General features: G+C 46.2%; 2 protein-coding genes and 1 long non-coding RNA gene across 8 annotated transcripts; 1 reads left to right on the top strand and 2 right to left on the bottom strand.

The window, feature by feature from the left end:
* Positions 1-34,631: 34,631 nt before the first annotated feature.
* Positions 34,632-53,090, bottom strand: LOC129051942 (uncharacterized). The gene is made up of 3 exons (XR_008516520.1): positions 50,233-53,090; positions 39,389-39,531; positions 34,632-36,847 (listed from the first exon to the last, which is right to left on the bottom strand). It is a non-coding gene; the product is annotated as an uncharacterized LOC129051942 (long non-coding RNA).
* On the top strand, positions 47,888-92,605 carry GRHL3 (grainyhead like transcription factor 3). Of its 2 annotated transcripts, none has more exons than XM_009233714.3 (16): positions 47,888-48,140; positions 59,902-60,088; positions 63,116-63,177; positions 64,962-65,307; positions 65,558-65,631; positions 66,115-66,268; positions 66,471-66,582; positions 68,150-68,244; positions 70,597-70,755; positions 71,173-71,251; positions 71,371-71,504; positions 73,362-73,396; positions 74,756-74,844; positions 75,673-75,758; positions 78,260-78,324; positions 92,419-92,605. In XM_009233714.3, the coding sequence occupies exons 1-16, from the start codon at positions 48,124-48,126 to the stop codon at positions 92,603-92,605; spliced, it is 1,881 nt and encodes a 626-aa protein (XP_009231989.3). In that variant the 5' UTR covers positions 47,888-48,123. The 2 variants fall into 2 exon arrangements, with proteins under 2 accessions (XP_009231989.3, XP_002811323.3); XM_002811277.3 differs by lacking the exon at positions 92,419-92,605 and adding an exon at positions 82,614-83,563.
* On the bottom strand, positions 85,237-142,077 carry STPG1 (sperm tail PG-rich repeat containing 1). Of its 5 annotated transcripts, none has more exons than XM_054540139.2 (10): positions 141,953-142,061; positions 139,010-139,124; positions 129,581-129,718; positions 119,942-120,060; positions 112,245-112,346; positions 107,987-108,157; positions 101,934-102,042; positions 97,910-98,075; positions 89,089-89,279; positions 85,237-86,861 (listed from the first exon to the last, which is right to left on the bottom strand). In XM_054540139.2, exons 3-10 carry the CDS (start codon positions 129,648-129,650, stop codon positions 86,785-86,787), a joined length of 1,005 nt encoding a protein of 334 aa, XP_054396114.1. In that variant the 5' UTR covers positions 129,651-129,718; positions 139,010-139,124; positions 141,953-142,061; the 3' UTR covers positions 85,237-86,784. The 5 variants fall into 5 exon arrangements, with proteins under 5 accessions (XP_054396114.1, XP_054396120.1, XP_054396131.1 ...); XM_054540145.2 differs by having other exon boundaries at positions 141,858-142,021; XM_054540156.1 differs by having other exon boundaries at positions 141,513-141,969.
* Positions 142,078-143,425: the final 1,348 nt, after the last annotated feature.

The raw sequence follows: 143,425 nt of genomic DNA, 5'->3' as shown, positions 1-143,425 counted from the left end.
AGTTAGGGAGGAGTCCCTCTTTTTCTATTGTTTGGAATCGTTTCAGAAGGAATGGTACCAGCTCCTCTTTGTATCTCTGGTAGAATTTGGCTGTGAATCTGTCTTGTCCTGGGCTTTTTTTGGTTGGTAGGCTATTAATTATTGCCTCAATTTCAGAACTTGTTATTGGTCTATTCAGAGATTTGACTTCTTCGTGGTTTAGTGTTGGGAGGGTGTATGTGTTCAGGAATTTATCCATTTCTTCTAGATTTTCTAGTTTATTTGCATAGAGGTGTTTATACTATTCTCTGATGGTAGTTTGTATTTCTGTGGGATCAGTAGTGATATCCCCTTTATCATTTTTTATTGTGTCTACTTGATTCCTTCTCTTTTTTATTCTTTATTAGTCTGGCTAGCAGTCTATCTATTTTGTTAATCTTTTCAAAAAACCAGCTCCTGGATTCATTGATTTTTTTAAGGGTTTTTCGTGTCTCTATCTCCTTCAGTTGTGCTCTGATCTTAGTTATTTCTTGTCTTCTGCTAGCTTTTGAATTTGTTTGCTCTTGCTTCTCTAGTTCTTTCAATTGTGATGTTAGGGTGTCAATTTTAGATCTTTCCTGCTTTCTCCTGTGGGTATTTAATGCTATAAATTTCCCTCTAAACACTGCTTTAGTTGTATCCCAGAGATTCTGGTATGTTGCGTCTTTGTTCTCATTGGTTTCAAAGAACTTATTTATTTCTGCCTTAATTTTATTATTTACCCAGTAGTCATTCAGGAGCAGATTGTTCAGTTTCCATGTAGTTGTGCAGTTTTGAGTGAGTTTCTTAATCCTGAGTTCTAATTTGATTGCACTGTGGTCTGAAAGACTGTTTGTTATGATTTTTGTTCTTTTGCATTTTCTGAGGAGTGTTTTACTTCCAACTATGTAGTCAATTTTAGAATAAGTGTGATGTGGTGCTGAGAATAATGTATATTCTGTTGATTTGGGGTGGAGAGTTCTGTAGATGTCAGCTAGGTCCACTTGGTCCAGAGCTGAGTTCAAGTCCTGAATATCCTTGTTAATTTTCTGTCTCATTCATCTGTGTAATACTGACAGTGGGGTTAAAGTCTCCCACTATTATTGTGTGGGAGTCTAAGTCTCTTTGTAGGTCTCTAAGAACTTGCTGTATGAACCTGAGTGCTCCTGTATTGGGTGCATATATATTTAGGTTAGTTAGCTCTTCTTGTTGCATTGATCCCTTTACCATTATGTAATGCCCTTCTTTGTCTTTTTTGATCTTTGTTGGTTTAAAGTCTGTTTTATCAGAGACTAGGATTGCAACCCCTGCTTTTTTTTTTTTTTTTTTTTTTGGCTTGGTAAATATTCCTCCATCCTTTTATTTTGAACCTCTTTGCACATGAGATGGGTCTCCTGAATATAGCACACCAATGGGTCTTGACTCTATCCAATTTGCCAGTCTGTGTCTTTTAACTGGGGCATTTAGCCCATTTACATTTAAGGTTAATATTGTTGTGTGAATTTGATCCTGTCATTATGATGCTATCTGGTTATTTTGCCCGTTAGTTGATGCAGTTTCTTCATAGTGTTGATGGTCTTTACAATTTGGTATGTTTTTGCAGTGGGTGGTACCAGTTTTTCCTTTCCATATTTAGTGCTTCTTTCAGGAGCTCCTGTAAGGCAGGCCTAGTGATGATAAAAATCTCTCAGCATTTGATTGTCTGTAAAGGACTTTATTTCTTCTTCGCTTGTGAAGCTTAGTTTGGCTGGATATGAAATTCTGGGTTGAAAATTCTTTTCTTTAAGAATGTTGAATATTGGCTCCCACTCTCTTCTGGCTTGTAGGGTTTCTGCAGAGAGATCAGCTGTTAGTCTGATGGGCTTCCCTTTGTGGGTAACCCAACCTTTCTCTCTGGCTGCCCTTAACATTATATCCTTCATTTCAAACTTGGTGAATCTGATGATTATGTGTCATGGGGTTGCTCTTTTCGAGGAGTATCTTTGTGGTGTTCTCTGTATTTCCCAAATTTGAATGTTGGCCTGTCTTCCTAGGTTGGGAAAGTTCTCCTGGATAATATCCTGAAGAATGTTTTCCAGCTTGGTTCCATCCTGCTTGTCACTTTCAGGTACACCAATCAAATGTAGGATTGGTCTTTTCACATAGTCCCATAATTCTTGGAGGTTTTGTTTGTTCCTTTTCATTATTTTTTCTCTAATCTTGTCTTCACACTTTTGGGTGATCTTCAATCTCTGATATCCTTTCTTCTACTTGATCGATTCAGCTATTGATACTTGTGTATACTTCACGAAGTTCTTGTCCTGTGTTTTTCAGCTCCATCAGGTAATTTATGTTCTTCTCTAAACTGGTTATTCTAGTTAGCAATTCCTCTAACCTTTTTTCAAGGTTCTTAACTTTCTTGCATTGCTTCTTTAGCTCAGAGATGTTTGTTATTACCCACCTTCTGAAGCCTACTTCTGTCAATTCGACAAACTCATTCTCCCTCCAGTTTTGTTCCCTTGCTGGTGAGGAGTTGTGATCCTTTGGAGGAGAAGAAGTGTTCTGGTTTTTGGAATTTTCAGCCTTTTTGTGCTGGTTTTTCCTCATCTTCATGGATTTATCTACCTTTGGTGTTTGATGTTGGTGACCTTCGGATGGGGTTTTTGTGTGGACATCCTTTGTGTTGATATTGATGCTATTCCTTTCTGTTGATATTGATGCTATTCCTTTCTGTTTGTTAGTTTTCCTTAAAACAGTCAGGCCCTTCTGCTGCAGGTCTGCTGGAGTTTGCTGGAGGTCCACTCTAGACCCTGTTTGCCTGGGTATCACCAGCAGAGGCTGCAGAACAGCAAAGAATGCTGCCTGTTCCTTCCTCTGGAAGCTTTGTCTCAGAGGGGCACTTGCCAGATGCCAGCCAGAGCTCTCCTGTATGAGGTGTCTGTCGATCCCTGCTGGGAGGTATCTCCCAGTCAGGAGGCATGGGGGTCCGGGACCCATTTGAGGAGGTAGTCTGTTTCTTAGCAGAGCTCGAGCACTGTGCTGGGAGATCCACTGCTCTCTTCAGAGCCAGAAGGCAGGAATGTTTAAGTCTGCTGAAGCTGCGCCCAGAGCCGCCCCTTCCCCCAGATGCTCTGTCCCAGGGAATTTTATCTATAAGCCCCTGACTGGGGGTGCTGCCTTTCTTTCAGAGATGTCCTGACCAGAGAGGAGGAATCTAGAGAGGCAGTCTGGCCACAGTGGCTTTGCTGAGCTGTGGTGGGCTCCACCCAGTTCAAACTTCCCAGAGGCTTTGTTTACACTGTGAGGGGAAAACCACCTACTCAAGCCTCAGTTATGGCAGATGCCTCTCCCCCAACCAAACTCAAGTGTCCCAGGTCGACTTCAGGCTGCTGTGCTGGCAGTGAGAATTTCAAGACAGTGGATCTTAGCTTGCTGGGCTCCATGGGGGTGGGATCCACTGAGCTAGATCACTTGGCTCCCTGGCTTCAGCCCCCTTTCCAGGGGAGTGAATGGTTCTGTCTTGCTGGCGTTCCAGGCACCACTGGGGTATGAAAAAAACCTCCTGCAGCTAGCTCGGTGTCTGTGCAAATGGCCACCCAGTTTTTTGCTTGAAACCCAGATCCCTGGTGCAGACACCCAAGGGAATCTCCTGATCTATGGGTTGTGAAGACCATGGGAAAAGCATAGTATCTGGGCTGGAATGCAGCATTCCTCAAGGCACAGTCCCTCATCGCTTCCCTTAGCTAGGAGAGGGAGTTCCCCCCAATCCCTTGTACTTCCTGGGTGAGGCAACGCCCCACCCTGCTTCGGCTCGCCTTCCGTGGGCTGCACCCACTGTCTAATCAGTACCAATGAGATGAGCTGGGTACTTCAGTTGGAAATGGAGAAATCACCTGCTTCTGTGTTGATCTTGCTGGGAGCTGCAGACTGGAGCTGTTCCTATTCAGCCATCTTGCCAGCCACCCACTTGTTATTGTATTTTTAAGAAATATTTTCCATCCACAGTTGGCTGAATCCTTGGAACAGAGGGCTGACTATAATAACTATTGTTGTTATCCAAAGCCTCAGAGCTGTCCTTGAATCCCCTATTCCTTACCTCTGCAAGTACCTCTTTTGACTTACTTCAAAATTAAGTCTAAATCCAGCCAGGGTGTGGCGTGCCTATTGCTGCCACTCCAGTGCGTGCCACCTGGATTCCTGCAATTGTTCTCCTGGCTTCCACTCTTGGTCCCTGCAGTCCCCACCAAGCAGCCACAGTCATCTTGATCTTCAGATGGCTAAATCAGAGCATGACACTGAAAGAAAAACCCAAGCCCTTTCCCAGGATCTGCAAGAACTGGGCCCTTCTGGTCTCTCCACCTGTCTGTTGATCAGCTCCAGCCACAATAGCCTTCTTGCTGTTCCTAGAATGGACCACGCTTGCTCTCACCACAGGGCCTGTGCACTTGCCAATTACTCCATTTTCCTGCCGGGATGCGGTCAAGGCTGTCCCATTCTCATGACTCAGGCTTCAGCTCACACGTCCCTTCCTCAAAGCAGACTTTATTTTTAAAAAATGTTTCTTTATTTATTATTTTTATTTTTTGAGATGGAGTTTCACTTTGTCACCTAGGCTGGAGTACAGTGGCGTGATCTCAGCTCACTGCAACCTCCGCCTCCCGGGTTCAAGTGATCCTCTCACTTCAGCCTCCTGAGTAGCTAGGATTATAGGTGCCTGCCACCATGCCTGGCTACTTTTTGTATTTTAGTAGAGACTGGGTTTCATCATGTTGGCCAGGCTGGTCTTGAACTCCTGACCTCAGGGGTCCGCCCTCCTCTGCCTCCCAAAGTGCTGGGATTACAGGCATGAGCCACTGCGCCTCACCTAAGCAGGCTTTTATGACCCCCTTTTCAATGTTGCCCTCAACATATGGGCATCACTTTCTTCATAGCAGCATTTGAAATGATCATTTTTAGTGGCTTATGGTTTGATAGCTCCTACGAGGGGCAGATCTTATCTATTTTGTTCAGCTTTATGTTCTCAGAGCCTAGAGAGCATGCCTAGAAAATACTTATGGGTATCATACATATTTTGCTAAATGAATGAATAAAGTTATGACTGCGATTATTGTAACTTCTTTTCTTTTTCAACAAGCATACTCTGAGATATTGTAACTCCTTAAAATGTCTGCAGTAAGCTAAAAGAAAATGGTAGGTTTCAAAACAGTATGGCACCATTTTCCCTTTTCTAAAATTTTGTTTCCAAAAACATGTGCACAAACATATCCATGTTTACACATACACACGCATATAATATACATAACACACACATACATTATACATACCCAAATGTATATACAAACATCTGTAAGGGGATACATCAAAGTATTAATATTTTTCTTTACAATCAAGATACATATGTTTTAAAATCAGAAATAATCTACAAAACAATTTCCATTTCAAAAACATCAAAGTTAAAACAATGTTTTTGATAAAGAAAACAATCAACAGGAAAAGGAGAATGTCCTAGGACCTGAGCTTAAGCCAATGAACATCACATTTCATTTTATTTCCAAATTCCTGACAGCCAAAGGGGTCTTGTGCTGCTCCCAGACATCACGCGTGCTGGTGTGGAGGGACATGGTCTTTCCTGGTGTTCAGCTCCGGGAGGAACAGAGAGAGCATGGGAATGTTGAGATAAAGGGCGTTGTGCAACATGGTGAACAATGTCCTCAGCTTCGTCAGTGACACTGACACATTCTTCAATAACTATTTGTCACATCCACCCTCTATAAAAACTAGAGTATAACATCAAATCACAACTCAGCAAAGATATTTTTGCATGTGGCAAAACTTAAGTGCTTGCATACATTGCCCAACTCGTGGATGGAATCACAGGCTCTTACATAATGCTGACAGCGTGCCAGGCTGTGTTCTAAGTACTTTACATATATTAACTGGTTTAATTCTCATATTAACCCTAGGAGATGGGCACTGTTATATCGCCATCATCATACCCATTTTACAGATGAAGAAACTAGGTACAGAAAAGTTAAGCAACATGCCTAAGGTCATACAGCTAGTCAATGGTAAAGCTGAGATTTGAACCCACACAGGCTGGCTCTGGCACTCTGGGCTCCTTACCACTAAGCGACACTGCCCCCCAAAAACCAGGGGCTTGGGGCAGTTACACATTCCTTTCGACTCAACCTGACTTGTCTTCCTGTCCACCCAGATATTTTGACATTCGATTAATTTAATCAGCCTAGCCAGGCATATTCCATATGGCATCATTCTTTAATTAAGCATGGCTAAAGGCAACTGGCTTGTTGGCTTGGCACAGTAGTTTAGAGTGGCAGGAATGTGCGTTTTGGGGGCAGATTGCCTAGGGTTTGAATCACAGCTCTAGCGCTTTTAGCTGTGTAACAGGAAACGTAACTGTTCCAAGACTCAGTTATATCATCTAGAAAATGAAAGAACTAACACTGACGTCTTATTGGGGTTGTGGAGATGAAAGGCTATCATCAGTATGAATGTGTCTGTCCTAATACCCAATTCTGTTGAGAAGGTATGTGACAAAAATTAGTTATTGAGAGGCGAAGCCCACCAGCCATTCATTTATTCAGTTTCCTCTTCCGTAAAATGGGGAATAATCATATTTGCTTCGTAGGGTCGTTCGAGTGATTTAATCCAATAATGAATGTACAGTGCTTAGCACATGTACTATCTGTGCTTAAAAGTCCAGGTATCATTGTTGTGATCACTTGCTGCTAGTATAACAAGGTGGGCAAGAGTGGAGGCTTGGCCAGGCATAGTGGCTCACGCTTGTAATCCCAGCACTTTGGGAGGCCGAGGAGGGTGGATCCAGGAGTTCGAGACCAACATGGGCAACATCATGAGACCTCATCTTTACCAAAAATACAAAAAAACTAGCTGGGCGTGGTGGCACGTGCCTGTAGTCCCAACTATTTGGGAGGCTGAGACAGTGGAATCAATTGAGCCCAGGAGTTCAAGGCAGCAGTGAGCCGTGATCAGGCCACTGCACTTCAGCCTGGGCGATGGGAATGAGACACTGTCTCAAAAAAAAAAAAAAAAAAAGAAAAAAGATTGGGGGCCCTTCAAAGTCACCCAAGCTCGGCTAAAACCATGGATTCTGGGGCAGATTACATCATCTTTCTAAACCTCACTTTTCTCATCTGAGAAATGGGATAATAACAGTCCAAATGTGACAATATGTGTAATGCTTTGGCATGCTGCCCAGCAATTAAGCCCTTAGCTACTATTCTCTCTAATGTATGTTTACTGACTGCCCACTTGGTCCTAAGCACCTGTCCCTCTTGGGCAGGAGTGGGCTGATTCTCCAGCTGAGGAGTCCTGGGCTGGGGTCAAAGGTCTCCATTTGAGGATCCTTGGCTTGTAGACCATCTGGTCCATGGCTGGCACACATACCACACTAGAATGCACCAGCTGCCCCCAGGAAAGCCAGCCTGGGTCCTGGCAGAGTGGGTGGGTGGAAGACAAGCTGTCTCGAAGCTCAGGAATGAGCACATCCTAATGCCTCTGAGCTTGGCAGTCACCTTTGGGAAGCTGAGACCCACCTTCAGGGCCAGACACCCAGTCCCAAGTCCTGGCCTGAGGGCCAGGGGAAGCTCTGGTCTTGCCGGCACCCCAAGCAGTCGCTTTGTGCCTGAACAGAGCTTCCTTTGTGTGGTGGCAGCAGCGGATAACTGCTCCTGGGTGGCAGGTTACTCACAGAAGTGCAATCCCTGATTTAATAACTGGAGCAATTGCTAGGCTGTGCCAGCAAGGCTACTGTGTTGGCCTCCAGGGGCAGGGGCCACAAGGGCTGTCACTGTATCCTGGGGAGGACCCCAGAGCCTCTATTCCAAGATGTCCAGGCTACATCCATTATCCCCATAGTGGGGTTTGGAACTTCAAGAAGGGGCTGGGTGCGGTGGCTCATGCCTGTAATCCCAGCACTTTGGGAGGCTGAGGCAGGTGGATCATTTGAGGTCAGGAGTTCAAGACCAGCCTGGCCAACACAGTAAAATCCCATCTCCACTAAAACATACAAAAATTAGCGGGGCGGTAGTGGCACGCGCCTATAATCCCAGGTACTTGGGAGGCTGAAGCAGGAGAATTACTTGAGCCTGGAAGATGGAAGTTGCAGTGAGCTGAGATCGAGCCACTGCACTCCAGTCTGGGCAACAGAGTGAGATCCTGTCTCAAAAAACAAAAAAACAAAAAAACAAAAAAAACACAAGAAGGTCTTTAGAAAACCCTGGACGTCTTCAAGCTAATGGATCTAAAGTTTTTCTGGTGCTAACGGCAACCCCGCCCAGCAGGAATTATCATCTGTACTTTGTAGATGAGGAAACTGAGGCTCAGAGAAGTTGAAGTTAAGCAAGTGGCCCAAAGGACCTCAGCCAACCCAAAAGCCTTTCTTGCTGCCCAGTCATGACATCCCTGGTGGCGGTGAAAACAGGGGAAGCCTGAGGGTACTGATTAATCACCACCGTTTAATCTCGTTGAAAGCAGTTATTAAGTTGGTGCAAAAGTAATTGCGGTTCTTGCCATTACTTTTAATGGCAAAAACTCAGCAACTTTTGCACCAACCTAATACCATGTGGCAGGCACAGGGCCAAGCAATGAGTGTGTATTGTCTCCTTCCATCTCAACATTACCTCCCCTGAGAGAGATGTCATTATTCCTCTTAACAGAGGAGAAAACTGAGACCCATGGAGATTGCTTGTCTGATCCCACAGCTGGTAAGTGGCAGAACCAGAATTTGAACCCACATTTCTCTGTGAGTAAGACAGATGGTGAATTATTACCACATATTGATTGAAGCAGGAGTTGGTAACATGACAAGTCTTTTAAAACCCAGTTTTATTAAGTACAATACACATATGTACAGAAAAGTGTAATATACATTATAGAAAAGTGCACCAATTGTGAATTTTCACAATCTGAACACCGCCATCCACACCTAGGTGCAAAAGCAGAACTTTTCCAGTAACACACACCCCCTCATTCCCTGGTCCTGACCATTATCCTGACTTCTAATCTCATCAGTTCATTTTGTCCTTTAGCTAAATGAAATCACACATCATGTGTCCTTTTGTGCCTGGCTTCTTTTGTAATTATGTTTGTGTACAGCAAGCGTGTTTTTCAATGTTTTATTATGAAAGTTTTCAAACATCACAGCAAAAGTTGAAAGCATTTTATAGTGAATATCCTTAAACTCACCATTTCAATTTTATGAATGTTGTACTGCACTTGCTTTTCTTTCATATAAAGCCATCCCTCTAGACATTCATTAATGCTTCGACTTCATTATGAATTTTAAAGTAAATTGCAGGCATCAATACAATTTCCTTAACTACTTCAGCATGCACATATATTTGCTCACAACTTTTATCCTTTTGATGTAAAATTTATGTATGATGAAATGCACAAGTGCTTTTTATTGAGTTTTGATAAATGCATACACCTGTGACCCCAAACTCTCTCAAAATAAAGAATATTCCCCTCACTCCAGGAAGTTCCCTCATGCCCCTTCCCAGTCAATACTCTCCCCTCTAGCACCCTAGGCAACCCACTGTTCTAATATTTTTCCACAGTAGATTGGTTTTGCCTGTTCTGAAAATTCATATAAATGGAATGATACCTTATATAATCTCTCATATAAGGCTTCTTTCATTCAATGTAGTGTTTTGAGATTCATCCATGTTGTTCCTGCATATCATTAATTCATTCCTTTTTATTAATGGGGAGTATTCTTTTGTAGGCCTATACTGCAGTTTGTTTGTCCATTTTCCTATTGATGGACACCCGGGCTGTTGACAATTTGGGGCTATTATGAGAATGTGCACTCTTCTACAAGGCTTTTTGTGAATATGTGTTTTCATTTCTTTTGAGTAAATACTTAGGAGTACAATGACTGGGTCACAGGGTAGGTGTATGTTTTATTTTATAAAAAAAAGTTTATTTTATAAAAAAATGACAGATCTTTTTCCAAGGTGGTGGTATCATTTTATTGCACCACCAACAATGTATCACTTTGTCACCAACAATGAATGAGAGTTCCAGTTGCTCCACAGCCTCATCAACATTTGGTCTAACTTTTTTTTTTTTTTTGAGACAGAGTCTTGCTCTGTCACCCAGGCTGGAGTGCAGTGGTACGATTTCAGCTCACTGCAACCTCCACCTCCCAAGCTCAAGTGATCCTCCCACCTCAGCCTCCCAAGTAGCTGGGTCTACAGGCATGTGTGGCCATGCTGGGCTAAATTTTTGTATTTTTTGTAGAGACAGGGTATCACTATATTGCCCAGGCTGGTCTCGAACTTCTGAGCTCAAATGATCCACCCCACTTCAGCCTCCCAAAGTGCTGGGACTACAGGCATGAGCTACCACACGTGGCTGGTATTGTCCATCTTTTTAATGTTTCTGGTAGGTATGTAGTAGCAGCCCACTGTGGTTTTAATTCACATTTTTATGAAAAAGCACCTCTTTCTCCAGATGGATACAGTTCCTTGCCAAGGCTCACAGCTTAGCAAGAGCACAGCCTGCCCAGCGATCCATGGTGGCTGTGCTTCAGGTCTCCATTGTGCCTACTGGGCAAGATGAACAGGAGCCAGCCCTTGAAGTATGATTTTTATTTTAAAGAAAAATAGCATTTATAGTGGGTGAGAGTGGCCTCTGCAGTTAGACTGTCTGGGTTCAGACCCCAGCCTCACCACATACCAGCCGTGTGACAATGGACAAATTACTTCCCATTTCTAAGTCTTCATTCCCTCACATCTACTCATAAGTTTGTGGTGAAGATTAAATAAGATGGAACATGTAACATGCCTAGCACAGAAAACACCAGTAAACATTAGTTGTTTTGTTATTGTTCTATCTGAGTAGAAAAGTTACACACAAGTATCGTAGAAAATGAAGAAAAGTAGAAAGAAGCTTAAAGTTACCATAACCCTGACATCCAAAGATAACTGTTATTAATATTTGGTGCATTTTTCTAGTATTTCTATGTAGGATTAAAAAAATTAAAAAAATTTTTTTTTTTCACAGTCTCACTCTGTCACCTGGGCAGGAGTGCAGTGGCATGATCTTGGCTCACTGCAGCCTCAACCCCTTAGGCTCAAGCAATCCTCCTGCCTCAGACTTCTGAGTAGCTGGGACCATAGACACACACCACCATGCCCGGCTAATTTTTTCATTTTTTTGTGGAGATGGAGGTCTCACTTTGTTGCCTAGGCTGGTCTGAAACTCCTGGGCTCAAGCTATCCTCCCACCTGGGCCTCCCAAAGTGTTGGGATGACAGTCGTGTACCACTGTGCCCAGCCTAGAATTGTTTAAAAACACCAATGGCATCATACTCTGTATACAATTTCATACCCTCCTTTCTATATTTAATTCTATGTCATTAACATTTTCTCATGTCATTGCATGTTCTTCAAAACTCCACTCCTAAAGGCTGTGGAATGTTCCAGCAACAGGTGCTGCACTGTGTCAGGTGATAAAGCAGTGGGTTGAAGATCAGTGATTCCAGAAACAGTCTTGTGTCCTCTTGACTACATGTGATTATTCCCTTAGGATATTTTTAAAGCCTTTGAAAAACATTATCAATTTGGAGCACCAGATCAAAACCACATCTTTTCACTTTTTCCTAAATATAAAATTAATGCAGGTTGTGAAAAGAAGAAATAATACATGATTGTGAAAAATAGAAAGTGAAAGCCCCCTCCCTCCCCAATAATCTCACTAGTAAAGAAAAATCACTTTGATGTACATGCTTCCAGACCTTCTATTCCATACATATGCAACAGTAGATATAAGTATACTAATCCAAGAGTAGAAGGGGATGCTGGAGTCTGCCTGTGCCTGGTTCAAGTCCTGACTTTGCTGTGTATTCACTGTGTGACCTGGGGCAATTTAATTCACCTCACTGCGCCCTGTTTTTAAAAATCGCTTCATTTGTTTCTGGAGTTATTTTTCAAATATCTCCAGGTTCCTCAACATTCTCAACCCTGAATGGATACTGGAGAGTCTGCTGGAGTCTGTACCTGAAACTGGGCCAGGGATGCCTTAGCCTTTTGGACCAGACATTCCTCCCGTGCTGCTGCCCTGGAGATCCCTGGACCACAGGCGAGGTTGAGGTTCCCCAGCTTTGCAGCAAGTAAACATTGATTCACCTGGGCACACGGGGTAATTGCACAAATTGCCCATGCAGATGGGTGCCTCATGCCTGGTTACCCAATGCTTACCCAGGTAGGTGTGGTTACCCCGAGACAGGTGGGTACTCAGGCCTCACCTACTACTTGGAGGCCCCAGTCATAGTCATCATATCAGGGAGTATGGGGGATGCCATTTGGGGCCTCCTCAAAAAAGACGCCACCTGCTCTAGCCCAGGAAGTCAAGCTATGGTTGCTCACCTTGGGACAGTAGGGACAGCTTGCTGGGCTCGTAAATAAATGTGGAGCAAATCACGGTGAATGACCCACACCTCACTTAGGCCTTCACCAGGCATTGCCAAATGCTGCCCTCTCTTTACTCGCCCAGGAGCCCAGGCACATTGCTGTCTTCATTATTTCCGAGTGGACCTTATTCCATAACCCAGGGAAAATCAACAATGTGATTAATTAAAATCTTAAGACACACTCTGTTTTGTATCTGTGGACTCTACTGAGCTACTTCCTCCAGGAAGAAGGAATTGGGCCACTTGTTGGGTTTATTTATTTACTTATCTACATGCATCTGGACAGTTTTGCGTTGTGATTCATTCTGGGAAAGCCATATCAGATGGGACCACATCCAAGGAGGAACCGGGTTGGGAAAGGATGCTGGAATCCCGGAATTGCCTTCCCAGTCACCTCAAAATCAGGATTCTGCTCTTTTTTAATGCTTTCTCCTTCACAATGAGTTTCCTCCCCAGAAACCTCATTAACCCTGAAACTTTTTGAACATTTTCCACAGGTAAAGGAGGCTGGTCTTCTGGACTTGGCTGAGTCCTGGGTGATTCAGGCTGAGTCCTCAGGAAAACCCCAGAGGCTCAGGATGCAACCTGCAGAGTCCCAGGCCGGTGGCCGAACCTCCTCAAGCCTCATCTTCTCATCAGCAAAATAAAAAGTTCCCTCTTAGGGTGTTGCAGGTTTCCATAGAATCACACCGTGGATCAGGCTTGCTTCAGGGCCATTGCACATGCTGTTCCCTTTTTCTGAGACACAATTCCTCTCTTCCCATTGCCACTCCAGCCTCTCAACTTGGTTAACACCAACCACCCTTCCAGCCGTAGTTTAAATATAATTTCTGGCCGGGTGCCCTGGCTCATGCCTGTAATCCCGGCACTTTGGGAGGCCAAGGTGGGCAGATTGCTTGAGTCCAGGAGTTCAAGGCCAGCCTGGGCAACACAGACCCTGTCTCTACAAAAGTAAACAAAATTAGCCCAGTGTGGTGGTATGTGCCTGTGGTCCCAGCTACTCAGGAGGCTGAGCTGGGAGGATTGCTTGAGACCGGGAGGTTGAGGCTACTGTGAGCTGTAACCATGCCATTGTACTCCAGCCTGGGTGACAGAGCAAGACCCTGTCTCAAAATTAAATAAATAAATAAATAAATATTATTTCTTCAGAGAGCACCTCAACCCAGCTCAGGTGCCCAGTTCAAAGCACCCACCTCAGCCCAGTTCAAAGCACACACAGTCCCTTGAACTTTTCCTTCTCAGCCTCATCACATCTGTAATTTAAGTAACTGTTTAACATCTGCCTCCTTGGCCCAGCCCAGGAGCCCCATGGCGGAGAGCTGGGTCTCTGTTGCTCACCCCTCCATCCTGCTCCTCATGCAGGTCTGGCACTTAGTGGGCACTTGGGAAACATGAGTGACCCTTTCAGAACCCAGGAGATGGCCCGTGGATCTGGAAGCTCCAGCACTCACGTGATGCCCTTCGACTTGGCCCCTCGCAGATAAGGTTTGGTCTAAGGCCATAGAGACGGTGGCAGAAGCATTGGCGTTCAAGCTGTACCCCCCTAGAACTTGGGGTTCAGTCAGTTCCCTGATTCTGTGGTCAGATTAGGGGTGGGCAGGCCCAGACAAGCCTGTTCTGGAGCAGAGGCCGCTGGGGCGGGCAAACCCTGAGCCTCACCCACGCTGCTCTGTCTCCGGAGCACACGCAGGCTGCTACACGCCTAAGGGAATGCGGCAGCTGCTCCCCAAATGCAGCTGCACCCCGACCTCCATCTTGAGAGAGAGGAGAGCCTGTGGTGTAGAGTGTGGCCCCAGCAGGCACCTGTGCTGATGGGAAAACACACAGACAGGCCAACGAATACACGTACGCGCACGCACGTACAGACTCCACTCAGAGGCAACTTCTGGGCAAGGCCCAGCCCTCCGCTGTGGTTTTGCATGGACTCAAATATTTCTCTTTCTTGATTTATGAGCTGAGGAGGGTGAGAATCCCGATAGGCACAGCCTAGTGGCACAGGGACCTGGTTGTCTATGTGCCCTGGGGAATTACATTGAGAATAAGAGCAATGCCAACAGCGGCAGCTGCCAAAGCTGTCTTTTAAAATCAAAGACTTCTATGTGCCAGGCACTGTGCTAAGCCTTCTGTACATGACCAGTATTTATTGAGGGCCCACTGTGCTCCAGGCACTGTGTAAGGCTTTTGGGATACAGCGATGAACAGAGGAGGTATGAAGTTGTGCCCTCATGCAGCTTATGGTTGAGAAAGGCACATAGTAAGTGAAACAAATAAGTAACTTATATAGCAGGTTAGAAGGCGCATGTGCTACGGAGGGAAATAAGGTGGGAAAGGAGGAGAAAGGAGTGGAGTTGGGCAGGGGAATGCTGTGGTTTTATTTTATTGTTTTATGTTTTTATTTTTGAGACTGGGTCTTGCTCTGTTGCCCAGGCTGGGGGGCAGTGGTGCCATCACCGCTGTCACTGCAACCTCGGCCTCCCAGGCTCAAGCCATCCTTCCACCTCAGCTTCCCAAGTAGCTGGAACTACAGGTGTGTACCACCACGCCCAGCTAATTTTTCTTTTTCTTTTTTTTTTTTTTCCTTTTTTGTATTTTTTTGTGGAGACAGGGTTTCACCATGTTGCCCAGACCCGTCTCAAACTCCTGGGCTCAAGAGATCTCCCACCTTGGCCTCCCAAAATACTGGGGATTACAGGCGTGAGTCACCGTGCCCCACCTAATGTTGTGGTTTTAAACAGCCTGATCAGGCTCCCGGAGAAGGTGACACTGTATCATCTCAGGTCACCTTCTTAATAAGCTCCTCTGGTCATCACTGTTATCATCCCCATGTTACGGCTGAGAGAGCTGAGGCTCAGATGGGGAACGGACGTGCTCAGAGGGTCTCAGTCTGACAGCAGAGCTAGGATTTGAACCCAGATCTCCCTGATGTCAAAGCATTAGTTAACCAGCCATGAGATCCCGCCTTCTGGCACCATGGCCTGCCCCTGCTTGCCACAGCCCTTGGGGTGCAGGCCTTCCAGGACCAGGGGCTGTGTTCAGATTCCATCTGCTGGGTTACCTGCCGGGAGAGGGCAGTTGCTGAGTCTTCCTAGGGCTGGCGTTCCTGCTAGGCATGTGTCTCCAAGTCAGACCTGTTTGGGCTGCACAGCCCAGCCCCTGAAAAAGTTCTTTTGTGCTTTCTCAAAGGGCCTCACAAGAGGGTTAAACGCCCTCACATTAGTGCTAATTTGGGGCTGACTTTCCTATTCAGCCAGGGACAAAGCGGTGTTTGCACAAGGACCTGAGGAATGGGACCACACGCACTGCCAGGGAGCAGGGGGCTCTGTGCCCACGGCCCTCCGCCCACCCTCTCTGCCCTCGCAGGCACCTGTTTCTCTCACAGGTAACTGGAGCTCTGCTGGGATTCTGGATCCTCTGGCTCTAACTCTGCCCACAGATCTGAGCAAGGCTTGGCCCCAGTCTCTCCCAGTGAAACCCTCTATGAAGGAATGGAAGGGCCCATTACAGATCCCTATCGTCATGGACAAGAAACGTTTGTTGTAATGAAAAATAGAAACAACCTAAATGTCAATCAAAGGGACAAATGGTTAAACACATGAGAGAACAAACATTCACATCACACAGATAATTTAAAAAGAGTGAGGCTGGTCTCTGGGCACAGCAACACAAAAAGCACATACAGCCTGCTGTGAAGCAAAAACAGAAAACTGCAAAAGAATATACACAGTAGGATCCCATTTAGATTCATTTATTTTATTTTATTTTATAATTTTTTTGAGACAGGGTCTCACTCTATTGCCCAGACTGGAGTGCAGTGGTGCAATCTCGACTCACTGCAGTCTTGAACTTTCCAGCTCCAGTGATCCTCTCACCTCAGCCTCCTGAGTAGCTGGGACTACAGGTGTGCACCACCACACCTGGCCAATTTTGTGTGTGTGTGTGTGTGTAGAGACACCTGTAATCCCAGCACTTTGGGAGGCCAGGGCAGGTAGATCGCTTGAGCTCAAGACTTTGAGACCAGCCTGGGCAACATAGGAACACCTCGTCTCTCCAAAAAATGTTTTAAAAACCGGCCAGATGCAATGGTTCATGCCTGTAATCCCAACACTTTGGGAGGCTAAGGCGGGTGGATCACTTGAGGTCAGGAGTTCAAGACCAACCTAGCCAACATGGTGAAACCCCCGTCTTGACAAAAAAAAAAAAAAAAAAATTAGCTGGGCAGGCACTGTGCTGCACACCTGTAGTCCCAGCTACTTGGGAGGCTGAGACATGAGAATCACTTGAACCCAGGAGGCGGAGGTTGCAGTGAGCCAAGATCATGCCACTGCACTCCAGCCTGGGTGACAGAATGAGACTCCGTCTCAAAAAAAAAAACCTAGCTGGGTGTACTGGTGCATGCCTGTAGTCCCAGCTACTCGGAAGGCTGAGGCAGGAGGATCACTTGAGCCCCAGTGGGTACACATCGCACCACTGCATTCCAGCCTGGGCAACAGAGTGAGACCCTGTCTCAAAAAAAAAAAGTATAAATGTGTATGTATGTATGTGTGTGTGTCATGTGTAAGGGACAGAGATAAGTATATTGAATGAAGAATTTCTGTGTTGTTCTATACAGTTGACACTCTTTACTTATGGTAGTTTTCCTCCTATAACGTCACTGCAAACACTGACTTCCCAAGTACAGAACCATTGCTCCTAGATAAATCCAAGGTGAAATTCCTGTGAGCCACTGATCACATTTTCATTAACCAAGCGACATGTAACCTTGTTTTATGTGTGATTCTATTAAACACACTTTATTTGTGTAAGTTGTTGCTTCATTAACATTGACTGCACTATAACTCATGCATGAATGAAGCTTATCTAACATGTATTTTCTCTCTGTAAGGCACATCACAGCTTAGGAACACCAGACAACACTTCATCCCTATACTTAGGGGCTACTTTATTATTTATTTATTTATTTATTTTGAGACAGGGTCTCACTGTGTTGCCCAGGCTGGAGTGCAGTGGTGTGATCACAGCTCATTGCAGCCTTTACCTCCCAGGCCTGAGCAATCCTCCCACCTCAGCCTTCTGAGTAGCTGGAGCCACAGGCGTGCACCACTATATCCAGCTAATTTTTTTATTTTTGTAAAGACAGGGTCTCACTATATAGCCCAGGCCGGTTTCCAACTCCTGAGCTCAAGCAATTCTCTCACCTCGGCCTCCCAAAGTGTTGAAATTACAGGCGTGAGCCACTGCACTTAGCCTTGGGAGCCATTTTAAACAGCAAAATCACCAACAAAAAGCACAAAAAGTGAAAAGTACAGAATTAAACAGAGCATGATAGGACATCTGTTGATTGTATGACAGCTGAAACAAGAGGGCATGGCCTCGCTTTGTTCAGCCTCAGTTGGGAATGTAGCATCGGGCAGCCCAAAGTTTTTGCTGCTCCACACATGTGTGTGAAAGACAGTGAACGCCCTGTGAATATTGACTTTGGAGTTGCAAATATATTTTAGCAAGCAAGCAAATTCACAAATATGGAATCTGCAAAGGATGAGGATTGACTGGCGATACTTTTAAGTTTCAACTTGGCATTCTGAGAGCTCCCTGGTGGCACGCCAGGCCTCTGGCCAGCTGTGTGACCTTGGGTGTCCATATCTCAACTAGATTTCATCTCCTTTGCAGAGTCGTTGTGAGAATTAAATGAAATGATGTCTGTAAAACACCTAGCACAGTGCCCGACACACAGTAGGTGCTAAAAAACCGGCCATTATGAGATGGCTCATGCCTGTAATCCCAGTGCTTTGGGAGGCCAAGATGGGAGGATGACTTGAAGCCGGAAATTCAAGAGCAACCTAAGCAACATAGCAATATCCCCTCTCTAGAAAAAAAAAAGTTTTAAACATTAGCTGAGTGTGGTGGTGTATGTCTGTAGTTCCAGCTACTTGGGAGGCTGGGGCAGGAGGATCACTTGAGCTTGGGAGCTGGAGGCTGCAGTGAATCATGACCATACCGGTGACACAGTGAGACCCTGTCTTATAAAAACAAAAAACAAAAAAGTGCATTGTTACTATTATCATCATTGGCCCAGGACCCTGTGTTCTATACACAGGGTGATTGTAACCAAGGTTTGGGGAAGGCCTGTCTGCACCAGAACTCCGGGCTGGCATCATTTTCATAAATTCTTTGTCCCATTCAGCTCCTCTCTGGCTACTCAGAAAATAATCTGAATGTTGAAACTTGTAAGCAATAAAAGGATTTCATGACACAGGCCAAATCAGGACTTTTCCGCTTTGCAATGATAGCCTTCCCCTCTCCTCCGCTGTGGCCCTGGCTCTCCACTCTCCCCTTGGGCTTCCCATGGGACTGTTTAGCATGGATCCCACTGGGTTATGGTCAACAGTCAAGAGTCCCGGGCTCAGGGCCAGGATGGCAACTCGCCCAGGGCAGGAAGCAGCTTATGCATCAGTATTCCCCATACTCAGCACAGGGCCTGGCACAGATCAGTGCCCTGTGAAGAGCTGTGAGTTGAAAAAATAGTGACCTAGAGTGTACTGGGTGTCTCACCCAAACTTCCCTGACACGGAATAGAAAGCGATGAACAGAGTTAGCACTCAATACGTATTTGTGGGCCGGGCGCGGTGGTTCACGCTTGTAATCCCAGTAGTTTGGGAGGCTGAGGCGGGTGGATTGCTCGAGGTCAGGAGTTTAAGACCAGCCGGGCAAGCATGATGAAACTCTACTGAAAAAAAACAAAAATTAGCCAAGCTTGGTGGTAGGTGCTTGTAATCCCAGCTACTGGGGAGGCTGAGGCATGAGAATCTCTTGAACGCATGAGGCGGAGGTTGCAGTGAGCCAAGATTGCGCACTGCACTCCACCCTGGGTGACGGAGCGAGACTCCATCTCAAAAAAAAAAAAAAAAGTATTTGTGGAAGCAGGGAGGAAGGGAGGAAAAAGAAGGAAAGAAGAGGCATGCCCAACCTAGCAACTGGATGACCAAACTATGAAAGAACCAAGAAACGAATGAAGTGGAATTCCTCTCGTAGCTCTCCTTCTCTGGAGAACTCTTCTTCTCATCATTGGAAAAGGAGATAAATTAAATGAGTTGGTCTTTTAAATAATAAGCGCTAGCATAATAGGAGTATTTACCATGTGACCGGCTGTGTTCTGTTCATTTTGAGTGTATTAACTAATTTAATTCTCACACCAATTCTAGAAGATGTGTTACTGTGCCCATTTTACAAATGAGCAGACCGAGGCTCCAAGAAGCCAAGTAACAAGCTTAAGGTCACGTGGCTGCTTAGTGGAGCAGCTGGCTCCAGAGGCTGCCCTCTGGGCTGCGATTGCTTTGGTCCCTCTGAGGTGTTTCAGGAGGTGGACCTCCCCACAGGTGGTGATGACACAGGGCTGGTATTGTGCACTGCTCATCCTGTTGCTCAGATCCTTAGGTGTGGATTCCTTTGCTTGCCTCTTGCCCATTTCTCCACAGTCTAGCTCTAACAGACATTTTCAGTTTGATCTCCTTCTACTTCCTTTCCCGTACCCGATGCTGCACCCAACCCAGCTACTCCCTGTTCACTGCTCACACCCTGTGCATTCCTGTGTCTGGGCTTTTCCTGCTGCTGTTCCTTCCTTGGCCTGGAAAGTGTTCTCCCACCCCCGACTCTCACAATCATCCCCACCTCTCCAAGTCCAATTCAGGTGCCACTTTGCCTGTGAAGCCCTCCCTGGCCGTCCCTGTTTAAAATGCATTACGCCTTGCCCTGCTCTGGGCTTCAGTAACTAACTCTTGATCATCTCCAGCCCCCCACATCCCACACTAAGAAACTCTCATTGACCAGGAGCTGGGCTGAATTTCTTCACCCTTCCCCACCCCAGATGTTGAGATGTGGGAGAGCAAGGAGCTCTGTCTGGCTCATATCCTTGTCCCGCTGCCCAGCATAGGACCCGGCATAAGTACACTAACAGTAAAAGCATGGTTAAAAGTGACCTACTCCACTTTCAGCCACTAGCTAATGACGACGTGCTGGTGTCCCACACTTTCCATTCCAGGATTCCTTCAGGTTCCCTCAATACACTTTCCACTACACCTCTGTGCCTTGGCCATGCCGTTCCTTCCACCTGGAATGCTCTCTCTACCTCGGCTGCTCAGAGAATCCAGAGTCTTTCCAAGTTCAGTTCAACGTCCCTTCCTCTAGAAAGCCTTCTCCCTCCTTTGCCCCAGAGCTAAATCACTTCTTCTTTTGCGTTGTCTCCGCACTTCACACCTGCCTGGGGGGTTGCTAAGCTGTACTGCAATGAGTTTTCCTGTCTGTCCCAGGTGGTTCTTTGAAGCTGGGGACATGACAGACCACCTCTACCTCCCCAGGACCAAATACAGTGATTTTAAAGCATTTTTAGTTGTGGAACTCTCTCTTCAAAAGCAAAATCTATAGGTATCTCAAAATAAAACAGATACAAGAAAGCAGTTCTTGGCAGAATGGGGAAGGGGGCTGGGGCAGCCCCACCTGTGTGAGCATCTCAGACCCACCAGGGACGCTGTCTCAGAGCTCCTGGGCCTCACAACACAGTGTGAAAACCCCTGACTCAGCACGACATCTGGAATAAGGTCGCTGCTCAACAAATTCTTTTTAAATGATTTGAAGGCCAAACACTTTCAGGACCCAAAGAACGAATTTCTTAGAGTGGAATTTCAGACACCTTGCCTGGAAGAAGAGATGCACTGGGGCTTTGGCTCAGGAGTCAGGGATTCAAGCCTCAGCCCCATTGCTCCCTGGCAGGACAGGGACCTCACCTCTCTGGACTTAATTTTTTTCATACATAAAATGAGAAGAAAAGTAACACTTACAGGTGTAAGGGCTACTGGTTGTGGTTATTTCTAGGCATTGGGGCTCTCTGCCCCTCTCTTTTCCTTAAATCACATCATTCATGTCCCACTGAAAAAAGACCCACTGGCCGGGCGCAGTGGCTCATGCCTGTAATCCCAGCACTTTGGGAGGCTGAGGCGGGCGGATCATGAGATCAGGAGTTCGAGACCAGCCTGGCCAACATAATGAAACGCTGTCTTTACTGAAAATACAAAAAAATTAGTCCGGCATGGTGGTGCGAACCTGCAGTCCCAGCTACTCAGGAGGCTGAGGCAAGAGAATCACTTGAACCCGGGAGGCAGAGATTGCAGTGAGCCGAGATTGTGCCACTGCACTCCAGCTTGGGCGACAGAGCGAGACTTCATCTCAAAAAAAAAAAAAAAAAGACCCACTGCAGTCAGAGTGTGGGCCGGTCTGGTATAACAATTTGAGCATGGGTCTTGGCGCCAGATCCTGGCTCTGGTCTCTGAGCCTCAGTTTGCTCAGCTGCCAAATGGGGATAATAACAGTAGCTTGTGGGGTAGAGAAGGCTTGTAATGTAGACATTAAGTGTGTGCACAGGTCCAGTTGCCCTGCTTTGAGACCTGGCTCCCTCATTTTCTAGCCCTGTGACCTTCAGCAGATTACTTAACTCTATGTGCCTTGGTTTCTCCAGCTGTAAAAAGGGAGTAATAATAGTACTCCCCTCATAGGAGTGGATAAAGTCATAGATGTGAAATGCTTAGAACAGTGCCTGGCACATAGTCACTGCTACATATATATGTACCCAACTGATACCATCCCATGGGGCTGTTGTGAGGATTAAATTGGAATATAAATAAAACGTGTCCAGCCTAGGGCCTGGTATATGGTAAGAACTCAATTCAGAGGAGCTGTTATTTAATATGACTTTGGCTCAAATTCAGCATGTTACATATGAGCTCCTAGGGTGGGAGGAGGAAAAAAAAAAACCTGGGCAGAAATTCTAGGCCTTGCAATCTCACTCTGCAATCTCCTGTGAAAGGGGCCGCAGCAGCTTCTCCATTTGGGTGGGTGCGCCACGGTGCAGTTCTGGGTGTGTCCTGCTGCCTGACTCAGAGACAAGTGCCCTCTTCCATCTGCCCCCCACCCATCTCCCACAGCACCCTGTGCCTGCCCATCCATGTGGTGATTAGGCCTGACCCCGAAAGCAGCAAGATTCTATCACTGCCCCAGGGCCAGGGGTGGCAGGAGGGGTTATAATTATGGGTTTCATTGAAATTGTGGAAATGGCAACGCTGCTTTCTGCGGCTCCTCTAAGGGCCCTGCTGGGGCCCTCCCCAAACCCTCCCACCTGGGTGCCCCCAGAAGCCGGCACTCCCAGTCCGTGGCAACCTACAGTTACTGACAACTTATTACAAGTGTGCTAGGTGTTTTATGTGAAGAATCTCATTTAATCCTCACAAACGGTATTATTTCCCCCATCTTACAGGTGAGGCTCAGGGAGGCAAAGTGACTCACCCTAAAGTATGCGGCCAAGACAGTCTCCAAGGACTTTCTGGCTCTTTGGCCCGTGATCTTAACCTCTACCTGAGTTTGCATCAAATATGGCACCAAAATCTGGTTGTAGTCATACAGTTAGAGAACTGGGCCCCAAGTTTGGCCGTGGTTCTCGCCCTGTGCGATCTGGGCAGTCACGTCATCTCTCTGAGCCTAGGTTTCCTCTTGAGTTTAGCGTGAGGGCCAGAGGAGGAAACGTGTGTAAGTGTCTATTAATGCCTGGGAGGGATAAGGCTCCATAAGGGTCAGCTACCATATTCTTTTGCTGTTGTTGGTACTGTTAGGCTTTATTGGTGGAGTGATGAAATCACCGTCTACACAGACACATCGGGGCATTGGGAAACCTCTTCGTACTGGATGTGCCACAGGTGAGATTTGATCATGCATTCTCCAATTTCTTCCAGATCCTGAGTCATGAAGATGTGGGCTGAGTCATGCCTGGGGCTTCCATTTTGCTTATACTGGGCCATCATCTTGTGAAATCTTTAGTAAGTAGCAGGAGTTTTAATGAAAAGCAAATTAAACTCATCCCCCGGTTTGCTGGGGATGTGGAAGCCCGTCAGTGAACTTCTCTGTCGCTTGGTTTCTCTAGCTGAATGTGTCAATCTTCTGCCGGGAAGCTCATCGTGATCACAGCATCGAGCCTGGAGCTCTTGGAAGGAAAGGGGTTTGAGAAGTCCTAGGTCTTCCTCCCTGCCTTTCCTTTTTCTTTTTAATAATGTGTTTTCTTCAGCCTGTGATAAATGACTGGGAGTGGAAGATGCCCAGTAGGGGGAGGGAAAGGGAGGGATGTTGTTTACTTATCTGGGAGCACATCGCCAAGACAAAGCTTGGAGTTCTAATACTCTCCTGTGCGTGACCCGCTTCGCTCTGTGGCCCGGAGCAAGTATCGCCCTGATTTGCGGGTGACTCTGCAATAATCACCTCCCTCAAACTTCCTCACCTCTCCCAGCAAGGCAGGAAGGAAACACCACGCCTGGCCTTGGGCAATCCCAGGGACCAGCCAGGATTCCATTAACCCCAGAAGTGAACCCTGGGTTCCATTGGTCAGGCCCCACCCCCCAACTGTGTTGGGCTTCCTTGGGTAATTTATGAGCTTCTCCACTTTGGCTGTTATTATGTGCCTCTTGTTAATGAGCAGGCTTAGGGCATTCAGGATTTCCTTAATCAGTGTTTCCTCCTTCTGGAGTATTCTGTCTTTGGACTTTTATAGGTTGTTAACAGCCTTGCAAAGTCTAACACTGTACCAGGAAACTGGGTTTCTTTACTGGAAAAGAGAAGGGGGAGGCTGAGGGACGGATGGAAGCTACTTCAGGTCAAGGGGGGCTCTTGCTCACCACAGGACATAAGCTCACCATTTTGTGTCCCAAGGGGACAAACACGACACACGCGGCTACATGGGACTGAGGAGATTTTGTATCTGCATTCCTTTTAAAGTGGAGAGACCTGGAAATTGGTCTCCAAAGACAGCAAACTAATGTTTCATTCACTGCTCTTGGGGGCTTCCTATTTTCTGAGGTAAATGTGTGCAGTTGCTTTCCCGGAAGGCACTTTTTTCTCAGTCTCAAGGCCTCTCCAGCTGAGGTGGCTGAGGGAAGGCCTGGAGTGAGGGGATGAAGTCATGGTTGACAATAACACCCTTCTTTTCATTCCTCAGCACTTGACACACTGACACGCTTAATAAAACAGGTGGCGGGCATGGTGGGACCAAAGTGCTGATTCAGCCATGCCAGTTGCCTTTCATCTTGGGCTTGGACTGTTGAACAGACATGCTTAACAAGAAGAGGTGGAGGAGTTTATCTCTTTAATAAGCCACCCTGAAGTCACTGTGCGGAATCATGTTCATCTCTCAGGATGCTGCAGGGGAATCATTTCTAGTTACAGAGTATTAATAATTTGCCCAGTGGGCTTAAGAACTATTGATACAGTCATTAATAACAAAATAACAACAAAATCTATTGATACATTTTTTGGAAAAAAGCAAGCTTAGGCCGGGCGCGGTGGCTCATGCCTGTAATCCCAGCACTTTGGAAGGCCGAGTCAGGTGAATCATGAGGTCAGGAGTTCGAGACCAGCCTGGCCAACATGGTAAAATCCTGTCTCTACTAGAAATATAAAAAATTAGCTAGGCGTGGTGGCGGGTGCCTGTAATCCCAGCTACTTGGGAGGCTGAGGCAGGAGAATCGCTTGAACCCACGAGGCGGAGGTTGCAGTGAGCTGAGATCGCGCCACTGCACTCCAGCCTGGGTGACAGTGTGAGACTCCATCTCAAAAAAAAGAAAAAAGTAAGCTTATAAAACATAGTATCTTGTCGGCGATTCCATTTTTGTGAAAAAAAATCTGCTATGGAAAGAATAGGTTGGAAGATTTTAAAATATCAGCATTGAATGGTGGAGTAATGTTTTTAAATTTTTAGTTATTTATTGCCTTTGGTAATTCTGAAAATTTTCTCCCACAAACATATATTACATTTGAAATAAATAATAAAAGTAAATCCCCGGATATTTCTGGTAAATCCAACCCCAGCTTAGCTTAAAATTGTCTCCCAGATTCATACAAAAATATCTCAAGGTCAGTGGCTAATTTCTGCTTTTATGCCTTCTTCAATTCAGCCCTACCGCCCCGAAAGCCCAGGGAGTTGAAGCTAAAGAGAAATCATTAGGCTGGGTGCGGTGGCTCACGCCTGTAATCCCAGCACTTTAGGAGGCCAAGGTGGGTGGATCACCTGAGGTCAGGAGTTCGAGACCAGCATGGCCAACATGATGAAACTCCGTCTCTACTAAATATACAAAAATTAGCCGGGGCATGATGGTGGGCGCCTGTAATCCCAGCTACTCGGGAGGCTGAGGCAGGAGAGTTGCTTGAACCCCAGAGGCGGAGGTTGCAGTGAATGAGATCGCGCCACTGCACTCCAGCCTGAGTGACAGGGCGAGACTCTGTTTCAAAACAAAAAAGAGAAATCATTTTTCACCATATTTGTATTTGACTGTGTGGCCCTTTTTTCCCTCTAGACCTAGATTCTCCTGTAATGAGAGCTGTCACAGAAGGGCACGGGGCCGGAGTGGCTGTCTTTCCACAGCCATAAAATGTTTGTTTTCCCCTTGCCTTGCTTTACCCTGAGAGGCTGGGTTTAGCAACACTGTACAGTTCTCAGAGCGGGGCTGTTTATCAAAATGTGCTGTTTAAACCCAGGTTAAGGCAACCAGGATTTTGAGTATGGAACCAGCCCTGTGTCCCAGCCTTTCTGGTCTGTGTCTGCTCCTCAGCAGGAGCCAGGAACAAGCAGGACCCTGGGGGAAGCCTCTCTTTATGAGGCTTCTGCTACTGAATCTCTTCAGCTTCCTCAGCTGGAAGCCTGAAGCTAAGCCTAGACAGTCTTGGCATCACCTCACCTTGAGCAAGGGGAGGGGTTTATTTAAAAAAAAAAAAAAAGCTCTAGAAGATCAGGAGGATGACAACAGGTCATTTGGGAGTAAAACACTTTTAAGTGATGAAGCCTGAAAAGGGATTTTGAAACCCCAGACAGTAGTTGCTTATGTGACGGGAGAAACAGCCCTCAGGCCACCAGGGTCATTGCTCCTGGGGATGTTTTCTGAGCCTCCCTTCCGCTCCTGGTTGCAAAACACAGTGGTCTGTGCAAGGGCCCTCCAAGCCGCCACCTGTGCACCTGGTCCTGCAGCCCTGCTGCTGCTTCGGAGGAGTTTATGTCCACCCTAATGAAGGCTTAGGTGAGGAGGAGGGCTAGTCAAGTGGGGCATCTTCCTCTCCTTTGGAAAAGGATGACAGAGGGGACCTGCCCTTAGCTCACTGTTAACAGAAGAGGACCTCGGGAGAGGCTTCTCAGTTCTCCTGGTGAAAGCCGTCAGGCTTGGCACATGGAGAAGGAAAGCAGGAGGAGGAGGATGAGGGGAGAGCAGCTGGAGGAGGAGAAGGAGGAGGAGGAATAGGAGAAGGAGGAGGAGGAGGAAGAGGAGGAGGAGGAAGAGGAAGAAAAAGAAGAGAGGGCAGCCGTGTGCTTTTGTACCGCTGAACTTGCCCCTGGTGAGGCAGGTGAGAGCCCAGCACCCCAGCAGTCTGGGACCAGGGCAGAAGCTGCATCATCCAGAAGGGACCATGGCCTTTTCATTCCTGGAATAGGGCAGCGCATAGCTGGTGCTCAATAAATATTTCAATGAACACCCAGCCTCTGGCGGGCAGTCAGCAAATGAACGAGTCTTGGATAGCAGCAGTTAAGAACTACTAAGTTAACTCCTAGTTAAGACTAGAGTTGGTGGATCTGAGTTCACATTTCAGCTCTGTCACTAAGAGCTGTGTGGCCTTGAGCAAAGGGGAACCGAATACCCACCACACAGAGTGGTTAAGGGGACTAAGAAGGTTTGCAGCTGGCCAGGTGCGGTGGCTCATGCCTGTAATCCCAGCACTTTGGGAGGCCGAGGCAGGCGGATCACGAGGTCAAGAGATGGAGACCATCCTGGCCAACATGGTGAAACCCCATCTTTACTAAAAATACAAAAATTAGCTGGGCATGGTGGCCTGTGCCTGTAGTCCCAGGCTGAGGCAGGAGAATCGCTTGAACCCAGGAGGCAGAGGTTGTGGTGAGCCGAGGCCACTGCACTCCAGTCTGGTAACAGAGTGAGACTCTGTCAAAAAAAAAGAAAGAAAGAAAAGAAAGAAAGAGGAAGGAAGGAAAGAAAGAGAGAGAGAGAAAGAAAGAAAAAGAAAGAAAGAAAGGAAGGAAGAAAGAAAGAAAGAAAGAAAGAAAGAAAGAAAGAAAGAAAGAAAGAAAGAAAGAAAGATTGAAGTGCAGAGCGGGAGCCTGGTAAACAGTGGATAGTCAAGAAAAGAATGAAAGCTTCAAACAATAACTGGGCAGCGTGAGAGACCTCTGAGGGTGATGGAACGATTCTGTATGTTGATCATGGTCGAGGGGACGCAAATCCATACCTTTGCCAAAATCCATAGAACTGTATGCCATAAAGAGTGAATTGTACTTTTAAACTTTTAAAATATTGGTTGTCTCAAAGATTCCTTCTGGTTTTGACATTGTATGGATTTTTTCACCATAAGATACAGTTGCTGCTGGAAAGAAATGATGTAATTGATGTGATTCTGCATTATAGTGGAAAGAAAAAGGGTCTGTATCATACAGTTTCATTTGTTCACGCTAGCGTGCTCTTATCAGCCTGCTTTTGGTTCCTTCAGGACTTACCCAGGGAGTGGTCGAGGATGGCCACTCAGGACCTCATTTGGCGTCCAGGGGCAGCAAGCTCTCAGAGGTACAACATCCTTTATGGTAGCCTCTGGTCCCACATGGCTATAGTGACTTGAAATGTGGCTGCCTTAATGAGGGAAGTGAACTTTTAATTTTATAATCTTAATTAACTTACATTTAAATTTAGAAACCGAATCAGTGTAAAAGATTTTCCTGTTAAATATAGCTGTATTGTTTTGGTAGGATTACATCTTAATTTTATTTATTTTATTGTTAATTTTTTTCCTGAGATGTAATTCACATACCATAAAATTCACCATTTGATTATTCATTTTTTAAATTGAGATAGGGTCTTGCTCTGTCACCCGGGCTGCAGTGCAGCAGCACCATCACAGCTGTGCAGCTTCAAACTCCCCAGCTCAAGGGATCCTCCCACCTCAGCCTCCTGAGGAGCTGGGACCACAGGTGTGAGGCACCATGCCTGGCTAATTTTTAAAAAAACTTTTAGTAAGACAAGATATCACTATGTTGCCCAGGCTGGTCTCGAACTCCTGGGTTCAAGCCATCCTCCTGCCTTAGCCTCCCAAAATGTTGCAATAATAAGTGTGAACCACCATGCCCGGCTTTTTATTTTATTTTATTTTTAAATAATTCACCACTTTAAAGTGTTACAACTCAGTGGTTTTAGTATATTCACAAGGTTATGCAACTATCACCACTGTCTAATTCCAGAACATTTTATCACCCCTCCCCCACAAATAAAACCCATATCTATCAACCATCACTCTGAATTCCTCCCTAACCTCTAGCCTCAGGCAAACACTAGTCCGCCGTCTGTCTCTATGGATCTGCCTATTCTGGGCATTTTATATAGATGCAGTCACTCAATATGTGTCTTTTGTGTCAGTTCTTTTCAGTTAGCATATGTTTTTGAGGTTCAACCATGATGTACTTTACTCCTTTTATGGCTGAATAATATTCCATTGTATGAATGTACCACGTTTTGTTTATTCATTCATCAGCTGATGGACATTTGGGTGTTTCCATTTTTTTTGGCTACTAGCCCTTGAAAATATAGCATTCAAATGACATGTATTATAAAGGTAAATCAGACTTACAGAAAAAAGAATAAAAATACCTCATTAATAATTTATTTATATTCAATACATTTTGAAATAAGTTTTTTTGTTGTTGTTGGTTTTTTTTTCTTTGTTTGACTTTTTGAGATGGAGTTTCGCTCTTGTTGCCCAGGCTGGAGTGCAATGGTGCAATCTCGGCTCACCGCAACCTCCACCTCCCGGGTTCAAGCAATTCTCCTGCCTCAGTCTCCCGAGTAGCTGGGATTACAGGCATGTGCCACCATGCCCGGCTAATTTTGTATTTTTAGTAGAGACGGGGTTTCTCTATGTTGGTCAGGCTGGTCTTGAACTCCTGACCTCAGGTGATCCACCCACCTCGGCCTCCCAAAGTGCTGAGATTACAGGTGTAAGCCACCGCGCCCGGCCCAAAATAATTTTTTATATATGGGGTTCAGTAAAATATACCATTGAAAAAAACAAGCCTAGAAACAAAGCAGAGGAGGTGCGACTGTGGGGGAGGGAGGGCAGGGACCTTCCTCCCCGGGTCTCTTTGTTCAACTCCCTGCACCCAATGGTGGACTTGGAATGAGGGGCAAGGGAGGGCCTCGGAGGAGCAGCCACTTTTGGAGTCACTGTGCCTTGGCACTTAGGGGAGCTTCAGAAAGCACAAGTCCAGGCGGGAGTTGGTAGATTTCCCCCTGGGAGGGCACTCAGGGCTGGATTAATTGGACAAAAGGAGTAACTGGAGTGGCCAATGACAACACTGCCTTCTCCTGGCACCTGGCCTGCGCCAGGCTGCAGAGTTGCTCAAGGCACTTTTTGCTCAAGTACCTGCAAGCTCCTGTGCTCCTCTCCTTTGCGGGGGGAGCAAAGGTAGCAATGTGAGAGGCTACATTGTCTCTGGGAAGCAGGGGCTGGAGCCCAGGCCCTGCTCTGTCACTGTTTTGTTGTGTCCTTGGGCAAGTTCTTTCTGCTCTCTGGGTCTTGATTTCCTCATGGGTCAGATGAGAGGACTGGATTAGATAATCTATAGGGTGTTTTCCAGCTTTAACATTTTAGAGTTTTGAAAACAGTCCTGAGTCAGACAGACACGGGATCAAAGCCTGGCTTTATCCTTACCAGCTGTGTAACTTCTCTGTGCCTTGTTTCTCTATTTTTAAAATGGAGTAAATAATAAATAGTGACTTCACAGGGTTACTGTAAGGTTTAAATAAGGTAACTGTTGCCAACACTTGGTGCTTACTATTACCAAACACTGTCCTAAGTGCTTTGCACAGATGAGCTTATTTAATCCTCCCAGCAAACCCAAGTTCCTATAGTGAGAATGTGACAGAGAGGATTTTGGACTCAAGTAGTCCAGCTCCAGAACTTGTTTCCTCGTCCACCATGCTAACCTGCTTTCAGTACAGGTAGGAGGCTGTGTCCTCAATAAATGCTAGAGGGAGAGGGAGGCAGAATTCTATGATTGTTAAAATACTTCTGATGGAAATCCTAGTATGTTCCCCATTAAATAGATGCGGAAACCAAACTCAACAGGATAAAGTGATGAGCTCTGGACCACCGCCAAAATGGTGACAGAGCAAAACCCAGATATTCTGGCTCAGAGTTCCCCCAAGTATTTGGAACCAGAGTGGATCTCAAGTTACACATGCAAATCTGTTGGCAGATAAGCAGCCCCAACCCAGGCTGATCTCAGAAAGTATCACTTAGCTGATTAATATCTGAATATCAGGGCCATGTTTCTGGAAATGCCTTTGCCTTCCTCAGTGCATACTCTCTGAATTTCATCCAGGTACAATTCTTAGTTGTTAAGTGTTGCACTTATTGAGAATTGGCTGTCTAGGGTGCTTTTAAAACCACTCTTGGCTGCTTCTAAGATTCAGCTCAAATATTTCTTAAGTGTCTACTGTGGGCAGAGCATGTACTAGGTACTGGAAATACACAGAGATGAAGGAACTACTTCCCGCCCTGCCCTCTGGGAGTTTTCAGTTGAATCAGGCAGATAGAAGAAATTCCCTTGCTCAAGAATAACTGTTTAAAAATGGACAAAAATGATAAAACTCAGTGTTGGTGACTGTGCAGGGAAACAGTCACTCTTATTCCCTGCTGGTGGGAAAGGAATATGGTCCAACCTTTCTAGAGGGCAGTATGATAACAGTTATCAAAAGTCATAAAACTGTGCCTACCCTTATACCGTGCAATTCTACTTCTTGAAATTGGCCTCAAGGAAATAATTATGGCTGGGCACAAAGGTTTAGCCATAATTATGTTTGTGCAGCGTTGTTTATGATAATGAAATACTGGATACACCCTTGTACATCAATGGGGGACTGGTAAATTAGGCATGGGTCTTCCACACCAAGGTCACCAGAGAATATTTAATGCTACAGAGGTTCACATTGTTACCCAGTGGGGAGAAAAGGCAGGATACAAAAATGCCATCAAATAGTGTGGCAGCATTTTTTCAGTAAGAACAAGTCTTTTCCAAAAATTAGCTGGGTGTGGTGGTGGGCACCTGTAATCCCAGCTACTTAGGAGGCTGAGGCATGAGAATCGCTTGACCCCAGGAGGTGGAGGTTCCAGCGAGCCGAGATTGCGCCACCGCACTCCAGCCTGGCGACAGAGCGAGACTCCATCTCAAAAAGACAAAAAAGAATATGTATTTTCTACAGTAAGAGCTAACATTTGTAGAGTCATTTTTAGGCATTATTTCAACCCTGTAACAGATACTCTTTTTAAAAAAATTGTTTAATAAACTCTTAACTATCATAGGTGCTCTTTAAAATAATTTTTTTGGGGGGACGCCAAGGCAGGCGGATCACCTGAGGTCAGGAGTTCAAGACCAGCCTGGCCAACATGGTGAAACCCCGTCTCTCTACAAATATAAAAATTAGCCGGTGTGGTGGTCAGTGCCTGTAATCCAGCTACTCGGGAGGCTGAAGCAGGATAATTGCTTGAACCCGGGAGGCGGAGGCTGCAGTGAGCCGAGATTGCACCACTGCACTCCAGCCTAAGTGACAGAGTGAGACTCCGTCTCCAAAAAAATAAATAAATAGCCAGGCGCGGTGGCTCATGCCTGTAATCCCAGCACTTTGGGAGGCTGAGGTGGGCCGATCACCTGAGGTCAGGAGTTCGAGACTAGCCTGACCAACATGGTGAAATCCCGTCTCTACTAAAATACAAAAATTAGCCGGGCGTAGTGGTGGGCGCTTGTAATCTCAGCTACTTGGGAGGCTGAGGCAGGAGAATTGCTTGAAACCAGGAGGCAGAGGTTGCAGTGAGCTGAGATCACACCACTGCACTCCAGCCTGGGCAACAAGAGTGAGACTCCGTCTCAAAAAAAAAAAATAGAATAAAAAAAATAATAATTATTTTTTTAGAGACAGGTCTCACTGTTGCCCAGGCCGGAGTGCAGTGGCTGTTTGGAGGTATGACCATAGCACACTACACCCTTGAACTCCTAGGATCAAGTGTTTCTCCCGCCTCAGCCTCTCAAGTAGCTGAGACCACCAGTGTGGACCCAGACTCATAGGTGCTCTTTTTATTCTCATTTCACAGTTGAGAAAGTTGAGGCTCTGAGAGTGTAAGAGACTAGCCCACATGTTCTAGCTGGGATTGAAGTTTGGCTCTGAGAGCCTGTACAGTTAACTCAGATGTAATTGCTTTCCTGTAGGCAAAGAAAATCATATGGGAGAATAATGGTGGTTCTCTTGGGATGGTGAATTATGGATATTTAATTTTTTCTTCATTATAATTATCTGCATTTTCATTGCTTTTTTTCCTCTCAATGAGCATTGGTTGCTTTTGTAATTAGAAGAAAAAAAGTTATTTTATTTCAAATAACATTGGCCTGTTGAACTCACAAATCACAAAAATGAAAAGCTTGACATATGAGGGTTTATCCTTGGCAAGTCCTCTACCTGCCAGAGGGTTGTTTCAGATGGAGGACAGGAAACCCTAATGTCTGGTCTTCAGAACTCTAAGGCAGGACCCTCATCCCCAGCCAGCCCCTCAGGCCAAATCCCAAAGGGCGAGTTTCCAACCGGCAGGTTCCCATCTTCCCATCAGCCCTGAATTCCACAGGCTGGTTTTCGCTAGCAATTCAAAGGTGGGCACCCCGATCTCAGTGGCCCCATTCATCATGTTGGAAGCCTTCCCATTACCTCATTTCAGAATGAGTTAGGCAAGGACAAGCCCAAAGCAGGTGGCAAAGATTATTTAAAAACAAAGATTTTTTTTTTCTCCAAATTAGCTAGGGATCCCTAGAGTCACTACCCACCAGGGAATTAACCCCTTTTTGTACTCACAGGGCTGACTGGCTATTGTGATAGCTGTTCATTATGAAACTGTCCATCACAACTGCTGTTAGAGAACTACCTGCTGGGCTTCTACCATCTGAGGAAAGGAAGGGGTGGGGAGAAGGCCAAAATACTGTTGTGGGGGGTGTGGAGGTGTAGGGGATGACACAGAGGAGGGATACATGTGGTTGTAATCATAGTAAAAGCAGTAAAATGTTAATAAACTACAACAAATGTTTCCTGAGTACTTACACATGCTGGGGGGTTTATATGCATTATTTCATTGAATCTTCCCTTAAAACCCCATGAGGTGGGCACTGTCATTACACTGATTTTGCAAGTGGGAGAGCAGTCAGGCTGAGTGAGGCTAAATAACTGTCCAAGGTTATACAGCTGCTAAATGGAGCAGTTAGGATTATAAACCCAAGTCCTCCTCTTGCTAACCACCCACCTGGAGCCCTGCAGAGCCCCCAGAGAGCCTCTTCTCAGGGTGTGCTTCATATACACACTTCACACACATTTTCAATTTCAGGACTTGCTGTTTTCAAGTCTCTTGGCCAGAAAGATCTCATGAGGTTTCTTTTGTTTTGTTTCTCCTAGATTTATGTGATGCCACTTTGGAGGTACTCAAGCTTGATGGCTTTGAGATCTGCCTGTCCTGGGTTTGTATCCTATTTCTAGCACTATATGTTGTTGTATCCTGGGCCTCAGTATTATCAATGTAAAATAGAGACTGAAAATTAAACGTACATGTCCTTAATCACACAGTAACCATAAGGTTTGGAAACACACTTATTTTGCCTGTATTTTAATGTAATCGAGCTATACCATTCACATTTGTTATGCATATTTTCCTCTTTTCAGATACAGAGTAGCTCATGAGATAGATCTGAGTTCATGGGATATATATATATATATATATATATATATGTATGTATACATACATTACATATTTTATATTATAAAATTAAATATGTGTGTAAGGAACTTAGCATGCAGCCTGGCACATAGTAGGTGCTTAATACATGATAGCTGCTATTGTTTGTTGGTTTTGGGCCTTAACTCAATCTCACAAATGTTTGCTGAGTGTCTGTGTGAAGGCCCTAGAGGTAAGCTCTTACGTGGTGGGGAAGGCAAACAGACATATACGTAAATTATTCTCAAAGAAGGCAGTCTATGTTAAGTGAAGTGCTGCCAATACAGACAAAGTGCATTGAGAGAATAATGGACAAAGCAGTGAATTCTTGCCAGGGAGATCTGGGTGGTAAGATTTTTATTTTTAGATGAAATTAACAATACAGAGAAATGCAGATCTTTAGTGTACAATTCAATGAATTTTGGCAAATGTATTCACCCACGAAACTACCACTGGAATGAAGATCAAGAACATTTTCATACCCCCAAAACCCCTTCTAATCAATCCTCACTCCCTAAAGGCAACCACAGTTCTGTTTTTTCCCCACAATAGTTTTGCCTGTTCTTAACCTTCATATAAATGGAATCATTCAGAATGTCCCCCTTCTTGTGTCTGGCTTCTTTCATTTAACATGGGTGATAAAATTTGAGCTGAGCCTGAAAGCACTGCTAGGATTGAATAAGCAACCATGCAGGCAGGGTAGAAAAGGTGAGGTATAGGGAATAGCTCGAGAAAGAAAAGGAGACAGATAAAGTGAATTGGGGACTGGTGTGACTAGAGTAAGGGGTACCCAATGGGGAAGAGAAAGAAGGATGGAAAGCTAGGTTGGAGCTTTGTTTTGCAGAGTTTTAAATGCCAGGACAAAGGCGTGTAGACTTCATCCTGAAGGCAACAGGGAGCCAGCCAGGGAACAGAAAAGTGGACTGATGAGATCTGGGTTTTGAGAAGACATATATGCGGCCACAGCAGGTAGATCCAATGAAGTTCAGGAAGTCTGGAGGCCTGGAGACCAGTTATTTGATTGTTTATTAATTCATCCATTCATTCACAATGTCTGCCAACTTTGTGATCATTCATTTATTCACCCAAAAAGTATTTATCTGGTACTGAACTCTAGATTTTGGGTTTCTGGCCATTACATCTCCGGCTTTATCCGTTGACTGGGAAACAAGTTTGATAAATCCTTTTTTAAAAAATTGAGATGGGATCTTACTATGTCGCCCAGGCTGGTCTTGGATTCCTGGGTTCAAGCAATCCTCCCTCCTTGGCCTACCAAAGTGCTAGGCGTGGGTCGCTGTGCCCAGCCTCTGCTGGTTGTATCAAATTCTCTCCTCACCCCAAAAGTCTGGGAAATCCTTGATTTTTTTTCTAGTAATGGGCTCATCAAATCCTGCTAAGAAAATCTTCATTCCCATCGGGTATGTCTTTCCTAAAAACCCAATTGGGCAGACATCACCTTAGATTATTTTTTATGTGAGATAATAAGTAAATAGCCCAGAGAAACAGGAAGGGTTTAAATAAATGAAGGCAAGGTCAACTCTATGCCTTCCTGGAGGGCTGGGGACAGTGTTTCCCAAAGTGTGTTCCACAGTGGATCACTGGTTCTACAGGTTGTTATAGGAGTCAGTGGGGATGGAGGAGATGAAATCATGGCCATCTTAGTTTGGGAAATACTGGGTGAAAAAACAAACAAAGCAGGTTTCCTGACTGCAGGACTTTTCAGAGGCTTGATGACTATGCCTTGTTCATTTCTAAGAAGAGGTATGAAGCTTTTCCCAAATGTTTTGATCCTGGAATCTTTTCTGCCTGGAACATCTCAGGCATTCTTGTATTTCTCAGAATGCATTTGTGAGATTCCCCGACATGACTTGAGAGAAATCAGAAGCGGTTCAGATCGAGGAGAGTTATGGAGCAAAATGCCCATAAGGTTGGGCCAGAGTAGGGAAGAGCCTGGAGCTGTGAAGAAGAGGGAGCTCCTTCCACAGGGAGGCACAGGAAAAGGAGAAGGAAGCGGGGCTTGAGCCTTGCCTCGCAGTTGCATGCAAGTAGGAAGAGGAAAGAAATTTCCCAGTGGGAAAAGCAACTGGTGCAGGACTGAACTGGGACCGTCGAAGGACATCTGTACTGCAGAATTTCTATGGAGGAAACTTTATCTTCAAAGTGGCTGCAGCTGGAGCCTGTATTTGCTGGGCAAGAGAAAGAGGAGGAAAAAGTACATGGCTATTGGCCATGGGATGTGAAAAGGACAGGGAGGTAGGGTGCTCCTTCGCGATCCCCACCCCTAGAACTGGCCTCTTTCCCACAGGCAGATGAGTGAAGAGCACTGAGCTCTGTCCTCTCATTGTATGGCACGCTCATCTCCCTCACTGTGCTTCAGTTCCCCAACTGCCAAAGGATGAGAAGGTAGGCCTTCCACAAAAAGAGTCGGAGCCTTCCAAGGAAGGCAGGCAGATCTGTGCCTCTTCATAGCTGGGCAGAGAGCTTCACCAACAGGCTTCAGACAGGTTTGCACACAAAGTCATGGCGGTAGCTGAGGTTCTGAAGAAACAGGGGATCTGGGTTCAAATACCAACTCCACCACTTACCTTGAGCCAGTCACTTTACCTCTCTGGGCTGTTCATGTTTCAGTTTTTCTCACCTCAAACACCTGGGCACCAGGAGCTTAGTACAAGGTACTTATGTTTGTTAGTAACATCACTAAACTCCTCTAAAGCCCATTGTCTCTGTAAAGGGAAATTTGTTACATTAAGATGATTAAGAGACTTTGTACTGTAAGGGGCAAAAACTGGTAGAACGAGTTGAAACTGACTGTTTTTTATTTTCTGTAAATCCCGCCCATGTCATCGCCCTCAGGGTTCAAGCAGGGCTTAAGAATAACTCGGTGGAGACTCTTGTGGGTAAGGGGGATGCTGAATGCCTCCTCTATTCCCAGCATTGGTCTCCTGCTGGGTGTGACTCAGACTGCATAGTGGGCCAGGAAGAAGGGGGTGGGGGTGTCAGAGGTCACTAGGCCCCAGAAAAGAAAATGTTCTATTTCCCAGGTGGGGCCTGTTTTACAACAGATCAGGACATCCCCAGGCTCTAGGGACAACATCCCTCCCTTACCATAAACTAATCCATTCTGGTCAAGTGGAGGATGATTCTTGCCCAAGGCACCAAAAGGCAGAATCCCCCAGGTCTGATGTTTGGGGTTAGCTGGTTTTCTCAGGCCTGCTCCCTTTGTGATGCAGTTTTCGCTTTTTAGCCTTACACCTTCCCTGAGGCCTCCTTGTGGCTCCAGAAAGTCTTGCAAACAGTTCATTCACCCTATCTGGTCAAGAAGGTTCTGCCTAGAAGCTGTGGGATGGGGTGGCTTTTGAAGATGGTGTCAAGGCCCGGGGGTTTATGAAATGTTATCTTGGCTGATAAAGGCATCTGCTACTAATTATTTTTTCCTTTGTTTCTTTTTTTGGCACCTTCGAAGTCACAGATCTCAGACGGTTGGAAAGAACCTGAGTGACCTTCAAACTCAAACCATTCATTTCACAGTTGGAGAGACTGGCTCAGGGAAGGAAGATGACTTGCCTGAGGTCACACAGCCAGCAAGCAGCAGAGCTGGAACTCAAACCTTGATCTCTTGCCCCTCGGTCCTGTGCTGTCTCTCCTGCTGCATAATATTGGTAACAGCTATGGAGCACTTACTGTGTGCCAGGCACTATATTAAGTGCTTTACATGCATTTAATCGTTACAACCATCCTATGAAATAAATACTACTATTAATCCCATTTATAGATGAGGAAACAGACTCAGAGAAACAAGTTATGAAGCTTAGGGTCACAGCTAACAAAAAGCTGAGCCAGGTTTCAAACCCAGATCAGTCTCAAAACCCGGAGCTTGTAATCACTAACACTAATCTAAGGCATAAGTCTTCTCTTTGAGGGGCTTAACTTTCAACATCTCCAAACCACCTCACACGTTTCAGGGAACCCACAAGGACTGGAGAGAGAAAGAGGGTGAAACAGAAGGCTCCCAAACTGGTCCCATTCAGATGCGGCTGTCCCAAGTTGTCACTTTAGTCTAAGAGCAGTCAAATGAAATCCTGTGACCCTATGTTGGGTCATCAGTCAATTCAGAGGCCGCTGGTAGTTTTGAAGTATGGCCAAACAGCAAAGCCCTGGACTAGAGAGTCAAGTCACTGTCACCTGCCTATCAAGACTCATCTTCTTAGCGGTTTCTCCAGTGCCCATCAGTGGGTAATACTGAGGATGTCTGCACATGACCCAGGAGGTGCCAATGACTGAGCTCATTGTGAAAGGAGATAGGGCTGCGGGTGAAGTATGCATATTCATAAGAGTACTGGCAAGGCATGAATCAGATTTCTTAGGAGCCTGGGCAGAAAGCAGCAGTCATGCTCTCATCCTCTGAGGCAGGGGAACCTGATGACTAACCCCCATCATCAGGCACATTTGCCTTGGGCTGAGTGCCCCGGGTGGCAGAAGCAAAGAAACAGACAAGACAAGGAACTGTTTCACTGGGGTGGCAAGAGATGCCCATCCCTAATGATAAAAGACAATGGCTGACACTTACCAGGTCTTAACTATACACCAGAGTGGTGCTGAATGTTTTGCAATGTGTTACCTTATTTGCAAAAACCTCACAACGGTGAAATTATGCCTATTTTACAGATGAAGAAACTGAGACTCAGAGAGCTCAGAGGACTTGCCCAAGGTCACAGAAGTAGTGAACGGCTGAGCCAGGATACAGACTCATCTAGACTGGCTCTAAAATCCAAGCTAGATGTGCTCCACCTTCTGTGTATGTGTGTGTGAGGGCAGGTAGTCGGCAGTAGAGACTTCTGCATCACCTGAAGGGTGAAATTAGAGAAGTCTAACGGACTCCTCCAACACAAGAGATTTTGTGAAATTTGACAACAAAACAATGTTTCCAAACATCTAGTTGCAAGCAGAGGAAAGGTTTTCGAGTAGAAGGGTTTCATCAAGGTTCCCCCACTGGGCTTGTGTACAGGAATATACCTTATTCATTTCTCTCCCCAGACTGTGGCATAGCTGCTTGAACTGAGCACGTCCTCACCAAGTTACCTGAATGACTGTTTGCTGAAGCAACATAATGTAGCAGTTCAGCTTTGGAGCCGAACAGTCTGGGTTGAGATCCCAGCTTGGGTCCTCTGGCGCTGCATGAACTGATCAAGTTTCATAGCTTCTTTAAGTCTCAGCTTCCACATCTATAAAATAGAGGTGGGCACTTGTTAGGACTGAGTGAAACAGGACAGGTAAAGTGTACAGACCCGGACAGAGAGTTAAAGTGCTCAAAAAATGAGAGCTGCTATTATAATTGGTGATGATTAAATAACTCTCCATACTCACTGAATGAATGGATAAATGAATAACGCATGTGCCTAGGCAATGTGGCAGCCTGCCCGGAGCACTGGCTGAAAGGGTGAGCAGGGGCAAGTGAGGGGTGGGGAGATTGATGGTGACTTCTGAGCGGTTACCTTCCTGAGAGAAGAGCCAGAGGGGCCTGATCGTGGCGTAAGATATGGTTCTTAGGCCCCTGCAGGCCACAGTTTCTAAGTCCTTCCTTTTCTCCACCGCCGGACCATAAGGCCCCAAACTGATGGCCTTGAAAAATTCCCTAGCAGGCCAGCGGTAGATTCAGAAAACCCCTCACCTGAATGTTCAAGGCCCAAGGTTGAGCACTTAACCTCTGACCACATGGCCTCTGCCTTCCTAGCGGGGATACAGGGCCCAGAAAGGCCTCAGCAAAACCCTCCCTCTCCCCACCCTCTCCAGTGAGATCAGATCTAAATAAACACCAATGGCAGCCTTTGAAGGAACACTCCTAAGAAACAGGACAGGTTAGGACCTTATGGGTTAGTTGTGCCTATCTGAACCTCTCTAAGCAGAGCAGGTCCCGCCCTGCCCTGCCCCACCTCACCCCACCCCACCCTAATCTAGGAAGGCCGCACTGACCCTGGCCACCTACTCATTCCATTCAGCACTGGGGCACCAAGACCCTCTGTCCAAGCCAGACCTTGGCCAATTTTCCTCTGTAGCATTTCAAGGAAATCCTCATCTTAACCCTCCAGGCCCCAGTTTGACCCCTGCAGAGAGGAGGAAATACGTTTCCAGTGTTTGCCGTGGGGGTAGTGGGGATAAATACGTTTTTCTCCGTGATGCTGTCTTTTATTTGGAAGTGGGCAGTGTCTTGTTTAATGGCCTCTTTTAAGACAGACTCAGCAATAGTGGTTGGGCTGCTGGGGCCTGAGGCACAGGTGAGGGCTCACCTGGGGCCAAGACAGCTGGGTTCCGTTCTTCCCAGCAGGCCCTCTCCTTCCAGGACTGAGGCTGTGTTCTCCCTGGCTCCCCTCTCCCTGACTGCCTCCTGTTCTGGCTGGTTCCTGGCAACAGAGGAAGAATCTCAAGACAGCACTCTGGCTGCTTCTTCCTTCTCTGCCTGAGCAGAGGATAAGCCTTCTCTGATTTGTTACTTTTAAATAAAGTTTCTTTTTCCTATTAACAGAAGAAATAATGTCCACAGAAACAAAAATAAAGCATAAATCACCACTGACTCCAATATCCATAATACTCTCTGGGGTGAATTATTGTTTTCTCTATTCATATAAATGGATTTTTAAAATAGGAATGGACTAATTTACTAAAAGTAGAGTAAAGGGAAGACTTAAAAGTAGGGAATCAGACCCAGATTCAAGACTTAGCTCAGAAACTCCCTGAAAATAACCTTAGTAAGTTTCACTCCTGCACCTCACTTTCCTCATTTGCAAAATAAAGATAATAGTACTCACATCATAAGGTGGTTGTGAGAATAATACGAGGTCAAACACTGAGCCTATTCCCTGGAACATCATAAAGACACATAATTGCAAACAACTGTACTGAAAGCACAGTAAATAACTTCCATAGTACACAGGAAGCCTCCATAGCACCCTTTTAAACTGTAGCGGGGCATGCAGCTACATTCAGATATCTTAATTTACTTCACTGAATCTCTTGTGAAGGGTATTTTTATTAATTCTAATTTTTCAGGATTATAAACAATGCTCTAATGCATATCCTTGTAGGTAACTCTTTGCATACAAAGATTATTTGCTTAGACAAAATTCCTATGAGTGAAATTGCTAGATCAAAGGATGAGCTAAACTCGAAAGCCAAAGCTTAGACTGGCTCTCTCTCCTTCCAGCAAGGAGCACGCTTGTTTTCCCTTGCCAATACTGTGATTAGTATTTTCTTTCATCTTTATCAACTGGATAAAAGAAAAAAAAAAAACTGCTTGTTTGCTTTTGGAGACTTTTATTTCTAAGGAGAGCTTTCAGGGTGACTTTAGACTCCATGATTCCTCATGTCCAAGGAAGCTCCAGGAAGGAATGTAGGTGGTCTTATTGGAAGAACTGTGATAAACATCTAAAGTACAGAATGTAAAAGGGCCTGAGAGCTGCCCGTTCCATGTCCTGCTGCTCTGCAGGCACAACTTCCAGGTCCGTCCATGCCTTCAAAGAAGGGCCATATTCTCACGGCCGGGCACGATGGCTCATGCCTGTAATCCCAGCACTTTGGGAGGCCGAGGCGGGCGGATCACCTGAGGTTGGGAGTTCAAGACCAGCCTGACCAACATGGAGAAACCCCATCTCTACTAAAAATACAAAATTAGTTGGACGTGGTGGCACATGCCTGTAATCCCAGCTACTAGGGAGGCTGAGGCAGGAGAATCGCTTGAACCTGGGAGGCGGAGGTTGTGGTGAGCCTTGCACTCCAGCCTGGGCAACAAGAGTGAAACTCTGTCTCAAAAAAAAAAAAGGGGGGGGCCATATTCTCTATGTAGGGTGTGTGGCCTATCCCTCTGCTTAAGTACATTATAATGAAGCTTTTACTTTAAATGTTAAACGTTCAAATGAAATGCTACAGAATATTTTATTGAGCTTTGAGTGAGTGCCCAGGACAGCACTTCTGTGACCCCTTAGGACCCATAATGGTATCTAGGGTGATGCTTTGTCCGAAAGTCAAGGGTCAATCCAAAGTTCTTCACTTAACCAGGGGCACTCTCTCTAAACCTCAGTCTAACAAATGGGGCCAACCATGCACTCTTGTCCCCTCCTCCTGGGATAGCTGTATGGATCAGAGGAGATGAAGCACAGGAAAACACTTTGAAAAGAGCTCTACATCTAGCAGAGACTGTATTTAAGGGAGGTTGAGGGCTGAATACTGTGAACTTAGCTGTGTACTGGGGCTGGAAATGGGAAGTGGCTGAGGCCTTTTTTTTAAGCTGGGTGCTCCCTATAACACCAGCTACCTTTTATTGGGTACCTATTTGCCATAGGTTTTACGTCAATATCTCATTTAATTTAATCCCCAGGCTGACCCTACTGAAGCATGATGGGAAATTACTTACAGACCTGAAGTCATGGGTGCAAAGAGAAGGCACTGGTGCATGAAAATAAGAGGGAGTAGGGGAATTCAAACTTTGGAGGTCTTCCTTTGGGTGGTGGTGGGTGGGGTGGGGGGTAGAAGGCGATACCTAATTTGCCCAGAATGTCAGTAATGTGTGAGATTATATTCATTCATCCACTTTTCATTTATTCAACAAACATTTATTGAACACCTATTATGTTGAGACACAGGACAAGTGCCATGTGAGATTTATTTTTCCTTGTGTGGTTTCTGCCCTCCAGAAGTTTACAAATCCTATCTGCCTTGCAGATACTATCAACCAACCTATCTACTTTTCTTCCCTCCCTCCCTCCCATCTCCCTTCTATCTATCCCTCCTAGACCTTGTTCCAGACAGGGACTAGGAAGCTTGAAAGGACTATTTCCACAACTTTGGGATCAGGCCAACTTCAGTTTGATTTCGTCTCCGTTACTAAGGGGAGAGCCAGGTGACCTTAGATGTTATATCACCTCTCTGGGACTGTCACCATCTTCTGTAAAACAGGGATACTTATGGCGGCTACTTCACAGGCCTTTTGAATTACATGATATATATATCAAGCACTAGAACAGTGCCTGACACATACTATGGACACTGTTATCTAATCCTCATAGCAATCATTTCACTGAGGACAAACTGAGGCAGAAGGAAGTGAAGTTGCTTGTCCAAGGCCTCAGGCAGTCACCCTCAGAGCTGAGGTTCTTTATAACTTGGCCAACCATGTGACCCCACTTTACAGGTAGGAATGGGATAGAGCATCTACAGCTAGCATTACGGCGTCAAGTGCTCCATAAATGATAGTAATTTTAATTGCAAAATCAAAATGAGATCAGATAGCTGAGCTCGCTGCTGAGAGCCTGCAAGCCGGACAGCCCCCCGTCTCCATTCCTGTGCCTCCCAGGGGATCACTGGGCAAGGACTCAGTCTTCACTCTCTTCATCCCTGCCCTTGCCCCAGGAAGGATGGGGACACAATGGCCATTTGTCAATGGGAAATTATTTTGGTTTAATGACATTTAAACTGGGGCTTTGTATAGAATTTCTAATTACAAAAGCAGTGCAAGTTCAATGTAGCCCATTTGGGGGAAACGGGGAAAAGATTGAAATCCTGGTATTTCAGTGCCCACAGAGAGGCACTGTTGAAATGTGGGTATATGTTCTTTCAATATTTGAATATAGGTCAACAGATTTGCATTAAGAGTTCTGGATAATGAGAAAGCATTGAAGTGTTAGAAAAGGACGGCTGTCAGCAGGGTCCTCATGTTCAGCAGCGCCCTCATGTTCAGCAGCGCACGTCCCGTCTGATAAATGGTGCTGTCGTTGTTCAGTACACAATCTTCACAGACACACAGAGGACCCCTGGCTCTCAGTGCTCACTTATAGTGAGCACTAACTTTTACTCCTCCCCAACATGCCAAGGAGAAGTGTCATACTCTTTGGGAACAGTGGCTTCTGGTCAGGCATGATTGTGGAAAGGAGGGGAGGGATGAAGGACTGTGCAATCCTCCAAGAGGGCAGATCATAACATCTGGAGAAAGAACATCAGTAATCTAGAAAAGCAAATCAAGATGATTTTCATAGGGAACTCCCCCCTTATAGTGATTCACTAATCTGTTCTTATAGAGAGGGAAATTGAGACTCTGAGAGGAGAGAATTTACTCAGTCACACAATAAGTGGCCAGAGGTCAGAAAGAACTTGAGCCCAGGGCACTCCCTAACTTAGTCCAGTCCTGCAAGAATGGAATCAGAAAGATGTGCATTCAAATCTCAATTCTTTAACTTATTAGCTTTTGGCTTTTTTTTTTTTTTTTTTTTTGAAAGAAAAAAAATCACCCAGGCTGAGTGCAGTGGCGCGATCCTGGTTCACTGCAACCTCCGCCTCCCAGGTTCAAGCAATCCTCCTGCCTCAGCCTCCCAAGTAGCTGGGATTACAGGTGTATGCCACCATGCCCAGCTAATTTTTGTTTTTTTAGTAGAGACAGGGTTTCACCATGTTGGCCAGGCTGGTCTCGAACTCCTGAACTCAGATGATCTGCCTGCCTTGGCCTCCCAAAGTGCTGGTATTATTGCCATGAGCCACCACACCCAGCTAACTTTTGACTTCCAACAAATCATTTAACCTCTGAGTCTCAGTTTCTTCACTTGTGAAATAAGGTTAATACCTTCCTCATTAGATTTAAATGAGAATTAAGGAAAAAAAAAGGCTTTTCTAACAAGTATTGAGTGCTAGACACCAGGTACAGATAATGCACTTCACACGCATTATCTCATTTAATCCTCACAATAACCCTATAAGGGAGGAATACAATTTTTATATACACTTTACAGGTGAGGAAACTGAGGCTCAAAGAGCTGTAGCCACTTGCCCAACATCATGTAGCTAGTAAGCGGTTGGGCTGAGATTTGAAAGGAGGCCTGTGAGTCTCAGAACAATACTATCTTATCACATAGGTAAGTCTTAGCACAGTGCTTGCAAAATACAAACGCTAACTAAACAGCAGCCCTCATTATTTACTGTCGTTATTGTGGATGTAATTATTATGTTACATGTAATTGGCTGGTCTCTGTTTATGTTTTTTTTAACTTTTTTTTTTTTTTGGAATAGCTGTTCTGTTTTAAATCTCCTCTGCAAAGGAACCAACAGCTGTGCTGATCCATGAAGGGGAAGTAGGTGCCAGCCTTGCTTAGCCCCACAGGAGCAGGAAGGGGGCAGCAGCAAAGCACGGCCTGGCATCTCTGGGTTGTTGGGATGAAGGCTTGGAACAGCACTTGTACCGCCTGCCTGGGAGGTATAACTCCTATTGAGGGGTCTGGTGACCTTGCAAACTGGCTCATGGCGTTCCTGCCTACCTAACCCAAACCACCAGTCCTCCTATCCCATCCAGGACACTTCCGTAGCCTTCTTGTGTGTGGAGACATAGAAACCCTCTGCCCTGTGATTTGGGTCTCTGCTGATCTCTGAAGATGGGTGCGGGTGATGAAAGAGGCAAAACCTAGAGGCAGAGGGAGAGGACCCATTTTTAAAAGCCCAGCGAGCACAGACACGCCACCTGGAATCCCAGCCTCCCCCGAGCCCAGTCAGCATGAGTCACCCCACAGCCCTTCACCTGTGGGTTGCAACATGGTTGACAGAAACTCCACAGCCTTCCATGAGGTGGGCAGACAGGTACATACAGAGGAGTGTGCCATCCTCGGACTGCAATAAGCTTTGCAGTTACAGTTGGCACCAAATAGCCCTTCAGCCACAAATAACCTCTGTGAAGTGGTTGGGCACCCAGGCTCTGCTCTCGGATTAAATCCCAGCTCTAGCTCTACCACTGCCTAGCTCTGCAGCTTGAGTAGTTTACTTCAGTATTCTGTACCTCAGTTTCCTCATCTATAAAATGGGGGTATCAAAAATGTCTATCTCCCAGGGTTGCTGTAAGGATTAGGCGAGACAATGCATGCAAAGGCTTAGCACAATGCCCGGTGCCTGTGGTATATGAAGCTAGGTGCTAGACACTGGAGATTCCCCAGTGACACAAAGTCTTTGCTCTTACAGAGTTTACATTCCAGAGGAAGGGGAGAAACACAATGAACAATTAGAAAAATATCATAGGTCATATTACATTATATCATAAGTCATAAGGGCTCTGCAGAGAACAAAAAGTAATGTGATCCAGAGTGATTGAATGTCTACTTTATTAACAAGGGTGACTGAAGAGGGCTGCTCTGAGGAAGTGGCTTTATTAGCAATTATTTACTATTATTTATTAGGGTCCCCTGGGCTTCCCCCAACACAGCCTCCAGGGAGAAACCAACCTCTGAGAGTTCTCAAACCCAGTACCCCCTCTCCAGAGCCCTGACCCCACCCCAAGAGGACTCCTTTGAATTCTGACTTTACCCTGAAAAACCTCCATAAATTGGCAGGGGTAGCTGAAACCTCACTTGCCGTTCCCAGAGAAGAGAGAGAGGAGTGGGCCAAGTTGAAGTTTCCAGGAAGACAGAGCAAAGAGATAATTTGCCAAAAGGGGAAAGGTGGGGGAGGGGAGAATAGAAAGAGAGAGGGAAAAAAAGATGCCAAGATCTCTGGCTTAGATTTAATTTCAAACTAATCCTGGAAGAAGCTCTTTAAAAAGCTCTAACATTCTCCTGTTTGTGTTTGTGGATATTCTGGGGTTACCAAGCTTGTTCTTTATAGAAGACAGCTCACAGCAATTACTCCACAATTACTTCATCTGACAGGCATTGAATTTCTCCCAAGTTTCCAATACCGAACGAAGCACTTGGAGCCCGTGAAATGACCAGCTGGCTGAGGCTTCGGAGGTGCCTTCAACTTCTCTATCCCTTCTGTGCGGACTAGAGGTATGTGGCTTGCCCACACCCCCTTCACACCCAATAAAAGCCTGTTCTCCTTTACTTCCCCACCCCTACCACCAACACACACCCCCCAGATTGTAAACTCCTCTAGAACAGTAACCCCTGTTTTTTCTGGCCTCAGTTTCTCCAGAACCCAGAGTAGAGTCTGGCATACAACAGGTGCTCAATGAATGTCTATTGAATTGAGGCCACTGACTTCAGCCCAAGGGGCAGCCAGACTTGGAGTGAGATGACTGCAGATTGGATCTGGGCTGGGACCTCGCTAGCTGTGCCCTTGGGCAAGGCACTTTGCCTCTCTGGCCTCCATTTCCTCCCTCATCTGTAAAATGTGTGTTGAAGAGGAAGGGGGAAGCGATGATCAATCTACCACAGTGGGTTACTTTAAGAACCAAAAGAAGTCACTTGAGTAACTGTAAAAGATTATTCATAAATATTATCTTAAAGGGGAAACTGAAAAAAAAGGGAACTTATACAAAGATCTACCTGGGAAAAGTTGCTCTCTCCTTTGAGAATTCCCCAGTGGTACAGAAGGAGGGGGCAAAGAAATTTGGGGGTAGGGATGTTTCTGGGTACCCAGTCAATGACTAGAAACAGGAATCAAGTTTTCCTTTAAGCCAGGTTATCTGTTTGTCCCTGTACTTTTCCTCTAGTTATCTTGCTTCTTTCCAACATTTTTTTCTCCATCCCTCCTCCCTCATCTCCACCCCCCACCCCCTCACCAAGGAAGGAATTGGCCAGCTCCACCCAGCCAGTCCCCCATAGCTCCGCCCTCCTCGGCGGGCTAAGAGTTAACAGCTGCACCTGTTGAGGTATACCGCCAGTCGCCGGCACCTGTACCTGTAGCCAATCAGCGCCAGCGCTGCTGGGAACCTACCTGTCAGCAAAATCTCGACACCCAAACCTCAACATAAATCAAACACTTTCCTGGGCAGAGAATGTCTGTGTCAGGCAAGAATTAGAGACAAGCGGTCAGCAGAGCCTCAGTGCTGATCGTCGGAGCTTGGGACCAGGAAGATGTCGAATGAACTTGAGTGAGTAAACATCGGTGGATACCTGCCGCTCTCAGAGCGTGGAGGCTGGATGGGGTTTCCTGGAGGGGGAAGAGCGGGGAGGCCGGCACCGGGATTCACAGAGCAATTTGTAAGGGTAAATGAATGGGCTGACGATCTTACTTTGGCGTGTCAAGGCAAGCCCCAGTCTCAAGCTAGAGATGAGTGTTTCCCTGGGAAAATAGTTTTTCTCATTCTGTTTGCTGAGCAGTTTTGAGCCAGGCAGGGAAACACAAGACTGAAACTGTGAAGGTTTCTGACACCACTTTTTGATCCTCTGAAGGGGCATTGGAAATCAGACAACCCCAATCCCATCGAGGCTTTCTATCTTCTTGCCAAAAGGAACTTCTTTGAGGTAGTTCTAAGAGCTGTCTTAGGCAGAGAGTTGGGTTTCTCTAAAGGGACTTGTTTGCTGGGTTGGAACAGTCCCAAGTGGGAAGGTTACAGTGTGGTGGTTAAGCATGTGTACTCTTTGTAGTGGGCTTGACCTAAGTTCAGATCCAGGCTCTGTCCCTGGGTGGTCTCAGACAAGACATTCAATTTTTCTGGGCTTCATTTTCCTCATCTGGAAAACGGGTACAAGAATGCTTTGTAGAATTCTTGAAAGAGTTAAGTGGGATAAATGCTGTAAAATGCTTAGCATAAAGCTATAGTCCAAAGATGTGTTCAGTAAAATGTGGTTCATTTTATTCAGAGGCAGTTCTAAGGCTGGGGATGATGAGAAGTGATTTTTGGTAGGTCACCTCTGTTGGCTAGCAGGATGCATGTGCCTTCCTGCCCACATCTGAGATTTAAGATCCTGACTGACTGATGCTGATCTTCACCATGGTGTACTTCTTGAGGTCCAGACCTTAGAGAAGGCAGGATGAGGTTGGGATCTGGGCTGCTTTAGATTGGGTTCAGGGAGCTGGCAGGAGAAGCCAGAACCCTTTAAACACAGGCTCTCCTTTTCCTGCCACCCCCAGAGGTGAGTGGGCAGAGGCAAGGATTGTACCATCTTTTTTCTAACTGCTCCTCAACAGACTTTTAAGAACTTGAAGATCTGTGGGCAGAGCAGTGCTAGGTCCCGATTGCAGACAGGATTCTATGTTCTAGCTAGCCCTTCAGCTCTTCATGTTCACAGCACAATCACTTGGGTTAACAGGCACATTTCTTTTGAATGAATTTCCCGGGGGTTGACAATGTATTGACAATCGGACCACAATGAGAATAAGAGCAGGAGCATTGGTACTGACACCTGGGTTCAAGTCCCAGCTCTAGCACTTATAGCTGTGTGATGTTGAGCAAGTCACTTAATCCTCACCTGTAAATTGTGGCCAACAGTAGTATCCACCTCATGGTGTTAGAGGATTTGACAATTTTAGAATAGTGATTGCTTTTAAGGCTGGTGGAGAACACGCCAGTAACACCATTGTCATTTCATGTAGAACTAACCAATCAATGAGCATTCCCAAACCTCTTGCTATTTTTCCATACTTTGAACACGCAAAAAAATCTTGAGATGTGTCTCCATCCCACTTAAATTTGCTGGCTAAAACTGCGGAGGCTACAGACAGAATGTACTCATTACCGCACGTTAGGGGGTATGTGTTCTGAAGCTGGGTTACTTGAACAGAAAGGTTTCTTGCTTTTCTCCTCCCTAATGGTTTGGATTTGAAGTCAGATCCGCTGACAGTTGAGGCTTCTCAGTCTGGGGTGGGGTGAGGGAAGCCAGTTGCCTGCTGAGTAATTGCAGGCGGACTCCAAGCCACCATTTGAGATTACAATGGCAGAGCCTGGGGGCTCAGCTGCCCCTACTGATAAGGGGAGGATACCCGGCGCTTGGCTTGCAAGTTCTGAGCTGCTGTTGCTGTTGCGGCCTCGACATTCTCCTAAAAAGTGCCAAGTTAAGAGGACTGGCCATAGCTTAGAGCTGGGGCCTTCATGGAATGGCCAACTCTGGCCAGGCCTTGATATAGTGGAAAAAGTGGGACTTGCCTTCACTCTAAATTCTGCCACTTACCAACAGCAGGATCCTGGTGAATTTGTTTGTCCTCCGTGACCGTCAGTCTGCTCATCTGTCTGTAACACCTACCTGGCAGGAACAACTGTGAGCTCCCAAATGTGGACCAGAGCTCCATCTGCGCCCGCCCGGTGGCCAGGCCCCGGGTGTAAGGCGGCACTTCGAAGGCTGGTCCCTGAGAAGCATGGAGGCCCCGGCGGTGTAGTTAGAAACCAGCTGGAGGTGGCTGGCGGGTGCTGAGCGCCGGGCCTTTCATGTGGTCACAGCGCTCTGGGTGCCTGGAGCCCGCAGCCCTGGGCAGCCCCGGGCTACCGCAGGGCGCAAGGGATCCTGGGCTGCGGCCGAGGGCGCCGGAAGTCGCCGCGGACCGCCTGGGTCTCGCAGGAAAACAGCCGGCGCCCGCGAGCTGCCCGGCGTCGGGTTTTCCTGAAGGTGCGTCGGGGCCCCCGGCGAGCTGCAGCCGCAGGCGACCTCGCCGGTGACCTCTTGTTCCCCTCTGGAGCAAAGGGGCTTGGCACACAGTAGGTCTAAGGCACCGAGGCAGGAGCGTCCCCTGCGGCCTCGCTCCGTGCTCTCTGGGCCCCACCGCTGCCGCCTGGAGTCTCCCCCCAGCCTCGCAGAGACGCGACTCGGTTGGGGGAAGGGGACTAGAACCGTCGCAGTCCTGACCGCGGCCGCCGCCTCCGTTCTATCTGATCTCCAGGAGCGCCGGCTCCAGACTGCCTGGAGCACTGAAAGAGTTAATCGGGAACGCCTCCCTGCTGTGGTTTTGTGGTCGAAACCATGATTGCCAGGAGCAAATTTTTGTCGTGCACGAGGTGTGTTATTAAAAGTCGGAGCTACGCTGCTGCTGAACGAAAAGTTAAAAGCCCTCTTTGAGTTCGGGCTATAAAACTGGCGGACTGGGCCGAGAGGCTTGAGCCAACCCTAACGGCGGCGGCCCGGGCCGCGCGGGGGTCCTGTGGGTCCGCCAGCTGCTGGGAGCGGGCAGGCCGCGCAGTCCCAGCAGTGAGTGGCCGCAGCCAGGCGGTCGGTCGGCAGAGCTCCCACTGAACCACCGGAGGAGTGAAGAGGGAAAACGGGGCTGAAACCCAAATGGGATCATCCAGCTTTCTCTTACGTTAGAACAAAAATGACAGCCAACATTTATGGAGCGCTGACTCCGCATCTGACATTGTGTCGAGTGCTTGATAAATACACGCTCTTCTTTAAACCCTCCCAACAAACTAATGTGGGATGGGAGTGTAAATGCAGTTTTGCTGAAGAGGGGACCCAGACTTGGTTCAGGCTTGCCCTAGGTCTCACGGAAGCACTGGGATCTTAACCGGGTCTTAGCGGAGCAGCCATAGGCCACCCGCTTCCTCTGTGCTTAGCCTCTGAAAAGAAGACAGAGGGGATATGCCAAACTGTTAAGAGTGGTTATTTCTGAGCAGAAGAATGTGGATGAATTCCATTCTACCTATTTTTCTGTAGGTTCTACATTTTATATATTTGTTGTATTTTACAAACCTGTGTTACCTTTGGAATCGTTAAGGTGAAGAGAGGAAGTCATTTTGAAAGAGAACACCTAGAACAGTGTTCTCAAACCGTGGTCCGTGGACCATCATCATCATCATCACCTGGGAACTAGTTAAAAAATGCAAATTCTCAGCCCCACCCTAGACCTACTGAATCAGAAACTGGGGGTACGGCTCAGCGTTATGTGTTTTCACAGGCCCTCCAGGTGATTCTGATGCGTGTCCAAGTTGTAAAACTGTTGGCCTAGAAGACCAGGCAGAGGATTGGGAAGCAGGAGGTTCCCAAATCCACTACTGACCTGCAGTGCAGTTGCTGAGTCAGCAGGTTGAAAGCTTAGTTCCAAGATCACACCTGTGTTTTAAGCCCAGCTCTGCCACCTATAGATTGGGTGACTTGGATGAGCTCCTTAACCTAAGTGTCAGTTTTTGCCCATGTAAAATGATGATAAAAATACCCACCTCAGAAGGCATGTATGAGAATAAAAAGGCACAAGGCCTGACTCTATTAAATAGTTGAGTTCCTTTCCCTCTCTTGCCTTCCCTCCCCTCTCTGGAACTTAGCTTTCCTATCTAAAATGCAGCAAATAATCCTGGCTGGCTGCCTCCCTCTCTCTATTCCTTTTGCCTCCTAAAAAGGTTAGAACAACTGACCTAGTGAAAGTCTTGAAGGGAAATTATCTCACCGTTATTTGGTGTTATTTCACTAGGCTTTTCCAGGAGGTCAGCAAGAATTGGGAACTTTCAAGGGCAGGGACCGAAAGGGGACAGAACAGTGTAGCCATATGAATGGCAGTGGCCTTCACCTGTTTTGTCCTCAGCACCCAGTACGTGGCCATTTACAGAGTAATCCTCAGTGAATGTTTGTTGAGTGAAACAGTGAGTGAATAAATGAAGGGATGTGGCACCCCCAGGTTTACAGGTGGATTTCAACTTCTTTCACACCTCAGTTGAGCAATAGATGGGAGGGGAGAAAAAAGGAAAATTAGACAAGACACCAAGAGGAGAATATAGCATGAAAGAAAAATTCCCATACAGGGAAGAATTTTTAAAAGAGAAGAAAGTGAGTTTCTGCTATAATTAGGAAAGGGCACCTAGATAATTTACATGCAACTAAAAGTGTCTGCTGCAGCCTGACCACCGTCAGCTTGCCCACCTGGGTCCTGACGATGAAGCTGGTAGTGCGTGTTCCTCTTAAGTGGAAATCTCCAAGCATCAGGATGATTCTGCCAGCTAGGAAGAGATATCCCGATTCATAGGCTGGAGAAAGGCTGTGAATTGTGCAGTTTGCTGGGGACTATCCCACAAAGTATTAGTAATAATAATAAAAGTAGTTCACATTATTATGTGCTGGCACTATGCTGATCGCTTTACCTGCATTATCTCATTGCATCTTGCAACAGTAATACTTCACAAAGTTGTAAAAAAAAAAAAAAAAAAAAAGGCAATGACTAGAAGTTGTCAGCCAGCAGCTGGTACTTGGTAATCCCTCAATGAACAGTAGCTCTCATAATAATTCTGTGAGGTTAGCATTCTAATCGCCTCACATTTTGCAGGTAAGAAAACAGGCACAGAGATGTCAGGTTGCTTGCTTAAAGTCACCCAGTAAGTAGCAGAGCTGGACCTGGAACCCAGGTCTGCAAAGCTCTGGGCCCACTCCCATAACGATGAGTTCATACTGCCTCATTCAAACTGGAGTCATTACAGAGCCATGCCCTACACTCTGCCATTTCCCCATTGAGGCCCCCAAATGAGCCCCCAGCCCATGTGACAAGGCACATTTCACAATCTGTACACCCAGAAAACCAGATGGGCCACTGGCAGGCACGAGAACCCTGGGGCGCCCCTGTCGTGCCCAGGGAACATCGTGTGTGGGGCTGACTGAAAAATGATTCCTCTGTGAGGAGTTGTGTCAGGGCCTCCCTGTGGGTGATTAGAGAGTGATTGATCACTGTTAATGAGGTTGGGTGGCTCATGGCAGGATTTAGCAAGTCATTGGGAGTATCTGGGTGTCAACACCCAGCTCAGGCGGCCCCTGGAACTCTTCCTTCTCTGGCTGAAGGGAAGTGGGGTCTAGCCTGCTGCATCTGTCCTGTGCCACACACCTCCTTTGGTGGAGCTTGAGACCACCTCCTTTGGTGTTGAGTTTTCTTCCCACCTCCTGGGAAGTTGAGTGAGTACTTTCTTTTCCGTAGCTTAACTATTGAGTCCCATCCTGCCGTATGCTGCATGTCCTTAGGCAGGTCCCTCTCTGGAACTAGATCTCAGGTCTGTCTGCATCCTAAATTGCCAGGATTCTAACAGAAGGAAATGATACCAAAAGTTCTCAACTGATGGCTGAGACAGAATTTCCTTGGTCTTATTGGGGGTTTTAAGTAGCTCAGCCAGAAAGCAGTGGGCATTTTGAGTCAGAAGAGACTTGTTGGAATGAAACCCCACTTTATCACTCTAGACTTTCACCTTCCTGGTGCCCAGAATAAGGCACGTTGGAGCCATGAAGGCTGAGGCTGACTGGGCATGGAGCAGCTGGCACCACACCCCTGTTGTGCTGAGTGCCAGTGAACTGGGGAAAGGTCCCATCCCCTCCTCCCAGAGCACTGGCCCTGGCAATTTGCACTTCCTCACAGACTGGACAGGAGGCCTCAAGAAGTGAGGCCTATCAGGTAGACCCCTGAGCTCCTCTCTCTTGATCTTGTTGCCAACTCTCTCCTAAATGGAGGAGAAGCCAGACGGGGAGACTCTGAGGAGGCGGCTCTGTGAAGGTTCTGGATGCTGGGAGCCAGAGACTTCAGTTCTAGGCCTGATGCCTTGAGGTACAAGCTCAGTGGCCTTAGGCAAGCCAGTGGCCCTCTCCATGGCTCAGTTTTTCCTCAAATGAGGACAGTCATAACTTCCCTCCCTACCTGACAGGGGCGTTGCAGGATCAGAGGTGATGACAGATGTATGAGAAGCACACCGAAAAATATAACACTATGCAAATGTGAGGGATTATCAAATCTTGGATTTCCTCCTTAGTGGGCTGGCTTTCCTTAAAACAAGGTGGCATATGCAAAGCACCTGGCTCACACCTGGCACACAGTAGGCGGACAAGCTCTGGGAGCTGTGCCAGGCTGATGCCTTTGATCTTGCCTTTCCTTTGATCTGGAAGGTCCAAGGTCCTCCCAACTCATCTCCATTCTCCCTCTTCCCCTCCACCCCTCTTCCCCTCCACCCCTTTTCTCCTCCACCCCTCTTCTTAACCAACATCGGTCGCTCCCTTGGGTTCAGGCAGGTCAGAAGTCCTCTTGTTTATTTTTCTTCATAGCTCTCTTCACCTACCTAATGTTAACTGCTTGTTTTTGTGGTCATATATGTCTTGCTGCCACTAAAATGCAACCTCCATGTCAACAGGGATGACCTCGTTATCTTATTCTCCCAGGACAGGTTCTGGCACATAGTAGTTACTTGATAAATATTTGTTAAAAATGAGGGATGGATGGTTACATGGATGGATGCCACCCAGGTTTATTGCTTTTTAAATCTCTCCTACATCCCTTCTTGGAAAGTAGTAGTTTTTTCCTTCTTGGGAAAGTCCTAGCCATAGAGTTCCCAGGCCAGACCCTAGGAGTCCTGGCTTCACTCATCCAGTACCCTGCAACAGGTCACGTAACATCTCTATTGTATATTTCGTGGTCTGTAAAGTAGGGATAGTAACACATCATGTATGTTGGGGGGCTCTGTGAGATAATGGAAGTTGGGTAAGGTGTTATTACACTATCTCTTTTGTTTCTTTTCAACAGAACCCCATTCACAGACAGGAGGCTTGTGGGGGGATGAAAATTTAAGAACCTCGGGCAGAGTATCCCTTTTACTCCCATTTGGAGGTTCTGGGATGATGATGGTGATGATGGCTTTTATTAACTGAGCAATTATTCTCTGGCAGGCTCTAGGTTAAACACATTTCCTACCTTAATGTACTTAATTCTCCTAACAACCCATGAGACGAACCCTACTCTAAAGTAGCCACCCCTAGTGACTCTCTATTATCTTACTATGTTAATTTTCTTCACAGCACTTATTACTAACTAAAAATAACTAATTTACCTACTTGTTTATGGTCTGTCTTCCCCAATTAGATTGTAAGTTCCATGGGAGCAGAGTCTTATCTGTCTCACTTTAGTTGATTCCCAGTGCCCGGAAGAGTCCCTGACTGGCACATTGGCACATAGAAGACACTCAATAGACCCATTTAACAGATGAGGAAATAGAAGGGCTAAGTGCCTTACCCAAGGACATGTAGTTAACAAACCCATACGCCGTGACCCTGGTGCTGCCTCCTTCTATGGCGCTGCAGGTTCTGGTGTGCTGTGTCTGGTAGAGATCTGATGGCAGGCTGTCCATAGCAGGTCTTCCCTCCTCCCTCATTTCCTTTTCACTTTCTGATAGTTTAGTTCAGTCTTGGACAGGGACACCAACAGAGAGTTTGTGGAGGCCCCAGGGAAGCTGACCTCATAGGTTGGGAGTCCCCTGGTTTCCCTTCTTTCTTCTGGCCCTATCACCCATGAGTAGGACTCACTCCTTCTTAGAACTCTTTTCACACTGATCCAGTATCAGCTCCTGGGACAACTTATTTTTTCCCCCTCTCTCACCTACTGGCTCCTCAATCCTCATTTGTAATCTTTAAGAGACCAGAGAGCCAAAAGTTCTTGGATTTTAGGATTCATCACACAAGTCAATACTAACCTTATCCATTAAGACTTTCTAGAAGCCAAATGCTTAGTTCTAGAACATGAGGTTATTGGTGGCAGGAGCAGGCATGGGAACCAGGGCACTGGGACTCCCAGCCCCTGACCAGAAACTCTTCCAGTCATCATCTTTCCGCCTTCCTCCTGCCTTGTGTGGGTGGGAAATTCCTTTCTGCCTTGCAGCAGAGAATTAGTTCAATGTATTTTGAGAAGGGAAATTTCCAGAATAGGAAAGGCATCTGGAAAAGAGACTAGCACAGGGGTTGAATGCTGTACTGTGTAGTCCGACAGCTCCAAGTTCAAGCTGAGCCTCCATCACTTATTGGCTGAGTGACCTTGAGCAGGTGATGTCACCTATTTGAGTCTCAATTTCCTCTTCTATAAAAGGAGATGATAATTCCTGTCTCTCAGGGCTGTTGTGTGGAGTAGATGAGATGACACACAAAAACAGATGGCACTATGTTTGCCAGTGGTAAGTGTTTAAAGTACAGAAGCTGCTGTTTATCAAGGAATCAGACTTTGGGATACCAACAAGATAGACTGGAGACCTTATAGGCCAAGAGACCCACCCAGGTGAATAGCAGACATTGTTTCTTCTTTTGTTTCGGTGTCATTTTGTTGTTGTCTTCTGAAATTTATCTTTTTTAAAGGGTAAGATAACTCACAGCATCAAAGCTGATAATGGTCAACTCCTAGAGTCAGCAGATTGGGGCTCCAGGCCCAGACCTGCCACTGACTTGCAGAGTAACCATGTCTTCTACCACTTTGCAACCCCTCAATGGCTCGCCCCAAGCTGACCTGGAACACAGTGATGGCTTGCATGAATTACATACTTGTTTTGTGCCAGGCACAGTTTTAAGCATTTTTCTTGTGCTGATGCATTATCCTCATGATATTATGTGGTGGGTGCTTTTATTAGACTTGTTTACAAATGAGGAACAGTGCTAAGCGCTGGTGGTCCCTGCTGACCCAGGGGGTGGGATCAATCAGGCATTTCCCTGCTTTTCCCATGCCTCGTTGGTTGGGAGTTTCCATTAGCTCAGGGCTGGGCAGACAGTGAGGGTGGCCACCCTGGACTTGCTCAGTAAATTCCTCTAAACCCCAGGCCCAGGAAGAAATGAGGAGGGGCCTCTTCTCACCTCTCCTTGAGGCCCCTTGATTTATAGCAACAGAAACTCAGGGTGTGCCTCCTGCTCTCCGCACCCCTAGAACAGGAAAGTTTCTGTCATTTCTCTTTCCTGCGTGACAGCTCCACCTCCCTTCCTCTCAGAGCCCAACTCCTCACACCTTGGGGCCCGGTGGGATGGGAGACACTGTCCTGGATGAAGCTGCTGGGAGAGCTGCCGCCTCCTGTGTGCTGAGGTATGGCCTGGCCTGCTGTTCCCACTGCAGTCTGAGGATATGGGCCCGAGTGGCCTGGCAGCAGGAGGGTACTTCGTGCCCCTGATTACAGGGGTCTCTGCCCATCCACTAGTCTGCCACTGTGCCACAGTTTTACCACAAACACATTTTTCTGCTGTGATAAAGATTGCACCCCTGCATCAACGGAAAAGCAGTGTGGCTGAGTGGCAAGTGTGTGCCTTTGTGCTCAATAAGGCTGAGTTGAAATCCTGGTTGTCTCATGGACCAGCTGGATGATCTTGGACATTTTCTCGTTCTCTGCAAGACTCAGGTTCCTTTATCTTAACAGATGAAGCAAATGATCCTTACCTTGTAGTGTCCTTGTAAGAAGCACGGCCTAATGAACAGAGAACATTTATATGCATTATAGTAAATGGCAGCTGGCATTGTTCTTAGGTCCCTAACATGGGAGATTCTGCCTGGCCCATGTAGAAAGGGAGGCACTGGGAAACCAGGAGACCAGCCAGTGCCCACATCATCTCTGGGGCTCTCTCTTCATAGCCTGGACCACCCCATCTTCATACGATCTTTGCTCTAAATTGAACACAACCACAACTTTTCTGCTTCTATGCCTTTGTTTGTGGTTAAGAGCATGTGCAATAACCAATGATTCTTCAAAATGTGGTCCCCAGACTACCAGAATCAGCAGCACCAGGGAAATCGCTAGAAATGTACATTCTCAGCCACCCAGAGCCAGTGAATCAGACACTCCAGGGGTGGGGCCCAACAATCTGTGTGTTTTAAAATTAATTTTAAAATAATGGACATATAATAATTGTACACATTTATAGAGTACAGTGTGAGATTTTAATGCACCTTTACATTGTATAATGACCAAATCAGGATAATTGCCATATTTATCACTTTAAATATTTATCATTTCTTTGGGATGATATCATTAAAAATCTACTCTTCTAGATATCCTGAAGTATACACTACATTGTTCTTTGCTGTAGTCACCCTGCTGTGAAAGCGATCTCTGTTTTAACAAGTCTTTCAAGTCATTCTCATGCAGCTGAAGTTTGAGAACATTATTCTGTACCATTGCATCACCCTGAAGGAGCTTGAATCCCCTCTGGGCCACTCACTTACTGGGACCTTGGACAACTCTCAACTTATCTGAGCTTTAGTTTCCTCCACTGTATAATAGGAATAATAATAGTATCTGCCTTGCAGGGTTGTTTCAAGTAACATGGTAATTTATGAAATGTGCTTAGCTAGTGCCTAACGCATGGTCAGTGTTCAATAAAGAGTAGCTATTATTTTTCCATTCTCATTATTTTTCTGTTAGGTCCCTGCTCCTTCCCCATATTGCTAAGTGAAATAATCCCCACTGCTGAGTTTCCCTAACTAAAATGTCTGCCTGCTCCAGAAAGCCTTTCCTGATCTCTTTCCTTTGAACCCTTGTGGCTTGTCTCTCGAGTGAGATAATGCCTTGTATTTGTCCAAGCTTCTCAGCACCAGTACCCGGGTCCTGCCTGCCTCTGTGTGCGCTGCAGCCTTCAACTCCAGTTCCTGGCTTCTGAGCAACTGCTCAAAACTCTACAATAACATTGGTCTGAAATGCCATTTCCCAGACCAGGTTCTGCCTAAGGGCTTCCTCGCCCTGGCTCTCTCTGTCACAGACCACGCTTTCTCCCAGACTTGAAATGATCTACAGCCTTCTGTGCCTTTCACAGTCTTAAGGACAACTTCTTCAGTAGAACTCATGATGGGTTATCTGGAAATGTTATTCTTATCACATTGCAGCTTGTCATTGGCATTTCCCATTCATTACACGAATTCTCTTTGAATAAGTACCCACTATGAAAGTATTTTATTGAATCCACTATGTAGTCTTGAAGATAAGGATGATGGCCTTCATGCTGTGGAAGAGGGAACTAAGGCCCGGGTCAATAGCTTCTACATGACAACATTTGGAATTGATCCAGCTCCAGAGTTTGTGTCCATTCTGCTGCCCCACACTGCCTAATGGTGGCAGAAGAGGCAGTTTCATGTTTTCAAAGCTAATAACTCTGAATTCCTGGGCATTGGCCTGTGGCTGCCATTCATGGACCTTCCTCTGGGATAGCTTAAATTTGACCCTCCTTACTTGCATTTAGTTTCAGGTCTGTGCGGCTTCTAAAGAACGATCCAGTCAACTTGCAGAAATTCTCTTACACTAGTGAGGATGAGGCCTGGAAGACGTACCTAGAAAACCCGTTGACAGCTGCCACAAAGGCCATGATGAGAGTCAATGGAGATGATGACAGCGTTGCGGCCTTGAGCTTCCTCTATGATTACTACATGGTACGTCTGCCCCCTCTGGACATGCCCCCTTTTGACTGAATGGGTATCTTCACTTCAGGCCTCATGGCTCAGCAGCCCACCATGACCACCCCAGCCCCTCATCTCTGGGCCTTTGCACAATGCTGTTCCCTCTGCCTGGCACCCTCCCTTCCCATGGCTAACCCCTACTTTGGGTCTCAGCTTAAATGTCACTTCATTCATTCATTGGAGGGGAGGCTTTCTTCTCTGGGTGCCCTCAGCAACCACCATCGTCATCCTTGATGCCATCAAGAATGCTTAGAAGCTTGCTGTTTACACATTTATTTCTTCCATCTTCTGCATGAGACTGAGCTCCTAGAGGATCATTACTGAGTCTTCAGCACACCATACAGCCTGCCACACAATCCGTGACACATGCTGACCAAGTGGACAGTGCCTGACCCACTCCTTGCCTGGTCCAAGCACATTCTATGATAGCAACACTCTCGTACGCCACCATCTTCTTTCTACCCCAGTCCCTCGGATCTTATGTTTCCTTGTCATCCCAACCCACCTGGTACAGCCCCACCACCTGGAGCATACCTCCTGCTCTTTAACCCATTCCCTTCCTTCCGGGCCCTTCCAAGGCCCACCTTCTCTTAGAAGCCATCTGCCACCTCATCTCCCTCTCCCGAGGGTCTTACTGTCTTTCCTACTCCAGCTGCCATTATGTCTTTTACTGTTCTCTAACTACTTCCAGGGTCTTGGCCTTGTCTCTGGGAGGCTGTTGGCTCCTGAGAATAGGAATTAGGCCCTCCCATATCTGATAAGTAGGGGTTGGGCCAGTCAGGAATCACGAGGGTATAACACATGACACAACCCCCCTCCCACCTCCAGTGCGTGTGCCAGACATTGCTAATGGATTGCAGCCTGCATTCTCATGAAAGGTACAGGAGGCTGCAGAATCTTTGTAAATGTAGTAATCCACATAGGCCCTACCCATCTGTCTGAATTGTCACAAGACAGCAAACTGACTTGCTGTCCCTGGGCTGGGTAACTGCTCCAAGAAACTTTCCTAGATTGGGGGATGGGGGCACACAGCTAGCCAATTATTGAGAAACTTGAAGATTTAAAGCCACCTTGTACATAAGACCTCAAACTTACTAGCCCAAGAAGTATTTTATCCAGTCTATCTCAAGAATAAAGGCAAATTCTTTGCGTGAACTCAGAGGCCAAGTGGGTTCCAGATAGGAGAAGGCCCAAAACTATCCTCTGGCTTTGGGTCTCCTTCTGGAGTGGTCTGGTTACCCTACCTCCCTCCTCCCCAGCAGACTGGTAGCATCCAGAGAGTGTTCAGCCCAGATCGATGGAAGAGGAGTTTGAATGGCTGCCTCGGCTTGGGGCCATGGTAGGAGCCAGAATTCTAGATCTAGGTTCAAACTGCAGCCTGGGATTTATAGGTTAAGAATGGACCATAAAATACAATCCAACTCCTTGTCCCCTTGGCAAGAAGCCATTCCAGGGCCAGGATGGTAGAAGAGAGGCTCTGAAGGTGACATTGATAATACTGGTTTTAGCGAAGTACAGTGTCTCAGTGAGATACACCTGCCCTGGCCTCCCCATTCCAGAGCACTCTGGATTCAGAGCAGCCCCCTGGACAGTGATGACGTGGTCTGTTGGTGTGGAAGGAGCACCAAGTCGGGAATTTGAGACCTAGTCCTGCCACAAATGTGGCTTTGGGTAATATAGTGCTAAAGGCAACTGCTTACCATTTCTTACTGAATGTCCACCACTGTGTCAGGCACCTTCCTTCATACTCTCATGGGGTGTGATTAAGAGTACAGGCTTTGGAGGCTATGCTGGGCTGGGGTCCTGGTTCTAGCTGTATCAGCCTTAGAGACAAATGAATTAGAATGTTCTAAGATATAACAATATTATAATTATACTCATGAAAGGTCATGTTTATATAGTGCTCTCCATGTGATAGGTGCTATTCTAAGTGTTCAAAGTGACCCCTGAGGTTGGTATTATATTATGATCTCTGTACAGATGAGGATATGAGCAACAGAGAGGTTAAGGGACTTGTGTAAGGTCACACAGCTAGTATGTGGTAGGTCTAGGAACTGAACCCAAGAAATCTGGATTCAGAGTCTATGCTTGTAAGTACTAAGACAATAGAGTCTCTCTGAGCCCCCATTTCCTCATCCATAGAATGGTGATGATACTAGTAGACATCTCAGAGTGATTGTGAGGATTAAGAGATGAGAAGGCAGTTAGTACAAGGCCTAGCCCATAAGAAGTACTCTATTAAAAAAGTGAGTATTTTTTATTAACAAATGTTCATAATCCCCTTTAAGTAGGTATTATAACCACTCACTTGACATATGAAGAAACTGAGTCTCAGAGAGGCATAGTCATTTATCCAAAGTCACGGTGCACTTTCAAGTGGCATTTCTAGGAGTTATGCCAGGCCTGCCTGACTCCAAATTTCATGCTCCTTAACTATCAAGCTTGAGGTTCTTCTTCCCACTCCCTGACTTGGGGCTCAGACTAATCATAGCTAGAGCTCCAGCCAGTGGGAAGGACTGGAGGGTTTTCTAGTGAGCAAGTGTATTAGTCTGTTCTCACGCTGCTAATAAAGACATACCTGGGACTGGGTAATTTTTAAAGGAAAGAGGTTTAATTGACTCACAGTTCAGCATGGCCAGGGAGGCATCAGGAAACTTACAGTCATGGAGGAAGGGGAAGCAAACACATCCTTCTTCACATGGCGGCAGCAAGGAAAAGTCCCAAGCGAAAGGGAGAAAGCCCTCTTATAAAATAATCAGATACGATGAGAACTCACTATCACGAGAACAGCAGCATGGGAGTAACCACCCCCATCATTCAATTACCTCCCACTCCCATGTGATTGTGGGAACTGCCATTCAAGATGAGATTTGGGTGGGGACACAGCCGAGCCATATCACCAAAGTTACTCCCCTGCCTGGCCAAAGCTGCAGGAGGGGGTTGAGGCTCCTACCAGCAGAAGCTTAGCCATGCATAAATCCTTCCTTTCTCTCCTCTCAGGGTCCCAAGGAGAAGCGGATATTGTCCTCCAGCACTGGGGGCAGGAATGACCAAGGAAAGAGGTGAGGCTTGCCAACACCCTCTGCCTCTTTGCCCTTCCCCACCTCCACCTGCGGCCTCTTCCACACAGGTTTGACTTATCCATTAGGCACAGAAGGCACAGTGCTGAGGGCCCACAACACATTTTGGGATCCATGATATTGTTTTCATTTCTTTTAAAATTAAAAGAAAAAAATAAATATAATCCAACTTGGATTATATTTGTCTTTATACCATTGTACTTACTAAAGATATTTTAAAATATTTTGGAAGGGGCCAGTGAAGGCAGAGCCTAGGGCTCTTGAAAGTCCTAATGAAACTCAGCTTGAAAACACACACACACACACACACACACACACAGACACACACCCCAGATGCCTGTAGGCCATGTGGGCTGGAGTTTACTGAAAACAAACTTCAAAGCCTTAGTAATAGAAAAGCCCTGGGGGCAGCTTTTCTTTCTCAGCTTCAAAACCCTCTCCCCTGCAGCCCCACAGCCTCTGGGGGAGGGAGACCTGTGTTGGGGGAGGGAGACCTGTGTTGGGGGAGGGACATCTGGGTTCCCATACTTCTTCCCCTGGCATTAGTGCCCCAGGGCATTGACGTTCCTTTCCTTTAGAAAGCGGCCCAGGCCACGCTTAAGACTAGATGGGCACTGGAAAGACCTTGTCCCTCTTTCTCCACTTTCTCCTTCCTGGCCAATCAGGTGACTTCTCACAAATGAGCCTGTAAGGGCCTCTGCTGGGAAGCCTTTTGAAAAATTCAAACAGGCATTGCAGCTCATCTCATAACCCAGCCTGGGCCTGCAGCTGGCTCAGGGCCAGTCCCCTCCACTGCCAGGAACAGTGGGTTTGGGTACATGGGGACCTTTCTCAAAACTAATTTTTTTTTTTTTTTTTTTTTTTTTTTTTTTTGAGACGGAGTCTCGCTCTGTTGCCCAGGCTGGAGTGCAGTGGCGTGGTCTTGGCTCATTGCAAACTTCGTCTCCCGGGTTCAAGCCATTCTCCTGCCTCAGCCTCCCGAGCAGCTGGGACTACAGGCTCCTGCCACCTCGCCCGGCTAATATTTTGTATTTTTAGTAGAGACGGGGTTTCACAGTATTAGCCAGGATGGTCTCGATCTCCAGACCTTGTGATCCACCCGCCTCGGCCTCCCTAAGAGCTGGGATTACAGGCGTGAGCCACCATGCCCTGCCACTCAAAACTAATTTTTAAAAATATCATTAGCTCTTCTGATTACAAAAGCAACACCAGTCTCTTGCAAAAGATTGAAACTCTTCAGAAATGTATAAAGTAAAAAAAAAAATCCTATAATCCTGTACCCCTCTCCCGCTTAACAGTTTGGGGTACATCCTTCCAGACCTTTTTCTAAACGTGTGTTAACTGTACTCACAGATACACGTTTCTCCCACCCTCCCCACTTTGTACACACCCCGCTAGGGTTGACTCAATACAGTTGTTTTGAAGTAGGGACATTTTGACACAGAGACATTTGACTTTGGCTAAAAATAAATGATTAAACTTTCAGGGTTTTTTTTTTTTTTTTTAAATAAGTACTGTAATACTGTAATGGATAAAACAGATGTTGCTCCCTTAACCCTGAGCCTGTGCTTGGTTCCATTCTCAGCACCTCCCTGCTCATCCCTGTGGCCAATTGGGCTGCTACAGTGTCTTATTTCGTGCATGTTGGATGGGCCTAAACATTACACTGGAACAAAGGCCAGTGTGTCAGTTGCCTTCCACTCTAGCCAAAGACCCCCCTCTACCCCCAGAGAGAAGTACACTCAGCCCCTTTTCTTTCTCCCCAGGTACTACCATGGCATGGAATATGAGACGGACCTCGCCCCCCTTGAAAGCCCCACACACCTCATGAAATTCCTGACAGACAACGTATCTGGAACCCCAGAGTACCCAGATTTGCTCAAGAAGAATAACCTGATGAGCTTGGAGGGGGCCTTGCCCACCCCTGGCAAGGCAGCTCCCCTCCCTGCAGGCCCCAGCAAGCTGGAGGCCAGCTCTGTGGACAGCTACCTGTTGCCCACCAGTGATGTGTATGATAATGGCTCCCTCAACTCCTTGTTTGAGAGCATTCATGGGGTGCCACCCACACAGCGCTGGCAGCCAGACAGCACCTTCAAAGATGACCCACAGGAGGTGAGGGCGCATCCCCGCTCCCCTATAGCATAGATATGTGTGTGCATGTACAGAATGAGAGAAGATAGTAGACAGATCAGAGCTTTGGAATCCGTGGGGGAAAGCATCCTAGAGCTGAGATGGGATTGCCATGTACTATTGTCCAAGTTGTACGCTGTACAACCTGCATAGCTGTAATGCACAGCCCTGGGCTGAGGCTTCCCAGAGTGAATGTGATCATTTATTCTCTTGGGGCTGTGTTCCTCTGCAGTCGATGCTCTTCCCAGATATCCTGAAAACCTCCCCGGAACCCCCATGTCCAGAGGACTACCCCAGCCTCAAAAGGTAACTTGGTCTCCCTGGACCCTCAGACACCTGGGCAGTGGGCAGGAGGCTGCAGACAGAGCCCCACACTGTCCCCAGAGCATAGCAGGCACAATCAATTAATGAGAAATGGGGGATGAAGGCAGATAGATAGAGGGAGACAGAATGATTCCCACATCCTGTCCCTGGGCTGTGATAGGGAGCTGAGAACTTGTACCTTATCAGAAAACCGAGGTTCTTTTATCCTTAGTTTTCCCGGTTTTGTCACCCCTCAAGGTTCTCTCTAATTTTCACTGGGCCCTCATTATTCAGCAGGACTGTGGCTCAACAAAGCCATTAAATAGAACCCCCAAATTGAGGAAACTGGGGCCCAAGGAAGTAAGGTTATTTTCCAAGGTCAAACAGCAAGTCTGTAACATAGCCTCAGGCTTCCTGCCCCACTGCCCTCTAGGAGACTTCCTGCCTGGGAGCCCAGCCTCACTGTCCTCTCCCTCCTCCCTGCAGTGACTTTGAATACACCCTGGGCTCCCCCAAAGCCATCCACATCAAGTCAGGCGAGTCACCCATGGCCTACCTCAACAAAGGCCAGTTCTACCCCGTCACCCTGCGGACCCCAGCAGGTGGCAAAGGCCTTGCCTTGTCCTCCAACAAAGTCAAGGTGCGTTGGCCTGGAGCAGCTTTGGAAGGGGTGGAATGGGGCAAGATATACCTCCTCCTTGGGCTAGCCACGGACCCTGGGGAAAGGCTGTTTGATAATAGCCCATTGCCACAGGGTTGGGGAAACTGAGGCAAAAGGGCAGGCCATTGGACCCAGGCTCTAGGAAGAGGCCGGGAGTGACTGTGACCAACTGTGCTTGCAGAGTGTGGTGATGGTTGTCTTCGACAATGAGAAGGTCCCAGTAGAACAGCTGCGCTTCTGGAAGCACTGGCATTCCCGGCAACCCACTGCCAAGCAGCGGGTCATTGACGTGGGTGAGAGCCTTCTCAAGCCTCCATTCTAGCTCCTCTCTCTCTCCCCACCCCCGCACCAATCAGGCCTTTTTCTTACTCACCCCTGTTTCCCTACCCGGCTCTGACCTCTGTCTCCAGGTCAAACACTGTGGGGTTTGCAAGGATTTGCATCTGTTGACTAGAAGTTGTGGCATCTTTTCTGTATTGCTTTGGGATAAACAGGGCCCTGGGGACCCTAGCAGTGTGAGATAAATAGGCCCCTGAGATGCTGGCCTGTTTGTCTCCATCAGGAGGCTGATGAAGACACAAATGCACAAGATAAGGTGCAGGCGGTAGATTCGGAAGGCCTGAGGCATAGCACAGGACGTTCAGCTTTTGGGAGCAGGGCGGAGGAAAGGCTCCCTGTGGGTGCCGCCTGATCCCCATCCCTAGCCCTGAAACAAGTGAGAGGCACAGCCCGCCCTCAAGTCTTCAGCTTCTGGCTCCCTTTCTCCCTTCCTGGATGTGTGACCTATGTCACCTCACCTTCCTGAGCCTCAGTTTGTTCAACTCTCAAACGGGCTGAGGCCAGCTGCCTTGCCTGCTTACAGTGCTGATTTCAGCTTAGGAGCTATGTGCCCTGGGGAACACGATCCACACAGGGGACTGTTTAATGACTTGTCCGAGAGGCTGGATAGCAGAGTAGTGAGGAGCATGGGTTCAGGAGCCAGACAGATCTGAGCTCCAGCCCCTACTCTGCCTTTTATTAGCTGAGTGACCTTAGCCAAGTAACCAAACCTCTCTGAGCTTCGTTTTCCTCATATATAAACTGAATACTCAAAGCATAGTTGTGAGGATGAACTGAGGCTTAGCATATTGTAAGTGTTGAAGAAATGGCACTTGCTAGTCCTACTACTTTTGCTACTGCTCTTACTCCCCCTATTACTGGTGTTATTACCATACTGCTGCTGCTGCTTCATCTGGCAGGAGCCCCAAATCACAGCCCTGGTGAAAAGTATAACCTCCACCACCAACATGATGAGCCCATTTGGCAAAGCTTGGGATTCCCTCTGGGGCTTTGGGCGGATCTGCTTCTCAGGCTGGACCTGTTTTCCCATCTGTAATCCAGGGCACAGGAATCCCTTTTCCTCCCTGGATTGAAGTGTGGTTCTTGGGGGAGAGAATGTATCCCCCTGCCAAGAGTGAGGCCCGGTTTTTTTTGTTTTTTTTTTTTTGAGACGGAGTCTCACTCTGTCACCCAGGCTAGAGGGCAGTGGCGCGATCTCGGCTCACTGCAACCTCCGCCTCCCAGGTTTACTTATGCCATTCTCCTGCCTCAGCCTCCCGAGTAGCTGAGACTACAGGCGCCTGCCACCACACCCGGCTAATTTTTTGTATTTTTAGTAGAAACAGGGTTTCACCGTGTTAGCCAGGATGGTCTCCATCTCCTGACCTCGTGATCCGCCTGCCTCGGCCTCCCAAAGTGCTGGGATTACAGGCGTGAGATACCACACCCGGCCGAGTGAGGCCCAGTTTTTAATACCTCCCTCCTCAAGTGGCCCCAGATCCCTTCCTTCCTGATTCTCCTTCTGCTCTCCTGTGGTTTCAGCTGACTGCAAAGAAAACTTCAACACTGTGGAGCACATTGAGGAGGTGGCCTATAATGCACTGTCCTTTGTGTGGAACGTGAATGAAGAGGCCAAGGTCAGTGCTGAGGGCAGTGGCTGGGATGGGACTGGGCTGCCCGGAAGTCCCTATTCTGGGGTAGAGGCTTTCTTGCACCTAGGATAGTGGCATTTGCTCCGACAAGGGCACTCATGGAGGAGGCAGGATGCAGTGTAGTATGGAAGCTTGGGCTTTGGAGCCAGGCAGGCTGGGTCTGCATCCCACCCTTCCACCTATTGGTCCAAAGTGTGACTTTGGACCAGTGCCTTAGTCCCTCTGAGCCTCAGTTGTTTTGACTATAAAATAGGAGTGGATCATAGCACCCACTGGTAGGTTGTAGTGAGGAGCAGGTGAGATAAGTAAAAGGTAGAGCACACACCTGGCCCAAAAGTGGCAACTGTTGATATTACTACAGTTCACCCATTTACTAGATGGGAAAACTGAGCCTTCTGCATGGTCACACAGCAAGCCACTGGGGGCACCCAGGTTTCCTGACTTCTTGGCCAGCGCAGAATGTCGCATGCAGGAGAAATGCGAAGGAGTCCGGTGAATGAGGGCTCGAATCCCAGTTATCTCACTTCTCTGAGCCCGTAAAAAGGAGAACAGTAACCTGCCTGCTAGGATTGGAGTGCAGATCCCACAAGCTCATGCATGTCTACAAACCGGAGAGGCCTGAGAGATGGAGCCTCTGGTGATGTTTTCATGCCAGTAGTTAAGCCGTTAAGATTCTTCCAGCCTTAGTGCTTGAGCCCAGCCGCGGGCTTGCCGTGTGCTCGTGGGCCTCGCTGTGTCTTGGTTTGCTGTTTAGAGAGCCGGCATGGTGGAGAGGCACTAGTGTGGGAGTCGGGAGCTGAGCACCTTCGGCCTGTCCCTTCCCCTCCCTGGACCAGGCTTACCTCACTCAGCAGGGTCAGGTCCAGCTCATCTCGGGGGCATTTCTGGCCTGGAGAGGCTGGGGAGCTAAGCCCTGCCTCCCCGCCTGCCTCCAGGGATGGCCAGGCTGCCTGGAGAAGCTGGAGGTGCAGGGGCTCAGAAAACACAAAGGGAGCACAAAGGCAGGGATTATTATTATTCAGACTGGCACCGGGCTGGAGGAGGAGCTGGGGCCTCAGGTTCAGGGAGTGGGGAGTTTCGTGGGAAGGGAGAGATGGGTTTCGGTGGGGATTTTCTCACAGCCTTTTAAGCCCCCAGGCTTGGGTCTTTCTCAGGTGCGAGCTGGGCGGGGGCTGCATGAGGGCAGAGCTGGCTGAGGGGGAGGTATGTCTGGCATGTGCCTGGGGGCCTGGTCTGCACAGCCAGGGAAAGAAGGGGGTCTGCTCAGACACACCCCCCCACATCCTGTTTGCATCAGGGTCATTTCCAAAGGAAATGTTCCAAAGACCAGGGGCCAGCCTGCGATGGGGGGACCGGGGTTCCCATGGAACCCCAGAGAAGGACAATCACCAGGTGATCTTGCCAGGGTTTGCCCAGCTGAGACTGACCCCAGGCGACCATCAGTTGGGCATAGGCTTTGGGATGAGACTTCCAGCTGTCCCTCTCATGGCAACGGTTACAACATATCAAGCCTACACACCCCACAGCCACACAAGATAGGTTTCATTATCCTCATTCTGCAGACAAGGAAACCGAGGCTCAGTGAGGTGAAAGGATTTGTCTGAAGCCATGTATGGCTAGTGAGCGGCAGAGCCCAGCTTCCTGCAGCAGGTGTGGGCAGCCCCTCCTCCAGGCTCACTTTGTTATGCCCCACGCCTGGCTCCCTAGGGGAACGGCAGCAATTGTAGCCCTGCTCAGAGCGTCTATTTCCCTGGCTGTAAGATGGGGTGACTAGGACGCTCCCTTGCTGTATGTGGGGTGGGATCAAATCAGCTGAAAGAACCTCTCACTAGAGGGTCCCGCTATGGCTGGAGTGGGTGGTTGGGGTGGAGAGGGGCTGTGTTCTGGGCCAGCAGGAAAGTGGTCTCCTTGTGCTGGGGACAAGGGGACTCAGCCCTTTTCCACCTCCTTGTCCTGAGTTGCAGAAAAATGAGGCTCTGGATCTTAAGCTCCTATAGGACTCTTGACATTCCCCCCCAGTCTCCACCCCTTGGGCTGCCCTTGGCAGTCTAGCGGAAACTGTACCAACAGCGGTGAAGAGCCTGGGCTGTGAGTCTGGATTCAAACCCCTGCTGCACCACATACTGCCCGTGTCACCTCGGGAAAGTTGCCCCACCTCTCTGAGCATCAGCTTCCCTCTCTGTGAAAGAGGAGTGCTGATGTTTGCCTTCTAGGGGAGTAGTGAGGCTTAAGGGTGAGCAGCAGGCACACAGAAAGCTAGAAATACAGGATCACTGTGGGACGGTGGGGCTGGCCACCTGGGCAGGCCACTTACCCAGCGGCCCCCTCTGTCTCCAGGTGTTCATCGGCATAAACTGTCTGAGCACAGACTTTTCCTCACAAAAGGGGGTGAAGGGTGTCCCCCTGAACCTGCAGATTGACACCTATGACTGTGGCTTGGGCACTGAGCGCCTGGTACACCGAGCTGTCTGCCAGATCAAGATCTTCTGTGACAAGGTGGCTGGACCGGGCAGACCCTATACTGGGTCCCGGGGAGGTAGAAGGGCCAAGCCCTGACCTGTGCATCCTCCTAGCCTCTCTGGGTTGTCTGTCTCTCTCTGTTTTACTATCCCTTCTCCTTCCGCTCTCCTCCTCCACCCCCACTCCTCCATCTCTCTGTCTCTCTGAGTTTCTTCTTTTCTGTCTTCTGTCTGTCTGCCTCTCTTACGGCCTGTACTGACCTCAGGCAAGCAGGGCCAGGCCCCACTGGCCAGGCTGGGCCAGGTAAGTGCTGGTACCTTCCCATTTCCTGGTCTTGTTCTGGAAAGAAGAAGGACCAGAAGCTTGGCCCATATTTAAGATGCAAAGCAGCAGCTGTGAAAGTAGCTAGCCCCTCCCAGGCCCTTGGTGACCCTCTCTCCTTCTCCCCTGCAGGGAGCTGAGAGGAAGATGCGCGATGACGAGCGGAAGCAGTTCCGGAGGAAGGTCAAGTGCCCTGACTCCAGCAACAGCGGTCAGTGGGGATCCAGGGCCTGGGTGGGCTGGGCCGGCGTGAAGGGGAGAAGGAGACTAGAGGTGGGAGGGACCTGAGTGGAGGGACCTCGGGGCACATTGGCTTCCTTCTCCCATCAGGTGTCAAGGGCTGCCTGCTGTCCGGCTTCAGGGGCAATGAGACGACTTACCTTCGGCCAGAGACTGACCTGGAGACGCCACCCGTGCTATTCATCCCCAATGTGCACTTCTCCAGCCTGCAGCGCTCTGGAGGGGTGAGGCCAGGGCTGGGGTCTCGGGGAGGAGCTGAGAGAGGGTCCTGGCTCCTAGGTGGGGCCTGCCTTAGCACAGACCAGTGGGGAGCAGCCTGCCCTTCAGCCAGTTTCAAGACCTTTATTGAATCATAGGGGTTTAAACATGTATATATGGTCCTATAGCTTCAGTGACCTATTGTATTGAAGAGAAGAATGTTATGAAGAAACAGATTTCGTAACCATTAAAACATTCAATGCTTAGGGCACACAAAGAGGAGGCTTCTGATATCTGACCCCAAATTTGATTGCAGCCCCATGGAATTCTCATGGCAGCACTTGTGGTGCTCACTGTGTGCCAGGTGCGGCTCTGAGCGCTTCCCAGGCATCACCGTCCTTACCCTTCTCTACAGCCCTGGGAAGTCAACAATGATGTGTCCCTGGATCTGTGGGGTAGAAATGGAGGCACAGAGAAGTTAAGAAACCTCCTGAGATTGCACAGCTAGTAAGTGGCAGAGCCAGGATCTGGACTGAGGCACCTGTTCAGAATCCACACCTTTCCCCACTAGCTGCTCCGCCTCTCAAGCAGCCAGGACTGAGCGCCTGGCAGGCAGGAGTGGGCTGGGTTCCCTGTTACAGCTGTCCTCCGAGAGACTGCACCTACCCCCTTTTCCAGGCACGGTCCCACAACAATTCAATGGCAGGGTCAAGACCCCAGAGCCTGTCTCCTAGTGTGCTTCCATACTGGAGAGTCTGAGCACTTCCTTCCTTTAAGGGTACAGCTCCGCACTGTTTCTTCAGGAATATTTATACAAATGGACCTCGGTGTACAAGGCATGTTTAGCATATTGACTTAGGACAATGAGGTAGACAGTGGCGCTGAGAAGAACAGCCAGTGCTGACAGAGCTTGGCACAGGCGCAGAGCACTGTCTGTGTCCCTCCTCTCTCTGCCGTCTTGGGAGCAGCACCGTGGCCCCGCAGCACAGGCGGCTGTGTGAACCTGTTCTCTCTTGGCTGTCCTCGCTCTCTCACCAGCTAGAGGCCCTCAGTAAGGAGATTACCACTCACGGTGAAGGCCCCTGTGGCTAGGTTGACAGTCAATCTGTGGGGGTTGAGGGCGGGCCAGTCTCTGCACCTGTGAGCCTGGGAGAGGCGAAGCCCAGGGCAATAGCCAACAGAGAGCCTGAGTTTGAACCCCGACTCTGCCTCCTGCCGGGTGTGTCATCTCTAGAGGCTCTCTGCTCTCTCTAGGCCTCGGCTTCTTACCTCACAAGACTGGGTGATGCCTGCCCCAGACCGCACAGTGCCAGGCACACTGTAGGGTCCAAGAAGAGGGCCTCTGGCCAGGCTTAGTGGCACACACCTGTAATCCCAGCTACTTGGGCGGCTGAGGCCGCAGTATTGCTTCAGCCCAGGAGGTCGAGGCTGCAGTGAGCTGTGATGGTGGGACTGCACTCCAGCCTGGGAGACTCTTCCCCACCAGCAAAAAAAAAAAAAAAAAAAAAAAAGCCTCTTCCCCTTGCTCCCTTGGCCGTCAGCTCCAACTCTGCCTAGTTACCACCTGCAATTCCCAGTCCTTCCGGGCATGCTGGGGCCCAGGTGGCGCTCAGTGTGACTCTGCTCTGACAACATGGCTTTAGCACCTCCTGTGTGTTCACTGAGTCCCTGACCCCATCCAGCCTGGGCTGGGTGATTCCTTTCCACTCAACATCTCAGGTCACTTAAGGGCACTTGTCTGAGCAGAATGGGCTAGAAAGGCATTGTAACAGCATTCTCCCCACCTCCCACCAAAAATATTCCTCCCAGAGAGCCTCCAGCAGCCAGGGGCCCCTCTCATCTTCTTGCGTGTGATGGAAAATGTCTTTTTCACTTCATTGCAGGCAGCCCCCTTGGCAGGACCCAGCAGCTCCAACAGGTATGGATAGCAGCAACCACACGCCTCCCTCCACACCTGTGCCCCCGTCGCACCTGTGCCCCCTCCACACCTGTGCCCCCTCTATACCTATGCCCCGCCACACCTGTACCCCTTCTACATCTGTGCCCTCTGTGCCATGCCCACTATACCGTGCCCATTGCCCCCAGCCTGCTTTTCTCCCTGTTCCTTGCAAGCTAGGGCGTGGGGCCAGAGGAGGAAGCCACCAGCTTCTGCCCACAGCCCCCAAGCTAGATCCACGCTCCTTTCTCACTGAAACTGCCTGGGTTTTTATGGGTTTGTTTTATGTGAAAAGTTGGCGCATCTCTGGTGAGACACCCGCTTGTAAAAAGGGAAAGGAAAAGAGTCTGTGGTGGTGCAGATTCAGAGAGAAGAGGGAAGCTGTGCTGGAGGCTTAGGGGATGAAAACCCTCCATCTCCTTCCCCAATACACACCTACTGGGGGGCCTAGCTGGGGCCGGCACCCCTTGACACTTTGGCCTAGGAAGGGCCTTCGTGTCCTTCCCTCTGTCAGTCACAGCCTTAGTGCCCTGAGCAGTCCCTTCACCTCTCTGAGCCTCAGCCTACACATTTGTCAGATGAGGAGAACAGCCTCGAGAGGGTGAGGAGGGCAGTGTGGATATGGAATCTTCGTAAGTGGGAAAGCACTTTATGAAGATCATTTGCTGTTATGATCAGTTTCTTCTCTATGAACAAAATATACTTTTCACATGGTGCTTTCACCCCAAATTATGTCACTTGTCACCTCACAACAGCCTCAGAGTTAGGCAAGCAGGGTTATTGCCCTACTTTATGGATAAGGAAACTGAGGCTCAGAGAAGTGAAGTGCCTTCTAGTCACACAGCTGTGAAAGTCACAGCAGCAGGACTGGAACCCACGCCTGTCTTACTCCAAAGCCCACAGTCCTTCCACACCCCCACTGCCTCACATCTGACCTGATTTCTTTTAAAAAGGAACGATGATGATGACGATGAGTCCACATTTATTGAGGCCCTCCTATGCGTCACAGTGTTCTAAGCGCAGTGAGCGTGGTCTCCTGTGTCCTCACATCCATCTATGAAGTATTGCTATCATTGCTTTCTCATCATCCCATTTTATACATGGGGTCACTGATGGGCTAAGGGACTCACCCAGGTCACACAGCTAGTGCGTGGCAGGGCTGGGATTCGAACCCAGGCAGTCCAACTCCAGACCTGCTGCTTTACCCCCACTGTCCCTCTGCTTTGCATCCACCCTTGTGTTTTCTTCCCCATTTCTAGGGCCCCTGGAGGCCCAGCAGGGTCCTTCAGCCTCTAGGGGTCCCCGAGTTCCTCACAAGCTCCCCCACTGCCATCCCCACAGGCTGCCTCTGAAGCGTACCTGCTCGCCCTTTGCTGAGGAGTTTGAGCCTCTGCCCTCCAAGCAGGCCAAGGAAGACGACCTTCAGAGAGGTGACCTCCTGCCCTCCTCATTTACTCACTGAGCCCACCCCAGCTCCCACCTCCCTCATGGGCTTTCCCAAAGCCTCCTTGGAGGAGTGGGGCACGAGGCGCTGCCTTACCCCTTGGAGCTAGGTTTAGGTCAAGACTTGGGGATGAGGGTAAGGAGGGCACCTCAGGCCACTTGGAGAGACCATCACAGGACTGGCGGCTTCTATCTCCTGACCTCGTGTGGACGTGGGCGTCCTGGGCAGCTGGCATAGTCAGCAGGCTCGTTATGCTGGGCGAGTCCCCCTCTCCCACTTTTTCTAATGGGGAGTGGGAGAAGGGTGGGGTTTTGATGTCTGGCTTTCTTGCTTTGACCTTCTAAATCTGTGACTTCCTCGGGGTGGGGAACAAGCCCAAACCTCTGGAGGTTGTAGCTGACCATCAGGAAGAAACCAACTAGCAGCTAAGCTCAAAAGCTTCCAGCAGCCATGAATCGAGCTTCGCGTGGCACCTCGTGTTTCCAAAAACCGCCATCAATTCCCACAATGACTCTACAAAACAGCGGACAGAGCCTCCATTTTACATACAAATAAAATGAGGCTCCGTGATGTTAAAATCACATTTGCAAGGTCACCTGGCTGGCAGGTGGTAGAGCAGGGGTTCAGACACCCCTACATAAGCACAGCTTAAGAAGGTGCATGGGAATCTGCAGAGCCAGCCAAAGGGCCTCCCAGCTGGGCACAGACCCTCAGCAGAAGTCAATCTTCAAGTAACGTTTTCAGATTCCCCAGCCCCTGAGATGATCCTGTTCACATTATCTTCCTTGCACTCAAGCTGCCCCTTGCTTTTCAGTTCTGCTGTACGTGCGGAGGGAGACCGAGGAGGTGTTTGACGCCCTCATGTTGAAGACCCCAGACCTGAAGGGGCTGAGGAATGCGGTAAGCTGCCTGTGGACCCCGCCCACCATGGCAGACCCCCTCTAGGCTCCTGTCCCCACTCCTCACCACACAGTTCTGATTTCCCACAGGAGAGAACCTTGGCATGCTGGTGGCCTACCCGTCCCACCCTGTTCAGGGGGCCTGAGGGGCCCTGCCGGTGGGTGTATGCCTCTGCGATGTTATCTCCCAGCCAGAACCCTGACTCCACCCTGGGAGTCGCACACACCATAAATCCTCCTTAATCTGATGGCTGCTGTCTGACAGGCCAGGGTTTTTTGTTGGCTTTGCAAACCTGTTTCTGTTTTAATGGGAATGGAACCCAAAAAGGCCAGGCCCTAGAGGCGTTCTCTTTTTCTTTCCCAGGGGGCCTCATTCTGCCTGCTTGTAGTTGGCTGGGGGCCACTGGCTGGGGTGGCTGAAGGCAATGTCTGTGCAAGGAGACCTTCCCCAGCCCCCCAAGCCACCAGAGAGTGGGCAAAACAGCCCAGTCCTGAATAAAACCCATAGCCAGCTTTGTGGCTCCACCAAAAACTAAGCAAACACAGCCTCCACCAGAGTCAGCTGTGGCTGAAGGTGGAACCACTCGGAAAAGCCAGATGGTGTCAAGATTTCAGGCTGGCGGAGTGAAAATGGCATCAAATAGTAACATTAACTGACCTTTATTGAAGGCCCACTATGTGCCAGGCAGTTGGTCAGACATGCCGCCTGTGCTGGCTCATCATGTGCCCTTAACAACCCTGAAAAGTGGGTACTATTTGTATCTCCTCATTTCCCGCAAGGACACAGCCTCTGAGAGGTCACGTGACTTGCCAGGGTTACTCAGTTCCAGGTGACAGAGCCAGGATGCCAGCCCAGTCTCTCCTCATGCTACTCGGCTGCTTGTTCTCTTTACACATCGTCAGCCCTGCTTGGCATCAGCCCCAGGAAGTTGGGCTCACAAAAGACCATTAATGTCACCTAAATATAGACTCAGAGGCTTTGGGTTGGACAATACCTTAAAGGGTCAGCTCCCCACCTAGTGCCTGCGCTCCCTCTCTCCAGCAGCGCTTCCAAGCTGGTGCCCACTTTTGACCCGTGTACTTCCAGGAATGGAGAATTTACTACCTATGGGGCAGCCCATGGTGTCTTTGTCCAATTTGTCCAATTTATGGTGAGAGAGTTCCTGAGTTCTTCCTTAGATTGACTTGAGATCTTCTTCCTGGTAGCTTTTAGTCACATCATCATTAAAAGAAATAGTCGTCTAAGAACTCTTCTTGCCAGGAGGAATCTCTGTTAGGGTAGAGAATAACTGAGAAGCTGAACCTGATCCTTTTTCTAAAATGCCCAGAGAGGATGACCTCCACCTGAAACCCAGGACCTGAGGTTTGCTGCAGCTTCTAGGCAGCTAGTACTAATCAACACCGACGTCTTACAGAGCTGTTGCCCTGGGACAGGCACTGGGCTGAGCCCTTTACACAATTGTCTCAGTTCGTGTGCAGAACCACAGTGTGTGTACATCCTATTGCTATGCCCATTTTACAAGTGAGGAAACCGAGGCTCGGAGAAGTAAGAGTGACCTGTTCAAAGTTCTGCACGTCCAGGTGGTGCAGCTGGGACCAGACTGGATCTGCCTGACCCAGAGGAAACTTTGGAAGCTCTAGGGAGACAGGCTGATGCTGGCTGTGTGATCTCAGGCAGGTCACTCAACAAGCCTCTGACCCACAGTCTACTCATGTAGGGAAATAAGTTCCAACATTTTTGGATGTGATGGAGTCAGTTAACCTGGGGTCTAGGCCTTGGGCGCGTGGCTTATCCTGTTTGAGCTCCACATGCTTGCCCATCAAATGGGCTTAATAATTCCGGCCTAAAAGGGGGAGATGTCTGGGGTTTCCCCTGTCACAGCAGGGCAAGAAGCATCCTCATTGCTCTGCTTCTAAAAAAAACAACACTGACCGCTTATTCAGGTCTCAGCACGTGCCAGGAGCTGTCTTAAGTGTTTAATGTGGATCAATCCACTTAATTCTTCCAGCAACCCTCTGAGGTGGGCACTGTTCCTGTCTCCACAGGTAGCTTGCACGAGGCCAGCCAGCTGGTACATGGGTGCACCCTCAGCACTAGGACAGTTTCAATGTCTCATGGGCAAGTTCAGGGAAATGGTAGATGCTCTTCAGGATATTTTTCAGCCACTAAAAATGCTGCTTGACAAGTGTTTGTTGTGATATAGGAAGTCTTATGCTAGGATGATAAGTAAAAAGATATATAAAACCATGTGGAACCTAAAAACATTTATACACACAACCGTACACATGACCAAAAGATGGGAAGATGCACACCCAGATGTTAATGGTGTCTATCTCTGAGAAACAGGATTATAGATGATTGTAATTTTCTTCTTCATATTTGTCCACAATATGCATATATTTTACTTTTGTAATCAGGAAGTAAAAAAAGTGATGGCATAAAAGACTTGTATAAATCTAGCGTGGGCAGCAGGCAATGAATCACCTGTCTTTTCCTTCCAGATCTCTGAGAAGTATGGGTTCCCTGAAGAGAACATTTACAAAGTCTACAAGAAATGCAAGCGAGGGTGAGTGCCTAGTTCACCCTCCCCCAGCTGGTTGCTCATTGCTGAGCAATGTTTGTACTTGGCCTTTGTGGAGGGGCTGAGGGGATGTGGAGTTGGGGTGGAGAGCTCCCCAGCCAGGCCAAGGCCACTGGTCACCTCTCCATCTGCAGAGACCAGACATGGGTCACAACTGGGAAGGATGGGAATGGGAGACAAGTGGAAGAGTCTTTACATATGACCTCCTGGGTGGGGTGGAGGGAGAAGTGGAGGGTCATGTGTCAGAAGACCCAGGTTCAAGGCCACTGGGAAACCAAGCCATTTGATTATAAACATAATGATTATAGTGACCACCATCCACTTGAGCACTCACTATGTGTCAGACACTAGGCTAAGCACACCCTAGTTAACCCTCACAGCCACACTAAGAGGTAAATACCATAGTCCTCATTTGACAGATAAGGAAACTGAGGCTCAGAGGTAATAAGCAGTGTTCAGGGGCAGGAGAGGAGAAGTGGATCAAAGGCATGAGGCAGGCAGGCCCAACAAAGTTGCTACTGACAGAGCCGTAGGCAGAAAGGAGTGGCTGGCGATGAGTCTGGAAAAGGAGTTGTGATTGGGAGTCATGTTGAGGGATTCCAGCCAGGGATGCTCCACAGGCCTCCTCCACCTTTGCTAGACAGACTAGGCCAGGAATAAAGCTGTACCCTCCAGGGGGCAGGCAGTGCCTGGCTGCCTACCATGGGCTCCTGGGGACCATAGTACCTTTGTTGTCTGCTCAGAAGATCCCTTGGGAAAGGGAGGTAGGGGGTCACATGGTAACTGTCCTCTAGACATCAGTCCCCTGGTCAGAGCCAGTGAGCCTGTCCTCTGCAGCCCTTCCTGAGTAGGTGACTTCACCAGCCTGGCATAGGGCCCCCAGACAGTGAGGAACTGTCTCTGCTGTTGCCAGCCCAGAGACCCCAGAACCAGAGCCCTGGGAAATGCACTCCTAGCCCCTCTGCCCACAGCTCCAATCTGATCCTCTCGCTGTGGATAGTCTAACTCCAGCGACATTTGCTAGTAGCCCCTTGGAGGTGCTCAGCCACTTGCCCCGTGGCTATTGCAAGTGGATCTTCCTTTTTAGAAGACTTTGTAAAGCGAGGCAGGTTTTGTACTCAAGCTGAGTCCCCATCTCATCAGGCCTAGGGGCCTGGCTGCCTTCCTCACAGGCCCAGCCCTGCCTGCCTTCCTCCTCCTTGGTGCCTTCCTAGCCTGCCATAGAAGGCTGAGGGTGGGGGAAGGTGTCCATCCCTACAGCTCCTGGGAAGGAGTTTTTTTGGTTTTAGTTGCATGCATGTCTAGAGTTTTTTGTGTGTCTTTTTTTCTAAGTTTCGGTTTCCAACTGAGTCTCACACGCTCTGTAGAGTGAAATCCACTTCACGGCAAAGGGCAGGCTCTGCTTTGCCCAGACAAGCCCAGCCTCACTCTCCCTTCAGCACCAGTGCCCACGCCCCCTGGCTCCAGCCCCACTTGTGGCAGGCCTCCCTTACCAATCCCACTCCAGGCCAGGCTATGTGATTGCATGGGGGGTGGGAGGGTGGGGAGTGCGTACAAGGATGTTCCCCAGCCCCACTGGCTGAGTTGCCAGAGGCTTCCCCTTAAGCCCCAGCCAGCTATTGAAATCATAATTCTAAAACCTTCCATTTATGCGGCACTTCCTACATGTCAGGCACTGGGCTGTATCACTCCCAAGCATCATCTCATTGACCCTTTGAGCTGGGTATGATTATCTCTGTTTGTACGTATGGGGAAACTGAGGTCTGCAGTAGTAGTTACAAGGTCATAAGTTAGGAACTGGCAGAAGCATCCTGGACTTCTAAAGCCTGTACAGGCATCCACTCTGTTATCCTGCCTCCTGCTTTTTCCTCTAACCACTAAGCAATGTGCAAATAAAGGATGTAGCCAGGCTGGCCAGTTTATTTGCCCAGCACCATAGCCCCGGGCATCACTCAGCAGCCCTTCAGAGGCACCCCGCACACCCCCACGGCCATGAAAACCTCAGCCCCAGGACTGTCTGAAATGTCTGAATGACAGTGTTCCCCAAAATATATCTTAGGAGAGGAGAGGCCAGGCTCATTTTCTGCCTCCCTCTGAGTCCTCATGTGAGAAACAGGAAATTCTGATCAAAGGCCTGGTTTATTTTCGTAAAACCCTCCCGAAAGTCCTCTGGATGAAGGTGGATAGAATCAGCTTTACAGGCACCACTAAGTGCTGGAAAGATGAGCAAATACATTGTTTTTGCTGGCAGCTGGCCAGGGGTTTAATGTGACCCAGGACTGAAGACAGCTAGAAAGTGGCAAGTAACAAGAGGCGCACATTTCGTGACAGTAGTTCTGCCTCTCAGGGGCCCATTGTCATTGACTTTTGAGAAGAGGTGTCTGTGGGCCCATCTGGAAGCCCTCTTGTGCAGGTGTGAGCAGGTGTGAGCTTGGCAGATGTGAGCAGGTGTGAGCTCAGGGCGCTGGAAGGCCCTGCTGGGGAGTGGGAGGGATCCAGCCTTCCAGCTGGTACACATCAGTTACTTCACAGTGCCTGGCACCTAGAAGCACCCAATCAATGGCCAACAAAACCACCCTGATTTTGACAAAGCACCCATCCCTCTGCCCAGTTCTGGTCTCCCCCGGTCTGTTTCCGACCTCCAGTGCCCAAAGAGCCCTCTGTGAAATGAAGGAACTCCAGGCAGGACCCAAGAAAGGGGAGCCTATGATTACACACTGGCAGTCAGCACTCAAACCACTGAGAGCCCAAGCCTGGATCTTCTTCCTGAGAGCGGCAGGGAGAGACAACTGGATGTGGGCCATGTCTTCGGGTCCATGTTGTCGCCATTGCCCTCGGGGGGGTCCTCGTGCCTGCCGCTACTGCGCCACTTCAAAGAACTCTCCCATAGCCCTGGATTTTGCCTTCCTTCTATCCACTGCTTCCTAACTTGCACTTATAGGGCTTTGTTTCCTTCTAAAAATGATACAGTAGAAAGAGACAAAGGTTCAAATCCCAGCCCTGCCGTCTATGAACTGTGTGACCTTAGACAAATAACTTTGTTTCTCTGAACGTCAGCTTCCCCATCTATGAACTGGGGTAATATAAGGATTCATCCTCCCAGTCCCTACTAGATTCAAAACTCCTGGAAGGCAGGAACTAGGTCTAATTCATCTCCATATGGTCCTTGTTTTTGAGCAAGGCCCTGCACATGGAAAGGCCTCAGTGAATATAGGGGATGAATGGGAAGATGAAGCCACGTGGGCAGGTGGATGGAGGATGGTGGATGGGTGGGGGTGTGGGTAGATGGTGCATGAGTGGATAGATGGGCAAGCAGATGCCAGGTGGGTGTGTGTGTAGGTGCATAGTAGAGGGTGGATGGGGATGTGAATGGGTGGGTGTATGGTAGATGGGGGTGTGTATGGGTGGGTAGATGGTGGATGGGGGTGTGGTTGGGTGGGTGGATGATGGATGGGGAGTGGGTGTATGTGAATGGATGGTGGATGGTGAATGTGTGGGTGGATATACCCAACTCCATTACATGCTCAGAAGACAGCAGGGAAGGGGCAAAGAGAAGGTTGATGTGATCAGCTCAAGTCACATCTTGGTGGGTCCTTCATCAGGAGCAGCTCCTAGAGGGCTGCTCTTTGGCATAAGCAATGGCTCTGACTCCCTGCAGGGGCCGACAGCCATGAAGATTGTGTCTCTCTCAGGTTGACCCAGGTCCTTGCCTGGAGAATATGGGGAGAGAGTGGGCCTAGCCCCTCAAGTCTATCGGACAATTCTCCTGAGATTTCAGCTTCCTGGGAATGGAACTGGGAGGGTCTTGTGTGGCACCTGCCTCTGGCTCAGGCAGGCATGCCTGAGGGACACATCCTAGCCTCTTGTTGAACCCAAACCACCAAGTCCTCCTGGACTTGAACTCACACTTCATGTCTGAGTCCTCAATATGGTGACTAAGGGAGCACTGCGTCTCCCCCAGATCTACATACTGGTTGCTTGAGTGTCCATCCTCAGGTGTACCAGGAGAGAGGCAATCTGGCGCAGTAGCTGTGAGTGTAGGGGCCAGCAGGCCTGGGTTGAGTTGTGGCTCGGCCACTGGGCATTGTGCAGTAAAGGAGACTATGACTCCCCCACCTCGCGGGGTTGTTGTGGGGATCAGAGGGAAAGTTTGTGAGGTGCCTAAAATGTGGCAGGTACCCACTGGGTATGACCCATCACTCATCCTGGTCACTCAGAAGGCCTGAAAACAGGGCGCCTGCTGTGTTCCAACCACATCCCCTCTTCCTTTCCAGAATCTTAGTCAACATGGACAACAACATCATTCAACATTACAGCAACCATGTCGCCTTCCTGCTGGACATGGGGGAGCTGGACGGCAAGATTCAGATCATCCTTAAGGAGCTGTAAGGCCTCTCGAGCATCCAAACCCTTGCAACCTGCAAGGGGCCAGCAGGGACGTGGCCCCACGCCACACACAACCTCTCCACATGCCTCAGCGCTGTTACTTGAATGCCTTCCCTGACGGAAGAGGCCCTTGAGTCACAGACCCACAGACGTCAGGGCCAGGGAGAGACCTGGGGGGGTCCCCTGGCCTGAATCCCCATGGCATGCTTGAATCTGCTCCCTGAACTTCCTGCCAGTGCCTCCCCGTACCCCAAAACAATGTCACCATGGTTACCATCTACCCAGAAGACTGTTCCCTCCTCCCAAGACCCTTGTCTGCAGTGGTGCTCCTGCAGGCTGCCCGTTAAGATGGTGGTGGCACGTGCTCCCTCCCGCAGCACCACGCCAGCTGGTGCAGCCCCCACTCTCCGTCTTCCTTCAACTTCAGACAAAGGATGTCTCAACCTTTGGTCAGTTGACTTGAAAACTCTTGATTTTCAGTGCAAATGACTTTTAAAAGACACTATATTGGAGTCTCTTTCTCAGACTTCCTCAGCGCGAGATGTAAATAGCACCAACGATTGACTGGAACAAAGTGACTGCTGTGTAAAACTACTGCCTTGCCACTCACTGTTGTATACATTTCTTATTTACGATTTTCATTTATGTTAAATATATATATATAAATATATTGTATATATATGAAACATTTTATATTTTTCATAGATATGTTTTTATCATTTCAAAAAATGTGTATTTCACATTTCTTGGACTTTTTTTTAGCTGTTATTCAGTGATGCATTTTGTATACTCACGTGGTATTTAGTAATAAAATGTATCTATGTATTACGTCACATTACTTCACATGCTGCACTCGTTCCTTCTGGGAGAGTCTGCTAGAGAGGGCTACAGTGGTTGGGGTCTCGCTCCTCTTTCTCCCTCCACTCTGGCTGTGTGCTGAGTGCGGGTTGCCCTGGACTTGAAGGATGCTGGGACATGCAGGGCACCGGTGGAGCAGAGGTGCCCCCTCTGGAAGGCAGCAGATTCCTGATGCCCAGATGTTTGTGTTTGAATGTTACAGCCTCGGGATCATTGACTCTGCAGAGAAAGTCTGGGGAAGGGTGCAGAATGGGCTTGAAGAGGACCTCACAGCTGGGGCCATCAGGCAGCACCCAAGGCTGGGAGCCACATGACCTGAGTCTTGTGCCAGCTCTGCCCCTACTCTCTAGACCAAGCCACTTTCCCTGGAGCCAGCTCCTACAGCTCACAGAAGCAATTGCTGGCATCTCTTCCCAACTCTGAAGGAGTGTGGTCATGTTGGCACATTGAAATCAGCCACGGTGAGAGTCAGAAATTGACAAATGCTACAAATCAAGGCCTTTATTTTCCTTAGAAAACAAATCACGGATTCAGGCTTCCTTTCTTTTCATTTGTCTTTTTTTTTTTTTTCTTGAGACGGAGCCTCGCTTTGTCACCCAGGCTGGAGTGCAGTGGCATGATCTTGGCTGACTGCAACCTCCGCCTCCCGGGTTCAAGTGATTCTCCTGCCTCAGCCTCCTGAGTAGCTGGGACTACAGGTGCCCAACACCATGCTTGGCTAATTTTTGTATTTTTAGTAGAGATGGGGTTTCACCATATTGGCAGGCTGGTCTCGAACTCCTGACCTTGTGATCCGCCCGCCTCGGCTTCCCAAAGTGCTGGGATTACAGGCGTGAGCCAGTGCGCGTGGCCAGTTTTTGTCTCTTTTAGTTCAGTTCCTCCATTGCCTCATTTATCTTTTTTTTTTTTTTTTGAGACTGAGTCTTGCTCTGTCACCCAGGCTGGAGTGGAGTGGCACGATCTCGACTCACTGCAGGCTCCACCTCCCGGGTTCACGCCATTCTGCCTCAGCCTCCTGAGTAGCTGGGACTACAGGCACCCACCACCACGCCTGGCCAATTTTTTGTATTTTTAGTAGAGACGGGGTTTCACCATGTTAGCCAGGATGGTCTCAATCTCCTGACCTCGTGATCCACCCACCTCGGCCTCCCAAAGTGCTGGGATTACAGGCGTGAACCACCGCACCCGGCCTCATTTATCTTTTTTAAGCTGCCAAGTTGAAGTGGGTCTTTCTTCCTTTGGGAGAGCAGACTTACCGGCCACTGCTACCTGTAGCCCTCAGTTTCTTTGGCTATAAAGTGCAGGACCTGATCTCCATTGGTTGTTTGTAATTATCATCTTCAGAGCCTCAGGGCTCACTGGTGGGTCTCCGAGGCCACTACAATGCGAGGAAGGGGCTGCAGCAGGCCCTGCGTATCACCCCTAACTCCATCACCGCAGCTCTGCTTCTCTCCACTTAAATATTTGGGTTTCTTGTAAACATTTGTCTGAGTAAAACTTTTTTTAAAAAAGTGTGAAAACCATGATCCCTCTAAGAACCTCCCAGTGCTGACAGAATCTGTGGTCCTAATTTCCAAGCCCCTACCTACAGTCAAGGCTATGGGCAGGTGAGTCTCTAGCCTAAGGCACAAAAATTAAGGGGTGCCCAAAAGCTCAATAAGCAAAATAAATAAGTTTAATGCAATATTTTTAAAATTAAGGCCAAAAAAAAAAAATCCATGGTGAACAAAACATCACAGTTCTAAAGACAGGATTCGTATTACTGATGTTTCCTTTTGCCTCGGGTTCCCATTAGGCTTGCCTGCCCCTGTGGGAGGGACCCAGTGGGGCACCCAGAGTTGCTCAGCCCAGGCCAGGCCTCACTGTGGCTGTGACGCACCCTTGATGTCAGAACAAGGTGATGCGTGAAGGTTAAATGACAGAGGAGTGTGGAGGCACAGCCACACTGTAGGTGCTCCAGGTACTCCGCGTGTATAAAGTTCCCATCTCCTGAACTTCCCACCCAGCTCCCCTCCCAGAGCCAGTTAGGAAGCTGGAAGATGGCGCTTCTCAACCTTCACCTATCATTGGAATCACCTGGGTGGCTCCTGCCTCCCCCGCCCCCTGCACTGCCCAGACCCCACCCTGGAGGAGTTGAATCAGCATTTGTGGGTGCGCCCCAGGCCTCAGTACTTTTTCAAGTCCCCAGGTGATTACAGTGTGCAGTCAAGGCTGAGAACCACTTCTCTGGAGAGGCCACAGTTGTACAGGCCTTGGAGGCTTTGTAACCTCTCGGTATCTGGCGGGGTTAATGTACAGAGAGACTTACAGTGTCAGTCAAAGCCCGCTGGGGGATCAGGAAAGGAGCCTGGCAGCTCCCCACCCACCGTGCATCTGTGCAGCCTCCACCAAAACCACCAGGGCACATTTCTTTTTCCCTCCACGTAAAGAGACAAAGGCTATCAGGCCTAGACAGGCCATGTGGACACCATGGAGGGGCCTGTAAGCCTTTTGAAAATTCAGTCCCGCCGGCAGAGAAAGTCAGGGAAAAGCGCAGCCCCCCGGGCCCGGCCACTGCCATTCCAAGATGATCTCACACTCCAAAGAGAAAAAAGGTCTAAAAGGAGTAAAGAGAGGCCTTTCCAAACAGGTGGTCACTTTAGAAAGGAAGCTGTGGACTGGCGGAAAAAGCATCACCTGCCTGCAGGTAGCTTTCACCCAGTTGACATACCGTGAGTGAGTGAGGTCAGAAAGGGACAAATGAGAAAGGCAGGAGTGAGGGAATGAATGAATGCGTAAATGAATGAAGGAATGAAACAGGGAAGGGTGGGGCTTCCAGGCTTGGCCACCTTCAGGGTGGACTGATCCTCCCTGAAGTCTGCGCTTCAGGAGTCCCTTCAGTCTGCAGCAGGGAGTCGTGCCGGAAGCCAGCCTGGATGGGTGCATGGGGAAGCAGCCAGGGGGCTCTGTCCACTCCTCCCTTCTGCTCAGGAAGCCACTGGAGTCGGTGGGGCTGGGGTGAAGTCTCCAGGGAGCAATGTCCCCAGCTGAAGACAAAGGCAATGGCAGCAGTCCGGCTAGCATGCCAGGCCAGAGTGGTAGAGCCACCCCCCAAGCTGTCAGCTGCCACACACATGATCGGTCTCCTCCTGAGGAATGTCCTGGGGAAGCTGGGCGGGGTGGGCTGGTGGCTGGAGTTCTCCTCGACCTTGTGTGACATCCCTACAGCACCGGGATCCATTTCTTGTCCTCGTTGTAGAGGAAGGATTGCTTTCCTGGGAGCTCTGGCTTGTACGTAGCTGTGAGGGGACAGAGAGGCGGAGGCATTAAGAGAGAAAAGGCCCATTGCTGCAGTCTCTGGCATTGTACCTCGGAGCTGGAAAGGCCTGGGGACCCCTGTGCCAGCCCCTGTATCTTACACGTGGGGAGACAGAGAGGAAGGAACTGGCCCGAGGTTATTTGGCTCTTAACTGGCCCAGGGCAAGTCAAACTCTGGCTTCCTGCCTTCTTTAATTCTTTTCAACTTCTTTAACAGAACAAAATTTACAAAACTATTTTCCATGAAATTCGAAAAGAAATTGAGTAAAGCAATATTCTTAAAGAAGCAAGGTGTTAGCTTCATGGGGTCTTGTTTTGATTTAGTTCAGGGGTTTCCATAAAAGCAGAAGCCATGACAATTGCGGACATGGTTCTCTAGGAGATGAGCAGGGCTTGGGAACTGTAGCCCCAGGTGACCAGAAACTCATGTTGATACTGACCTGGTTAATGAGGGTCCTGTGCACAGCCTCTCTGTTCCTATACTTGGGAAGCCGCTCAGGGGAGCCCATGGTAGTCCAGGTATACCTGAGTTTACTGGAAGCTGAGCAGGCAGATGCCGGCACGTGCACGTGCCCAGGAAACCCCTCGCAGAAGCCCACCTTGGCATGGGTGATCAGAGTGGCAGGAGCTGCCTGTCTCTGTGTGCCAGATGCCTAGCACCACATACGGCATGGAAAAGTCATTCGGGCAATGCTTCCAGAGGATGTGGTAGAGCAGGGTCAGAGCAGGATCCCTGCCCGTGTCCTGCCCTCTCTGGAGCTCACCCCTTGTATGGAGCATTTGCATGTTTGCAATGCTGAGTTCTCCTCGACTGACCAGATGAGCCCCAGATCAAACCTCTACAGCCTTGCTGGTGTGATTATCACCACATTTGCAAGGCCAAAGCTAGGAGAATGACTTTCTCCTGGCCCAGTCTGCCTTATGTTAGTCTCACCTGTGAGTATGGAGCGGAAAGAGTCTCCCCACCTGACTGCAGCCTCTGGAGGCAAACCTGGGGCCCAGGTCATCTTGACTCCCTAGCACAGGAGCATCGTCAACACTCACGGAAAGGCTGAGTGTAAACAAGCTGGCGGCCATCACAGCTCTGCCTTCATCCTCCCATGCCACCTGCCACACATGTCAGTCCCCAGTGCCACCAGCTTTGGCCATGGTCAGGGTGCGGTAATAGCGAAAGCGCTCTATAGAGAGCTACAAATAGGTCAGGAAGCACAGAGGCCGCCCACTGGAGTGAGTCCCTCATGATATTAGCTCCCAGGTAGATCCCAGATGTAACAGGGGATCCCTACTTATGCTTGCCCGTAAAAAGGGCGTGGCGCTAGAAGGCTCAAAAGAGCTGCTCCGTTGGACAGTCCCTGGTTAATTTCATGAACAAACAAGGCATAAATGAGGAAACACCTGGCACTGCCCGCCACGATCTCACTGCGGACCTGTGGCCCACCTGCTCTCCAGGGCTTCCTCAGCTGTAAAATAACCTGGCCACATTAGACCAGTAGTTTAAATATTTTTAAGAAAAAGAACTTTTCTGGCTGGGCACAGTGGCTCACGCCTGTAATCCCAGCACTCTGGGGAGGCCAAGACGGGCAGACCAGTTGAGGTCAGGAGTTCGAGACCAGCCTAGCCAACATATCGAACCCCTGTCTCTGCTAAAAATACAAAAAGTAGCTGAGTGTGGTGGCATGTGCCTGTAATTCCAGCTACTTGGGAGGCTGAGGCATGAAAATTGCTTGAACCTGGGAGGCGGAAGTTGTGAGCCAAGATTGCACTACTGCACTCCAGCCTGGGCGATAGAGCGAGACTCCATCTCAAAAAAAAAAAGTAAAAAAAATTAATAATAATAAAGAAAAATAACTTTTCTGACACTCTGACAAAAGCTATGGCCCCCCCTTCCCAGAAAATAATGTCTATATGTGCCAAATCTTCAGCCAACTCTAGAGTCACAGACCCCTTCAAGATTATCTTTGAGTCTTTTAGATGTTCATGGTCCTCAGTATGAATCCCTCACCTGGACCATCTCTAAGAGCCCTTTCACCTTAAAAAACAAAACATTTTTGTACTGTGAAAATGTGAACTGATAATGCTCCAAATCTACCCTCATCCCTGTAACCTATTTGGGAAACAACCTATAAATCAATGGCATTTTATGACCCAAGAATGACAAACGATTCCAGAAGATTTGGTTTTTACAATCATTTAAAACAATCCTCTGACCTGGGCCAGGTAGGCCTGGCTGAGGCGGCACCGCTGTCCACCGGCTGGTATTGGACACGAATGATGCACTAGAGATGAAATGCTTGCGGGGGCCTAAGTAGTCCACGATCTCATACTGACCAGGACCGGGGAGAGGTGGCTTCGGAGGCAGAGGCAAAGGCTGAGCAGAGAAGTTCAGGATGGGGTTTTTCCTTTGGGAAAGATAAAACGGGAAGATGTCACTAAGGCAGTCTAGTGGGGAAGGCACAGTTTCTAGACACAGCCAAGGCCTGCACAGCACCAAGCCGTCTGGAAGAAGACTGGTCATGGCACTGGGGCAGAGCCCTAGCTCCACTGGTAGTGAGCTGGGGAGCCCTGGATCTGTTTCCTCATCTGCACATGGCAATCATGATAGTACCTACTTTGAGGTCAGGGTTGTCAGGATAAATGAGATGATGCACCTAAAACACACTACTCAGGATAGGCCTGGCACACAGTGAGAGCTCAGCGTGCATTGTTGGAGACATGGAGCTAACCAGAAATGGCAGGCAGTGTATATCTCATGTGCCAACTCTGATTGATTGGTAGTGCCTGGCTGGAGTTCTGTGAAAAAAACTGAGGCCTCATATGGACTCAATGGGAAGAGGCCTTGGTGACCTACTTGTGATGTCTGCCATGATCAGGGAAGAGAAAGAAGCATCCCACATTCCAGAGATTTGCCATCCCAAGACCAGCAGGTCTTTAGAGGCCACTGTAACATTGACGTTCCAGAATCCTACTAAATATCGTCCTGGGGAGGCAGGAGGCAGGAGTGGAAAAGCACCGGGCTGGAAATCAAGAGACTCTGCAAAACCCTTTACAACTCACACCGCCATTGTTTTCAAGTCTGTCTTCCCCTCCTTCCAGAAAGGGAGTCTATCTTTTATCTCTGATATTGAGACATTAAATGAAAGAGAAATAGGACCTGTACTTGAGTCCTAGCTTGGTCATTAAGTCATTCTGGGCCTCAGTTTCCCCATCTGTAAAAGGAAGGGGCTGGACAAGATGACCTCTGAGGTCCCTTCCTGCTGTGACCTTTCATCAGGCCTTGATTCAAAGTTCCACTGGGTTGTCAGAGACTTCTGCCCTTGTTACAGGAATCATGCTACTCTCCCAACCACATAATAGAAGGGCCGCCTCCTTCTGGCTCACACCCAAGGCTTCTTCTAAAAGGCTTCTCACCAAAAGGAGAGAGGAGGTTCTCTGCACTGAACGGCCAAGGGAGCCTCCCCCAGCCTCCCCCAGCACTCAACGACCAAGGGAGCCAGCCCATCCAAGCAAAGGAGGGGACTTGGGATTCCTGGCCACTGGGGCACTACTGCACTTTAGCCAACAACTTCTTAAACACAGAGAGCTTGAGGGTCCCCAAGTAATGTCTTCTTCAACCTCCTTAGTTTTCTAAAAATGTTGGTGTCCAGAGAGACAAAGTAACCGATCCAAAGTTACAGGCACATTCATAGGAATGCTGGCATAGAACTCAAGTCTTCGGTGCCTAGCAATACGGAGAAAGCATGATGGCAGAGGGGACTGAGTTTAAGGGTCACACAGACCTGAGGCTGAATTCTAGTCATGCCACTTACTGGCTGTAAGACCAGTCCCCTGATCTCTATAGCTTAGTGTCAGTATACAAAGCATGGCAAGGAACAATGACACTAACTTTATAAAGGAGTTACGATGAACAGAGAAAAGGTATGTAAAGCACCTAGTAGAGCACCAGCACATAGTAGGTGCTCAATAAAGGTAGTTGTTATTCTGATGATGATCCCTGTGTCAGCATCAATGTGTGCTGCTTGGTGACAGACAGGCAACTGAGCCTCGTAAAAGACTGACTTAGGGCCCTTCCACCCCAGAGTCATGCTGAGGCAGGGGACACCCCCCTTGTCAGGGAGGACACTGAAAGCCATCATAAATGTGCTTGGGCTCACATCTTGTGGTGGAGGAGCAGCTGGCGTGGATGCTTATATTTAGAACAAAGGTACCCACAGGGAAAGGGGGGACATGCTGCCTCCCTGTTTGCTATGAATCTGCATGGAAGAACTGGTTACAGGGTATAATCAACAACCTCTGCCCTTATAAATAAAAGCTGGCTTCTCCTTGTTCTGGCTTGTGGCTCCCCCTTCGAAACACCTCCAGACATTTGATGAGTTTGTGGCTGGCATCATGGAGAGACAGGTTTGATTCCTGGAAATTACAGCTGGAACGAATCAACCATTATATGAGGTCACCCCATCACTGGTCTGGGTCAATCCAAGCCCAAGATTCCCACCCTGTTCTTTGAGAAAACCATGAGGTGTCTGCTTTCTTAGCCAAGGACAGCCTGCAGGAGGCTGGAGCATGCTGAGTTAATGACTCACCAGTGTTCTTGGCAAGATGGGTTAGAGAGGTTCCTTGTCTTCCACTCCTTCAATATGCCCAGGAGAGGCTCAGAACCTTCAGCCTAGCACTATGGATCTTTCATGAGCACCAGCCATGTGTGCGATTCTGGGCCAGGCATGCTTGGGAATCCAGGCAGTTCTGTACTAAGACACGGACCTGAGTGTCCTTAAGAGCTTGACAATCCACTGCCAGCAACAGCCATGACTGGTGACAACTTCAGGCAGTACAGGCTTTGCACTCAGACAGAGCTGGGTTTGAATCCCCACTTCCCCATTCAAAAGCTATGTGTTCTTAGAAAAGGCTCTTAACCTCCGTAAGCCTCAGTTTCTTCATCTGTAAGATGGTGGAAATAATACCTGCCACCCAGATTGTTAGGAAGATTGTGCTTTACTTGTAACATTTGTTTAAAAACATGAAATCTGTTCGAATAGAGGTTAAAAAAAAAAATGCATTGAGAGCAGAGAGAAAGAGACAGAGGGACATTAATTCCAACAAGATGAATCCAGAAATCCATCCAGAAATCCAGAAAATCTTCAGGTGGGGAAGAGCATTTCCAGCAGAGGGAACAGCAGGAGCAAAAGCATGGAATGGGGAAAGCTGTAGCTGTTATGGCAGGAATTGGGACACAAGGAGACAGACGCTGAGCACCTAGACTGCCTTCAACCCTCCATTCACCGGTGATTTCCCAGGTTGTTCACTTGCTTCTGACACTCCCCACTTACAAACCCTGATGAAAACTTAAAGGCAAGATCTATTTATGGCATCTCAATCCAGCCTAATCTCCCATGTCCTGCTGCTTCTGTTTTACCTTCCAGAAACACCCAACACAACACAGTTCAGCAGCTCCATGCCTTTGTCCCTGCTGTTCTTTCTGTGAGAAACACCAACTTTCCCTGCAAACTCCAATTCAATTCTTGACGTTCTCACTTCCTTCAGGGAAACTTCTCTCCTCCACCCACGCCCGTCTCGCCACCCCCCAACTGACTGTCTTGAATGTTCCCATCCTGTGACTCAAGTGAGGAACATGGGTTTTGGAGATGGATTTTGGAGGCAGAGGGACCTGGATTCAAATCCCAGCCCCACCACCGTAAACAGCCTGCACTTCACTGTAAACTCGGAATGACACACCCACCTGGAGGAGAGGTGGAAGGACGATGGCAGGTCGCATCTGAGAGCTCTCAGCTCAGAGTACGTGGCCCCTGAATACATTCTGGCTATTCCTTTGCACTTAAAATGTTGCATTGTCTATGGCTTTTACTTGCCTAGCTCTTCAAGGGAAGGGATTGTGTCTTCCTCAGTTTTGAGGCCCCCAGCCCTATCCCGGGAACATTTGCTGAAGTGCAGAGAAAAGCAGAGGGCTGGCAGCACGTAAAGGAGCCCAGGTATCTGAGGCCCACATGACAGTTTCATCCTCATCCAGGGCTGGTCCCTCCATGTCGAGGTGGGGCTGACAAATCACAAAGGTCAGGCTGGATCAAACCCAGGGCAGCCCACAGTGCATTGTGACCAGGGCTTTTATGAGCCTCATTGCTCAGTTATAAAAGCCAACCTGGCCCTGCCCCGTGGAAAGAAAACATCTATCAAAGGCTCTGAGTTGGCCACAACTGGATTAAGTGTGTTTGCAGCTTCCAATGTGAGCTGTTTGCAAATCACCTAACAATAATGAATGTCTTAGAGGACTCAGCAGGCCACTTGGGGAAAGCATCCGAGACCCTCCAGACACTCCCAGGCACACATTCACCCTGCCTCAGGGATTCCCAGGGTTGGGAGGGATAAAGGGGCAATTTTTCTCAGCATTAAAGGGCAGCCGATTGCCTCTGGGGTGGAATGCAGTATCTGTTTAACAGGGTAGCGGGTGACAGATTACAGCTGCTTGGGAAGAAGCATCCCATATCTAATTGAAAATCCCAGGGGAAGTTAAGGTGGGGCCAATCTAATTACCAAAATTGGAGTGGGGCCAATGGGGCTTGATTTTTCAGCTCTAGCTGTGACAAGACAGCGTGTCTGTGCAATTCCAGTGGCTTAAAACTCCAGGAAGCAGATTAAGGGTTAGAAAGATGGCCGTGAGTGTTGCACCTCCTTGCTGGGGAGCATGAGTTGGAAGGCAGTGCCCAGGAGGAACTATTTTGATCTCCAGAACTCTCACTCTGACTCACCCTAAGTCATTGAGTCATCACTGTGGCGGATATTGAAGACCTCAGAAGCGAAACATTGGCTGATACTTCACTTTGCTTCTGAAGACACCCTGGAAGCTGAGAAGTCCTCTTAGCTTTGAGTCAGCAAGGTGGCCATGGCCAAGGAACACCCAACGGTGTGACCTTTAGCTAAGGAGCTCAGAAATGCCAGTGCTAACAAACAGCCAGCCCCTAGCACAGCATCCGCCCTGCGGGGCCACTCTAGAAACCCTAGGAAGACAGAGAGGACCCGCTCACCTGCTTTGATAAAAATACAAGTTACCATGTGAGTTTTGTGGGTTATCTCCTTTTATCCTTACAACCACATTATGAGGTGTTCTTATCCTGGTTTACCAAGGATGACTTTGAATTCACTGGGAGTTAAGTGACCTTCCTTCCCCCAGGCCCACAGGGCTGGTGAGCGGGGAAAGTGGAGGTTCCATGGTACTGACTTTGGGGCCTGCGCTAATCAATCCACTGCCCACGCTGCCTCCACGGCCTCTCCAGGTGACGTGATCAGCCATTCCCTGCCCTAATGGCGGCCTCCTGAGCTTTGGTCATATCCAGCCATCCTCTCACGGCTGGGCTTTACATTTTTTGGCCAGTAACATGAGACTAAAAACTCCAGGGAGAATTCACATCTGCACTGATGCTTCCTGCACCCTGAAGAAAGCAGATCCAGAAGAGCATTTCTGTAGCTGTAACTCTGCCCAAGAATGGGCAGGTTGAATCAACTTCAACCCAAGACAGATGAGGGCAGGTCTCCCCCTGCACGGCACACGTGTGTTCCCGAGAAAGAAACACGGCAGCGAGTCACCGCCGCTCCACGTAGCCGTGGAGAGCTAAAGAGGATTAGTTCTGATGTGGACAAAGTCCTAAGGGAAGGTGCATGCAGATGGGGTCACCTCAGGGGTCTACTGACCTCAGGACCCCGTGTGGCTCCTGTCCCTCTCTTCCCTCCAGGGACACAGGAGAAAACAGAACTGGAATTTGAGAAACTGGATTTTGGATATTTCCTCAACACTCTGATATTCAGCTGTCTTTTCTTTTCATTACATCATTTTCTTCATCATTCACCGGGAACAGATAGATGCTTTTTTAGAATAGTCCAAAGCCTACCAGTCTTATCTTCTTGCTTTCCAAATAAATTATAAATTTCTTAGCTTCATCTTTCCCACGTTAATTTTAAAATACATAATCTGGACCTCCTCTGTGGGTCCAGGCTGGCTCCACGTTCATTGCCCCCTGTGTGCTCTCCTGAGTCCATGGTGAGCAAACCTGGGATTCTGATGTGTCAGAAATGCAGACACCCTTCTTTTGCTCATACAGAAATGAAGACCCAGAGAGGTGCCCAGAGCAGCCCCAGACCACAGAGCCGGCTACACAAATGTCGTGCTATAGAGCCTGGGGCACCATCCCCTCATCAGGGTGAACCCAAGTTTAGGAGACAGCGGGTTAATAGGTTCCTTTACTGCAGGCCTTCTCAGAGCCTTTAAGATGACTGTGAGGATTGCGATGTTCTCAGGGGCAGAGGATTACGATGCAGTGCTTCTCAGACTTATTAACTGAAGACCTTTTAGTTATGAAGCATTGACAGAGAGCCAGCGAGCCCTAGAAGCCCCAGACACGCAGCCCCGCTGCACTGCCCAGTGGGAAGACGGCCCCATGGGATGTACCTGGCCATACACCCCTGAGGCCGCCTAACCCAGCATTTTGCTGCAGGCTCCTCCACCTGGCTTCGAGGCTGTTCCCAGATGAGGTTGGCTGGAGGCGTGGTGTTCTGTTCACCTGAGCCTCCAGTACAGAACTAGAAATCTATAGAGCCTGCTGACTGACAAATGCAAACGCCGTAAAATAAGAATGATCTCAAACCACCTGTTCAAACTTGAGCAAAAGCCAGAAGATATTTCTCCAGATAAAGCAGTTAAAAATCGAGCGTCCTCCACTCAAGTTATTTCACCACTTTCCTTGAAGAAGCTTCCAAATTTGGGCTGGGGGCTTGAGCTGCCATGCCAAATAACAGCTGTATTGTATAATATAGCCTAATATGTCTATAGGATATACAATAACCACAGCTATCATTATAAGGGTAATAGCTATTTTCTTTCTTTTTGAGACCAAGTCTCACTCCGTCACCCAGACTGGAGTGCAGTGGCATGATCTCGGCTCACTGCAACCTCCATGTCCCGGGTTCAAGCAATTCTCCTGCCTCAGCCTCCTGAGTAGCTGGGATTACAGGTGCCCTCCACCACGCCCAGCTTTGTATTTTTAGTAGAGATGGGGTTTTGCCATGTTGGCCAGGCTGGTCTCGAACTCCTAGTCTCAAGTGATCCATCTGTCTTGGGCTCCCAAAGTGCTGGGATTACAGGCGTGAGTCACCACGCCCAGCCGATAATAGCTATTTTCCAACATCTTCTCATCGAATCTTCATGGAATCCCTATGAGATAAGGTTCTTATCTCTACTTAATAACATGAAACTGAGGCTCAGAGAGGAGAAGTCTCTGGAAGGTACAGAGCTGGGATTCATACTCTGGTCAGCCAACCCCAATACATGTCCTCTTGACCACTCTTTCTCTGGCAGAGTAAGGGAATAGTTGCTTGTAGAGATGCCGCATGCCAGCCTGGAGGTGGGAGGTCTCTGGAGAGAGACTTTCCAGAGAGACAGCTGTTCCTGGAGACTGGCCTGCCCCAGCCCCTAGCCCTACAGCCCATACAAGGCCAGCCTGCAGAGCCCTAGACTTGGAGGGCAGAATGGACTCCTCTGGTAGATTCCAGCTGAGGTCTCAATCCCCTCTCCAGATCTTAAGTTTGACTTGGCAGATTCACAACTTGCACCTCTCTCTAACTGTGGTCCCTTTGCCCTAGGCTGATGATCAGACTATGCCCAATGTTGTCAGCCTCCCTGGGTTGCCTGGACTTCCGACCCACTGTGGCTATGGCTCCCACCACCTGCCTGATCTCTCTGGAGGGGCCCAAGTGGATATATGGTTGGTCCCACCTGGCCAGCCCTCCCAGTGGTCAGCTCTGTCTGGAGGGGTATGCAGGGGTGAGAGCTGAGATGGTAACAGGAGGACTAACCCTAACTGCAGTTAGTTCCAGAAGTTCTAGAACCATTCAAGAAATAAATAAGCTCTGTGAGTATTTGAGCCTCTTAGGTGAGAGTAATATAAAATATGTAGGATATTAAACAGGGTAACACGAATCCCTGTATTTACTTTTAAAAATCTGTGTTAATATTGAGTCACCAGCTGCAATGTCAATGCCAAACATATATTTTATTTACTTTTTTTTTTTTTTTCTGAGACAGGGTCTCACTCTGTCACCCAGGCTGGAGTGCAGTGGCGCAATCTCGGCTCACCACAATCTGGGCCTCATAGGTCCAAGTGATTCTCCTGCCTCAGCCTCCCGAGTAGCTGGGATTTACAGGCATGCACCATCATGCCTGGATAATTTTTGTATTTTTAGTAGAGACAGGGTTTCACCATGTTGGCCAGACTGGTCTCGAACACCTGATCTCAAGTGATTCGCCCACCTCGGCCTCCCAAAGTGCTGGGATTACAGGCGCAAGCTGCTGTGCCCAGCCAAACATGTATTTTTAATTCTGAAAGCAAAATCCTACGAGGCAGGAATTATTCCCACCTTCCAGATGAGGGCATGGAGGCTCAGAGAGGTTAGAACTCTGCCCAAGGCCACAGAGCATAAAAACAGCAGAGCTGAAGTACAAATCCAGCAGGTATCACCAACTCCAAAGTCAGGGCTTAAACTTCCATCGGTATAAAACTACGAGACCTTGACTGCTTCTGAATGTCCTGCCACTCCAGCGAAGATTTTATGTTACAAAAATAGAACAATGTCAGCACCAGGGGAATCCAGCATCACAGGGAACGAGGAAAGACTTAGTCCTCAGCCAATTCCCTGTGGCTCCTCAAGTTGGCTGTGTGGACTTAGGCAAATCTCCCGCCAAATCCGAAGCCTTGCTTCCTCCTCTATGGGGTAAGAGTAACAGTTCTTACAACAGGATTATAATAATAATTGAATACAGTTTTAAGTTCCTGGCACACAGTAGTTGCTCTATAAATATCAGGCATTCAACAGGCATTTATTGAGCATCATTATGTGTGACTAAGGGCCGCTGAAGAGAGTGGCCTGGCACTGTGTTCTGCCAAGCAGTGACACCCCTTCCTTTTCTCTATGTTGGGCTTCTTCCCCACAACCACCTTTCAAAAGAAAGACCAGAATGATTGGGACTCACGGGAAAAGAGTCTTTTTTGGAACTTTTGTGCAATCACTGGGGTTGTAATAACCGGGTCCCGGGCCTGTTGACGTCAGTTTTAATCCACGGTTGGTTTTTGATTTAAAACAAGACATTAATGTATTTGGCGATTGCTTCACAAGGGATTCGTTGATATCGTAATGCCCTAAGGAGAAAGAAATTTTAGGACAGAATAAGGAACTCTTCTCAAGTAAATAAAAAGCAGTACCTTACCCCTAAGAACACACTTGATGGCTGTAAGGCAACATCACTCTAGGATGGCCAAGTGGAAGGGCTGCCTGAGATAGCCAAAAACAGTCCTCACCATGCAGAGAACAGATGGCACAGGAAGCACACACTTAGCTGATTTAGTTCTCGCACTAGCCTGGCAAGATGAGTATTACTGCTTTCGTTCTAAACATGAGGAAACTGAGACTCAGAGATATTAAATAATTTGCCAAAGGACATTCATCTAACCAGGGACTTAGACAAATCTCTCCACCTTGCTGAAGCCCAGTTTTCCTTCTCTATAAAGTAAGAATAATAATTCTTCTGACAACAGAGTTGTTATGATAGTTGAATAATATTTTAAGTTCCTAGCACATAGTGGTCGCTTTGTAAATATCATGCAATCAACAACTTTTTTTTTTTTTTTTTTTGAGATAGGGTCTTGCTCTCTTGCCCAGGCTGGAATGCAGTGGCACAATCACAGCTCACTGTAGCCTTGACCTGCTGGGCTCAGTGATCCTCCCATCTCAGCCTCCCGAGTAGCTGAGACTACAGGTATGTACCACCATGCCCTGCAAATTAAAAAAAAATTTTTTTTTTTTTTTTGAGACAGAGTCTCGCTCTGTCGCCCAGGCTGGAGTGCAGTGGTGCAATCTCGGCTCACTGCAAGCTCCGCCTCCTGGGTTCACGCCATTCTCCTGCCTCAGCCTCCTGAGTAGCTGGGACTACAGATGCCCACCACCACGCCTGGCTAATTTTTTGTATTTTTAATAGAGACGGGGTTTCACCATGTTAGCCAGGATGGTCTCAATCTCCTGACCTCGTGATCCGGCCTCCCAAAGTGTTGGGATTACAGGCGTGAGCCACTGCGCCCAGCTATTTTTTTTTTTTTTTTTTGTAGAAACCAGGTCTCATTATTTTACCCAGGCTGGTCTTGAACTTGTGAGCTCAAGCAATCCTCCCACTTCAGCCTCCCAAAATGCTAGGACTACAGGTGTGAGCCATCATGCCCAGCTAACACGTATGTGTTGAGCACCACTATGTAGACTGGTCTGCTTGTCTCCAAAGCCCACACTTCCCCACCATATCACAATGCCCTGTCTCAAGAAACTGTGACAGAATAAAATGAATTTGTGTACAAAGCTTTAAGGAAGAAGAGAATGACCAAAACTGGGGTGAAGAGGAAGCGATCTCACCCCTAAGTTGTCAGTAGCCCTGTGAATGGATGTTCTCCACCACTCTATTCATATTAGCAATCAATTCAAAACAATCACAATTTCCAATAAGACAATACTGGCTCCTTAATTTATGGTACTATAATATAATATACTATATATTTATTTAAAATGATGTTCTGAAAGGATGTTTACTAACATGAAAAGATATTCCCAGTATCAGCCGGGTACGGTGGCTCACACCTATAATCCCAGCACTTTGGAAGGGCAAGGTGGGTGGAACACTTGAGGTCAGGAGTTTGAGACCAGCCTGACCAATATGGTGAGACACCATCTCTACTAAAAATACAAAAAAAATTAGCCAGGTGTGGCGGTGTGCGCCTGTAGTCTCAGCTACTCTGGAGGCTGAGGCAGGAGAATCACTTGAACCCAGGAGGCGAAGGTTGCAGTGAGCCGAGAATGCACCACTGTACTCCAGCCTGGGCAACAGAGCGAGACTCCCTCTCAAAAAAAAAAAAAAAAAAAAAAAAAAAAAAAAATTCCCAGTATAGGCTGAAATTTTTAAAGAAGCAGATGTCAGCAGCATTTACAATATTGGATAACTATCTCTCATATTCTGTTTCGTATGTATATTTCTACTAAAAATGTTATAGCAACACTTGAATTACAAAATACAGAAAACAATGAAAAGCAAAAGCAAGGAATAGAAGGCATTTATGCTGCCACTATCAGAGAGAGCCAGCCACCGGGAAGCTGGGGTGGGGGTGAGCTGAAGGTACCAGATATTGAACTAGATGTGCCTGGATTGAAATCCAGCTGTGGGGCCGGGCGTGGTTGCTCACACCTGTAATCCCAGCACTTTGGGAGGCCGAGGCAGACAGATCACTTGAGGTCAGGAGTTTGAGACCAGCCTGGCCAACATGGTGAAATCCTGTTTTTACTAAAAATACAAAAATTAGCCAGGCGTGGTGGCGCATGCCTGTAATCCCAGCTACTTGGGAGGCTGAGGCAGGAGAATCACTTGAACCTGGGGGGCGGAGGTTGCAGTGAGCTGAGATCGTACCACTGTACTTGGGTGACAGAGCAAGAATCCATCTCCAAAAAAACAAAACAAAACAAAAACGAAAAGAAATCCAGCTGTGGGACACTGGGCCTGTCACCTGCTTTTCTATCACCTCTGTCTGTGAAGTGGGGATAAAAGAAGAATAAGAAGAGCTCACACTTTCTGAGCCCATGATTATGTGGTGAGTACCTGCTCCATGGAGCTTTGGAGCATTCAATGAGATAATGAATGTAAGGCCCCTGGCACCTATGGGGAGCTTAACAGATGTTAGTACCCACCCTTCCCTCCTGTTCTGTGTTATAAGGGGTTCTGGGCTTCTCAGGATCCCCCCCGCTGGGAGGGAGCAGGAGCAGGTGGAGGACTGTGGAGGTGCCCGCATCCCAGGGCTCACTGGCAGGGACTCTGGCCAACCCCAGGGATGCTGGCTTTGTTCTTCTGTATAAACAGACAAGGTGGGGTTTTGCCCATAGATGATGCAAGGCAGGGGAGCATGAACTGGGGCTGAGCCTCCTAATTAGCGCTGGTTTTGTTATTCAGCTTCAGATTGATCTTTTCAACTTTAATCTGGATTTGCTGAAATCTGACATGCAGTACAATTTTATCCACACCCCTCTGCAAGAGGCATGATTGCAGAAGCAAACCTTCCCTGCTCCTCCTCCTGGTTCTGGGGCCCAAGGTTCCTGGGGCAGCTCTGGTGCCCAAGGCTCCTGGGGGTGGGGTGTGGTCTGTGGGACCTATTTGGGATAATCTAATATAATGAGTGCTCCGGGAATGGAGGTCAGAGAGCACAGGAGAGGTGCAACACCTTTCCCCAAGGCCAGCAGGGGAAACACTTGCAGGAAAGCTCTTGTGTATTCCTGAATCTTGGAGGTTCCAGAATGGACAACGGAATGATGGAGGATGTGGGCTCCTTAGTGAGACCCCTCTGGGCTTGTGTCTGCCATTTACTGGCTGTGTGACGCTGGGCAAGTCATTTCAACTCTCTGAGCCTCCATTTGCTCATCTGAAAAGCAGGGCTAAGTGGATGAACCTTTGACGGCAGACCTGCAAGACTGCGTGGAAACCACTCACTGTGGAGTGGGTGCTCCGGAAACAGAGCTGCCTCCTCTGTTTTATGACTGGATGATGAAGTCACCTCTAGCATAGGAGAAAAGGAACGTAGCAGCTCAGTGTTGAAGGAACAGGATGTGTGGTCATGCCCTGTATCTCTCGCCCCTCCCCAGTGGCCTCTGATGGCACCTGGGGTATACAAATGTGCACACTTCTGAGGTGAGAAGCCACTTCTCCACTTGGCTACCCAGAGCAGGTATGCCAGGTCATAAAAGGGGAGGCCAGGAAGCTGCTTTGGAGGCCCATTTCCAGAGCCAGCCATTGTCCTCCTGGTGGGGATTGCTGGCTGCCTTCTCACCTCTCCTCTTTGTTCAGTACCTGCCTGCTACTCCTCCCCACCCAAAGACTAAATCCTTCCAAAGACTCCCTGTGAAGAAGGAGGTGCCCTGCAAATCAAATCTGGGACACTTAACCCTTAGGTCAAGGCCAGTGCAAAGCAGCTGCTTACCTGGGGGAGGTCCTTTGTCAGCAAAAGCGAAAGATCCTCTTTGGGTTTTTGACATAAACCCGGCTCGAGCACAGACGTTGTTTCTCTGCTTGCAGCAAGAGACAGAGGCCTAGGGGGAGAAAATACACCCAATGTACTCAGTGCCTTTCCTTTCTTTGTCTTCGTCATTGTGCCTGGACAAGTGGCAAATCTACGTAAAAAAAAATCAAACCGAAACCTGTCCTTCTTAGCAAATGAACAGATGTGAGCTGTAAAGGTCACACTGGCTGTGGCTTCACTGTCATCCCAGCTCAAGTGGTCTATGAGTTTGTGATCCCCGGAAAATGCTGGTCACTCAACAAGGAACAGAACACACAGCTAGCTGCGGGCTGGCTTCCAGGCTCACTTCTGCTAAGGACAGGCTGTGTGCCCCTGCATCAGTTCTGTAACCTCTCTGAAACGAAGTTTTCTCATCTGTAAAACGGATTGGACAGTCAGCTCCACTTGCTGTGGAGTTCCGTCAGCGAGTGGGGGTGGGCCAACAGAGATCACCTCTAGGAAAGTGTTTTTTTTTTTTTTTTGAGATGGAGTCCTGCTCTGTCTCCCAGGCTGGAGTGCAGTGGCATGATCTCCGCTCACTGCAAGCTCCGCCTCCCGGGTTCACGCCATTCTCCTGCCTCAGCCTCCGGAGTAGCTGGGACTACAGGCATGCACCACCTATGCCTGGCTAATTTTTTTTGTATTTTTAGTAGAGACGGGGTTTCACTGTGTTAGCCAGGATGGCCTCGATCTCCTGACCTCGTGATCCACCCGCCTCGGCCTCCCAAAGTGCTGGGATTACAGGCGTGAGCCACTGCGCCCGGCCGGAAAGTGTTTTTTTTTTAAGTGTGTAATGCTACACCCGCAAATTATCTTCATTATTGTTGCTACTTTTTTTTTTTTTTTTTTTTTTTTTGGAGACAGAGTCTCACTGTGTTGCCCAGGCTGGAGTGCAGTGATGCCATCTCAGCTCACTGCAACCTCTGCCTCCCGGGCTCAAGCAATCATTGCACCTCAGCCTCCAGAATAGCAGGGGACTTCAGGCACACGCCACCACACCTGGCTAATTTTTTGTGTTTTTTTGTAGAGATGGGGTTTCACCATGTTGCCCAGGCTGGTCTTGAACTCCTAGACTCAAATCATCTGCCCACCTCGGCCTCCCAAAGTGTTGGGATTACAGGCGTGAGCCACTGCACCCGGTTTTCTACTATTTTTACTGTTTTCAGGACACGTAGTCCTACCCATCCCCATCCTCATTCCTAGGTGCATTGCTCACTGTTCAAACAGCCCTTCTATAAATGCAGCATTTGGGGCACACAAGAAAGTCGTATCATTTAAGATTGTGATCACATTTGCAAGCACTCCCTTCTCTCGACTTTCCTGAACTGACCAGAAATTAAGAATTCTGGCCAACTCACGAAATACATTTGAGAGTGTGCGATGTGTCCAGAACTCTAAAAATAATAGGAAAAAAACCCTGAGATCATTCTTCTGTTACACGTGAATCATAAATATTTTAAATGCCAATTTGCAGTCTCCTGTATTCATTGGAGATCAGAGGCAATACAAATTAAACCTGTGATTGCTGGGGATATTTGCTGAATGAGTGAAACTATTTGCTGGGGCCAGGATGGTTTGATTTGCTGTGATACTCCTTTGTCAAAAAAAATGTTTCTCGAGAAATGCAGATGGCATTTTGATTTTGTGTTTACAAAGGTGGAGGAATTTAGCTTTTCCCAGGGCCCTAATGGCTAGACGGCATGCAGAGAGGGCAAACAAAGAGACCAGATGGGACAGGTTAATTACTGGACATGGAGAGTGGAGGAGAGGAGCCAGGTTGCCGGAGAGAAGGTAATAACACAGTACCGAGGAAGAGGACTCAAATATACAAGTGAGGGATGGTGGCAGCAAAGGCAGAGAAAGGCTTTGACAGACCTCAAAGCACAGTGTGGCTAACAGGATTATTGCATTTCTACTCCTCACCAGTTGACTCAACCATTGTTCTCCTGGCCTGAAAAAAAGCCACCTGTAGACAAAACAGCACTTCAGCTTTATTTTTCACCCAGACAGAAAAGCAACTGAAAAAGGGAGCATTTTTGTATACGCTGAGTGTGAGTCACTGGAAGATTTCCCCATGGGGCCAGGAAAATATTCAGCAGGTTAAAAAAGACTGAGGCAGATTTATTGTATTGCCATGGAAAGAAATCTAAGAAGAAAATCCATGTGTGCTGTGTACAGAATAATGCTAATACTGGTGGAGGGACAGAGGTAGGAGAGAATATGAAAGAAATTGCACCTGGTTTTTGTTTTGTTTTGAGATGGGGTCTCACTCTGCCACCCAGGCTGGAGTGTAGTAGTGTGATCTCGGCTCACTGCAACCTCCACTTTCCAGGTTCAAGCAAGTCTCTTGCCTCAGCCTCCCGAATAGCTAGGATTACAGGTGTGTGCCACCATGCCTGACTAATTTTTGTATTTTTAGTAGAGGCGAGGTTTCACTATATTGGCCAGGCTGGTTTCAAACTCCTGACCTCAGGTGATCTGTCCGCCTTGGCCTCCCAAAGTGCTGGGATTACAGGCATGAGCCACTGTGCCCGGCCTGCACCTGGTTTTTGATGCAGTGGTTTGCTTTGGGAAGCAGAATTATAAGGGACTTCCACTTTCTAATTAATGGGTTTCTACAGGACTTGAATATATTTTATGATGAGTGTGTATTATTTTCAGGGTCATATTAAGACAATAATGAACAAAAAACATGTGCCTAAATGTATCTATTGGCAGAAGGACACAATTCTGTCTTGGGAAGAGGTCCTTTCTAGATTAACAGCTGTATACTACTGTAAAGTTATTCCTTTGATACCATAAACATTGATTGGATGCTTACTGCATCCCAGGACCTGTGCTGGGCATTGGAGACAGGAAGCCGGGTGAAGGAGTAGACAGTGACTGGGGGAGAATGGTGCATGAAACACTGATGGCAGCGTCCTTCAGCTACAACCGGGAGGCTGCAGAGAGGGGCATCCACACAGACAGTCGGTGCCTGTGTTTTTCTCCCAAGTAGCCTGGTTCCCACTTGGGATTGACAAAGGGGCAATGGCTAAGCCCCTTTCTGATCACTTTCTTGGATCATACCTTGCCGTCTCTCCTGTTAGCATAACAATCTCCTCGCTGGTTTTCCAGAACCCACTCTCCAACCCACACTGCAGTCCATTCACCACACAGCAGCTGGAAGGAACTTTTTAAAAAATATATCAGATTGGCCAGAAGCTGTGGCTCACGCCTGTAATCCCAGTACTTTGGGAGGCCAAGGTGGGTGGATTATGAGGTCAGGAGTTTGAGACCAGCCTGGCCAACGTGGTGAAACCCCATCTCTACTAAAAAAAAAAATACAAAAATTAGTCGGGCATGGTGGCATGTGCCTGTAATCCCAGCTGAGGCAGGAGAATTACTTGAACTGGGGAGGCGGAGGTTGCAGTGAGCCAAGATCGTGCCACTGCACTCCAGCCTGGGTGAGAGATCAAGACTCCATCTAAAAAAAAAAGCATCAGATCACACCACCCCACGCCTCCAGCCCCCCTCATGGGCTTCCTAGGACCCATAGAACAAAATGTGAACTTCCTCCTGGGATCTTCAGGGCCCTGCGTGAATTGGCCGCTGTCTGTCTGGCGCCCCCTTCTCCCTTATCCTCTTGCTCATCCTACACTAGCCACTCGACCTTCCTGAAGGTCCTTGTGGGCTGGGCTCCTTGCTATACCAGGACCTTGGCACATGCTCTTTCTCCAACCCTGGCTCTTCCTCAATTCTTGGGTCTCAGTCTCAGAGCCTTCTCTGACCACCAAGTCAGAGAAGGCTGACTTGGTACTGCCAACCTCCGTATCTCCCACATATTCTCCCTCAGGCTCCAGCTGTCCCTCAAAGTTGACCACAGTTTGTAATTATTTTGTTTGTTTACCTGTTCTTTTCTGAATTACCCACTGGAATCTAAGCTGTATCACCAGCCTGGCACAGAGGAGCAACAGGATCCACAGAGGGAAGCCTGTCAGGGCTGGAACGAGGTGACTTTGATCATTCCCCAGCTTTCCACCCCAGCCATCCACTGGTGCCCACTGAAGTGCAAATGATGCCTTCAAGCTGGGTAACTTTGGGCAAGTCCCTTCACCTCTCTGAGCCTCAGCTTTCTCTTCTTTATACTGGGAACAAGATAATCCACTTTATGGATTCACTTGTGAGTATTAAATATGATTAATACATAACTCTTAGACCAGCACTTAGTACACGAGAAGTGCTTCATCCTCCTCCTCCTCCTCCTCCTCATTTTCAGGCTCTGATCATGCCGAGGGAAGACTGCCTGGAGTTGGACTGCCCAGTAGAGTAGCCACAGGTTGCATGTGGCTATTGGCCCTGGAAACGTGGCTGGCCCAAATTAAAATGTGCTGGAAGAATAAAACACATACTGGATTTTAAAGACTCACTACAAGGAAAATAATCTTCCTCAAATATAAAATTCATAACTTTTATATTGATCAGTGTTGAAATGATAATATTTTGGATCTGTTGGGTAAACTATATTACTCAAATTAACTTCATCTGTCCCTTTTTCGATGTGGCTACTAGAAAATCTTAAATGAGGCTGGGCACGGTGGCTCACGCCTGTAATCCCAGCACTTTGGGAGGCCGAGGCGGGTGGATCACAAGGTCAGGAGATTGAGACCATCCTGGCTAACATAGTGAAACCCCGTCTCTACTAAAAATACAAAAAGTTAGCCGGGTGTGGTGGCGGGTGCCTGTAGTCCCAGCTACTTGGGAGGCTGAGGCAGGAGAATGGTGTGAACCCGGGAGGTGGAGCTTGCAGTGAGCCAAGATTGCACCACTGCACTCCAGCCTGGGTGACAGAGCAAGACTCCGTCTCAAAAAAAAAAAAAAAGAAAATTTTTAATGATGTCTGTGGCTCCCATTTTACTTCTAGTGGACAGTGCTGGCCCAGCAGGCACTTACATTACTTTGGACACATTATAATTGCTTGAATCCATCATAGAAGGTGGGCAGGATTTTTGTAGTCAGAAAAATAATTATTAATTATCAATATTATGAAGGAAAAAAGGAAATGGTATAATAAATGTATAAAACCAAAATAGTTTGGAAAATGGCACAACATCAATGTCTTACGTACAATTCATATCTTGCGCACTTCAGAGTGCTTTCACATTCGTTGCTTTATGTTAACCCTGTAGGGCAAGTAGAATTGATTCCATTGTACACTGGGGGCTGTGACTTACTTACTTGCCTTGTATTTAAGGGTAAGTAAATACTCTTCATGTACTAACAAAGACAGCCCTACCAATCTCCATGTATTGTGTGGTCCTTGTGTGACTGGTGCTGTCCTGGGCATGCAGTATACATTATCTCATTTAATATTTGCATTAACACGATGAGGTGAACATACATCACCATTTTACGGATCAATAAACTAAGCCCTGGAAAGGTTAAGGGACTTGCCCAAGGCCACACAGTTAGAAAGTGGCAACAGATAAGAGCTAAACCAAACCTTCCTGAATCCATCTCTTAACCATCCATGCCATTCTGCATCAGTGAATACGAAGCGATCATAATTGGCACAGCAGGGCACGACTGTTAAAACACCTATTTTCTGATATGAAAGTTTATTTTCCCTAGAAGAACCTAAAAAGTAAATCACTAGTGGCTGCAGACAAAGTGGTAAATAATACACCCATTGTTACAGATGAGAAAACTATGTCCCAGAAAGGTTACAGGACAAGAGTAATTAGAATACGTGTTTCTCAGGGCAGTGGCCTCCCCACAGCTTGACACTGGCCTCCATGTTGTCCACCCTGATCTCTGGGGTCTGCAAATTCCCTGTAAGAGTCTTGTACAGCCTTAGGCACCCATTGGGTAGTCAACAAATGCTAACTGGCTTGACAACTGCATTAAAATACGATGTCCCCAAGATCCCCTCTTCCTTTTATTTTAGTAAACCATTCATTTGATCTATATTTAGCAAGCATAGGCAGAGTTCTTACATTGTAATAGTTTGGTGCAGGAGTTTCAAATTTGAGAACTTTCATAAAGCTTGGCAACTGGAACATGCTGGAACACGAATTACTAAAGTCTCTCTTGGAAATAAAATCCGATGGGATAGTGTATGCGTTCGCTGCAGGGTATTTAGAAATGATGGTGTCCAATCGGGCGCACTGTAAGGAGACAACCAAAGGAATCAGCATTGTCACATAATATTGTGGATCTGAAGGACAGATGTCAAAAAGATGGTGACCAGCACAAGGTCTAAATGCGTTTTATAAAAGGCGAAACTCTGGCAGGTTACAATGATAAACTGACCTCGGGCTTTGAGGATCTTCCCTTGGAAAACGCAAGTTCAGACCTGTACTCGCTTCTGTAAACTAACTCAAATTATTCATCTTCTGTTTGGGACTTGGCAAAAATGATTTTGCCATAAATGCATTTCCACCCAATCCTGTTCCTGGCCACTTACCCTTGACTCATCAGCTGTTGGGTAATTTATGTGATAGGAAGCTTTAGACAGTCTTCTCAGCCTAGGCTTTTCTTCTGAGTAAAATCTCACATCTTGTTTCTAAGGTTAAATGATCTGAACTGCCTAAGCAACGAGTTTGCTTCAAACAAAGCTCCAGGGGGCTTGTTGTCCATCCGTGCCTCCTACCCTCCACCAAATTACTGTTTTCATCAAATCCTACAGTATTTTCACTGTTTAACAGAACCAATCCCACTCCTTTCAGGAAGCCACGATAAATTATCTTCAGTTAAAAAACAAACAGAATCAATGTTTGTCAAAAGAACAGGGACAAAAGTCACAGAAACTCAGTGATAACATCACTTTCCCCTAAGATAGCACGGCAAGTATTGGAGTCTGATAAAACAAAACATTTCCCACTATTTAATGGTCAAAAGCTTGAGAACATTGCCCTGGATTTTCTCACTTGATAGGAATCAATAACTACACAAACACAGAAAGTGGGTGAGCCAAAAGGAAGGCATTAGGGCTCCCCTACTTCACTCTGTGCTTGGTGGTGAAGGTCCTCAGCATCTGGTTTATGGACCCCCCACTAGCATTTGGGTAGGTGTAGCACCAGAAGCGGGAGTGTTCTTGTCCAGAGCCTAAGTTGTTCAGAGCCTAACCTGGGTTCAAGCCCCAGCTCAACCTCAGCCTCTTCAGTAATGGGAAGTTAACTCCAAAGCTGATCTGTTCCTTGAGTATCCAACTCTGCCAAACTCGAATTCTAATAAGAAGTGGCTACATGCAGTGTGTAAGGATTTGCTGATGCTCCTAGAAGTAAGGTCACCCCAGCTTTGAACGTGCTTCATCTTTTTCATTCTGGCCAAGCGTTAACCAATACCTTTGGTGGGTTTTTGTGTTGAATCCTCACGACAACCCTGAGCAGTGGATCTCATGATTGTCTCCACTTTACACATGAGGAAGCTGAACTTCCTCAGCTAATTCAGGCGGAGGACCAGCATTCCTACCCAAGCAGTCGGCCTCCACTACATGACATGGATCAGAGAGCTCATTCTAAAGAGGAAAGGGTTGAGTGGCATGGCCCTGGGATAACAGCAAGCCCATTAAATCATAGACTCTTTTTTGGTTTAGAACACCTACAACTTACATTTTGAAAATGAAAAAACTTCTTCCCAAAAAAGTCCCAGTAGAGGCAATGTTTTACAAAGTATCATAATAGAATTAGTCTCAGAATGTGGCTACGGTAACACTCACTCACCAACACTACACACCCCTTGGTTTACTTGCCAGGCCTGTGGCCTCCAATCTGGCCAAACGCCGGCATTTATGAACTTCTCTCCAGCACCTACTAACTTTTCTAGAGTCACTCCTGCCAGCATGCAAATACAGACAGGCCATCAAACTCTCCACCCACCTGCCTCATATACTTCTCCTAGTCAGTCCTGTGGAAGATTCTGGAGCAAAGATTTGGAATATACTAATAAAGCTCTTTATATCATTGGGACTTAGAGAGATGTCAGGTCTCTCAAAAGGTTGGGTGTAGTTGTTTCAACAGTCATGAGGAAGTTTCTAAAATTTATAGACCCACAGAGTTTTTTGGTCAGCCTCACCCATAATCACATTCCTACTGGTCATTCTGATCTTTCTCTGATGAGAGCTACTTTTAATTCCCTCCAAGTCTTGGGATGCAGAAGTGAAGGAGGTGCTAAAGGTGAAAGTTACTGAAAGAGGCGGTGGGGTGGGGGGATATGAAATTCTCATCCAGTTCACACAGGAATGAGGTAAAACGCAGAGATCTCCTAATAGATCGCCATCGACCACTTCAGGCACCCATCCCCAGGTACAGGACCTTAAGTGCTTATACCTGAGTGTAACATAACTATAAATACAAATTCCCATATTTGTGAAAGGGAGGAGAGGGGGAAGCTGAACAGCTCAAAGTCTGCCTTCTTTAGGGTTTGGTTCTGAATTTTTTAAAGGCCTGAAAGGCGTGGCTAGGTTCTGTAATACTCAGCTCTTGCCTTGGGCCCCTTCTCCTCCAGATAGTCCGGCTTTTCATTTGGAAAGTTACCGCACGCAAAGCCTTGTAGACAACCAGTCGTGTCCTCTGATTCAATCTCTTTGTTGGCACCAAGATGGAATGGGCAGTGCCATTATTTAGCAAAGAAGTTCTCGGAGAGAAAACCTAGGTGTTGCAGGAAGTATTGTTTGTGACTCAGGTGGTAACAATCATAATATTTAGCATGTTTATAATGCTTTGCTGTTTCAAAGAGTATTTCACTCATTGCAACGTTAATTTGCCCAGTGCCTCCAGGGAGTCTCCACTTTCATGAGGCAACTGGGACACAGAAGGGTGACGTGCTTGAGGTCACGTCAAGAATCCACAGCTGAGGCAGGATCAGGTCTGAAGTCTTGTCTTCTACACCAGGACTTCATGAGATGGCACTTCTTTTGAGTTTCTTTCCTAGCAGAGCTGGTGGCAGAAAAATAGGTAGAGGCATGGCTGTTCTGTGGACCTACTGAGGCCATGTACAAACTCAGCTTCTTCGGTAATGCGGAGTTAACTCCAAAGCTGGTCTGTTCCTTGAGTATCCAATTCTGCCAAATTCGAATTCCAATAAGACGTGGCTACATTTAGTGTGTCTTAAACGGTCCTTTTGTGTGGTTAAAAAAAAAAAATCAATTCCAATGTCAGGCATCATAATACATCTGTGCAAGAAATTATTACAACTTTTAAAGGGACAAGATGGCATATGTTTGTTAATTTAATGTTAGAGTCTGGGCTTGCTTTCTTTTCACTTTTTTTTTTTTTTTTTTGGACAGAGTCTGCCTCTGTCACGCAGGCTGGAGTGTGATGGTGAAATCATAGTTCACTGCAGCCTCAACCTCCTGGGTTCAAGTGATCCTCCCACCTCAGCCTCCTGAGTAGCTGGGACTATGGGCACACATCACCACTCCTGGCTAATTTTTAAATTATTTTGTAGAGATGGGGTCTCACTATGTTGCCCAGGCTGGTCTTGAACTCCTGGGCTTAAGTGATCTTCCCGCATTGGCCTTCCGAAATGCTGGCGTTATAGGCATGAGCCACCATGCCTGTCCACTTTTCACTTTTCTTCCGCAGGTAGCCTTACCCTAGTTTGTATCTTTCCCCTTGCTGTATCTATTTTTCTTGACCATTTATCTATTTTGCTGCATCTTTTTTTCTTGACAATGTATAAATATTTTTAAGAACCCTATCTTTGCCCAACTCTGGTCAGGGTCATTGGCAATTCATATAGCTACTTGATTGTTACAGCCCTCAACAAAAATTAAGTCCCATATCTTACGAAGAGAAGGAATGGGGTGGGGCCAGGACATTTCAGGCCCACTGCCGGCTTTCTTTTTAGTCCTATCAGATTTCTCAGTAGTTTGACAACCAATTAGATTAAGCATTGTAAAAATCATATTACACCAAGATGTGTAAGAGTCACAATTTCCTGGCATTCCTAAACATCTCAGGAAAATACTTGCTTAGTGCATTCAGTGATAACAAAATTGGTTTGGAAGGATCAAGTTCTGAAGATTCCTCTGGCTTCTCTTCCCACCCTTGCAATGGGTAGAGATGGGAAAAAGTTACTTAGAGACACAGGGTCCAATTTACCTGCATGAAATTTGAGGAGGCAGTTACTCTCCTAATTAGAACCATGGGCCTTTGGAGAGAAAGGACCAGATGTCCAATATATAATTATGCAATGAATGAAGGAAATTACTGACCAGTTAGTGCTTTACTCAAGAGAAGTGGTTCTCACCATCGAGGGAAACATGCAAGTTCCTTTCTTGGACAATGAGACACTGTTGGACACCGGTGACTGGTGAATGACATTGTAGAACCCAGGTCCTGGGATATCATTCTGAAAGGGAAGAGAAGGTGGTGTCATCGACATACTTCAATTCCATTGTGCATTTCCACAGGCTTTACATCCATTAACACTAAGCCTTACTGTAATCCCACAGCACAGGCGCTACCACCACTTGGCGGGTGACAGCCTGGCTCCACCATTTCCTGACTTGCCCGATCTTCGTCTCAGTTACCAAGTGGTGGGACTGGAATTCCAAGCCAGGCTAGACTCCCAAAGCCCTTGCTCTTTCCACTATGCCCTGCCGCATTCCAAAAGAACACAGTTGTTTTTTCAAGTCATTAGAGAAATGAGCCTAAAGTGGGACACTGAATGCGGCTGATGTGCAAGTCAGTGTGCAGTGATTGGGTAAGCCAGACCCATGGCAAGGGAAGGGTGAGCGATTTCACGTTCACCCCACCCCACCTGACTCAGCTTCCTCCTCAGCCTTTCAGAAGAGAAACCAGGGAGTGTTTCTGTTTATAAAGCAAAATGAAACAAAAACAACCTTCATCCCAAACCAGGCCATTTCTAACTCTCAGACAAAAAGACGCAAGCTCTTGAGGCTCAAGTGCTGAATGATGCAGGCATGTGAGAGAGGAATAAGTGAGAGGTCACTTCCAAGTTCATTTCTGCTGCGGCAGCTCATCAGGCATTCATTGCATTTCCCATGCTAGTTACCAGGGGGAAGTAAATGTTGACAGAAGCTGGCTGAGTGGTATGAAATGCTAAGGATGCTCCACTGTTGCAAGAGGTTCCTGGGTACCTGCTTGGTGTCAGAAGCTTTTCAAAGTTGGTCTCATTTTCACCATTGGCCAGTGAGGAAGGGATTACTGTCCCCCTTTGATAGATGGAGACACTGAGGCACGTGGAGATGAATTTGCCCAAGGTCGCCCTGCTGTAAGTGGCACTACCTGACTTCAGTGCCAAGCGCATGGTGTGTGCTGTCTTGTTTACTCCTCACAACAAGCCTTTTACAGTGAGGTATGGTCAGGGCTACTTTAAGGAAAGTGAGGCCCAGAGACACAGCTAGTAAGTGGCAAACCCCGGAGCTGAACCGAGACAGCCCGACTCCAGAGCTTGCTATCTCCAATCTCTGCCACTCAGGCCTGTCCTGTCTCCACCGTCCCTACTGCCTTCCTTAGGGTAGAAAGCTCAAGGTACCATCAGTGCCTTCCAGGACTTTCCAGTCTGGCTGGGCGTGTGTAATTATGGTTTCATATAAGGGATAGGGTCAAAGTGCTGTTAACAGGTTCTTCTGTGCTGACTTTTAAATGCAGTGAGTCCTTTCACCCTTGCCCCATGGGAGGTGGCGACAGGGGTGCTGATTCCTGCTTTAGGTGAGAATGATCCCCGGTGGACGGAAGAGGAACTAACTGCCATGGAGAGTGAGGCAGGCAGCAGGAGGCGCTGTGGAGCCAGGTACTCCAGCACCCCAGGCCGAGAGCTCAGGAGAACCCTGGTGTTGTGGATGCAGATGTGAAGGGCTACGGGGAGACAAGGAAGAGATTTTTCTAGGCAACTGTTTTCAGGGCAAGCATCAATTTATTGAGTGCTCATTTTGTGCCATGCACCGTTCTGAGGACTTTACATGTACTATTAGCTCACTTAATCTCCATTTTAAAGAAGTTGGGGCCAAAAGAGATAGGGCCCATATAACTAGTAAATGTCAGAGCCAGAACCGAGGCACTCTGACCACAGAGTCTGCTCTTAACCACGAAACCAAACTAATTCTCAAATGAGATTGTATAGGATTTAAAAAATCCCCACTGGGTTATGAATCAGAAATTTTAGTCTCAGTGCTGCCACATGTTAAGTGGTCTTGAGCAAGTCACCTCTCTGGGCTTTCTTATTTGTGAGTCCAAGGCGTCGGGCCTTGGGGTGCTTTTGAGCTTCCAGAGTCCCTGGATCTAGGAAAGCCGACGCAGGAAGTGTCCCTGTGACTCTTCTAGGTTGAAATAGTAGATAGTGAAGACACACACCTCTAGCTCCCGGTTATCACCACACTCTGAACCTGACCATTAGTTTGCAAGAATTTTCTGAGCACTCATATGTGTCTGAGGAGCTAGGGTTTCCAGACAAAATGCAAGACCTAAATGCCTGCGCCATCCTACCTGCCCAGTTAAATTAGAATTTCAGATACACTGCAGACGATGATTTTAGTATATCCCATGCAATATTTGGGACATACTTGTACTGACAGAGTTGCCATTTATCTGAAATTCTAATTTAACTGGACATTTTGTATTTTCATTTGCTGAAGCTCACAACATTCCTGGGCTTTAATCACACTTTAATTCTGCCACTTTGCAAACTGGCTTGAGTCCAAGGCAAATGGGAAGAAGGCTGTTACCACTTAGCCTGGAGGAATGGAGTGCTGCCTGTTTGTTCTTAGTGAGCAAAAGGAGAGTCCTCCAGGCAGCGGCAGCTGGAGCTGGCCAGCGGCAGCTTGTGAGGACAACGGTTAAAAATTCCAAAATGTTGCTGATGGTGGCTTGAAATTGGCCACGGTAGGAGTATTTATACCACAAACACGGGTAGATGCTACACCTCAGCACTTTTCTTCGAGGAGCGTAAATGGCGGTTGACCAGCACACCACCACCTTCGTGCAACGCCCAAGTAGGTCTCTGGGAGGGAAATGTCAAGCATTCTCCTGCGACTTCTAGAGGTGGATGGATGGAACCCTCGGAGAGACCTTTCGCCTGTGCAAAAACATTTCCTGCGACTGACATTCTGTGACTTGGATGAATTTAGGCCTCTCAGAGCAAATCCCAGAGAACGAGAATCCAAGTTGTGACTGATGTGAACTTAGCCACTCCTTGGTTTCTTGGCAAAAACCAAATAAACAAACAAAACAAAAACATGTATGGGGAGGGAGAAGGGAAGAGAACTCGCATTTACTAGCGCTCTATGGAAGCCCTACCTGCTGTCTCCTCCGCTGCCTCTAAGTGTCAGGATTAAAGGGGTCAATACACATACTGTGGGTGGAACAGCGCCGACACGGCCCGCCATCATCATCATCATCATCATCATCATCACCATCACCATCACCATCACCATCACCATCACCATCACCATGTACGATGTTGCCTGCTACTGCCTCCATGGAGCCAGGACCCTCCCTTGGGAGTCACAAACCTTCAGAGTGGGACTGAGCAGCTTATAAGCAGCCTCTTGAAGTCCCCTGTGTGGGATGGGGCAACAATGCCATTTAGCAGACACTGATTGAAACCTACTGTGCATCAGGACCTGTGCCAAGGATGGAAGATACAGGCACAACCTGTTAGCAGCTCACGAGGTCTAGGAATGGGAGGAAGGAGATGCATCACAACAGTGCTCATGGATGGATGTGTGGTCGTGACTCGATGGGAAATGCACAGACTTGAGTTGGGGTCATTCGATCCATTTTTGAGGAATTTGTGGGGTCTGGAAAGGACAGCAATGAGCACTGCCCAAGGAGCCCCTAGGCAGGTGGTGGAGGTAAGACAGCACACACGTTAACCTCGTGTCAAGGGCATAAGACGGGCTGTGGGAGGTGCCTCCACCTGGGGAAGATGCTGGGGAAACAGGGTCTGAGGACCAGGAGCTGCTACCTGGGTTCATCCTCACTCTGTCCAGCCTCCACTGCACAAGCTACTTCACCCTCTTTTCATCTCGGGATCATTATCTGAAAAGTATGGATAATGATGGTATTTAGCTCACGGGGTTATTATGGGGATTAAATGAGGTAATAAATGCAAAGGCCTTTGAGGGGTACCTGGCATGTCATGAGTGCCAGCCCAGTGTTTGCAGACCCCTTAGGAAGGGGTACTGGTGACTGATGCAGAGAAGTCAGGCTTCACAGAGCAGGGAGGCAGGGCAGACCCTACTGTGGGTCAGATATGCAGCTGAGGGCACACCTGGGGCAGCTGTCCCCTTGAACATGGTGACTTCTGCCAACGGAACCTCTTTCATTTAAACATCCCTGGTCTAGTATCATATCAAGTTAATAAGTGAACAATATTAACTTTGTATGATTTCACCACAAATTAACCACTGGCTGGCTTCCCATTTGGGAGGGTAGATTTACTATGTAATGGTATTAACATATATTTTTAAATTGTGCCCATCTAGAGCACATGGTACCTATGTCCTACCGGTATTTATTTATTCAAGCCTGGAAGGGATGAGGTTTAGAACCATGAAATACTCATTCCTGGCAAGGGCTTACCTACCTATTACGACATCTTTATTTTTAGGATAAGAAAAAAGAGAAGCAAAGACATTAAGTGGTGTCCTTAGGGGTACACAGTTTGGGAAACAGTGACCACAATCCAGGGTGAAGTGGAGACAGAAACAGGGAGGCGGGGGTAGAAAATGTCCGGCAGGCCGCTGGGCCATGCTCTGTCACATAGATCGGGCGTGTCTCTTCACCTATGCAAAGTTACCAGCACATCTGTAAATAACTCGAAAATGTTCAGGAAAACAGACTTCATTTCTAGCAGCCAAAATTGCCAGTCCAGACACTGAGCTCTGTGAAGGATTCCTTGTACTCTGCAGTAAGATTCTCATGGGGAATGTGAGCTGGGCAAGGAGACCTTGATGGTTCACTGCAAAGTTAGCCTCATAAGGTAAGTGCATATTTCAAAGGGCACTGATTCTCTGTGTCAAACATGTGCTAAGGTGGGCCACAGGACTACTGTGAGGAGGCAGCCATGTTCGATCTGGAGCAAGGGTGTGGGTGACTAATGCTTTAAGAAGGGTGGTGAAGCCCTGGAGTTTTAAAATCTGTTTTTAATTTGTATTGCCTCACTAAATTATCAGGTGATGTTAAACAAGATCTTTAACTTCTCAATGCCCATTTCCCTCAGGAAAAATGAGAACGAACATAGAATAGGAATTTGTTTTTCTGTTTTTATAATTTGAGGAGACCGCAAAAATTATATAATCCAAATTTTATGTTTCAGTTGAGGAAACTGAAGCCCAGAAAAGTCAAGTGACTGGTTTAAAGGCACACAGCCAGTGACAGAGTAGGACACGGAAAGCCTGATTGATGGATCCCCTGCCCTTTCCATAAAATTCCATCCTTATTTCTAAAATGCTTACAAATGCTGAGATGAAAGTTTCCATGTTGTCAAGTAACACGACCACATTTAAAAAGTTGGAACCCAATCTCTGAGCAATTCCCGTCTTTATTCGACGCTGCCTGTAGGTTTGGCTACCTGCCTCCTTGGTTCCTTTAGTCGAAAACGTTCTGAGAAGCAATCATCTTTTAAAACACTAACTTGACAAGTCAGCCCACTTGCTTTCTGAATTTCAGTGTTCAGAACTAGATCACGGGGGATGGGGCCCATCCACAGTAGCTGACATCCTCCCCTGTCTTCAGCTTGGTCTGTGTTGCTAAGGCCTTTTCAGAAACTTGCTGACTTTTACAGGCCAAATTTACAGCTGTGCAGGCCACAGAGGCAGGCGTGGTGCAGTGTGTGGAAAGAGCAAGAGGCTTTGGAGTGAACTAGACCTGGGTTGAGGTCTAATTCTTTCAACATTGATTCAGCAAACATTTACTTTGAGCCTCTTATGTGCCAAACCCTGTGTTGTGTGACCTTGGGTGGGTCATTTAACTTCCCTAAGCCTCGGTTTCCTCTTGTGTTAAATTAAAATAATAAACCCTTCCTTTCAGCATTGTTCTGAGGATTAGAGATAAAAGGCAGTCTAAAAGTACACATAGTAAGGATAAGTAAATGGTGGCTGCTATTGTTTTTATCGGAGGCTGGGCTGCAAATATCCTAGAGAGGGACAATATATTATCATTAAATTGACAAATGGGAAACCAGACAGAAAATGGGAAAGAGCCAAACAGTTAAAACAGAGAAACTAGGGAGAGAAGAAAACTCCTGAGCAAATATGTATTGTCTTTGGAGAAAACCTACAAGTCATTTAAAACTGTGTGTGTGTGTTTGTGTGCGTACACTCTATTCTTTATTATTTGCTTTCTTAGAATCCTAAAATATCAGAAGTGGAAGAAACTTAAAACATTCTCTAGTTTAGTGTTCTCATCTACCAAGGAGGAATCAGGCTGAGGGCACCAGGGCTGGCCAAGGCCCCTCACTCCATGCCTTGGCCCCGTTCAGAACCTAGATCTCCTCATTCCCTCTCTGCCATCTGGGCAAGGTAATAGGATGAAAACCATTTTTAGAGTGCAGCAAAATATATGTGAAATGAGGACTCCTCCAAAAGAACATTATTCTAAAGGTCTTGCTTAAATGAATGAAGGAATGAAAAACTTTTTAGACTCTAAGGATGCCTGTGAGTTGCTTCTGTCCCCTGCTGGTGAGAGACGAGAAAGTCAGGTCCCAGAAATCCCAAAGATTAAATAAGGACCTGTCAGGAACCACGCAGAACTTTCCAGGTTAGAGAGGAAAAGAGATGCGGCAAGATTTAGGGAAGGGGGGGTGGTGGATAACACAGGAATATGATAACACGTTGTTGTGGTGGTGGTGATTTTGAGATGGAGTCTCATTCTGTTGCCCAGGCTGAAGTCCAGTAGCGTGATCTTGGCTCACTGCAATCTCTGCCTCCTAGGTTCATGCGATTCTCCTGCCTCAGGAGAGGCAGTAGTTGGGTCTACAGGTGTGCGCCACCACTCCCAGCTAATTTTTATATTTTTAGTAGAGATGGGGTTTCACCATGTTGGCCAGGCTGGTCTCGAACTTGTGACCTCAGGTGATCTGTCTACCTTGGCCTCCCAAACTGCTGGGATTACAGGCGTGAGCCACCGCACCCGGCTAATAACACATTGTTTAAGGAAGTTTTTTTTTGTTTTGTTTTTTTGTTTTTAAAGTAGGGCAGGGCTCATTACAAAGGTAATTTTTTTTTTTTTTAATTTCAGACAGGGTCTCGCTCTGTCACCCAGGCTAGGGCACAGTTGTGCTATCTTGGTTCAATGCAGCCTCAACCTCCTCAGGTTCAGGTGATCCTCCTTCCTCAGCCTCTTGAGTAGCTGGGTCTACAGGCACACACCACTACGCCAAGCTAATTTTTGTACTTTTTTTTTTCTTTTTTTTTTTTCTTGTAGAGATTGGGTTTTGCTATGTTGCCTAGGCTGGTCTGAAACTCCTGGCTCAAGCAATTAATTCTCCCACCTCAGCTTCCCAAAGTGCTGGGATTACAGGCATAAGCCACCGTGCCCGGCCCTCCAAAGGTAATTCTAGATGTATTCGACTCTTCTTTTCCTCTTGTGTTATTTGAAGTCATGTGATTTCCTCTCACAAGGATGGGTAAGATTTTTTTTTAACCTTTTACTTAATTGATAACACGGGAATTTTTGCAATTTTTTAGTTTTATAATGATTTTTAAAATATATTGTTTTCTTAAAATAGTTTTGGTCCAGTTCAATATTTTTGGCGCCATAAATCCGGACATAGTTCTTTTTCCCTAGATGTCCCATTTTTCAGGCTCGTTCTTACAGTTAGTCCAGTCGGTGCCCCTCAGTGGAGCTGGTGCCGCGGCTCCTGGGAGCACACTGCCCTCCACTGTCCACAGAAAGACACAGCAGCCAGACAGAACGTGCCTGTCCCGCAAGGCAAAAATCCAGACTAAAACGAAAGAACCCCTAAGACAACGTCATTACCTTCTTATGAGAAAATCTCTTGGCTTGACTATTGAATCCTTTTTTTTCTGATTCTGGGATTACTGAAGCTGGAGATTTAAAAGGAATGGAGGACTGTGTTGGATATGCAGCAGTAAAACCTAAACAACAAAAATGAAATAAAATCAAAATTAATACAAAACAATGATTGACAAATGTGGAAAACACAAAGGTGTATATTAAAGTTTTATTTTAAATGGTAGAGAAGAGAAACTTGCCTTTTGACAGGAAATAGACAGGAAACCGGATTAAAAAAAAATATTCCCCACTTTCTTTCCCTCTCGGCAATTTATTGGACTTCCCCCCTCCAGCTCTTAAATTAGTGAGATGTGGTCACATAAAGTACCTTAAACAGGCTGTCCCGGGGAAAAGGAAGGAGATGATAGTAAAGACATTCTTGCCAGGCAGGAAGGAGACAGCAAAACTATTCTGGGAGCAGCCTGGACAAGGCGCCGTCAGGACAGAGGAAGCGTCCTCACTGCTCCTTGGCCTAGATTCAGACACCAGGCATTAGGCCGTTAAAATCCAAAGAGGTTAGGGAAATCCCAGCCTGGGGCTGGCTCTCACTTTTCAGGGCACTGTGCAAGACAGGTGTAAGTTTTCGTTTCTGTTTTGAGCAGACATGGGGTTAAAAAGCAGAAAGGGATCATCTATAGAAACTGAAGTTAAAAGTTCGTATGTCTAGGCTGCGATGTATACATGCATGTCTGATGTATAAACTGCTCTCCTGCCGAGACTTCCACAACTGCTAGAACTTAGCAGCATCTGTCTGCATAGCAGGTTGATTATAGACTCTAACCTGTAAGTGTAATGGACTCTGACTCCAGTTTTTTGATGATTGATGGCTCATAGCTCTTCAGCTTCACCACTCCCTCATTCCCTTCTGCCCCACCACTGGGCAAGCGGATGAGAAAGCCCAGAGCTCCCTCCTGTGGCACCAGCTGGAAGTTCAAACCACGCAAACCCCTGCCCTCAGTCCAGCCCCGCTTTCCAACTCTAAGAAAACCCCCAAGCCAGGCTCCTTTCCCTGCTCTCTCAAGCCATTATTGGATCAGGTTAGGAAGGCTGTGCTGCTGTCCTCAGAAGGCCTCACTATGTGGGTAATAAGCCTTTTCCTACACTCTTCATGAGCGTGTGTGTGGCACTGTAAGTCTTGACATCCAAACCAAATTTTGGGTGGGGGGGTGCATCCTGACTCTGTAGACTGTTCACAACAGTAAGCCAAATTATTTTAACATCAGAATCCTAACCCTCAGAGAGGAAATACATGCAGAAATGGGGAAAAAAACAGTCAAGAGAAGGAAAGAAGAAAGTATGTGTTAGCCATGGCAGAGGGTGGTTTGTATGGAAACTATCAGTAAGGCTCATTTCTTCATCTCTGAATTTTTTTAAAAAACAATACTCCTTTTCAGAGTGGGAAGCCTGAAGACAATAGGGACCCCTCAAGGGGTACAATCATGAACCAGCTTCACAGATGAGGAAACTGAGGCTTAGAGGGATTAAGTTACTCCTCCGAATCACCCAGCACTTAAGCGGAACAGGTGGGGTGTGAACATGATTTGCCTAATGAGCCCAGGCTCTTGAGCTCTGAGCTGTGCTTCCTCTTCCTGAGCTGGCCTCTAGTAAGTGCTCAATAAACACGATGGGGAGAGGGACACTGAAGCCTAATCTGCCTGGGTGGAGGATGAAGCCAGTAAAAGGAGCTGAATACGTGTTTAAGTAGAAAATATTTGGGGATACCAATATACAGTAAATGTATTCTTCTCCTCCCCTCCCCATTTAAGTAGATGAATGGCTATGTTTTTGGTTTGTTTGCTTTAAGAGAGCTATACAGCAAATCAAAAGGCATGAAGCAGCTGCAAGACTTCCTGGCTTTTGTTTCTAAAAGCCTAAGCCTATAGAACAGCTAAGAGAGTGTGCAGAGGAGGCAGTAAAGAGAGAGTTATTTAAAAAAGGTTAAAGGAAGGACATTCTCCTGGGGAAAGGAGAGGTTTCTGCCTGACTGGAAAGGAGATCCAAGGCTTCTGGCTATAACAGAATGGCATGTGTCAGAGCAGCCCTCTTGATGAAACAATTTAAAAAGTAGAATTTTTGAAAAACACTCTGGATGACTGAACTCCTATTTCTAACCAAAACAGGACTAGATTTGCCCTCCCAGCTGGAAAAAAAAAGTTAAAAATGCGCAAGATATATAAAGCGGTCAAGACACTGGACATCAGGCAACAAAGGACAGGGATCCCTGAGAGAAGCAAAATAAATGAGGTTGGCAATAAGATGGCCCCCAGCTTTCTGCCAGGAGAAAATCTCCAGACCACAGCACAGGAAGAAGGGATCCAGATGGAGCCCCGTGGTCTTCCTGAGTTGAGGAAATAGATCTGGGAGTCCAGAAAGGCCAAGACAGCTAAGTTCACAGAGCAGAGTACCAGAGAAGAGAGAGCTACCCAGATGGAGAGCTATGGAGCTCTGCAACGGGGTCCCCTGAGTAAGTTCCTGGGTATTGATCAACACATGCGCATGAGAAAACTACCCAGGGCTGGAGAAGGAACCGCCTGGCAGAATTCAAGTGAGCAATCGCTGAGGCTTCCACAAGGCCAGGAATAGCTCCTGTTTTCATGAGTCACAGCGGGAAAACCTCATAATTCATGGAACATAGAGTATGCAGGAGGGTTTCGCCTCAGAAATGGGGCAAAATTACCCCTAGACTAAATACTGCTCTGGTTCCAGCTAACAAAGCTTTAAAGCAAGACCTGAAAAGATCAAACTGTTTCCAAATAATTTAACTGCATCTCAGAACAAAGCACAAGAATATTTATGAGACTACAAAAATAGCACCTAAGAGGTAAAATTCAAAATACCTGGCATTGATAAAAAATTAATAGGAGGAAGAAGGAAAAAATATACTTCAAAGTGGGGAGAAAATAAACAATCAAAACCAACTCAGAAATGATACAGATGATAGAATTAGTGGAGAAGAACATTATAACTGCTGCACTAACTGTATTTCGTATGTTCAAGAAGCCAGAGAAAAGACTGAACATATTAAGTAGATATGGAAGATATAATGACAAGATCCAAATCAGACTTCCAGATGTGAAAACTAAATGTCTGAGATTAAAAATACACTAGATGAGATGAATAGCAAATTAGACATTAGAGGAAAAAAAGATTAGTAAACTTGAAGACCTAGAAATAAAACTATACAAAATAAAACAGAAAAAGGACAAGAAAAAGGATTAGTGAGCTGTGTGGAAACTTCGAGGAGCCTAATATATATGTAATCAGGCTCTCAAAAAAAGAAATATGAGGAGAGAAGAAATAGAAAAAAATAGTTCAAGAAAAAATGGTTGAAATTTTTCCAAATTTGATTAAAAAAACTATTGACTCACAGATTCAAGAAAGTCACTTAACATCAAATACAAGAAACATGAAGAAAATGACACCGTAGGCCAACCATAATCAAATTGCTTAAAAAGTGATAAGAAGAAAATGTTAAAATTGGGCAGAGAAAAAAGACATGTCACATATGAAGAAACAAATACGAGAATGACAGCAGATTGATATTGAAAACAACACCTTTAAGGCAATAAAAGGAAAAAAAAAAACCTGTCACCCTAGAATCCTGTACCCGGTAAAAATATCTTCAAAAGCAAAAGCAGAATAAAAATTTTTAAAACTATACCAGTAGGAAATCTGAATCACATAAAGGAATGAAGCCCTGGAAATAGTAAATATGTGGGTAAATAGAAAATATAAAATTATGAGTATAAATTGAATAATATTTTTTTTTTGAGACGGAGTCTCGCTCTTGTGCCCAGGCTGGAGTACAGTGGCGCTATCTCGGCTCACTGCAAGCTCCGCCTCCCGGGTTCACGCCTTTCTCCTGCCTCAGCCTCCCGAGTAGCTGGGACTACAGGCGCCCGCCACCGCGCCCGGCTAATATTTTGTATTTTTAGTAGAGACGGTGTTTCACCATGTTAGCCAGGATGATCTCTATCTCCTGACCTCGTGATCCGCCCGCCTCGGCTTCTCAAAGTGCTGGGATTACAGGCGTGAGCCACCAAACCCAGCCTTGAATAATTTAAATATAACATTTTAAACATTTAAAAAGTAATGATTATGGGCCGGGCGTGGTAGCCTGTAATCCAGCACTTTGGGAGGCCTCCTCACCAAATTAGCCAGGCATGGTGGCAGGTGCCTGTAATCCCAGCTATTCAGGAGGCTGAATCAGGAGAATTGCTTGAACCCGGGAGGTGTAGGTTGCAGTGAGCCAAGATTGCGTCACTGCACCCCAGTCTGAGCGACAGAGCAAGGCTCCATCTCAAAAAAAAAAAAAAAAAAATTACGTAAAGCAAAACTAACAACTGTTTTGTAGGGTTTATACCATATGTACAAGTAAAATGTTTAACAACAATAACATAAAGGCCAGGAAGGGAAAAATAAAAATATACTGTTTTAAGGTTCTTCTACTATATGTGAAGTGTTATAATATCACTTGATGGTAGACCATGATAAGTTAAAGATATATACTATAAACTCTAAAGTATGTAGGGATCAACGAACTTTTTCTAAGGGCCAGATAGTACATATCTATCTATCTATCCATCTATATCTATCTATCTATCTATCTATCTTATTGATCTATATTTTGAGACAGGGTCTTGCTCTGTTGCCCAGGTTGGAGTGCAGTGGTGCAGTCATAGTTCATTGCAGCCTTGACCTCCTGGGCTTAAGCAATCCTCCTGCCTCAGCCTCCCAAAGTTCTGGGATTGCAAGTGTGAGCCACCATGCCCGGCCAGATAGTAAATATTTCAGTCTTTGCAGTCTATTTATTCTCTGTGGCAACTATTCAGTGCTGCCATTATGGAGTAAAAGCAGCCACAGACAATACATAAACAAACTGGGGTGGCCGTGTTCCAATAAAACTTTATTAATAGAAATAGGCAGTGGGTCAGATTTGGTCCAAGGAGCAAAGTTTGCCAACTGTTGCTTTAAGGTAACCACTAGGAAAATACTACAAAGAGTTATTCCTAATAGGCTAACAAAGGAGATAAAATTGAAGCATTAAAAATAATACAAGAGACAGAGAAAAGGTAAATAAAGAACAGATGGGACAAATAGAAAGCAAGTCACAAGATGACAGACTTAAACTTATATAGCAATAATCACATTAAATGTAAATAATCTAAATATCCCAATTAAAAAACAGAGATTCTCAGATTGGATAAGAAAGAAAGACCCAACTATATGTTACCTCGGAGAAACATACTTTAAATATAAACTCAGAAATAAGTTAAAAGTAAAATAATGGAAAAAGATTTAATATGCCAACACTAATCAAAAGATAGATATTATCAGATAAAGTAGATTTCAGAGCAAAAAATATTACCTGCAATAAAGAGGGTCATTTCATAATGGGGTCATTATGAGGAGTCAGCTCCTCAAGAGAACATAACAGTCCTAAATGCTGATGTACCCAATAAAAATAGATTGAAAATATAAGAAGCAGAAACTGATAAAAGTGCAAGAAAAAATAGAAAATTTCACAATTATAGTCAGAGATCTAAAAACATCTCCCTCGATAATTTAAACAAGTAGATAGATCAGTAAAGATATATGAAACTTGAACAAAACTATTACCTAACCTGACCTAATTGGCATTTATAGAACACTCCACCTATCAATTCCATACAAGCTGTCCCAGAAAACTGAAGCAGAAAAAACATTTCCAAACTCATTCAATGAGGCAACCACTACCTGATACCAAAACTATATGGCATCATTACAAGAGGGAAAAAGATCACTAGAGATCAACAGCCCTCATAAACATAAATACATAAATTCTTAGAAAAATTTTAGCAAATCAAACCAGACAATATATAAAAAGATAATACATCATGACCAACCCCAGTAATGCAAAAATAGTTTAATATTTAAAAATCAATATAATTCATCATATTAACAAACTAAAAAAGAAAAACCATACGAGTGTCTCAATAGATAAAAAAAATCATATACCTGTAACATGTACTCTTTTTGTCTGGCTTCTTTCACTCAGCATAATTACTATGAGATTCACCTCTGTTGCTGATATGTCAATACTCCATTGCTTTTTATTGTTGAGTAATATTCCATTGTATAAAAACATGATGTTTATTCATTGGTGATGTAAATTTAAGTTGTCACCAGTTTTGGGGCATTACAAATAAAACTGCTATGAGCATTTTATCTACAAGTCTTTAAATGGATATAAGCTTTCATTTTGCGGGGTAAATGCCTAGAAGTGGAATGACTAGATCGTATGTTTAACTTTTTAAAAAATTGCCAAACGATTTTTCATAGTCGTTGTACTTTTGCACATCCCCACTATTAGTGTATGAAAGTTTCTATGACTTCACATTCTTATCAGCAATGGGAAGTCTTTTTAATCTCAGGCATCCCATTAGGTATGTAATGGTCTCATTATGGTTTTAATTTGCATTTCCCTAATGACTAATGATGCTAAGCATTCCTTCATATGCTATTTTCCCTCTGTATATCTTTTTTTTGGTGAAGTAACTGTTTAGTAGATACAGAAAAAGCTTTTCATAAGATCTAATATCCTTTGACAATTAATAGAAAAACTCTAGCAAACTAGGAATAGGAGCAAACTTTGTTAATCTGATAAAAGATGTCTATAACAAAAGCCTATAGCAAACAGGATACCAAATTGTGAAATATTAAAAGCTTTCCCTCGAGACAGGGAGTGAAACTAGTACAACTGCTATTATCCTTCTATTCAACGTTGTACTGAAGGTCTCTAGCCAATACAAATGCCTACGTAAAATATATTAAAAATACATAAAATATATGAATGAGAAAGGAAGAAATAAAGTTGTCATTTTCACAGATGACAAGATTGTATATGGGGAAATTGCAAAAGAATCTATGGATACCCTATAAGAGGTAATAGTTGGATTTAGTGAGGTCACCAGAATCAAGGTCAATATACAAAAATCAATTAATTTTTTGTACAGCAGCAACAAACAATTTAAAATTACCATTTATAACAGCATAAAAATCAAATGCCTAGAATAGATATAATGAAGATATGCAAGATTTCTACATAGAAAACTCTAAAACATTGAGAACAATTTAAGGTAACTTAAATAAAAGGATCTATACATGGATTAGAGAAGTTAATATTTATTGTAAAGATGTAAATTATCCTTAAATTGACTTCTAGAATCAATGCAATCCAAATTAAAATGAAAGTATTTTTAAGACATTAATAAGCTGATTGTAAAATTTTTATAGCTACCCAGACTTGATCATTACATAATGTATGCTTGTATCAAAATATCACATGTGCACCATAAATATGGACAACTATTATGTATCCATAAAAATTAAAAATAAAAAAGTAAAATAAATTTATATGGAAATGCGCTGGGTCAAGAACAGCCAGCATAAACAAAGAAGTACAAAGTTGAAGGGCTTATGCTACTAAAGAGTTATTATAAAGTTTTAGTAATTAGGACAGTATGATATTTGGACAAAATAAATAATCAAGAAGCAGAGCTGCAGATGCCTGGACACTTGATTTATGACAAAGATAGCAACAGCAATACAGAGTAGTAGAGAATGAGCAGCCTTTCAATAAATGGTGCTGGGTCAACATGGAAAACAACAGACTTGGGCATCTTCCTCATACAAAAACAATTTCAAGTGAATTGTAGATTTAGATGTAAAAGGTAAAATAATAGAGTTTCTAGAAGAAACTATCTTGGGATGGGCAAAGATTTCTTAAGTATTAATAGAATAGACATATACACTAAACATAAAGAGATTGATAAGTTGGGTCATATTAAAATCAAGAGTTTCCGTTTCTTAGCACATTGTTAAGAGAGTGAAAAGGAAAGTCCCAGGATAGGGGAAGACATTTACTTATAGCTAACAAATGACTTGTTTCTAGAATAAAGAATCCCTATAAATAAGAAAAGGAGAGAATGGTTTAAAGAACTCCTATAAATTAAAAAAAAAGAAAAGAAAAGAAAAGAAAGACCCAGCAGAAGAAAACGGGCAAAAAAGTTGAACAGTCACTTCTCCAAAGAGAATATCCAAAAGGACAGTCAACATGAAAAAGTGCTGAATCTCACTGATCTAAGGCAATGCAAATTAAAACTATTATGAGCTTAAAATGTTGGTGAGGATTTGGAGCCGATGGAATTCACATACATTGCTTGTAAGTAGGTAAAATTGGCACAGCTACTTTGGAAAACTGTTTGGCAACATCAACTAAGCTTACCCTAAACACACCCTATGACAGCAGCTCCACTCCTCAGGTATAGACCCATGAAATACATAAATATGTGTCCCACAAGACAAGTACAAGAATAGTTACAGAAGTTTTTATTCATAATAGCCCCAAACTGGAAACAACCTAAATGTCCTTCAGTAGTAGAATAGATAAATAAATTGTGGTATATTCAAACAAGAGTAATAAAATGAACAAATTACTGATAGATAAGATAAAACAACTGAAGTTAAATCTCTGAAACATAAGTGAAAAAAGCCTGAGAGAAAAGACTTCATATTGTATGATTCACATTTACATAACATTCAAAAACAAACTGAAGTTATTAATGATATGAGAAGTCAGGATAACCATAGTGTTTACTTTTGCAGGGAAGGGAGATCATATCTGAGAAGGGACAAGGGCTTTTGAGATGCTGCTGACATTCTGTCTTGGTCTGAGAAGTTATTCCATAGGTGGTGTTTTCTTTGTGAATATTCATTAAGCTATACAATTAGAATTTGTGCACTTTTTCTGAAGATATATTTATGCTTCAATTTAAAGAAATGTTAAAGAGAATGCAAAATCAGAAGATAGGAGGAAGAAAGAGAGATCTCTCTGGATTTGAGAGCAGCAGTGACTCTGGAAGCCCACCAGGGAGGTGGTAACAGCCTCGAAAGAAAAAGCGTTGGAGCCTAGGAGGATCTCAGAATGAGGTTTCCAGTCTCAGCAATAATTCCTAAACCACAATAACGAACCAGAACACTAGTTGCCGAACACTAGCAAAACCAAAAGGAGCACATGAGCTGGGACACTGGGGATCTCACCAATGTGGATGGTTGACCAATGACCTGAGTATTCCTCCCCACCCCAACCCAGCCTCCTGGGATCACACTAACTATTGGGAAAGTTCTGAACTTGAAACAATCACGAGGGAGATAGGATTTATGCTGATAATGGCTGGAGTTATCCTTTCCAACAACCCAGCAGAATGGGGACTTGCAGTCATAACTCAAGTTGAGTTCTAGGAAATAAGAAAAGATTTCTTACATATCTAAATTTGAGGATAGAGATTCTTACTAGATACATGGAAATAACAAGTCTGGGTTTTGTTTATTAGTTTTTAATTTTTAAACAGACTTCCTCCTTCTTCTCTCATCCTTTCTCCTCACAGTTTCTTCCCAATCATCACACTTGAAACAGTAGGGCCTAAAGCCATCTATCTGGTATGCCTGTAAGGATGGCCCTGTGGATATAACCCAGGACTTACTATTCCCCCCAAATTTGCTCTTATCTACTAAAATAAGCATATGTCAGGAGCTATCTCCTCTCTGCAAAGACACATGTACCTTTCTGTACTTCACTGGCACATCTCGGATGTTTGCCAGTGCGTTCATTTTTCTGTGCAGAGTTGTCCATGTTAGCAAAATTCTGCAACGTGTTCCATTTATTTGATGAAAAGCTCTACTGCATGTTCTCCTAAGCACCTGAAACAGCAAAACACAGCATTTGTAGAGATCATTTCACATTGGTTAATTATTGCAAATGGGTTCAGTTCTATCTACAGCGTAGACTGAGAAATGGTGTGGGTGCCGGCTGAGATCTACCAAATCCAGTGACCCAAAGTCCCAAGCACATTGTGCTGCCTGCAGTAGGAACTGCATAAGAAGTCACTGTTGATGTTGCTTACAGAACTACTGAAGGCTTGGATTTTATTTTTATTTTTTATTTTTTGATACAGAGTTTCGCTCGTCACCCAGGCTGGAGTGTAATGGTGTGATCTTGGCTCACTGCAACCTCTGCCCCTGCCCGGGTTCAAGTGATTCTCCTGCCTTAGCCTCCTGAGTAGCTGGGATTACAGGCGCCCACCACCTGTAATTTGTATTTTTAGTAGAGATGGGGTTTCACTATGTTGGCCAGGCTGGTCTCGAACTCCTGACCTCAGGTGATTTGCCTGCCTCTGCCTCCCAAAGTGCTAGGATTACAGGCGTGAGCCACCACGCCTGGCTTATTTTTATTTAAATTTAGCTTTACCGAGACATAATGTATACACAAATAAAATTCATCAATGTTAGTTGTACAATTCCAAGTTTCGGCAAATGTTTACAGTCGAGTTAAATATCACCACAATTAAGACATTAATTTATCTATGATGCTGAGAAGCTCCCTGTGTCCCTTTGCAGTCAGTACCCTCCCAACCACTGCTCTGGCAACCACTGCTCTGCTGTCACAATTGTTGCCTTTCTAGAATGTCACAGAAGTGCAATCATAAAGTAGACACTCTTTCATGTCTTTTTTCACTTAGTGTAATGCTTTTGAAATTCTTCCATATTGTTGCATAGATCAGTACTTTGTTCCAATTGTTCTACATCCTAACCAACATGTGTTTGCTCAATCTTGCTAATTTTAGGCATTCTAGTGATTTTATAGTGGTATCTCATTGTCATTTTAATTTGGATATTTTCATGTGCTTATTTATCTTCTTTAGTGAAGTGTGTTCAAATCTTCTGCCTTTAAAACAAAAAAATTGGGGACAGGCCTGGTGGCTCACACTTATAATCCCAACACTTTGGGAGGCTGAAGCGGGAGGATTGCTTGAAGCGAGGAGTTTGAGACTAGCCTAAGCAACATAGTGAGACCCCATCTCTACAAAAAATAAAAAATTAGCCAGCTTGTAGTCCCAGCTACTCTGGAGGCTGAGGTGGGAGAACTGCTTAAGCCCAGGAGATCAAGGCTGCACTGAGCCATGATAGTGCCACTGCACTCCAGAATGGACAACAGAGCAAGAGCCTATCTAAAAAAAAACAAAAAAAAACAAAAAAAACCCACAAAACCCAAAAACAATTGGATTTAATTGGGTTATTTATTGAGTTGTAAAAGTTAATACATTCTGGATACAAGCCTTTTATCATATATGTTTTGAAAATATTTGCTCCCTGACTGAGGTTTGCCTTTTTATTTTCTTAACATTATCTTTTTAATGCAAATTTTTAAATTTTGATCAGATTTGTCAAAATTTTCTTTTAAGGTTTTAAGATTTCTTTTGTCAGATCTAAGCAATTTTTGCCTAACTCAAGGTCACAAATATTTTCTCCTACATTTTCTTTTAGAAGTTTTATAGTTTTAGCTCTTACATTTAGGCCTAGGATCCATTTTGAGTTACATTTTGTATATGGTATTAAGGTAAGGGTCAGGTTCATTTTATTGCATTTGAAGATTCAATTAATCCAGCACCATCTGCTAAAAAGAATATCCTTTTTCCACTGAATTATCTTGGCACATTCATCAAAAATCTACTGTGTGTGTATGTGTTTATTTAGATACATATAGTGCTATTTCTAGATTCTCTATTCTGTTCTTTTGAACTCTGTGTATATCCTTATACCAACAGCACACTATCTTGCTTTAGAATAAGTTTTAAAATCAGGTAGTTCCAACTTTGTCTTATTTTTCAAAATTATTTCAACTGTATTAGCTTTTGTACTAGCCCTTCTGAATTACCATATAACTTACAGGTCAATTTCTACTAAAAAAAAACCTCCCTGGATTTTGATTGAGATTGCATTGAATCTATAGAACAATTTAGGGAGAATTTAAATCTTAACTTTGTTGAGTATTATGTTCCATTAATATGGTATAGTCTCCATTTATTTAGATATTATTTAATTTCTCAGCAATATTTTACATTTATCAGTGTACAAAAATTGTACATATTTTCTTAAACTGATTAAGTATTTCATATTTTTATGTCATAAAAATGGTCTTAAAATTTTTTAAATTTCTAATTGTTTGTTGCTGGTATACAGAAATATAAGTAATTTGTATATATTGATGTTGTATCCTGCAACTTTGCTAAACATTTTTTTTAGTTCTAGTAGCTTTTTTGTCGATTAGGAATTTCTACATATATAATCATGTCATATGTGAATAAAACATTTTATTTCTTCCTTTCTAATTTGTATGCCTGTTATTTCTTTTTATTGTAACACTGCAATGACTAGGGCATCCAGTACAATACTGAACAGAAGTGACAATAGTGGACATCTTTGTCTTGTTACTGGCTTCAGTGGAAAGCATTCAGTCTTTCAGCATTAAGTACAATGTTAGTTGTAGGTTTTTTTTAAATAAAAGCTTGTTATCACTTCTAATCTTAGTTTCCTAAGAATTTTTAACAAGAATAGGTGATCAATTTTATCAAATACTTTTTCCACATCTATGGAGATGATCATATAATTGTTCTTTGTGAATATATTAATTGAATTACATTGATTTCTTTTCAAACATTAAAACAACATAGTGTTCCTGGAATAAATGCTACCTGGTCATAAGATATTATCACTTTTATATACTGAAGGATTCAGTTCACTAAAATTCTGTTAAGGATTTTTGCATCTGTGTTCATGAGGGCTATTAATCTGTAGCTTTCCTTTTCATTTTAAAAATGAAATTTTGATTTGGGCATCAGGGTAATGCTTGCTTCATGAAATGAGTTGGAAGGTGTTTTTTTTCTCTTAATTTCTGGCACAGTTTGTGTAAAATTGGTATTAGTTCATCCTTAAATTTACAAGTTAAGCCATCTGGGCCTGGAGTTTTCTTTGTGGGAAGATTTTTAATGACAAAGTCCATTAACTTAATAGATACAGGGCTCTTCAGATTATCTATTTCTTCTTAACCGAGCTTTGGTAATTTGTGTATTTCAATAAATTTTTTCCATTTCATCTATCATGAAACTTAATGGCATAAAGTCATTTATGACCCTTTCAATATCTGCAGGTTCTGTAGTAATGTCCCTACTTCATTCCTGATATTGGTAATTTGTGTTTTACATATTTGTGTTAAGTCTGGCTAGAGGTTTACCAATGTATTGATTTTCTCAAAAGAAAACAGCATGTGGTTTTATTGATATTTCTCTACTGTTTTTCTAAATTTTCTATTTCATTGACTTCTACGATTATTTTTTCTTTCTTCCTGCTTACTTTGGGTTTCATTTGTTCTTCTCTTTCTAGCTTTTTAGGTGGAAGCTTCAACAATTGAATTTAGACCCTGGAGTGCAATGGCACAATCTCGGCTCACTGCAACCTCCAACTCCCCACCCCCAGTAGCTGGGATTACAGGCACTCCCACCACATCTGGCTAATTTGTTGTATTTTTAGTAGAGATGGGGTTTCACCATGTTGGTCAAGCTGGTCTCAAACTCCTGACCTCAAGTGATCCACCCACCTTGGCCTCCCAAATTGCTGGGATTACAGGAGTGAGCCACCACACCGAGCACCTTCTTCTTTCTTAATACATGTATTTAATATCTTAAATGTTCCTGTAAGCACCATTTTAGTGGCATCTCATATATTTTAACATGTTGTGTTTTAATTTTTCTTTCAGTTTAAAATATCTTTTATTTTTCATTGTAATTTCTTTTTCACACATGGTTTATTTGGAAGTCTAATGTTTAATTTCCAAGTAGTCAGGGGGATTCTCTAGTTATCTTTTTGTTGTTGATTTGAATTTTCCTTTTGTTGTTTAATGGGGCTTTTTATAAATGTCAATTAGGTAGAATTGGTTGATAGTTCGTTCAAGTCTTTTACATCCCTACTGATTTGCAATTTATTCATTCTATCAATACTAAGAGAGAAGTGTTGAAATTCCCATATTATATTATTGTGAATTTGTTTATTTATCTTTTAAGCTTTGTCAATTGTTGTTGTGTATTTTGAAGCACTATTACCAGGTGCATGAACATTTATAATTTTTATGTCTTTTTGGTGAATTGACCCCTTTATCATTATGAAATACACTGCTTTATCCCTGGTAATATTCCTTGTTCTAAAGTCTATTATTTTTTCTGATGTTAACATGGCCATTTTGGCTTTCTTTTGATTACTATTAGCATACTATATTTTTTCTATCCTTTTACTTTTAACCTGCTTGTGTCTTTATATTTAATTATTGAGTTTTCTTCACACTTCTGCTGGCAGGAATGTGTCTTTATATTTAAAGATGGTTTGTTAAAGACAATATACATTAGGTCCTGGTTTTTAATCTAATCAAACTCTGCCTTTTGATTGGAGTGTTTAGAACTTTTACATTTAATGTAGCACTTGATAGAGTTGGGCTTAAACCTATCAATTTCCTACTTGTTATATTGGCCCTTGTCCCTTTTTTCTTGGATCTTTTGAGAGTAAGTGCATATTACTTATGGTCTCATTTTATCTTCATTTCTGACATATTAGCTATACTTATGTATAGTGATTGATTTAAGGTTTATAGTATACATCTTTAATTTATCACAGTCAAATAATAGTATGCTACTTCACATATAATGTAAGAATTTTACAACAATACACTTCCATTTCCTTCCATCCTTTTTGTTACTTTTGTATACATTTTACTTCTACATATATTATTAATCTCATATTGCTTTTTAAACACTCAATTATCTTTTAAAGAAATTAAAATAAAAAAGTATTTTATCTTTATCGTTTTCAGTGCTTTTCAATCCTTTGTGTAAATTCAAGATTCTTTCTAGTGTCATAGTCCTTCTATCTACAGAAATTCTTTTAATTTTTCATGTAGTGCAGGTCTTCTGATAATGCATTCTCTAGGTTTTTGTCTGTCTGAAATGGTCTTTATTTTTCTTTTATTTTTGAAAATTATTCTCACTGAGTATAGAATTATGGATTCATAGGTTTTTTTCTCTTCCTGCCTCTCCCAAGAACTTTTATATTATTTCTTTGTCTTCTGACATGCATAGTTTCTGATGAGAAGTCCACTGTAATTCTTATTTTGATTCCTCTGTCAGTAATAATCCTTTTTTTATCCATCAACTTTTAAGCTTTTCTGTGTATCACTTTCATTCAGCAATTTGATTTTTCCTAATTTTTTATTATGGTAAAATACACATAACATAAAAATTTGCCATCTCAACCATTTCTAAGTGTACAGTTGAGTGGAATTCAAATTCATAATGTTGTGCAACCATCACCACTATCTGTCTCTGTAAATCTTTTCATTTTGAAAAACTGAAATTCTATACCCATTAACCAATATGGTACTCCCCCAGTATTTCCTACAATATGGTGTTTCCTCAGTATTTCCCCATTCCTTTTTCCCTGCAACCCCTGGCAACCATCATTGTACTTTCTATTTCTATTACTTTGACTATTCTATGTGCCTCTCAGCAATTTTATTTTCATGGTATCTTGGCATAATTTTCTTTATGTCTTTAATGTTTGGGTTTTAATGAACTTATTTAATCTGTAGGCTATAGTTTTCACCAAATTTGGAAAATATTCAGCCATTATTTTTTCAAATAGTTTTTATGCCTCTGCCCCTTTCTTTCCTGGGGCTACAGTTATATTAGATCATTTCATATTTTCCCAAAGGTTATTGATATTCTGTTCATCATTTTTAAGTCTCTTTTCTCTCTGTCCTTCATTTGGGTAGTCTATATTGTCATGTCTTCAAGTTCACTGATTTTTTTTTTTTTTTTTTTTTTACGGAGTCTCGCTCTGTCACCCAGGCTGAATTGCAGTGGTGCGATCTCGGCTCACTGCAACCTCTGCCCCAGCTTCAAGCAATTCTGTGTCAGCCTCCCAAGTAGCTGGGTACAGGTGCCTGCCACCATGCCTGGCTAATTTGTGTATTTTTAGTGGAGATGGAGTTTCACCATCTTGGCAAGGCTGGTCTTGAACTCTTGACATTGTGATCTACCTGCCTTGGCCTCCCAAAGTGCTGGGATTACAGGCATGAGCCACCATGCCCGGCCAAGTTCACTGATCTTCTGAAGTCTCTCATCAGCTGCAAATCCCATCCACTGTATTCTTATTTCAAATATTGTATTTTTTCTTTCTAAAGGTTACATTTGGGCTCTTTTTCTCTGTCTTCCATTTCTAGCCTCATCATGTTCAGTTTCCTTTACATCCTTGGGAATATTTGTAAGATTCATAATAGCTGCTTTAAGGTTTCTTTGTACTAATTCTATAATCTGTCATTTTTAAGTATGTTCCTATTGGTTGATTTTCCTCTCAGATATGGGTCATATTTTCCTGTATCTTTTCATGTCTGGTAATTTTGTATTAGATATTGGACATTTTGAATTTTACATTGCTGAGTGCTGGGTTTTGATATATTCCTGTAAAGGATGTGGCACACTTTTCAGTAACTTGTAGATCCATCTGACCCTTTCAAGCTTTCAAACTTTGTTATGGCAAGTCCAGAGCAGCTTTTACTCTGGGAATAATTTATCCCCACTACTACCTAATTCCTACCCAATTCCTATCTAATTACTACCAATTCCTATCTAATACCATGTCTCTGCATTCTGGTTTATGGTAACATGAAACATTCCCAGTTCTGTTTAAGCCCCAGAAATTGTTCAGCCTATGGCCTTTTGGTGGGTATTTCCCCAGTCTTAGTTTCTTCTCATGCATGTGGAGATTACTGCTCAGCCAAAAACTTAAGGAGACCTCTCTTCAGGTTTCTGAACATTTTTGGTGCAGCTCCTTCCTTCAGGGTTCTCCCTATAAATTCTAGCCTCTTTGGCCTCTCTGAATTCTTATTTTTATCTTCTCAACTCAGAAATCTAGAATTCATTTGGATTTCCTACAATATGGCCTAAAAACTGACCCCAGTACGAAATGGGGGCAATTGTAGGACTCATCTTCCTTCAGGGATTTTGTACTTCCTTCAGGGATTTTTGTATTTCTTCCTTCAGGGATTATTGTACTGTGCCTGTTGTCCAATGTGAGTTGTTTAACACATTTAACTACTTTTTAGTTGTTAATAGCAAGGGCACAATTTAATTTCCATAGCAATTATTTTTCATCAGCAGACTTGGGTTTCATTTTGCCCATTTTTTTCCCTAAGGAACTTATACCATTTATATATACTAATGAGTAAAGGATTGAATAAATGATTTTACGCTCTACTTGTCCTTTTCCCTGCAGTATTTTTCCTTACTTTGTTCTGTAATCCTCACAGCAGCAATTCTCAACTTTTTTTTGGTGGACAATCTATATTAAAAATTTGATATTTAATAGAATTATTGACAATATTCTTCAAGAAATTAAGAGATTCAAAATAACAGAAACAAATCAATAATGATCAAAGTACAATCACCAATCCAGCTTAACAAGGTTTTTTAGTATCTATAAAAGCAGCCCCTAGGGCTGGGTGCGGTGGGTCACTCCTGTAATCCCAGCACTTTGGGAGGCCGAGGTTAGGGGATAGCCTGAGCTCATGACCAGCCTGGGAAACATGGTGAAAGTCCGTCTCTACAAAAAATATAAAAATTGACCAGGCATGGTGGCATGTGCCTGTAGTCCCAGCTACCTTAGGGGCTGGGGCAGGAGGATCACTTGAGCTCAAGAGGTCAAGGCTGCAGTAAGCTATGTTTGTGCCACTGTTCTTCAGCCTGTGTGACAAAGTGAGACCCTGTCTCAAAAAATAACCAAAGCAGCCACTATTCATTTACCACCCCTCAATGTTATACCATTTTAGTAAGAACCGTCTACTGCCCTAGCTTTAATAAGGCTGTTATTAAAAAATGCATTAGTGTTCTGGAATTATGAGTGATTCGAAAAATATTAAGTTTCCTGTTATACAGTAGTCCACCCTTGTCTGTAGCTTCATTTTCCAGTTTCAGTTACCCATGGTCAATCGTGGTTTGAAAATATTAAATGGAAAATTCCAGAAATAAATAATTCATCAGCTTTAAATTATGCACCATTCTGAGGCATGTGATGAAATCTCCTATCATCTGACTCCACCCCACCTGGGATGTGAATCATCCTTGTCCAGCACATTCAAGCTGTATTTGCTACCCCACCATTAGTCACTTAGTAGCCATCTCAATTGTCAGATCCACTGTCATGTTGTCTCAGGGCTTGTGTTCAAGTAACTCTTACTTTACTTAATAATGGCCCCAAAGCACAAGAGTAGTGATGCCAGCACTTTGGACATGCCAAAGACAAGCTGTAAAGTGCCTCCTTTAAGTGAAAAGGTGAAAGTTCTTGACTTAATAAGGCAAGAAAAAAACTGTATTCTGAGGTTGCTAAGATCTACAGTAAGAATAAATCTTTTATCCATCAAATTTCAAAGGGGAAAAAAATTGGTGATAGTTTTGGTGCTTCACCTCAAACTACAAAAGTTGTAGCCACAGAGCATGATAAGTGCTTAGTTAAGATGGAAAAAGCATTAAATTTGTGAGTGGAAGATATGAACAGAAACAGTCTGATTGACAGTAATCAGTTTGGGTATTATCCACTGTTTCACTGGCATCTAATGGTGGTCTTGGAACATACCCCCCTTGAATAAGGGAGGACTACTGTAATAATAATGTATGTACACTGTCAACATTTAAGAAAATATGATAAACTACAAAAAAATTTTAAACAATCTGCAATCCATGGCCGGGCACTGTGGCTCACACCTGTAATCCCAGCACTTTGCGAGGCTGATGCGGGCAGATCATGAGGTCAGGAGATCCAGACCATCCTGGCTAATACAGTGAAACCCCATGTCTACTAAAAATACAAAAATTAGCTGGACATGGTGGCGTGCACCTGTAGTCCCAGCTACTCAGGAGGCTGAGGCAGGAGAATCGCTTGAACCCAGGAGGTGAAGGTTGCAGTGAGCCAACATCACACCACCGCACTCCAGCCTGGGCGACAGAGCGAGACTCCATCTCAAAACAAACAAACAAACAAATAAAAAACAATCCCCAATCCTAACACCAAAAGACCACACTGTTACTAATGCTTTCCAGTCTTCTCACTGCATACCTGTGAAGGCAGGATGAGAGGAGGTGCAGGCCAGATGTGAACAGAGCACTGCCCAGGTGTGCCTTACTGGTCCACCTGTATAACTGTTCATGAGAGGATGGCATGGACCTAGAATCTAAGAAAGAGCAGTGAAGATATACCACCTTCCGAATCAACAACATATGTTTAAGCAATTCCTACGTTGGGGCCAGTGCAGCAGTCCAGAGTATCCAGTCCTGGGTTCAAGGTTATGGTCTGCCACTTAATAGCTCTGATTCTGGATGAGTCACTTAACCTTCTGAGACCATTTCCCCCTCCATAAACTGGGAGTGATAATAGCACCTTCCTCTTAGGCTGATCCATGTGAAGTGGTTAATACTCCCTATCCTGCAGCAGGCTTGTATTAATGTAGGGTTTTAATATATGCACAGGGATATCGTATTAACAACTTAAAATAATAGCTATAATTTATTGAGCCTGTACAGTCCTAAATGCCTCTATGGAATACCTTATGCAATTTTTACAATAATCCAGTGAGGTATAATCCCACTTTTTACAGATGAGAAAACTGAAGTTTGGTGGGGGGTTAAGTGACTTGCCCAAAGTCACATTAGAAGGAAAGTGGAATCAGGCTTTGAACTCAGGAAGTCTGACTTCTACTCATCCTTAACCTCTATAATAACCTCTCAGGCAGCACATACTAAATATTAACTTGCTAAATTTTGACATTTAGCACCCAAGTGGGTATGATTGGTTTGTTATTATTATTTTTAGAAATAGAATCTTGCTGTGTTGTCCACTTGCTAGAGTGTAGTGGTGCAATCATAGCTTACTGCAACCTCAAACTCCTAGGCTCAAGTGATCCTCCCACCTCAGCCTCCAGAGTAGCTAGGACTACAGACACCTGCCACCACAGCTGGCTAGTTTTAAAATTTTTTGTAAAGACAATGTCTCACTATGCTGCCCAGGATGGTCTCGAAATCCTAGCCTCAAGCGATCTTCTCACCTCAGCTTCCCAAAGCACTGGGATTACAGTGAGCCACTGTGCCTTACCTGGTTGGGTTTCTAAAGTTAGAATATTGCATATAGTTTTCAAAATATAAAGCAAATAAGGGATGGCTGGGTGGGGGGGCAAATATTTGACTCTCTTGAATATTCACAGAATGCTAGGTTTCATCAGAACACAGTTTAAAAACTCCTGGGGGAAGTTCACTGTTGGGCAGTTCTAATTGCTAGAAAGTTCCTTCCTGTATCAAAGCTGATTCTCTCTGTCTTTCTTTTTCTATCCGTCCTAATTCCCACCCTTGGAACCAACTCAAAATAAGTCTCATTTCTCTTCCACATTGGTGATTTTCAAAACGCAAGTCATAGTCTGTAGTCTTTTTTGAAGTTTTAGTTTGTCATATGCGTGTGTGCGTGCTGGGTCACGATATAAAATGCATTTACCATGAGTCACAGTCAAAATGTTTGAAAGCCACTGTTCCATATGACTATTCTGCAAGAATTTGAAGGCAGTTGTCATGCCGCACCACCTAAAGACTAATCTTCTTCTCCACATGGGATCTCCTTGGCTTTTGCCATATATCTCCTTGCTGCATGGGGAGCTCCTTTCCTCACCAGACCCAGGCATCGTCCTGCAGTCCTGTCACCAAATTCACGAGACTCTCTGCTCAAACCTTCTTAGGGATGACTTCCCTGACCACCCTCTCTTAAGAAGCACCAACCCATCTCTCTCTAGCCCCTTACTCTGCTTTATCTTTTTCAAAGCACTTTTCACTACCCAACATTCTATTGTATGTTTATTACTTTATTTGTTTATGATCTTCCCCAATAGAAAGTTCAACTCTGAATCTTCAGTCTATTTCCTGGCACATAGTATTTGCTCAATTGGCCAGGCATGGTGGCTCACACCTTGAGCCACCCACTTTGAGAGGCTGAGGGGGAAAGATGGCTTGAGACAGAAGTTCATGACTACCCTGGGCAACACAGCGAGACCCTGTCTCTACAAAAATAATAATAATAGTAACGAGAATTTTTAAAAATAGTATTTTGTTCATAAATATTGGTGGAATGAATGAATACTAGAGGTAGACACTTTTTAGCAATTGTGTGTAGAGCTGTGCTCATAATATATTTCCTGCGGGAGTTAGATTCTACAAGGACAGCTTACATGGTCACAACTATAGGCACAGTTTCATTTTATCATCTTTTATGTTTTTAAAAAATGTTATATATGCTAAGTATTATAGTTTACATTATACATGTTACTGTACAGGGTATATAAACATGTACTAAACTATGTATACTGTTACTTTAGATGGAATTTTTTTGGATGTCCTGAGTAGTTTCGTCTGTAGGCGATTTTTATCTACTCAGTTATAAGCATCTTAGAAGCAGCTTACATTTTTTCAAAGCACTCTCAGGTAAATAACCCATTCGATAGTCTTCATAGGCTGAGAAAGTGTGTCAGGGAGCTGGAAGGAAATTTAGCGGCGGGCTAGTGACCAACAGGTTCCAATCTCACCCTTTTATTTTACAGATGGGTAAATCGAGGCCCAGAGCAGGGAAGTCGTTTGCTGGGGGACACCGCCTGAGCTGGGGTGGACCTATGAGTAGAGATCAGGTCTTTGGCGTCCACCAACTGCCAGGCACTGAAGCCTCCCAACTTTTGCGCACTCGCGGAGGCTGAGCCAGAAGGGTCGGACGCCCACGCCTCTCGCAGGAGCTCGGTGGAGCAGGCAAGCCCCAGCTGTCACTACTTTTCGGGTGGAAACACCGAGGACACGCCCCGACGCAGGGGCAACTCCCTTGGTGGCTTCTTCCCGCCCTTGGGGCTCCACCTAGCTCAGCCCTGGAATTTCGCAAGCACCTGGAGGCCGGGGGGTCTCCGCGGAGGACATGGTGCGCCGTGTCCTCTTCCCCACGACCTCAGGGACCGGTCCCCCCGCCGGAACTGCCTCCTACCTGGTCCGGTCCCGGCAGCTGAATCTGGCCAGCCCAACCTCCCGGTCGCTATGGCAACCACAGGCCTAACATTCGCGAGTCCACCTTCCGCCGTCCGCGAGGTAACTTCAGCCAATGGCATCCTCTGTTTCTTTAACGTGAAAAGTTGTTGACCAATCATTAGAGGCGTTTCAAAGTCCGCACAGAAGCCGGCCGAATTTTAGGGCTTAGGTTAATTACATCAGGGCCTGTGGCGGGGTGGGGAACTAATAAGAGGTTTATCTAGGCCATGCTTCAAAAATCTTGTGATAAACCAAAAGCCTAAGAATTTTGCTCACTCAAAAATCCTGCTTCAAGGAATATACCTAAGAGAATTAACATTCATCCAAGCCCTGTTTCTTTTTTTTTTTGAGAGAGTCTCGCTTTGTCGCCCAGGCTGTAGTGCAGTGGCGCAATCTTGGCTCACTGCGACCTCCGCCCTCCGGGTTCAAGCGATGCTCCTGCCTCAGCCTCCTGAGTAGCTGGGATTACCGGCGCTCGCCACCACGCCAGGCAATTCTTTTTGTATTTTTAGTAGAGACAGCGTTTCACCACGTTGGCCAGGCTGGTCTCGAACTCCTGACCTCAGGTGATCCACCCGCCTCGGCCTCCCAAAGTGTTGGGATTACAGGCGTGAGCCACCACGCCCGGTCCCAAGCCCTGTTTCTAACAGAAGAAAAAAAAAAAAAGATTGACTATGGGTGACTATACAAGGGCAGCCACTTAGTATTCCACGAGCCCCTCTTCACACGCTTCAGGGCAGGGCGGTCTCAGCGACCTTGTCACTCCCCTACTTAAAGTCCTCCAATGGCTCGCCTTTAAAGTTAGGGTGAAATCCAAGCTTTTTTTTTTTTTTTGACAGGGTCTTGCTCTGTCGCCCAGGCTGGAGTGCAGTGGCGCGATCTCGACTCGCTGCAACCTCCGCCTCCCGGGTTCAAGCGATCCTCCCGCCTCAGCCTCCTGAGTAGCTGGGACCACAGCCGCTCGCCACCACGCCCAGCTAATTTTTAAATTTTTTTGTAGAGATGGGGTTGCACTATATTGTCCAGGCTGGTCTCAAACTCCTGGGCTTAAGTGATCCTCCCGGCCTCCCAAAGTCCTGAGATTACAGGCGTGAGCCACCGCGCCGGCCCCCAAATATATTATTTATAAACTGTCCCTGACCCGTCCCTCAGATCGCAGGCCCAACCACGCCCCCGGAAAAATCTCACCAGCCCTGCTGGCCTTCGGGCAGTTTCTACAATGCACCAACTGCTTCCTCTCTCATGTTCCCAAGGAGCTTTCTCTGCCCCACGATCTGAGACCAGAACTGCCTCTTTCTCATTGTTGATGTCTAGGCCCAAATGACATTTCTTCATATGTAAAACGGGCTTCATGTCTCACTCATGGCTGTGACGATCTGAAAGCAAATGCGTGTATATGACAACGTGTGAGCGATGAGAACTTGTCATCTGT

The sequence above is a fragment of the Pongo abelii genome, chromosome 1 (assembly GCF_028885655.2).
Source record: "Pongo abelii isolate AG06213 chromosome 1, NHGRI_mPonAbe1-v2.0_pri, whole genome shotgun sequence".
Classification (NCBI taxonomy): Eukaryota; Metazoa; Chordata; class Mammalia; order Primates; family Hominidae; genus Pongo; species Pongo abelii.
Note: the sequence above shows the minus strand (reverse complement) of the source record. Positions and strands in the feature narration are given on the sequence as shown.

Bases quoted from the DNA above. Each gene is read 5' to 3' on its own strand.
- GRHL3 (XM_009233714.3), top strand. The intron at 63,178-64,961 runs GTGAGGCTTGCC...CTTTCTCCCCAG, and splicing joins AGGAATGACCAAGGAAAGAG to GTACTACCATGGCATGGAAT. The intron at 71,252-71,370 runs GTCAGTGGGGAT...TTCTCCCATCAG, and splicing joins CCCTGACTCCAGCAACAGCG to GTGTCAAGGGCTGCCTGCTG.
- STPG1 (XM_002811284.5), bottom strand. From the start codon at position 129,650: ATGGACAACTCTGCACAGAAAAATGAACGCACTGGCAAACATCCGAGA. The intron at 89,280-97,909 runs GTGAGTCCCAAT...TCTTTCCCAAAG, and splicing joins CCAAAAAAGACTCTTTTCCC to GAAAAACCCCATCCTGAACT. The intron at 86,862-89,088 runs GTCAGAGGATTG...GTCCCCTCACAG, and splicing joins GCCAGGCCTACCTGGCCCAG to CTACGTACAAGCCAGAGCTC.